General features: G+C 39.5%; 3 protein-coding genes and 1 pseudogene across 6 annotated transcripts; 2 read left to right on the forward strand and 2 right to left on the reverse strand.

Annotated features, from left to right (window-relative positions):
• Positions 1 to 11,476: 11,476 nt before the first annotated feature.
• XRCC5 (X-ray repair cross complementing 5) lies at positions 11,477 to 66,598 on the reverse strand. 2 transcript variants are annotated; one of them, XM_067299235.1, is made up of 21 exons: positions 66,512 to 66,547; positions 62,555 to 62,668; positions 61,814 to 61,997; positions 60,549 to 60,597; positions 58,726 to 58,848; positions 55,611 to 55,799; positions 52,350 to 52,464; positions 50,467 to 50,605; positions 48,993 to 49,105; positions 45,525 to 45,587; positions 44,830 to 44,967; positions 43,669 to 43,759; positions 42,251 to 42,384; positions 36,340 to 36,536; positions 31,971 to 32,064; positions 30,446 to 30,515; positions 22,315 to 22,424; positions 21,644 to 21,740; positions 19,550 to 19,617; positions 13,701 to 13,772; positions 11,477 to 13,022 (listed from the first exon to the last, which is right to left on the reverse strand). In XM_067299235.1, the coding sequence occupies exons 1-21, from the start codon at positions 66,530 to 66,532 to the stop codon at positions 13,008 to 13,010; spliced, it is 2,196 nt and encodes a 731-aa protein (XP_067155336.1). In that variant the 5' UTR covers positions 66,533 to 66,547; the 3' UTR covers positions 11,477 to 13,007. The 2 variants fall into 2 exon arrangements, with proteins under 2 accessions (XP_067155336.1, XP_067155335.1); XM_067299234.1 differs by lacking the exons at positions 11,477 to 13,022; positions 13,701 to 13,772; positions 19,550 to 19,617; positions 21,644 to 21,740; positions 30,446 to 30,515 and having other exon boundaries at positions 22,342 to 22,424; positions 66,512 to 66,598.
• A 10,859-nt stretch (positions 66,599 to 77,457) lies between these two features.
• TMEM169 (transmembrane protein 169) lies at positions 77,458 to 96,060 on the reverse strand. Of its 2 annotated transcripts, XM_067299236.1 has the most exons (3): positions 95,983 to 96,060; positions 83,255 to 83,686; positions 77,458 to 81,488 (listed from the first exon to the last, which is right to left on the reverse strand). In XM_067299236.1, the coding sequence occupies exons 2-3, from the start codon at positions 83,556 to 83,558 to the stop codon at positions 80,866 to 80,868; spliced, it is 927 nt and encodes a 308-aa protein (XP_067155337.1). In that variant the 5' UTR covers positions 83,559 to 83,686; positions 95,983 to 96,060; the 3' UTR covers positions 77,458 to 80,865. The 2 variants fall into 2 exon arrangements, with proteins under 2 accessions (XP_067155337.1, XP_013816122.1); XM_013960668.2 differs by lacking the exon at positions 95,983 to 96,060 and having other exon boundaries at positions 83,255 to 83,733.
• Positions 89,391 to 114,007, forward strand: PECR (peroxisomal trans-2-enoyl-CoA reductase). 2 transcript variants are annotated; one of them, XM_013960669.2, is made up of 8 exons: positions 89,391 to 89,555; positions 99,619 to 99,752; positions 107,275 to 107,440; positions 108,074 to 108,155; positions 110,397 to 110,493; positions 112,801 to 112,911; positions 113,505 to 113,616; positions 113,727 to 114,007. In XM_013960669.2, exons 1-8 carry the CDS (start codon positions 89,528 to 89,530, stop codon positions 113,813 to 113,815), a joined length of 819 nt encoding a protein of 272 aa, XP_013816123.1. In that variant the 5' UTR covers positions 89,391 to 89,527; the 3' UTR covers positions 113,816 to 114,007. The 2 variants fall into 2 exon arrangements, with proteins under 2 accessions (XP_013816123.1, XP_067155338.1); XM_067299237.1 differs by lacking the exon at positions 89,391 to 89,555 and adding an exon at positions 96,193 to 96,309.
• On the forward strand, positions 90,771 to 90,938 carry LOC136992363 (U2 spliceosomal RNA; annotated as a pseudogene).
• Positions 114,008 to 114,971: the final 964 nt, after the last annotated feature.

Consider the following 114,971-nt stretch of genomic DNA (forward strand, 5'->3'; position numbering starts at 1 on the left):
GTTCACCCTTGCTCGTCCACCTTCCTAATATCCCTCCTGAAGTGCAAAATACAGGGTTCATTTATTTCTAGTATCATCTGACAGATGCTGTTCTTGGAGCAATGGGAGCTCTCTCCCAAGCAGTAGGTCGCCTAGACCCCTCTAAAAAGGGGTTGTTGTCTATAAAGGAGACTAAGAATACCCTAGCAAATACAGATCCAGGCTGGTACTTAATAGTCACCTGGCAGATATAACTCCCAGCTTGCTGCCCAGTGAATATTACACTTATACAAATGAGCACCTCTTCAGCAGGAAAGTCTAAGAGCCAAGATTAACAGCCAAAGGAAATCAGGTTGAGGAAGGATTTGAACCCGAGACTTCCGTATCTCTAGAAAATGCTTTAACCTCTTGGTTAGCAGAGGCAACAAGGGGCTAAGGGAGCAGCACAACCAGCCCACCTCTGCTGAATTTTGTTCCAGTCTAATCTATTTTAGAGACTACATCTGAGCACACTTACCCCTTAACGCCTGTGGGTGAAGAACACTTTCTGTATGAATTCTGCAAGGAAAGTGATGCACCCTTGGGACATGGGTAGGGCAGTATATGTACACAAAACACATGCAGAGCAGAGCATTTGCAGCTGAAGGTGTCCCAATCCAAAAGCAGCATCTTCAAAATCCTCCACAGAAGCCGTTTAGCTATGCCAACACTGTTATTTCTACTCATACTGACCCCATCTGTATGGATATTGCCTCTCTATGTTATAATTCACTCAGCTGAAAAATAGGAGCAACACTTAACCTTCTTTTGAAAACCTCGTGATGAAAATAAGCTATTATAGCACTCTGTGCCAGTGAGTTATTAATAATCACACAGAGAAAGTCCTGAAATCTTTTTAACAGATTCTTACTGAAAAGAAAATTATACAAGTTAGAAATTAAACAGCACAGAAAAACTTGAATCCTTGGTTGGTTATCTACAGAAATTTCCGGACATGAATTAAAAACACATGCTTGACACCGGAAGTGTTTATATAGCAGCAACATAATGAAAGTTCTTCTCATCTTATTGGCCAGAATGACATTCAGGAATTAGCACAAGAAAATTCAGGGAAAGGTAACTACAGGCCACCAGGTTGATGGTTGTTCCAGAGACCAAATTGTACAAGAGGAACGAGATGAAAAGCTGTAAAGGGAGCATCCTAACACTACAGACGACAAATTGGCAAGACATCTATCATGCAGTGCTGCAGAGAGACACACAGCCTTGAAGAATGGTGCTTTGGTGCCTCCTTTGTGCCCTCCTGGAGAGGTCAAGTTTGAAAACCCATTAAGGCAGAAGAATTTGAGGGGTCTCAATCCTGTCCCCAGAAGTCAGAAACACATGGCAATTTCCTGCAATCAGTGGCTTTGCCTCCCAAATCTGGAACTGCAGCAGACAAAGCTGACTTCAGCTGAAGGCGAGAGCTGGGAATGAAGCACAGCAGTGAGTGTAGGCTGCAGGGAACAGTCATACAGTTGCAGTTGCAAGTGCCCAAAGGGCAGAAGTGCGAACAAATGAGCAAAGCCAGATGGAGACCCAAGAACCTGCAGCAAAGTTCAGAGGTGCTTCATAGGCAGTTCACAAGGCAAGTGAGGAGACTGGGGAATACAGTGAGAAGGCACACTGTAAAGAGTTTAAAAAATTACCATATTTCCACATCACGTCACATTCACAGAAACCATCATGTCTTTGCTTCCTGCTGACCAGCAAGGCCGTGGTGTTTAAAACATGAGCCTTCAAACACAGCCTATAGCAGCTCATATACTACACATTGCTTCTCATTTCAAATTACAAAAGCAAGCCTGAGCCAGATTCTGCACTGTGTAAGGAGGAATGGTACAAACACAGAACAAAATGAAATCCCCTACCATACAGGACTTGCAGTCAAAGCCACCTAGATTTTTATATTGATATCTTCCACTGAACACTTACTCTGTCATTCCTCCTGTCTGACTTTTTTTCAGCATCTTTAAAAACGAGGGCTAACAATATTTACCTTCCACAGATTGGGGGTTGGTGGATCTTTGCATTCTCAAACACGTGTGTGCGAAAGCAGTGTGACAGCCATTGTACAAGGTGCCCATGGGCTAACAGTAACTGAAATGTAGCAGACCCATGGCAACAGTAAGGGAGAAAGAAGAAGACACTAGAGGCTCTCAGCACACCAAGCCGCTCCAAGTCACTCCCAAATCAGCTCTGTTAGTCTGGGATGGTGGTATTTTCTCTGTCTCCTCACATTAAGCCTGACCTACTGAGCATTAAAGTCCTGAGCTGTTCAAACACCAACTATCAAAAACACTGTCACTTAAAAGAAACAATGCACAGAGAAATATCATCCAGTCAAAGAGGTTGCTTTGCTGTCTGTTCTGTGCACAAGAGACAAACTACCTGAGCATATTTTGTGCTCAAAGGCCTGCTGAGCTTGTGATAAGTGAGACTGTATCTCCAAGTTCTGTTAGTAAATATAAATTACGTATTTCCTCCCAGGGTGTTAACAGCCAGCTGGCCAGCCAACAAGCCCCCATTGACGATCTCAGGGCACCGGTAAAAAAGTCATACACAGCTTACGGCAGCTCATAAACCACTCATTGCTTCTTATCCCAAATTACAGCAGCAAGCAAAGAGAGGGAAAAGGTATAATCCATCTATTTCACATCTTTAAAAATAAATTTTGGAGATGTCAGTGTTTCTGTTCTGTACTGCTATGGAGCTGCGTGCTCATACGGGAACATCTGTGACGTGCATGAGCATTCACATGACCAGACATCACAACCATCCTGTCCACAGAGGCAACATGTCCCAAAGGAAATGAAGAGGAAACTGGAGAACCTGACTCTGGGTCACCATACAGTTCCCATCCTGTTGAACTCAGAGAAACCAACTGCACAGAGCACCAGCACTGTGCACATCATCATTCTGATTTATTTTCTTCTCTACATTGTTCCTGCCTTGCTGTAGGTGTAGCTACCCAAGGATGGCTGCACAGGCAGGCTGGAAGAACAACCATGCTGAGGGCACCCAACCCTCAGCACTCTGACACAAAGCTACAGGACCACTCAGCCCTGATATCCCACCCTGATCCCCATAACTGCATCCTGGATGCAGACAGGCCAGATAAAACTTTTAAGGCTTCTATAGCAATATCAGCAGAAATGACAATCTTGCCTTGAATTAGTCAAGTGAATAAATGCAAAAGATTGGAGCTGTCTGGTCCAGAAAGCATGACTGCTTGTGAAAAGACTGAAGTATTGCAGAAATTGTGTAGCTATATGTTGTAACTTCTTTGCAAAATGCCTTTAATAAGCAATCCAAGCTGGATAATCATTGTTAAAAGCAACCTATTAAGGGCCTGCAGCTCTAGGACACATGGGTGTTATCTACAAACAGCTAATGTGCATTAACAGAAACTTTTACATATTACAAATATTGACAATCTCCATACATAGTAGCCATAAGAACTCTCTATCATTGGGTAGTATTTTGAGCTGATGACAAATGACTAAATCGTGAAAGCCATGCAAAGTCCAAGAAAGAATGCATCTTTGTTCTTCAGTACTGTGTTCCTTAGGGCCTGCCTCTGTTGAGTTAAATGAATCCTAAGGGAACGTGCTTGCTGATAGATATGAATTCCCCACTTTTCACAGTAAATATTATGCCCTCATTCATTGAAAATTTCCCCCCCTTCTTGTCTTGAAACACTATTTTTCAGTTAATCTCTGACCCCTAACTGCGCATTTTAAGCTATTTTTCCCTTCTCTTTCTCTCTCAGTTCCCTTGCTGCCCTTAATTCATGTAGGAGTGGGACTGTGCTCCACTGCTGGCTTGATGGGTACCCACAGATCCCCAAATGACTGCAAAGGAACAGCATTCACAGCAGCTGAGCAAGCTTCCCCGAACACTGCTGCCTGAAAGTTTGGGATCTGCTCAGGATTTGGGGCTAGGGAGGTGAGGGGGAAGACACTGCTCTTTAAGGCCAGGCAGAATACAGAATTGCACCCCAACAATTTTGGTCATTCTGCAGCTAGCAAGAGAATCACAACAGTTTATTCTCTTCAGTTTTAATCTTTCCATGTTTTTTGTACCACTCCTGAACCACTTGCAGCCTGACCTATAGCCATTTTCAGGAACACATATGGCAACCTAAAGGCCTGATCCTGTCACGGAAATTCCTGCACAACAGCATCAGTAGTGGAATGCAGAGAAGGACGCAATTTGCTTTGAATACCCAATGTGTGCTTCTCCATACAGCCAGAATCTGCCTTTCAATTCTCTTTACCCCACATTAAATCTCCGGAACTGTCCACAGCCCTTCCATAAAGAATTAGGTTCTCTAAAGTAATCTTCCCTTGAGAAATTTACAGCTGTCCAGGAGGTGATGCTGGTCCGGCTTTCCAGCACACACTCAGTCTGTGCAATTGCATATGCAATATTTATGCAGTGATTGGGTTCCCTAAATTTCCAGTGGTCCCCTTGGGTACATACCACACTCCTGTTGTTTCAAGTTACATTGACCTGTTTTAACAAATGGTCACTCCTGCACACTTATTTCTTCATGTTTGTCTTTTTCACAAGTCCTCTGTCTCATTGCAGTTCTGATATCTGAGTCATTATCAGCTTTGGGTTAATGGTGATTATACATAATCTCATGTGTAAACCTTGAGCTGCGAGTCATTGAAATGCTAAAGCCTCTGTTGCTTCCATCTCTTGAGGACTGCTGAGAAATCTTTCCTGGACAAGCTACAATCCAATTACATGATATTGTCTTGCTGGGCTAACCCTATTCCTTCTACATTGATTTTGTCACTGCCTGAAGGGATCTTTGTAACCATTTGCATTTTTAAATAGGTCAGTGTCCGTGTGTGTGTGTCTGGGAGAACCATAAGTAAACGTTGTTTAAAACAGCTCATTCTTTCCAGAGTGTGAAAGAGATGTAGAAAGCTTGTTCTTTCACATAATAAGCTTTGAAACCTTATCTGTTTCTTCTCCTTGCTTTTCAAAGTCATTATGTGGAATAACTGATTGTGCATTTTTCCAGAATATCTTGGTCTTGTCTTTCTAATACCTGCCTCTCAGATATTTTCCTGCTGCCTGTGAGACACATACTGGAATTCCCTCTGCTCCACTTCTCCTCAAGACTAATAATCATGTTCTCTAAAGGTCCCAGGTGGCATTACAGTAACTTGCTTTTTCTCTTCATTTACTTTTTTGACTAACTCCTTTACCACTAAACTTTCACACTTATATATCCTCTCTATAGAAAGTCGCATCCAATCCAAATCTCTCAAAACTCTTTCAACTGCTTTCTGTGTGAGACTCCATGCACAAAAAAAGTTTCACCATTTGCAAAGGAAGGATAATCAAGAGGCAGAGAGGTTGAGTAAGTGGCCCCAAATGGGTCTTTGGCAGTTAGGCATAAAATCCTATTGTTGCTGCCCTCCAAGACTGAATCAAAAGATTAGCTCTTTTACTTTCTCATGAAGCAAGGCAATGACATTTCTACAGTAAGTGCATGCCTTTAAAGGGGACGTTATTGTCTTCATGTACAGCCCATACCAGGAAAATAATGTTTTAATTTATAAAAAACACTGATAGTTTGCATACTTGCCACATCACCAAAAGTCTTTTCCTCCTCAAAATCCTTTGTTTCCTTTCCTCTTTTTCCTCAGGCAGAAGCATATACCTGCTGGCTGACATTCTCTTTGGTAATTTCCCTTTTCTAACTCTATTACTACTGATAACCTGTTGTCCCCCCACTTCCACTGAAGCAAATTAAATGAATTAGCAAGCTTAGCTTCTAGAGAATGACCAGAAACTTGGTCCAAGGTGAGATTCAGATGATATACAGATTTGTACACCATCCAGCATGGTTTTGTGAAATGTGGATCATTACTGCTTATGCTATATTTTTCTGGGGAACATACAGCCTTCTAAACCTTGGGGGCCAGGCTGAGACATGGAGATGTTTGCTAACTGCTGGAAATCCCTCCCTGAAAATTAGGTTCAAGGTGGACACCATGTAACAGAGACACTCCAAATCATGATTACTACTTCCACTGTGCTGCTATTTATACCAAGACACAAGTGAGCAAGCCAAGTAGGCCTGCACTGTACCGAAGGGACTGACAATGGGGAATACCAATTAGAAGTTCACAAGGAGTGCTAGAGGTCTCCAGCGTGAAGAACATACATCCCAAGGCACTAATAAAGAAGATGATCATGTTATTTCTGATCTTACCTTCGCTACATAAGTTTTATCTTTTGTAGACAGAAACATGTCATTCCCTGAACATTCAGGAAGGCTGAGGGCTGGAAGATGAACTTCATATGGAATTTATGCATGGTGTTTTGGGACCTGAGGGAGAAGTTGTTGGCTGATTCTCTCACTTGTTCAGCTCAGGGCTTTCCATGTTGGCCTGGCTGGACCTAAGAACTCCCCCTCACACACTTTATTTTCTTCCCTTCTTCTTTTTTTGGTAATGAAATAGTCCTAGGCATTCTGATGCAGTTGCTTTGTAACTCCTGTGAAAATCCAGCACAGTGCTACACGATGGGGCTACATGCTATCCCTTCACGTTGTAGATGTACCTCACTGTGGGGAGAGAAGACGTATCTGACTACTTACATTAGCAGGCAGGAGAAGGAATTCTCACATATCCAAGCAATATGAAACTCCAGTGATCAAGTACTACAGCTATTTTACCTAGCAATACTTCTGATTCACATGCTTCAGGCAAAAATACCTGCTTCACAGTCAGTCTCCTCAGAGGCTCGTGCTCCCTTTATGCCTCGTCTCAGCAGATAGAAAGTGTTTCTACTTATACACCACATTAGAGAAACTTCTGTTTTCTGTGATATCTTGAAAGCTGTAACATTCACTCCCTTCTGCAGAAAAGGGAAATGACAGTTATTACTGGATATTATTGCCCAACAAAATAGGAAGAAAGTGTGAGACAGGGTTGGAGCTAAGTAAGCAAGAAAAAATTCTCTGATTTGATGCACTGAAAGTAACATTAAAAATATTTCTATGGTCAACCTACCAATTCCATTGCAGTCTTCCAAAACCTTCTGCCATAGGAGCCCATATAACTGCTTGGCATATACAGAGGGATCCTACGAACTAGTACACCAGCAACATATGTGACCAAATTTAGGTACTTTTTAGTGCTGTGATGTGATTCCTAAGGTGGAGGACAATGAAAAGAGAAATGGAGAAAGAAAAAAAAAAAAAGGCAAAACAAGGCTAAAGGAAGTACTAAAGATGTTTCTGAAAAGAAGAAAGGCGATCCTCTGATCAGAGCTTAACAAAACTTAGTCATGATATATTGTGACATTGGCCCTATGACTACCAGTTGCCAAGGAGTCACTGAGTTCAGTGTAGCCCAGTGCTGATTTCAAATCCTAATTTGGTGCTTTTGGAAAAGTAGTTAGCAGTTATAACTGTTTGACGTGGGTTTAAATGCCCAACTCTAGAGAAACAAGCTTTGTAACTATTACGCTGCATGCGTAATTCCCCCAGTGCTCCTGTTTGAAGAGCGCTTTTGGCTAAAGTCACCTGCAATGTAACACTACTAATGCTTGCTGAGTCACAGCTCAAGATGGGTGGGAGCCTGCAGAACCAATTATTGCCTAGGACAACTACTGTTATACACGACTGACATTGCTAAAAATGATACAACAAAAAACAGTTTGATGTTTAACAGCTACCTTGCTCTTGTCACATACTTGTTTGTTTTGACCACTTGTGGAGCCAAGGCAGGAGCAGGTTCCTGTACCTCTTTGCACAGCACCCTGTGTACACCACTCCCTTGGCCCTTTGTGGGAGCTTTAGGCAATCTGGTAACAGCAAAAAGCAGACTCTCTTATTAGCTCTAGAGCACATGGGCTTAGATGACTAGGACAGGAGCTATTCCTTTTATTTTGTAAAGCTGCCTGTTTATCAGTGTACCTCTAAGCATAGAGCCAAACTTGTCTCCTCTCTATCTTGGGCAACATATCACAGGAAAGATTCTCCAGGAAAAAGGAGACCCTTTCTGACATATGCACAATCCTGTGAGTCCTTAAGGCTGCCAGTAAAAATGGTACTTATGATGTTTGATAGCAGAGAATTGTACCAGTGAGGTGCCAGAAGGAACAGGATTCAGTTCACTGTGTCTTAGTTATGTTGGCTTTGCAAAGTTACTGGGGAAAGGTAGCAAATTAATTTGTCTGCTTAAATCACCAAAATACAGCAGAAATGTGCTGAGAAAAAGTCAGATGAGTGAAGGGACTATTTTAAGGCACTTTTACCTCACAGATGCACTAAAATTATGTCTGGCCTGTAAACATTAGAGGAAGGGACAAGTTTTCTAGTTCTTGTTTAGTTTTTCTATCATAAATGCAAGTATTATTTCAAAACAGTAAAAGAAATGGCAGGGGAGGGATCTAATCATTCACTTTCAACTCATCAAAACTTGCTGCCTGTAAAAATACAGACAAACTTCAAGCTAGGATGTATTCACATGTTTTCTAAGTAATTTTCTTGTAGGTTAAAGATAGAGCATCTCTGCCTCTAGGTCAAATTTTTATGTAGAATTCAGTATGCTTTTTTTCCACCTTTGGTAAAGGTAACAGGTTAAAAAACACAGCCTTGGCTTTTTTTTTTTTAATGCATCTATCTTAGTTCTTCATTAAAGATTATAACAGCATTACAAAAGAAAAATTTCAGCTATTCTGATTTCCCCTATTTTCTTTAACATATAGCAGTCTATTCCTCTAAAATTTTCAGGTATGATAACTACAAGAAAAGAAGAGCCCAAACCTGTCCAGAGCTCCTCCCAAAACTGCTTGGCAGGATATTTAATGTAGCTCACCTGGTGGACCACTCTGCCTTCCAAACTGTGCACAGAAATGCATAAAAACATAAATTTCACCATCTAGAAAGACAAGTAGTCTCTTGCAGAACTCAATTCCGTCTTCACTGACTAGCACCTTTCTGGTGATGGGGTTTAAAGGCATGGCTATCCTTTCCTAGGCAGTGGTTCTTCAAAGAATTTAGAAACATGGGCCTGGGTTGGATCTGCCATTTCCCTGCTATTGCTAGGAACAACATTCCTTTATGGTCTTTTTAACCTGCATCTCAAAAGAGGAATGAACCTTGAAGTTTTCCATTTCTGATACTTATCCTTGTAAATGCTGCTATACACTGTTCCATTGTGCATCCTATGTTCTACTGCTACTCAAGAGAAGATGAGTGAGGAGAGGATGGAAAGGGAGGTGAAGCAGAAAGTTTGGTGTAAATGAGTTTTCCTCTGTCACAAACTAACAAAGTTATCTGCTTATTTTACTTGGAAACAAACCACCAAAAAAACCAAAAAACCCCAACACGTTGCTTATAAGCACAACAGGAATATCTGCAGGTATGTTTGACAGCTTAGTGAAATGTGAGCCAAAAATCTTCCTGTTTCTGGATTACCCTCAGTTCAACTGAGATCACAAAGCAACTGCTCTCTTACCATATATATTGTCTGAGTTGTGGTAGCAGCCAGCAGTCTCATCCAAAGAGCAGGACTCTACTATGCTAAGTCATTTACAAATACTAAAGATGGGCCCTGACAGAAGAGTTCACAGCCTAAATACCATCTCCAGTTTTTCAGAAAACTGCTAATTTCCTGATGCTCTCTAGGTGTACAGCACTTCAGACCAAAGACTCTGCCACAATTGCCAAACAGATCATTCTATCAGAAACAATAAAATCAGGAAAGTTATCAAGGAGAAAGCCTACCCCAACAAGAGCCCTCAGTGCAGCAAAATAAACTCACTATATTAGAAGTGTTTCTATGATATACGTTATACTTTTATGCCACATTATAAAGATAGGGACTGCACCTTGCTCCCAGAGCTCTCCAGGCAGGCTGACAGCATACTGTTGACTTGACAATCCATTTCAAACCAGTCCAGCACTACAGGAACCACAAAAGTCTTCAACCACGTAACATTTCGTAAACCATCTTTCACTACTTCCGTGACTCTACTTTTACAACTGTCTGAGAGCAGAAAATGGGGTTCTGGATACCTTCCACCACTCAAAGTCCACCCTGCAAAATATCCTCATCTGTTCTACATACCTCATCTAACTGGTGGAGGGAAGAAGATAGAGCACCTGCAAACTAGGACAAGGAAACATATGATATTGTTGGTGTGACATGCCAATTAGTTTGCTGGCTGCTACTCTCAGCTGCCAGTCCAGCCAAACAAAGGGGATAAAGACTGCGCTTTTTCTTGTTTCCCCCTTGTCCTCTTCCCAGCATCAACTTTCATAAAATCCTTTAAGAGCATAATGCTGAAATCACTACCCTTCCATCAAAGCTGACTGATACTGCCAAACGAGTTAGAGAGATATCAAAACAGTAGATTAACAGAAGACATAGACAACACAATCACAAGCTTTGATCTCTCAGCAAACAAGGCTAACCAGGGTTGCTGTCCTGTATTATTAGCAACAGAAGAACTTTCCAAAGAGGCATTCCTTCCAGACAACAATTCAATAGCAGACGTTACCTTTTCTTTTTTTAAACACACTGATAATTTCTCAAGCTATGAAGTACGGAACAGGGGATGTTATACTGCTTGCAAGAAAAGGAATTTGCAGGGTGTTTTCAGCAGGTTTGCTAAAGTGGACAACTAACCACTCTGTCGTTTCTGAAGACTGACCAGTATTGCAATTCAGAATGTTTATCCTCAAAGTAATTAGTGAGTAACTAGGTCAGACTTTATAACAGAGAATATGAGCTTAGACTAAGTGAAAAATCACTTCCAATCATTTAATAAGAACCTGAAAGCTGGCACTTTGGCAAAGAACAAGTATAAAATCAGTTTGCTATCTGACAGACTCTCAATGAGACATACCACAAGTTTCTGATGACTGATGCCCAGAAGGATAGGCAGAATGAAAGACACTCCATCTACCTTCTAAGAATGCACTTTCACCTAAGTCATAAATTCCCAATCCCCTCTTCAGTTCTAGCAACTCAGTTACCAGACTGAGCCTAAATGTGCTGTATAGGTTACAAGACCTATTAAATAATACTCTGTAGACTCCAAAGTGCTTATTGCTTGACAGATACAATACATCACTCTAAAAATGTGGTCAACTGGTTTAAAAGAAATGGAAAGCCCCAATCCTCATTTTGATTTGCAAAGTAATTTTATATCCTGACTGCTCTTGACCAAGATTTCTCAGCATCTCTGCAAAATGGTGAAAATGATTTCATAGGCATGTTGTGAAGTTTAGTGTTTGCAAAGAACAGAGATTTCTATGGCTCCAGAGAGCTAATTAGCTTCTGTAGAAGACTTCTGATATTCAGTGTTTGCACTGCGTGTGTTAAGAAAAGGGGTTTTTGGTAGTTCCTGTCAGGTACTGCATAGGCAGCTAATCATCCAATTTTAGGAGACAGAGTGCCAAAGAAAACAAAAGCAATACATTAAACATTTTATTAATCAAACTAATTAAGAAAACGTAGAAAACTCCAGCCAGTTATACGCCCAATAACTGGCCTCAAAAGACAGTGAAAACAATGGACTGACCAACTATTTCTTATTTACAATTCATCAAAATACCTTCCAGTGACACAAAAGCTCTAAAGGTCTGGAGAGATCACCTGCCCCCTGCCCATCGGTATTTGAGAAATCTCTTCCAAAGTCTGTATGAACTAAGTAAGGATGGAACATAAGAGAGGAAAGAGAGCAGGCTTCTGTGTAGGGAGGTACAGGCAAGATCAATCACTGTTTCTCATAGAGGAGCTGTTCAGTAGAAAATACAGATATTCCAAACCAAAGTACCTTTTAACTACAGCTCATGATTTTTATATTTTCTATGGTCTCAACACCATTTTGCACAGTATGTTTATACATTTGCAGTAACAAAAGAACAGCTTTTTAAAGGCGTGAATCAGCCTGTAACAAACAAGCATTTGTGAAGATTTTGTTAGCGTCTCTTTAGATCTGTAAATCACATGTCAGTATCTCTTTCTGAGCAGTATTTGACTATTTTGGATTGCTTTGTATGGATAGCCCACTCAGGCTACTGATGTTAATTATCATCAGTATCTACCACAGGTTTCACGTACAGCTTTTATGGATTCTTCTGCTTTGCGTTAGTAGTTATCTGCAGTGTACAAAATGGGGATATAAGTAACTGATTTATTCATTCTTTCAGCACCAGGAATATCTACAGTAATTGTACTAGTTAAAAGTCTGTGAAAAAAATAAAATCACAGGACACAGAACATGAAAGCCCATAACAGAAATGGGCAGAAACTTTGAGGACTGCTGCTGCTGCCAACCTGATGGAAAAAAGAATCTCTAGCACAGAGAAATGACTACCATTGCTGATTTGAGTACAGTGCAGGGGGTGGGGAGGGGAAGCAATCAACGCACTTTGCTATGTACTTTAAATTGTTTTATATTTCAAGTCATTATTTTGTGAACTCTATGGCCTAGTTTTTTTTTTTTAAATAAACCTTTTTCCTGCCTTTTTATAGGGGAAAAACATGAACATACAGTCTTTTTCCTTCTCTATCTATAATGTTACGGAGTTACCTCCATTAAAGGTTCTACATTACCTGGTAACCTCACCATGACATTTCTATCTTCCTTCCCAGGCAACATAACAAGGATGTCAGGTGCCAGTGCAGGCTCTCATTAAATTTAGTGGTGTCTAGCTGGAAGGAACACCAGGGATAAACTAGATTCAGTGTGCTAAAGAAAAAAAGAGATGCCTTAAAGATATCATTACTCCCAAAATACTTCAGATTATTTCAATCTTCTGTTCTAGTTTTGAAGAAACAGATGACATTTACACCAATTGGAAATGTCTCTGGGACTTCTGTTCTCACTTGAGAAAATAAAGATGGATATACTGTCTTCTCCTTGGCATCTTGTTTTGTGCCCCATCTCACAGGGAGATCTTTTCCAAACCTTCACCAGTATGGTCACCTTGTAGTGCCCAGTCACATCATGTCCAGCTGCAAATAGAAGTAACAAATTTGGAAAAAGAGGCACTGAATTCAGGTTCTTTATTTTGTGTGTTTAGCATTTAGAAACCAAAGTAAATTCAGAAATACTCATGGTAAAATATAAATGGCCTGTACTTAAACTTAATACTAAGCTGTTATAAAGTACAGAATCAAACCTAAGCCTTGGAGACAGATTTGTAATGACTCAGCAAGTAAAAAATGGCTAAAATATTTATTAAAAATCCTCTCAAAATCCTTGAATTCCAGCAAGCCTGTATAGAGGTTAATCGAGAAGTCTAAAACAACTTTTTAAAAATGATTTTTAGTTTCCCACATAAATAGCTGTTCTACATCTACAAGCTTTGTTAAATGCTATTACAGTAAGTTATAACAACCTGCTATCAAACAAGCAGCCTTATTGGATCTTTGGAAGAATGCTAGAGAACAGGATTAATCTATGTAAACATCAGCGTTACCACAGAACCCAGTGTTTATGCTTATTAAATTAGATATTTTGGTACATTTTAAAATAGCAATTAAGTAATTTTATGCGTCTCTTCCCTGCCTTAGTTCCTTGGTATTTTCTGAGTTGGGCACTCTAACCTACTGCTTTAAGAAGCTCTCTCTCACTGCACCTTTCAGTTACAATTTAATTCTAAAGCCACATCATGTCTTTATGGCACTCACCAAATCATCAACGTCACCACCTTCGTCTGTGGCAGGCGGAGTTTCATTTTGCTTTTCTTTCGGGGCCAAGAACTAAAAATAAAAATGTACTTAAATGATACTGAGAAAACTCAGACCCTTAATGTTAAATGTATGTATTTTCTTTTAACATCAAAACTAACACATCTATGATTAAAAATGAAAGGAAGAAAAGCCCAGTGATAATGAATCACAAAATGGTTGAGGTTTGAAGGAACCTCTTGAGATCATCTAGTCCAACCCCCCTGCTCAAGCAGCGTCACCTAGAGCATGTTGCCCAGGACCCTGTCCAGGTGGGTTTTGAATATCTCCAGAGAAGGAGACTCCACCAGCTCTCTGGACAACCTGTTCCAGTGCTCTGTCACCCTCACAGTAAAGAAGTTTTTCCTCATATTCAGATGGAACTTCCTGTGTTTCAGTTTATGCCCACTGCATCTTGTCCTGTTGCTGGGCACCACTGAAAATAGTCTGGCACCATCTTCTTGACACCCTCCCTTAAGATATTTGTACACATTAATAAGATCCCCTCTCAGTCTTCTCTTCTCCAGGCTGAACAGTCCCAACTCTCAGCCTTTCCTCATATAAGAGATGCTCCAGTCCCTTAATCATCTTAGTGGCCCTTTGCTGGACTAGCTCCAGTAGCTCCATCTCTCTCTTACACTGGGGGAAGCCCAGAACTGGGCACAGTACTCCAGGTGTGGCCTCACCAGGGCTGAGCAGAGGTGGAGAATCACCTCTCTCAACCTGCTGGCAATGCTCCTCCTAATGCAGGAATGAAGTTCATTGTGGTTTCCATCCTCCAAAACTATCTTAAAGCAGAGGATATTTCTTGAGACTTCCTTTTAAGGGATTGTATGGTAATGTGTGTTAAAAACTGACAACAGGAGGTGGTTCTTCAGACAACATGTAGTTAAGTTGTAGAACTACTTTTCAAAGGACACTGCAAATATTAGTCCATGGTCTCATGGGGAGATTGAACAAGTTCATGGAAGAGAAATACACTGAAGACTACTGAGGCTATAGAAACAACATCTAGCACAGGAAGTAACCGAGATGTCAATGGCTAGAGCCTGGGAAAGTACACTTTTCCCTATCTAACTATTATCAGCCACTGTCAAAGACAGGATTCTGGGCTAGATGGAAATTTGGTCCATTCTTAAAGACCATTCTTATATTCTGAAAAACGTATTTTTAAAAACAATACTGTGTGTGACTACAAAATGCTAAAGGACAGCAAAAAAAACCCCAAAAAACAAAAAAACCCCCACAACTTCCCTATTGCTATTAAGACATATGTAAGTTGACCAATGCCTTGTCTAGCAAAGATCTTAAGCACTGCATTCTGTTTCTGTGTGGAATTCAGTAAAAGTTTCCCGTTTAGTTCAATTAACATTTAACAAATGAACAAGGACATGAATTAAAAAACCTCTCAAACATGCAAGATGGTTAGAATGGTAGTCTTTAAAAATAGAACATTCATTATGTAAAGTTCTATTGCAGTGGCTGCTGATACAACTCACCATATGCCCTTCACTTAGTGTTTGGCATAATAAACAAAAGGTAAAGCTAACCAGTTCAGACATTGTAACAACAGAAATCAAATATATAGACAATATCTGGAGTACAATTACCTCTGAATTATTTTTGTCTTACTTTAACATAGTGCAAAAAATAGTAATTTATCCATAATGGTAGAAAAAAATACAAACACATGATTCAGCTGTCTAAAGTTTTAGTTATGGTCTTGTTAGCAATATCCTCACTAGTAAAATTATAAATCTTATTTTTCTCATTAAAACACACAGAACAACAAATATATAGAACTAGGAACAACCCTGCCCTGGCTAAAAAGATGGCAATGAAAAGGGAGAAGGAAGGAAAGCCATATTACGTGGCTTTTCAAGTTGCATTATGCTTAATTCAGAAACTATTTGGTTGTAGCTCTAGATGACAAAAAGAGAACGTCTGATTAGAAAAGAATCACATTAAACAATCTATAAATACCTGTTTAAAGTTTGGTAACATTTTTGTGCAAACATACCTGGCTTATAAAAGCAAACTACTGTTTACCTGAGGACTTCAATTACTACAGTCATGGAGGTCATGTCAAAGATAATCTAGATAGATAAGACCATGGTATCAACAGCACTAAAAACCTCCATGCTTCCTTCCTCAGAGGATGGGTAAATGAGGGTAATAACCATTGGTACGAACTGAAGAGAGAAAGTAGGGATTAGTAGCAAGGGATCCCTGTAAGAGCATTATCCATCTCTAAGACAATATACTTGGACGAGAAAAAGCTTAAATATCCTTTTATATAAACAAAATGTTCTGTTCCATCTCTAGGACAAGAGTGACAGCTTTAGAACATGGGCAAAACATTGAGAAGTTGCCTTCTGCATTCTCCCACCATATCAAGAGCGGATCTAATGCTTTAATGTTTGAGTCAGCAATTCTGAATCCCTGAAAAAGTCTCCCTTCTCTCACCCTCTTTCCCAGTCTCCCTCTCCCTCCCTTCCCTCTCCCCCTCCCAATTCCCTATATTAAATACAATAAGTTAATTTTGTGGAGAAGTACCAGATACCTCATCCACCAGGATTAAAAAGGAAGCATGTTGATTCCTATCAACCAAAACCAGATGTAAACAACCTCTGCCTATTTGTCTCGCTAGCCAAAGGTCAGACCTTTTCTACATCCTAAAGAGCAAAATCCAAGAGCAATGCTGAAGACCTCCTTTACAGAGAACACTCATGTTTAACATGCCGACTTCAATTTATCTTGTTGCTTTTGTAGCTGCAAAAAAATTGAGAAGGTGGCAAGGATGCAAGGAATTAGAATTTCAAGATGCCATATGTTTGTATATCTTTTTTTCCTGGAAAAAATCTCAATCTAGTAGTAATATAAAGCATATATTACAAAACTAAAAGCTAATGACATTGTCAGCTCTGAATGTTTTCTGTGCCAGAGCAAATTTCATTTTACACAGTTAATTAAGAGTCAAATGGTATTTCTGAAAGTAGCATATTTTTTCCAAAGTTTTCAAAACTAGCTTTCCCACACTAAATTAGCTAAAGAAAGCTAAAAGCTAAAGAAATTTAGGAAGAAGATTTACAATAAATTGAAAGTTGAAGTTTCCATAAAGTGCTGAATATTTCAAATTGTCTTTTAGAAAAAAAAAAAAGAAAAATCTGTTTTATGCAGTAGCAAATTACATATAATAGTTGTGCTGAAATCCCATTATCTTCCCTAAAGCAACCATAAAAAGCACTTGACAATTATGCTCTTTTAACCTATCATCCTAATGCTCTAAAAAGAGCATCTCCACTATTACAGGAAAAAAAAAATGGGTAAGGCCATTTTTTCCTCAATGATAAGTAGTAAAGAAAATATGCATGGGTTAACCTTGTTCAACTAAAAAGAAAAACTTTTGCATGTTACCTCCCTAATAAGCAGCCTTGTAAGTCTTACATTCTTCCTCAATAAACTTGAAATGTTATATCCAAAACAGTCCTGAAATTGCTATCAGCTAGTGACTTGCACATAAGAGAAAAGGCTTCTGTGTAACATAGGACCAACCAAACAGACAGCCAATTCCTTGCCCTACACACTTGCAATTATGAGCATGTGGCATATTACAGAGGTGAAGAAAACATGCACCTCACTGTATAGTGAGACATTAAAAAATACATATATATAATTCTTTGGTGAATTGTTTCAAAGTATAAATATTCTTCAGTATAAAAATCATATGAACCATTTTTGCAATCTGTTATAGACCTAGGAAAATGCTGGGGAAACCCGTGGCAGGTTTTAAGTCTGGACCAAGGAAAATTAGATTTTAGGTCAGGCCCATAAACTCAAGATAAAATTTTCTGTCCCTTCAGATCTCTACTCCATGTATATGTAGTCCTCCAGCTTCTTAAGTCATATAACCCCTCAACAGACAATAACAGAGCTCTGCAAATCAAGGCTCTGGTTTTGGATCTAGAGAGTGAGGGAGATTCATCTAGTGATTAACTGATATTGCCAACAGCCTGGCCAAACAAACAGATGTAACACATTTATTTTGAAAGGCAAGGTAACTGCCTTAAACAAACAAACAAAAAAACCCCCCCACACACTCTCATTGCTCTCTCAGCACTTCCAGGGCTAATTTCATGCCATCTCTGTTATTCCCCCGTTTTTAAAGGGAAGTTATGGTTATTACAGGAGCTTCAACAATTCACAAAACAGAATATCCTGTATCGCAACACCAGGGTTACTCCATAGCCGTGACTGTAGGATGACGTTAAACAAAAAGCCAATTTGAAGTCAGTCTACAAATGTTTCTATCCAGCTTTGCTAGGCAGCAGTAAACCTAAACCTTGCTACTCTTCATACCTTGTACTGCATTCCTACCAAGGCAGAGCATTTTTTAGCCACTGCAAGCTCACAGTTAAGACAATTATATGCTATAATGTCTTTATGGCTAGTAGAGATTTCCTTAAGGAATAGAGGCTATTTCACGCAGCATGGGCACATTTTGAGCACCAAGGGTAGTTTCAGTCTAGAAAGTGAAGTTCTCAAGAAAAATTAGCTTCTGAAGTTTCCAAGTATATTCATACTCTTTGGAATATACAGCAAAATACTGATACTCTTTAAAATGGCTGCTGGGGAAAGAATTGCTCTATACAATTATACATGATGAGAAACAGCCAGTAGGTCCTTCATGTCTACAAAAAGAATCCTGTTCTATCATCTGTAATTCATACGTGTCTTTAGCTTTTTGGATTCAGTTTTCATTTTCACTGTATTTCTGTGCCTTCTCCACCTTGAGGTCAATTGTCACAGGTGAAAAAAGTAGTTTCTAAAATACAACCTTTTACCTACTCATTGTTTCACTCTTGGAGAACTTACTTCAACTCCCTTCTGGTTAATGCTAATTTAAGGCCTGAAGTTGTAGTGATTAATGTGGCTTCTTTTAGAAAAGCTGCTTCTCTGCAAAGTACTTGGGAATTCAGCTACAGGTTTAACTTGTGGGTCTTTAATACAATGACCTTCTTTCTCCTAAACTATTTAAAATCATGGCTAGCAGCCTGATACAAGAACGTCTGTCACATCCTCTCCATGCAAAATGAATACAACTATGATTTTTGACAGCGATGTACCTATTAACTCTGAATACTGCCTTCTTTGAAACAAGAATGCACTATTCTGACTGTTATAATTCACTCTTTCATAACTGTGACATCAAGCACTATATTTCTGCATACCTGTAAATACCCCAAAACTTCTATTTCCAGAAGGATCTAATATGTTCACTAATAATAATAGCCATCATAGATTTATGCTGCTATCAATTCACAAGAGCTGCATAAAGTGGAAATTACTGATACTGTTGCATAAATGGCAAAAAAATAGCCACAACAACTTTATATTTCTGAACTGCATAAAAACTCTAGACCAAAAAATTCTTGCTTTCTGAACTCACATACCAACGAGATCACAGTTCTTTATCAACCACAAATAGTGACAGTGTTCTTGCATATATAAATAGTTTACTGCCATTCCACTAAACTGAGTTCTTTAAGTTCCTATTCTTTCTGGAGGATATTTTCAGATAATATCAGAATACGCTGCTTTCTAAAGGCCAATTAAAGCAAAATGCTGTAGTACAACCTAGGGAATTGTTTTTGCTCTGAATTGGGGCAATTTCACTTTTGTGGCAAAACAACTGTTCTTCCTTCATCTGGATCCTATTTCATTCGTCTAAAGATTTATCCACATAAGAAAGTGTTCCACAGCAAGGGCTTTACACAAAGAGATGCTCATTAAAAAATATATATATATACCTTTTCAGCTTCTTCACTAGTCACCAAACTTCCTTCTGCTTCATCTTTAGTGATCAAAGAAATTCTGTCTAAGAAAAAAAAAGAAAAAGAAGAAAAAAATCATTACAAGGCTTCCCAAAAATCCACTTAGTGTTAGAAATGAAAAAATCTTCCAAATTCCAACTTCTAAATGTGTCATCATCACTGGCAAAAAAAAAAAAAAATTGCTCAAAGGAAAACGTGACCTGCATAAATGAATCAACTATCATGATGCAAAAATAAATTAATGAGAATATTCATAAGCTTGTGGAAGTATCCATTTAGGAAACTGCTAATATTGTGACAATCAAACTAATGAGACACTGAAATCATAGATCACAGATGAAATGCTGAAAATCTATCAGAAATTACACTTTTAGTCACTGCTGGCATGCTCTTCAGCCTTAATAGCCTTAGAAAAGTTAACTCATACCATACATCCACTGACATTATGATTCCTTACAGTTTGACCACCAAAAGCAGTGGTCTTGCCTGCTCTGTTGTACCAGTGCCATCATCCCATGCAGTGACCCAGGGGAAAAAAAAATAATAATAATAATAATCTCAATTGCTTTTAACCCCAAATGTGTTCCCAGTCTAGCTCATCCCTGGCTGCAAAAAATGCTTGTGCCTGCACAAGGAAGCTGTGGGTATGAAAGGAAAGAACAGCAGGTTCAGCAGGACAAGTTTATGCCAACTTAATGTGCCCATGAAACTACATGGCACGGTTTCATGAAATTCAAACAACTTATGAAACAGATCTGCTTTGCTCCTGTTCCAAAAGCCACTTCAACTCATTTAATCTCATTCATCATCTTTTGTGGGCTTGGTGATTGAAACGGCTCATGAAAAGGTCCGGTGCATATCACACTGGGCAGAAGAGAAGGGATGGGAAGGGATGTGGCCAGAAATAGGGAAAGCAGGACTTCAGCTTTTGGTAGCAGGAAGCCAAAAGCAATCTCAGCTACTCAGTGAGACCAATTAGATTATGCATAATGCACCATGATTTTATCATCATCTTAGAACAGTCTTTTTTGTATGAAAATCTCAATTCTGCTTGTATTTGTGAATTCTTTTTTCAAAAATATTGTCCAGCTTGTTGGAAACTCTGGTCTGTACCAACCAAAGTTATAAACACGGAGCATACTAGCATTACTTTGGAAAATCTAGGTTTCCTATTTCCAAAGCTTTTTTTTTCCTCAGTTTCTTCAGATAAGTTCCCTACTGTACAATTGGATGTAGTATTCTTTGAGTGCTATCTTGCACTGTTTCTTTGGGTTGTTAAACAAATTCTGTATTTCTGAAATGGTTGAATAAAGCAGACACTAAAGAGTCTAGAGTCCTTCATTTTGAAATGTGCTATACAAAAGCATATGACTGCATTTTATAGCATGTACCATAAAGAGACACAGCTGAGCATTTAACATATTTTCCTAGCGCTGGTTCCAATCAAAGTTAGGGGTATGACGTAAAAGACTTTTTTTAGTGCATCATTTTTTTTAATTTGTGAAAATGTTCCTTTATTTACAACTTGTATAGTCTCTGAATGCCTTTTGGAATTGTACTGCCTGGTATCTCTCAGATTAATCACAAGTAGGTGTCATAATACCACATATTCTGTTTTCCAGGTTGCTTAAATACAAAATGATCAGTGACATGTTTCAATGCTATCCATGCCTTTTTTGAAGCTTAATATGGAAGAGTCTTTTTATATCTCTGCTGCATGAGTTTTTCAATTAATTTTAAAATTCATCTGAAATCATATCTTCTTCTCCTTACCCTGTAGCGTTTAACTTGTCTCTCTTCTCACACTATTAATTTACCATTTCAACAAGACTTGGCATGGCATTATGAAATATTGCTGGTATGAAATCATCAGTGCAAAAGAGTTGTGTGAAAAATTTTTTTCTTTGACATTGCAAGCTGCAGGAATGAACTACATCAGAAATGCTGCTCTGTGTTTAGTTTAAGTGTCCCACTGCTAACATAAGGTTTCCTCTCACATCATGGACAATTTATAGAAATACACTAAAAAAAAAAAAAAAAAAAAAAAAAAAAAAAGTATTGCCATCATACCCTGCATCACTATCTCCCAGAAATCAGCTAAGGCTTTATCTTCCACCTTTGACTTCAGCGCCTGCAGAAAATCATTAAAGCACTGCACCTTGGACAGCTGAAAAAAAAATAACAGCAATGATAACAGAGAAATATTGAAGTAGCCTACTAAAGAAAGCTGCTAACTTAATTCTTTATGAAGTCATCTAACGGAGTGAACACAAAAGCCATCTCAAAATTTACCAGTACAGCTTTATCTCATCACTACAGATTTAATTCTGCTAAAACCAAGATTTCTAAGGTAGGGTGAGTCACAAAAGAAACTGCATTTCAGAAAGTTGCAGACTCTCTTGTGACTAGCTTTATTTAAGAAGAAATTTGGAGAATGGCACACTTTTCTTCTCACAGGTCACAGGCCCTGTGTTTTCATGTTTAAAAGAAAACAAACAGCAGTAAATAACACCAGGGAATCTAGTCCCTCTTCCAGTGGGGATTAAAAAATAAACCAAAAAACCCCACATCACACACAAAGTGCAAGCTGTATTTCTAAACTTTCAAACAGTACAACGGATTCCAACCTATAAATCATCTCTTTTTGCTATAGCAATAATCTATCAAATTTTTCATACAGCAAGTAGGTCCACCAAGCCTTTAATTTGACAAAGATCAGACTTTCCATATATCATCATTACCTTTATGGCCTCCTCTCTGAAAACTTTGATACAATTGATGCCTTTCATGTAGTACTGCGAACCTTTATTTTCCAAAAACTGATCAATGCGGTTTGTCAACTGCTGACTCACTGAAAGAAAAGAAGAAAAGAAAAAAAAAAAAAAATCAAAGAATGCACATTTTCAAAGTGAGAAAACATTTTTACTTTATCTCTCATTATTCTATCCCACCTTGACAGGCACTAAAGGAGTTAAGCATACCCATACCTCCTCAAGCTACGCAACTCAATAATTGGCATCTAAGCTACTGAAAATTACTTCAGTCTCTATGAAAAAGCCAGGTAGGCTAGGAGGAGGGAATAGAAAAAAAATGGGGGGGGGGGGGGGGGGAGGGACACACATCTGTGGCCAAGGCAGGAAAGTTTTCTACCTGAAAGCCAAGAACAAAAGCGCTGACACTGACCTAGCTTGTTTGACAGAAAGTAAAACGGGAACAACTGGGTTCTTAAACGTGAGGGAAGTTATGTTCTATGACTCTAAATATATCCCCTAAACATCCTTTGAAATATATACATATTTCAATAGGAGAGTTAAATTTACAACAAGGATGCAACAATGTCAAAACAATAGCTGCAGGGTGATTGCAGTCAAGTCTACCTTGTTGCTACTGACATCAGAGTATACCCTGCCTTCCCCTAAGTTACCTTGATGATTCTTCAAATAGGGCAATGGTGCTCATAACCATGGAGGTAAGTGCTATAAACCGTGCATGCCTGGCAGGGAGAAGCAGAGGCAGACAACGAGACTTGTACTGACAAGAAGGGGAACAACAGCCTCACTACCAAGTGGCTCTTAAAAGGTAGGTAGCTGTAAAACACTGCAAGTGCGACAAGTGAAAATGTCAATATGAGCTATGGATGCACAAAAAAAAAAAAAATTCTGCTGTACTTTTGTCCTTTATTTTCTTCACATTTAATTATAGGTGAGGAACAGTCCAGTTTTATCCTCTGGCAGACACTTCAGTCTGGAAAAAAGACAAGTGTGATGAGGATACAAGAGTGATCTATAAAAATCACAAGCATCATGAAAAAGACGACTGTTCATTGCCTCTTCCAAAACAAGAGCAAGGAGGTGGGTTAAGAACAACCAGAAGAAAGTACCTCTCCAAACAAAAACAGTCAACCTGTGGAACTCTTTGCCACAGGTTGCTGCGGGATGCTAGAGTTTTAATGGCTTCAAAAAAATGCTTGAACAAATTCTTGGAAGAAGAAATCATCAAGGGAGATTAAACACAAAGACAACATTGCCATTCAGGAAGGAAATGTAGAAAAATATTTTGGACAAGTAACAGCACCTGCCTGCTCTGCTCTTGTATTCTTGGCAGCCAGCATTGAAGACAGGTTATTGGATTGGGAGGATCTTTAGTCTGACCTATATAGCCATTCTTACGTTCAGATGCTATGGACATGGATGTCATTACAACCGTTTCAGCTATGGAAGCATCATGACAGAAAATCATCAGAGACTAATGGAAAAGACAAGTATAAGTAAACGCCCCGAGAGGTGCACACCATTTAAGTACTTTATTCCACTCTGCTGACCATAAGCATATACAGAACTAGCTGTTACATCTATGTTCTATAAAATGCTTAAATGAATTGGGTCTGAAAAAAGAGAGTAAACCACAATGCGTTGGATGCTCTCCCACTAGCTGCTGATCTTAGCAAGTTTCTAGAAAAGGAGGCGGATGGTGATTCTGTCCAACAGCAACTGTAACACAAGAAAGTGTGCTGAAGTGCTTACTGTTCCAGAGGTGATCAACTCACTCTATTTATTTACCAGAAGCTGACAAACTAAATTGAAATCTCACTACTTAAGCTCCACAAGTTAAGTCAGTCCATTTTTTTCATGCTTAACGATTTTCTCATTAAATGTTCTAATTTCTTACAAATTGCACTAATAAAAGCAAGTCCTGCTGGTGTTTTTGGTGGTGGTGGTGTTATTTTATATGCTGCCTTTTCATTGATGTGTTAAATTAAAACCCCAGGCATTAAGAAGGTGTAATAAAAGTCTTCACTGTCAGAATGATTCCAACATGCTGTTTGGAATTATCAGATAGTTTACTTATTCTTTTGTATTTATTTATTTTTTTAATTCTCCTTCTATTTGGTTGCACTGGCAGCCATCAGAAGAACAGACTTTTTTGCTTGCTACAGACTGAGCTGTCTCTTTTTGAAGTCTATTGCAAGGAACTAAAAGAGCCCTGCATTATTTCACTATGTAATATTGCACTACAAGGTCGTAATATATGCAGGGGACAGGTTACACTGCAACAGTTATTTGAAGTGAGATTCTTCTAAAAGCTTGAAACAGCCTGGCTAAAAACAGGTCTGCTCACAGGGTCTCTCTCAAATGACAGAACAATGATTGACAAATCCAAAATAGATAAAATATCTGTGTTCTGATTAGACTATCAAATTACTTCAAGGGGTCCAAGGCAGTACCAGAGACAGTGGCAAAGATCATAGGGTTATCCAAAGCGGATTTTGTTTCTTTACAGTTAAAGGTTGAGAACCTTGCTTATTTCTTTCTTCCCTTTCTTCTACTACCTGTCATGTCCCCTTCTGTTAGTGTGAATCTTTGGTTTTGGGTGCTGTAAAAAGTAGATCTCCCTATTTTTGCAAAAAGGCAAGTTCTGCAAAGAGATCCATCTCCATCTAACTCATCTGTGAATACGAGGGCAAACTGATGCATCCCAGACAAATCTCGGATATTGGGGTTTTGAAGAGCAGGTCCTGGAGCTGTGAACTGATAGCCTGTTCAGACTACCACAGTGTGATAACCTTCTTTTCCTACCCCTCCCCATCTCCCCATCCCCCTTTTAAGGAAGTGAAATCATTAACTTCTTCATCGTGCATAAACTGGAATTCCATCAGTCCTAAAACCACCATTTTCTGCAGATCATCCCAGGAAATTTTAATCTCCTGCGTCCTTTTACTGGAGCTGATTGGTTAGATAATGTATTGAGAGATTATAGACTGGAAAATGACAAGTAAAAACCTTAGAATAGGAGAAGATCTATTAGTTCTAATAGAATTCTAATCTCTTCCCCACTGGCATTGTGAAACATTCCCTACCCTAAGATATATTAACTAGTGCCATTACTTTTTGTGAAATATGCCATTGACGATTATGTTCTCTTGTTATTCCTGAATTATTGTAGTACAAAATTGCAGTTATATTTTCATGTTTGTTCAGCTGGTTTTGATCACCATGCCAACCAGATTACAGCATAACAATAGATGAGGCTTTATTATGGTCCAAACCTAATTCCTTGTGGATAATTTTTTTTAATCCATCAGGTTAAAAAAAGTTCCTTTTGTAGACAAAAGACTCCTATTATTAACAATCTTTTGGATTATCCAGTGGTGGTGATGATAATGATTTGTATTAATGGACCGTGGCTAAAGTAAGAGTCACTGACAAGTCAGTTACAGTACCTGATAACGAATTTTAAACTACTGCTCTATTAGAATGATCATTTTGTAACCCACAGGAAGAAACTGATTCTAAACTGAAAATGGTCCTCAGCTGTGCAGACTTCCTTCATCTTTAAGCCAGCTAATCAGAAATTTAAGATCAAGAGCTGCTACTCCAGTGCACTATGAGGTGCTGTTCAATTTTGAAATGGTGTCTCTAAATGGCCTGGAAGCTGTGGATATAGATCCGAACAATTTAGGTCGGACCTCTGAAGGACATCTGCTCCCAACTCCCACTCAAACCAGGGTCACTACAGATCAGGTGGCTCAGTGCTTTATCCAACTGAATTCTGAGCATCACCAAAAATAAGAGTCTACAGTTCTCTGGGCCCCTGTTTCCATGTTAGACTACCCTCATTGTAAACAAACAAACAAACAAACAAAAAACACAAAAAACAACAACTCCCCCCCCACAACCACCAATATCTAATCCAAATTTTGTGTTGCCTCTCACCCTATTGCAATGCCCTTCTAAGAGAAGTCTGGCTTCATCTTTGTCTGCAAAGCAGACATACAGAAAACTTCAAAGTGTTTTTATAAACCCAGGTATTTGGTTTGCAAATATTCTTCTAATGACTGAATTGTTTTCATCAAATAAGTCACTGAATTCAGCCTACCTAGCAGCAGAACATGAAAATTGTCTGATATATACAAAGACATCCAATAAGACAAAAATGCTGATGACCTGCAAAGACATATGCCAACAATAAATGCAGTGAAAGTAAGTATTAAAGAAACCCCCCCCACCCCCGGTCTAGAAAGGCAGGTAATTACAGCTCTTTCTACAGAAAAACCCTGCAATAAAATATCATCCCTGTTGCAACTTCCTGATAAATTTCCAGTGCAAATCTGTCATACGCAATTCTCTTATGCATATGAAGCATCCAGTACAAAACAACCTTGTTATATATTTCACTTAAGTAGTGATTTACATGCCATGGCAAGAGTGTGACACCTCAGGCAAGACAGAATATTTGCTGAAATCTACATATGCAATTATTGACTGACTTTATTTTTCTGCAAATATCCAGGAATAAATAAAAAAAACACATACAAAAAAAGACAAAGTTGCTACTAACATTAAAAAAAAAAAAGGAAGTTTGGTACTATTTGTCACTGGACATTTTTTCTAATGCCCATAGACTGTGCAGTTGTCATTACGGATTTACCTCTTTGCTGACAATCAGCAAAATAAAAAAAAGAAAAACCTTTCGACCACAGGACTTCAGATATCATGATCCCAGACAGCAGCACTTTAAGATGTAATGAAATGTGGCCGAGAAACTTTCACAGAAAATTTTCAAACCAAAGGAAATACCATGTGTGTGTTGGTATCTTTTTTTTCCCCCTTCAATAAGCCATCTTAATTTCCACAGAATCCTACAGAAATACAGCAGCCAGCATCAGACACCGGCTCTCCAGCAACGCAGAGATGAACAGTAACTTGCAAAGAGTCCAACAAGGTGAAATGGTAGTCGCGTGGCTACTCCTTTGGCATTACAAAGATGGCAAGCACTCTGTGTTTTAGAGTCTTCTCTGCAGCCATAGCAATAAAGAAACTTGCTATATACCCTTGGGAGTAAAGATTACATTCTACTCAGGCAAACAGTAATCTATCTTATTTGCATTCATTGACAAAAATGTCAGAAGCCGTTATTAGAGAACTGCTTTTTGTGATGACTATGTACTTGTAACCTACTCAAAACAAGACCTGCATAAAATGACATCTCTGTGGCCCTGAATACAAACAGGAGTGTAAAGATATCTGGAAGGGAAATGCAATACTAGTTTCATCAGCAATAAACGTCAATGAGTAATTTGGCACCCTAGCACATAACTGATCATGTAAGCCGTAACTGGGTCCCTACAGTAATGAACCACACAGATGTCAATTAAAAGTGAAGTTGATTACTGTTTCAGGAGCTGAGCTGCCAGTCTCAGAAAACCTAGCGTTAAGATCTCCACCAATTTGAAATTTTTAGATTTTCAAAAGACTCTATTAACACATCAGTGATCAGATTCTCACTAACGGAGGACATGCCGTTTCTCCTGCTCTGGTCCGCTACGGGACTCAGTGCTCAGACATGGGTTGTCCAACCTGCACTTAGGTCTGTTCTATGAATGGCACAAAGGCAGAACCTTAATCATCAAAATCCCTGTGAAGCCACTGCAGGAGATGCACTGGTACGCCTTTTGGACGATAAATATCCTGTTAGGAGTTCCTAAAAGCTTTTTCTTTTCCCGTTGCCGTGATTTGGCTTTAATAATGGTAAAACAATAAAAATATTTTGCTGTGGGATGTGCTGTGCACTGAAAATGGTATGTGCTATTAAGTGGCACCTTAATTAAAAAGCCACTGTATTGTCAACCTTTGAAGCACAACTCTTCCTATCACTACAACTTCGCTGCCTAAAATTAAAAAAAAAATTAAAGAAGGCGATGACTACCAATCCTCAATCCTTCTTTCCTGTAAATACCAGAGAGTGGTGGAAAAGCCTTCCCCCTCTGAATAAATCTCTCTAATCTTGAAAAGTTAATGTTTTCCTGAATCTCCAAACTTCACTAGTTTCCTCTGTTTTATGTAGGAATTAGTTGTTTTGCAGAGAGGGGAGGAAGGAGAGGGATTTTCTGCCTTTTTTTTTTTGGTAATAAAAATGTAGCCTCTATTCAGTTTGGAAGACTGCACTGGATTCTCTTTTTACATCATAAAGCAGCAAAACAGGGCACAACCTCATTTTTCTCCTATCTGCATCCTGAAATGTAAAATTAATTTTTTTCAATAGACTGTTTGAATGCCATAGATTATCCTTTTCTGCAAAGGGACTTTACATTTTTCAGCAAGAAAAAAAAAAGTTTCCTCATCAAATATGATGTAAAATTATAAAAATCCCTCAGAACCACTGAAGAGTTTTAAGGCAGAATCTACCATTTACGTAACCAGAAAGCAATACAGTAAGGCATTAAAAACATGCCTGTAATGTTTTATGCATTAAGCTACTTAAAAGACTCTAAAGCAGAAAAAGGAATAAGCAGCAGCAGAAAAAAAAATATGCAGAGCTTGTTTTTATTTATAGTGGCTTCTATCTCTCTTTCAAATGGGTGACTGCACTACATTTTGGTAACCCCACCTTATAACAGAGCACATTATACAGTAAATGAAAGCAGATTTCTCAAAGTGCAAGGAACCTTGCAAACATGCACTCCAGAACAGCTACCAAGTGGACACATTTAAGCACTCTATTTATATGATCTTCAATGTAACCAGTATTCTTATTTCTGCCTTAAAGCTTTCTTACATGACAAAATTAATTACCATAACAAAGTAGTCAATTGTTTCAGAGTTTCTGTACTCTAGTATCTTGTATAATGCTTTTTACTGCATTTTAATATAGCTGAAATTTGAGAATACAATTCCAAACATTTTTTTCAATAAACAGAATTTCCTCCAGATCGAATGCAAAACTGGTATGAAAAGCTGGCACGCTAGCTTATAGTTCTGGAAATTCTGAAGCATAAATAGCTATCTCAGCTTTAACAGATTGTATTGCAAATCTACATACTTCAGCACATATCTCATACTATACCAAAAAGGAGCAAAGGCCAAGGATAAATGGCCACCAGCTCCCCCTTAAGCATATCTGCAATTTTTTTTCCCCCTTGAAAAGTAATGCTGTATTATTGGCTATCGAGTAGATGAGGTGTATTGTACCACAATCTTAAAAATCACCCTTTGGAGAAAAAAAAAAAAAAAAAAAAAAAAAAAAGAGAGAGAGAAGAAAAAAAGAAATCAGCCCGCGTACGTCTTGGGCATCCCTTTCAAGATACCTTTGGATTACATATATCTCTATAGAGCAATTCTAGTAGGTAAACATGATGCAAATAAATGAATCTGCACTTTCAGGCTTAGAACATGCACGACTGATCAGACAGTAGCTGATCTGTTGTTTGTATTCTTCCTCAGCTCTGCATCAAAACTCTGTCTTGTCTTCTCAGTGTGCTGAGTATTAGGTTCAGCACACAGAGCTAGCTCTTACCTCCTAATAGTCACACACTACCTGCTTGTTACACTCTTAGTACATCTTTTTCCCAAATTCACCCACCCTTTCCTTTGCTCAAAGGGAAGTCAGGAATGATCTTTGCATGTAAATATTTAAATCCCAGACACTAAATTCTCATTTCTTCATAGAACAGGGTAAGTAGACAGCAGAGAACAGCTTTCTTGCACAGTGCCCAGCCAGCAGACATCCACTGCAAGCCAGGAAGATCGCATATATCCAGAGGACAAGTCAATATACAGTCTAAACAAGGCAACCAGTTAGTGCCAAAGGGATCTTCTGCTGCAAAAACCTGAGGAGTTATTCAGATGCCTCAACATAGCTGTCTAGCGCCACCTTACAAAAACAACGGTATCTGAGGCTTTCACATAGGAAAGGTAAAATACAACACGGGAATTATGAGTAACACCTGTCTTTGCTGAGAGCCACTGGAAGCTACACAGTATACTCCGGAGCACCTCACAGAGCACTAGCCACCTATGTTTAGATAAATGGATCTCATTATTGAACCCTGAAGATGCAACTAAAAAATAATTAGGATAGATAAAAGTCATTTACCTTCTCTGAAGTCAGCATTTTTCTGCCTCACCAGAATTTGGAAGTCTTTTGTTGGATTAACACTGCCAACCTAAAGAAGGTCCAAAAATCTTAGAATTATCTGCCAACATCCATCTCTCTCTTCTTGTGAGGCAACAGGAATCTTAACGTATCTGTTTATTTTAATATTGAAGCAGAAGCTCTACACTTCTTTGGATACAGACTCATAAAACGCAAGTCTTAGATGTGCGTTAATGTGAGGTACTCCTAGCCAGGGTTAGTTACAACATGAACAAGATGAACTTACACTTACTATGCTGCACTCCTATGAGCCAACCATATCCTCTGGGGTTTAGAGGTCAGGAGCACAGTAATTCAAGCTACCTCCTTTGAGACTTTCTGTAGCACAGGCTTCTTACTAATCTTGATGGATACTTAATGAGGAATGGGAGCTCCTAAGCATGTGGGTATAGATTCACTGGCTTGCTACTCCAACAGGAAGCTCAAAATTAAAAGCTCATACTCAATTCATCTACTCTTTCTGGCCCAGTCTGACATTTTAGAGCTTCAGCTCTAAATAAGCATAAAAGTGCAGAGACCTTGCAGAGAGCAAAGGAACTAAAAGCAGGTCAAATGTAAATAAGTGTTTACTGACAAATGGATGCAGTAACTTCAGGAAAAAAAAAAAGTCATTGCTTAGCATTTCCTTTCAAGAATCAAAATTCTAAGTTTATGTGAAATTTTTATACTTTGCTGCCAAAATACTTCTTAAACAGATCTTGCAATAAACTTGCTTGATTTCTTGGTATATTTTCTTTAAATCTGGCAATGTCACTTTTCAGAAAATACTAGAAACTGATATTAGAAATGCAGAATATTGGGCACAGCTCCACGCCTTTAAGATCACTATCATGTATTTTAAAAAACAATCTTAAAGGACAGGATATTTGAAAACATATTGAGAGATCTCAATTTATATTAAATCATCCTTTTTCCTGTGGCATGAAAAAACAAATAAAGGAACATGCATAGTTATGATACAGGCTTCATCTGCCAACAAAAACGAAATTAAATGTTTAGCCTAGCAGCAAGATAAAACCAAATTTGTGATTTAGAACCCCAACCAATGCAGAGAACAGGCTCTGAAATCAAAGCAAGACCTTTGATTAAATATAGAGAGGTAACTTCTGTTTTTCAGAAGATACAAAAGAAAATAAAAACTAAATTCTACCACTGAATCCCAATTTTGGGATCCCATTTTCTTTGGACCCACAGACATGCCCTTTAGAGTTTCATGCACATGAGGAGAACTTTGTCCTAAGCACATGTGGGACTGATGTAAACCTGTGCTAGCATATACCTAAGAGCAGAGAAAAGTTCTCTTTACATGGTAGCAGACAGTCTCAAAATTCTGTAAGCAGACCATGTTTGAGTCGTTTTTCCCTAGAACCTTCCCTTTATCATGAATTCTGTATATCCACTAAATTACTTTTTGAGAAATAAATCTTCCCCTTCAACAAAAAAAGATTTGTAAAAATATGCTTACAGAGGTGACATTGCCTTCAGCAATGCTTATGATGCTAAAGCCACTTTCTTCATCTTCAGCTTTTGGCTTCTTAGGGTTGGGTCCATCTTCATTGCTGTAAATGAGAAGGCCAAAAAATAAATACAAGGAATTAATTCAAAGTAAACTGTCCTGGATCCTAAGTAGGGAATCAGTGAATTTGTGAAATATACACTGAAAAGGGAATATTGGACAAAACTTCATTATACAATTATTCCCAAATTAACAATAAACCATACCTTATTCTTCCCACAGCATCACAAAGCAAACAGCAGAAACAAAGATCAAATTTTATCTTACTAAAAATAAAGCAAAAATACCTCTTGTTGAAAGTATGAAATTATTCACGCTTATTTCTGGAGTGAACTTACTCAAACCCCTCTTTTCCACCATTCAGAATAGAAAATATCTCCAGTCACATTATTTGGAAGCTGTACATTGTGCTAATCTTACTATTTACTGTATATTCATGATATTTGATATTCTCAGATTCCTTTTAAACATGAAACGGTAATGAAAACTTAAAATTTAAGCAAGAAATCAATTTACTCTTCAAGAATTATTTGCTAGTTCCTGTCTTGGAATTGATAGCTATTACGTATCTGTTTACACAGAGACATGCAATTCTAATAACCCATATTCTCCATGAGTACACAAGAGCTTTACAAACTTCCACTTAGAGCAGTCAAAATGTGCTAGACAAATGCCAATTCAGTATGCAAGTTCTCTCTCAGGAAAATCTTGAACTACAGCTAAAAGTGCTTTCAAAAGACTACTTTAAATTTTTAAATAGGTAATTGTGGTTTAGGTTACCTCTAAGCTTTGCCCTCACAGTTAACATATACCCAGCTGCAGCTTCAAACTGAGAACCGAACTGCAACACCTAACATGCCAAACTTTAGACATGTCTTGGCAACAGGAGGGGTGGGGAAAAAAGAAAAAAAAAAAGACAGAGAAAAATCAAGCTAATCACAACAGGGGAAGAAAGTCAAAGACACTGTGTTCTGGGTTGCTTAATGTGACAGGCTACTGACACAGAAGAATCGATTTCACTCTAAGAATGACTGAAAGCTACTGAGTGATCTAAACTGCAGTATCTGTAAACCAGTGTTCATGGAAATTTAAAACAGGACAAAAGAAAACATTATTCTTAAAAGTTCTACTACTTCAGTGAAGAAAAGCAACTGCAAGAAGGGACAAAACGAGATCCTGGATTAGGTGCTGTTTTGCATATTTCAAGGTTGGAAGTGATATTAAAAATTGTACAGCATGTTACAGATCAACTATTAGAAAGAAATTGTATTTCCTTTTGTACTACAAGAAATTATCTTCCTTTTTACTTTATATAGCTTACTGCTCCCCTCCGTTAGACACAACGTCTCTCCCACTTTGTTTCAGTAGTCATCTTTGTTCTTTTACTTAATTTTGTCACCACTGAGATTAAATCCCTTCTCAGCAACTCCTGTCATCAGAGATGACCTTACTTATCACTCTAGGAGAAACAAAGACTTTGGTTCTGTCTCAGGACCAGGACAGGATACTTTGCTTCATTCCCAGCTCTGCTGACTTTCTGGCTGACCTAGGGCATGTTGCTCGATTATTTTGGACAGCCGATATCCTTGTCTGCAAAATGGAGAAACTGATACTTATCTAATACCAGAAGAGTTTAGAACTTGTGCTTAAACTAAAAGTCATGTATGTGTTGACATAGTTTGATGAAAGGCACAATGAACAGTCAAAATTCTCTTTTTAGAATCTTTTTAAAAGTTGTTCTGCAATTTCTTGCAATATCTTGAATTTTTTTTTCTTCCTGCATTACTTTTACTGATTCACAATGTTTTGCAATCGGACAAAGGAGGGAAACGTAAGTGATAATACTGCATTTAAGTGCCTAGGACCATATCTGTAGTCACCATTAATCCGTGCAGTACAACAGAAACTAATGAATCCATACCCATTTATACCAGCCAAGGATGTGACATTTAGAATCTGTTATGGTAATGCATATAATGCACAGATTAGCATTATTTTTAAAATGTGAAATGTACAACTACTATTTGAGAAAAATTATTAAAATATATATAAGATTAATTTAATACACCCACTTCTACATTTATATAGAAGCCTCTCACATACTGAAAAACTGGAGGTAAGAACCTCTCCAAAGCAAACCTAAGAAGGAAAAAGTAAAATGCTTTCAATTTTACTGTTGTTTTTTTGTTTTCTACTACACAGTGCATAGCAAAAGTGAAACAAATGAATATTGAATATTCAAACCTACTAGGATATCATGCATGCAGTTATGCTGCCTTAGTCCCATTAGATCTTAAAAATTAAGCAGAAAAGAATCAGGTCAATATCATGATGGGAGACATCAAATGAAAGACAGAAACAGTAACAATTAATTTTAAGAAAACAAAAACAACAGTCAAGAGAGCTTCTAGCCAGCTCTTTCAAAACAGTTTAGTGCAAATTGTCTAGATCTGGTATTTTAATAAGTTGAACGTTATCTGCTATTAACACTCTTAGTCACTGTTTTAGTGATGCCATTTTTCTTCATCAAATGATTTAACTGCATCACTCAGCTTTTCCCAAACACAGAGCAGAAACACATAGTTAACAATTTTGCTGTAGTGTTGACAACACTACTATTTTCATCCATTACTACACCAAAACCAGATTCCTTCCATTTATTATTTTTTAAAATCCTACTACCATTAATTTTTCTTCACACAGTTGAATCTTTGTACCCTTTCACCTAAAACCCTTAGGGATTTATTTATTTTTTTTGGACTATCTTAATGCCCCACACCACTTTCTAGCTCAATTATTTTTATAGCTGTTTCCACTTCCCCTCTAAAGCAAACCAGTTTTTAACCAAGGCAGGCAGGCTATTTTGGTTGCCACATTGAAGCCCGTGGGGTAAGGTGTTTTTAAGCAACTACCAATAATGTGTCACAGCTTTTTGTTTACATTTGCTCCCTAGCTTGCTTGACCCCAAGTTTTAGGGGTTTCTTGAACTGGTCCTAGAGCATCATTTTTCTACAAATATATATACACTCCCACAGAGACACACATGCACATACAGAGCAACTGGGGCACAGAGCAAGGGCAAGAGAATTTAATCAGTACGAATTCACAGACACACCAAGACAAGCCAGGAACACAATGTAGTGGAAAAATAAAAAGCAGGTATTTCTCAACCTGCATACAGAAAAGATGCAATCATTATCCCAGAGCAGTGGCATGAGAAGTCCTGACTCAGGTCTTCCCAAAGATAACATGCTGAGGAGGCTCTAGTCACCCAAAGGAAAAGGATATATGACAGCTCAGTTAAGCGGGGCCTGGAAGTGCCTCAAAGACACTGTTCCTAGTGATGAAAGCACTGAGCTGAAGAGGACCAAAGGAAAGGAGGAGTTAACTCAGAACTCTCCAACACCCCAGGGAACCAACTAGTTCTATTATAATCATCCAATAAATTAAGTTCTAAGAAGCAGATTTTGCTTGAGCAAAACTTGCTTGAGCAACTTGGCCGGGGAGTAAAATACAGTACCAATTAAACATTTATTCTTCACATTTGCAGCACAAATAATGTAAACACAGTATACATAAAAAGCAAGGATTTTTTAACTTAAAAATGTTGAGAAGACTAGATGTTCTAGGAAGAATCCATAACAGCTTGTTTTTTCAAGACATCCACATTATTGCACAGTACATAATATTCTGTAAATGAAATTGCTTTTCTTTTGACTTGGCATTCAAAACAAAAGCTACAGAACAACCAAAATAGAGCACACTGAGATGGAAGACTCATCTTTACAGCTAGTTTAAAGCTCCACAGTATTTATTCTAAACTGAATGAGACACACTGTTATTCAAACTATTTTATAACTAGCAGGAGGACAAACTTTTTAACCATTAGGCAGTCAAGCACTGCAACAGTTAGCACAGAGAAGTTCTGCAGTCTCCATCCTTGGATGTTTTCAAGACCAAACTGGATAAAGCCTCAAGTTACCCACGTAGATCTCATAGCTGGCTCTGCTTTGAGCAGCAGGCTGAACAAGAGACCTCCTGGGGGCCGTTCCAACCTGAAGGATTCTGTGCTTCTGTGACAACAAATACAGACACAAAGGAGCTGTAGAGTGGATATTAGCCTGACTTCCCTCATGGCAGCTGGAAGACCATTACTCACAATACCCCAAACTGTGGTACCACAGCAGTACTTTTTCAGTATGCAACTCATTGATTTTATGTTCAAAAGATTCTGAGCCTGCTACATTCAGCAAAAACAATTTGAAATGTTTTTAAAAAAAAAAAGTTTAAAAAAATCCATAATATATCTTTAACTTACTTGTCTTTGAAGATGTCTTGAGCAGTCTTGTCTTCTTTTTTCTTGCCAACATCCTTTAGGGGGAAGAGTGCTTTTACTTTTTCAAGAGGAGCCTGGCATCTTTCTTTTACCACACAGGGCATCTCCAGCATCTCTAAAAGGTGCGGTTCAATTGGTGGCAAAGGCTCATTGGGGTAAAAAGCCTTATGCTGCAAGCACTGTAAGAAATAGGTTAAGCAAAGACAGACTTTTAGGTTATATGCTTTTAACATAATATGCCTATGTATCTGGCCTCATATGCTATATTCAAAATGTCTTCCATAATAAACGAGTAACTACATTCAGATTGCTGAAATATTCTAGCTCTCAAGTGGATTGAAAGTCATACAATCAGCTGTTTAAAGAGATTAATAAAGATATTAAACAAGAAGATGGATAAAGAATGGCTGCACCTGCACTCACTGTAATAAGCTCTAAGAAAATTATGAAAAACCCGAGGAATGAAATAGTTGTTTCCGAGTATTCAGCTTTTTAACTTCATTTTACCTTTAAAATGCAGTCCTCTTATAAAATACAGTCACATGGTGGAGACTTCCAGGAATTCCACAATTAGTCAATGAGATATATACTCAACTTTGTATTCCAATTATTGGAACAGTTTACTGTTCCTCACAGAAAACATTTCTTCTTCATCAATAAAACTCAGTATGCATAACAAGAGAAATTATCACCAGTTTAGGAGCAAATGGCAAGAGAGAAATTAAATGTGCACAGGTGAGGCACAGAATATAGGTATGTTTGCAGATAAGCTTTGAAAAGAATGAGGGAATGGAGGGGACTGACAGATGTGCATGAAAGCTGGAACAGATGGCAGGAGCTACAGAGGAGAAGGCTCTTTCACCAAAGTGGTAAGATAGCGCACACGGTCAGGAGCCAAAGAGAGGAAGAGCAAGCAGGTTAATGAGGCTGGCTACAGAAATCCCAATGGGAGTTTTAAAAACCAAGTGGGTACCTTTTGAATGCTGTGAAGTGTGGGATAGCAGTGTGTCTGTGCATATATTATACACACACACACACACACTATATACATGTGTATACATTTATATGTTCACAGTCATGGGCACACACAGACACACATGCTGTACACTAAAGAATAATTTTTCCAAGCCCACTGCACCATGTGAATCAGATGGTGTGGAGGTAACTACTCAGTACCCCAGGAAAACAGGCTAGATCTGCTCCCCTGTTGGCTGTCAGACATGACCTTAATTTAAAAGAAGAAAAATAAAGCAGAAAAAAAAACCCAAACAACTCTATTCATGCTGAAGAGCTGCCAATAAAGAAAATCCAGACCATATGCTACACATCGATACTGATGGGCTTTCATGCTGCCATTAAGATTCCAATCCATATGAGCACATACTTTCAAAAGGAGGCAGTCATACAAGGCTACTGATTTGTAAGCACTTGTAATGATTTAAGGCATAATTATTTTGAAAGAAAGTAAAAATGTTGCTAGAAGCTGCAGTAATTGCTCTTGCAATACAGAAAAAAAGCAATATTTAAACAGCATTAGGGGATTGAATTAAACTCACGAAACGAAAAACTTAAGCCCCCTGTTGTGACTGCATTTCTTAAGGCTTTTGTATCTAAAGTCCCTAAGTGTGCAGCCGCAATGGTTGAACAGAATGAAAAGTAGCCACAGCCTCCACTTATTCCTGTTTTTCAAAGTAGAAGATGACCTCTGAAATCTGAGGTGGTTGATAAATGGAGATAAAGTGAACAGACTTAATCTGAAGTTTTTAATCCCAATCAGTCCCTTTTAACCTTGCTTCCCCTTTCTTCTAGCAAGAGCCCCCTCCCACTTTCACTGGGCAGCAAGTCAACCCACGCTGCCTCTGGCTTCCAGTCTAACTGTCCTATTCATGCACGTTGTCAGCAATGTACCGGCTCCTCCCTGTCCTGCCTAATATCCTTACATTTCTAGCCTAAGGGTGTTACCAGGTTTGCGTGGCAGGAGGAGGGACCACACTGAGACACGCAATGGAATAAATGGCTGAATAGACAGCAATTAACTGCAAGAAAGCATCCCACCTCATTCCCTTCTATTTAGCATCTAGGAACACACTTTCTGAAAAACATATCCTAGCAATTCTATAAAGCCTACAGGAACTGACTAGTATTTAAAGCCGTAGAACATGGGAGGTATATTAGTTTGTGTAAAAATTAAGCGTCTAGTCTAAGACAGTCACCTATTCACCCACCACAATCACAACTGTCTCGCATTTGTGATGTCTAAGGTAAGTAGGATGAATCATTTTTTCAAGGTTCCTTTTTCATGGATTATGGAATGGGCTGGGACAACTCTGCTTACACTAGTTAGCTAGCTTTCGGGCGGTTAAACATGTTTGAATTGCATCTCAACACAAGTGCCTTAGCGTTGAGTAGTTTGTGACAAGTTTAAAACCACCTTCCAACAGATCCACTGCATCCAGCTGAAGATGAGACTGCTTGATGCTAAAAACCTTTGCAGACTTCTGCAAGCTACCTCCGGTCCCTCTCCAGCCTGCTTTTGAAACCATATCCCACCATCACTGTACAGTACAACCACTTACAAACAAGCACAGTCCTCAAGGGTCATTTACATGTGGCCTAGCAACAGCCATTACAGCATATTTAGATGTGGATTCTGCAGCTGGATTCCATGAATTATGCAATGCTGCAGGCCACCTTCCCCACAAATCTTCCCCTCAGGTCTGCCTCACTACAGAACAGTCAGTGTTGAGCAACTTATTTGTCTGGATATCAAATAAAATGCATTGCATTCCATCCCCAAATATCTTATGCACTTCATATTCCTGTATTGAAGAGAAACAACTTTAACAATGAGGTTGGAAGCAAGTTTGCCACCATGAAAGCCATCGAAGTTAGTTTAGGCTTTTCTGGAAGCATGAAAAAAAAAAAAAAAGAAAAAAAAAAGAAACACTGAAACACTGGATATAGGATATTCCTCATCTCCCACCCCAGCAAGCATTAGCAACTCCTTTCCACCCACTCTGTCATTTCCTGATGCCTACCACTACTTCCAGAGAGATAATTTAGCTTGATCTTTCTGTTTAAATTCTGACTCTTGTTGCTTATCATTCCAAATATCTTCACGAGGCAACAGAACAAGGAAATAGAGGGAGAATTCATCTCTTCCTCAGAGTTTTTTTCCAAACCATCTATAGGTCCTGTTCAACCCAATCAATGTACTGGCTACACTGAAAAGATAATTTAAAGTTTGTCTTTGTAGCACCTAAGAAATAAGCAGTGCTACTTGTTTAAAAAACAAAGTAATAAGAACCTGGCACATATAAGCAGAAAATTAAAGAACAATCTTTCTGTAATTTATATGGATTAATAGTAGTATTATAACCAAGAATAAAAATAGAGGCTATGTGAGGGTAAAAGAAAGTGCTAATTGGACTGGTAATTTAGGGCTTTATAAAAAGTAAGCAGTATGGATAGAACTGCATATTACCTAATACATTGAAATAATAAATAAATACATTTTCCATCAGTAGCATTCACCCTTAAAAGTCCTATCATCCTCTAAGAAAACTGGCGAGTTAAGTAGTTACTCTCTTCTAGCAGCACTTGACTCTACTGCTGGGACAATGTCATCATTCTGTTTCAGAAGACAAATGCCACACCTAAAGAAAAATCTTTCATTAAGTATTCAATGATACAAAACTGGGAGGAGTGGCTGATACACCAGAGGGCTGTGCTGCCATTCAGAGAGACCTGGACAGGCTGGAGAGGTGGGCAGAGAGGAACCTCATGAAGTTCAACAAAGGCAAGTGCAGGGTCCTGCACCTGGGGAGGCATAACCCCATGCACCAGTACAGGGTGGGGGCTGACCTGCTGGAAAGCAGCTCTGCCGAGAAGGACCTGGGAGCGCTGGTGGACACCAAGTTAAGCATCAGCCACCAATGTGCCCTTGTGGCCAAGAAGGCCAATGGCATCCTGGGGTGCATTTAGGAAGAGTGTTGCCAGCAGGTCGAGGGAGGTGATCCTCCCCCTCTACTCAGCCCTGCTGAGGCCACATCTGGAGTACTGTGTCCAGTTCTGGGCTTCCCCCAGTGTAAGAGAGAGATGGCACTACTGAAGAGAGTCCAGCAGAGGGCTAAGATGATGATAAGGGGACTGGAGCATCTCTTATATGAGGAAAGGCTGAGAGAGCTGGGCCTGTTTAGCCTGGAGAAGAGAAGACTGAGGGGGGGATCTTATCAATGTATACAAATATCTTAAGGGAGGGTGTCAAGAGGATGGGGCCAGACTCTTTCCAGTGGTGCCCAGCAACAGGACAAGATGCAATGGGCATAAACTGAAACACAGGAAGTTCCATCTGAACATGAGGAAAAAATTCTTTACTGTGAGGGTGACTGAGCACAGGAACAGGTTGTCCAGAGAGGTTGTGGAGTCTCCTTCTCTGGAGATATTCAAAACCCACCTGGACAGGGTCCTGGGCAACGTGCTCTAGGTGACCCTGCTTGAGCAGGGGGGTTGGACTAGATGACCTCCAGAGGTCCTTTCCAACCTCAACCATTCTGTGATTAATAGGAGATATCCACTGAACAACAAACAAACAAAAAAGCAAAATTGTATCTAGCAATATAACAGAGAAATTCTGTGTGTTTCATTTATAAGTAAAACAATATTTGTTTTCTAATATCCAAGCTTTACAGTCCTTCCTAAAATACGAGCCATGCAGACATCAATCCATTTTAAGCTCTTCCCCAGCAAAATCTTCTGCTGACCAAATCTTGCATTCGGTTACACACTGTCTTGTCAGTATGACTGGCAGAATTTAAAGGGAACATTTAGTACCTCAGGTGTCAATCAGAGCAGGGTTTGAAGACCCTGGGCTTACTTGTGTTCCTGAAACCAAAATTTGACCTTCAAATCCTTTGCGATTTCTGATAATGCAATGAAAAGAAAGAGACACTGTGACTTCTGGAATCCAAGGTGAGTTTTCTTAACTTAAAATCACTCTACTTGCAGAATGAAAAAAATTCATTTGGAATTGTTAAGACTTGATAAACATAAATCCTATAATGCCACTTTTGGTCAATTTTCAGAGTGGAGTTACACACTCAATTTCTGTCCATGGCATTGTATACAACACAATTCTGCAGCTGCAAAAATTGCATCATAATTGTCTTTAATTTTGAATTTGCTGTGTCTTTTTTTTGAACACTTGAATTTCTATGCATAATTAAGTCTCTCATCCTCAGAACGCAAAGAAAAACTTCATGATGTGAAAGGAACGTAAAACAAAATGCAGACAGCATAAGTGCAAGAAGTGTGAACTGTTCCATTTGCCTGTAAAATGTGTCAACTCAGACTTCCAAATTGAATATGTTAAATGTCAACACTATTAACCATTTATTCCCAATCAAGTTTACCCTAGACTGATCTGTTTTGGAACCAGTGCTAGATGCAGTGACAAATAGAGAAGTGACTGTGCTCAAGATTTGCTGGGACACAGAATGAGAAGCTCGATTTTCCCCAAATTTCAATCAATTTCTCTCTTTGCCCAGAAGCTGAAGCCTATGTCTATGTCTGCATCATGGTCATTGCAACACAGTGTTGAGATACCCAGACAAGTTTTCACTTCTGTGTGCCAGTGAATTTCAATGATGCTGCGGCAGACATCTCAGCACAGGTGTAATTTTTCCTGCTTCTTGGAAGCCAGAAACATTAAGAATAAAACTTATGTCAGGAACAACATAGAAACCAGTGGCTACACGATATAACATGCTAAAGAATTTATATTATACTCTTCACAGTGCAGATCATTTCAATGATAATTGGAGAAAGATAGAAAGATGAAAAGTTTTAACAAGAGAAAAGTTTTTAAAATATGCCATATAGTTCATCATCTCACCTGGTACAATCTCTGAAAATGAGGGTTTGGGATTTTGCTGGGCTTAAACAGGTCCTCAAAACTTTCTCCATCATCATCTTCATAAACCAAATTCATAGAATCAATCAGCGAGTCAATTGCAGATAGCTGATCCTCTGAGACAGCAATTATATACAAAAAGAGATTAAATACATTTGTAGATGGATGCGTTTCTTGAAACAATTTACAAATGAAGATCCACTTCAGAACGTAAGATTTTAACAAAGGCATTAAATGCCACTGCAGTTATAGACATGCCAACAACAAATACGGATAATGGACACAGTAATAAAAATCCTGTTTTGTTTAAGAACTACAGTGTAAAGTTATAGGGCCTTTGGGGTTTTTTTGAAGACCTCAATTATTGCTGCCTTTCCACTTCCATTTTTCTTCTTTTTCAAGACGTTTTTATTTGCAACAGAAGGTTTATAAGCCACTTGGAAAATAAGAGCTGTTGGTTTGAAAAACTAAACTCAGGAATACAACTTTTAAAAGTTATGATTGTAAAATAACTCAGTTGATGATAGTCAATTATTGCTTTGGTAAGACAGGTTGTTAGATCTGTTCTCAAACTGCTGGTTATGGGCAAGAAACCAGAACCTGATTTAGAAACACCCACCATCCTTTATATACTCTGACCAGCATATGCCCATTCAATGGATCATCACACAACAAATTAAAGGAGTGGCAATGGATTTCAAACTACATCCGTCTATGCTTATTGCTATGAAAAATTCTTGGAACAGTGAGTCAAACTTGTGCGCCTGCATGTTCTGTGGCTCTCCAGAGGCCCTCCATCTGAATCTGGACACCAGTAAGTGCATGCTTTAAAAACAAGACAAAAAACAAACAAACAACCCCCCCCCCACAGGAAAATACAGAACAGCCTTCACCTTTCCATGTTACATTAACAGTCCACACAGCAAGTGGCTGCTGGATCAGCTTTGCATGAAAGGAGCTGATGCCTCTATTCTAATTCTAGATAGCTAAGCATATATTGTAGATCCCTATCATAAACTACAGCCAGTTAGGCTTACAAACGTGTTCAAAGATCAAGGGTTATGGAGGACTAAATATCAGATCTCTATCAGAGAGATCTTGTGAGACTAATAATCACATAACCCAAGCCAAAATTCATTCAATGAGACTGTTTTAAAAGACTGTCTGAAAACCTCAAATCTGTTCAGCCTGCAACTAAACTGCCAAAGTTTTGATACCAGCTTTACACTTCAGGATGACATCACCATAACATATTTGCAAAAGGCTGGTTTTTTCTAAGCCAAAATAACCACGAAGCTTGTGTTTTCATTGGAAAGCCAAACATTCTAACTATTTTAGAGTGTCTTAAAGAAAAAGCAGTAGGTTACTTTGTCCAGGAGTCCAGGAAGGGACTCTCTTACCTGTAGGAATATATTTTTTGTTGTTTTTCAAGGAGGAAAACATGTACTGTCTTAAGTCTTCCATGTAGGGTAGTTGCACATAGATGAGACACTAAATGAAATGAAGGGAAAAAGAAACATCTAAAAAGAAACAACTGAGCCTGACGTGAAAAATCTAAAGTACCCTAAAAGTGCCCCACCACAGCAATATAATATATCAAAAATCACATGATCTAATATTTGTATGTACCAAAATAATCAAACAAAATATTTATAGAGCAACACAGTTTTAAGCAAAATAAAACAAAGGATTATTTTAAAATACAGCAATGGCTAAACTGTTCAGCTTTGTACTGGCTGAATATAGCTCTCTCAGGTTATCCAGTCCATTTTTCTTGGTGGTTTCCTGTGCAAAGTTCCATCCAGCCAAGCTTTAATTACCCCATCCAGCGGAGCTCTGGGAGGTTTTATCATAGCTTACTGTGTTTCAAAGTCAAAAGTTGTTTTTTGACATTCTCAGCCTAATTTTTTTCTTTATTCAAATACCTCCTCCAGTTCATATCACCCTAAATAATTCCTTTCCATCCTTTATGTTTATACCCTTCAAAAGTCTGAAGACTGTTATGTCCGCCCCCACCTTAGTCATTGCTTAGCCACACTATACATATTTAGCTCTTTGAATAGTCTCTTATAAGCAAGATCAGTGGAAACATATGCTGCATAAATTCTGAAATATTGTGTTGCTTTTGGGTCTCCCAGAAAATTTTTAAATTTTTATTTCAGATATGATTCTGTTGTGCACAGAACTTTCCCTAAAAGGAAAAAAAAAAAAGCCTTAAAAAAAAAAAAAAGTAAAAGCTCCAGGATAACAAAATGAAATTATTACTACGTTATTGAAATAAAAATTATTATTTAAATCTTTAATATACAGGATACTAATATAAACATATTGCATTATTCTTCCATATATTTTTTTCTGGGGAATTTACTTAAAAGTATTTATTACCTCCCAGTTCTGAACTGTTATTATTTTGTAAAATCACTCAAAAAAATCCAAATGATTTCTTCTGCTATTCTACCACTCTGCAAATTCATACGGTTCAATTGCGATCATTTATTAATTGGTATTTGTAAAACATCAGTAAGGAGGGTCTCTAAAGAATGGTAAGAGTGAAATATTACCTCGTATGCATCCTTAATATACGGAAAGGCTACGCCAATCTGCGGGTTACATCTTCTATCAAAAGCATAACGCACTATGGCCACTACTTTCAACTCAGCCAATGCATGGATAAGGGCAGAAAAAGCAACTGCTGCATTCTGGGGGAGGGGAAGAAGAAAGGAGGGAAGGAAGAAGAAGAAAAAAAAAAGGTCTGCAAAATCATACAAGTTCACAATAAAGTCTGTTGAAATACACCTTTCACAGCGAATTTCCACTAAGCATGAAGAGGTCTTAGAAATATTGTAAGACAGAGAGAAAGGCAGGCAAGTTGGACCCCTGAAGGAATACAACAGAGCTCTGCTGGGAAGTTTTTACTTCTAATACTTAGAATAGACCTCTGAATTATTTTAAATATCACAGTGGTGCAGCGAACTGCTGTTCCATGTGAGAACGGACCTAAGTATCAATTCAACTTCTCTATGCCCTTGCACATACATAATATTTACCAGATTCTCATTATTCATGAGATGTGGTACTCCTTTGGAGTCTGATCCAACTCCTTTTGACCTTGATGGGAAATGGATCAAGACTTCTCTAAGCTGCATTAAGAATACTTCTGTTTTATTAACACTGAAAGAATTATCTCAAGCACCGCTACAATTTTTTTCTGTTCTATGGCAAAACACCTTCAGTATTAAACTTTTGTTCACCTTACCTCATCATCTTTTGCTGCAAAGACCTTGAGAACCTGGTTGCCCATGTAGTACTGCCTCCGGATCTACAGATTCAAATGGTCACATGTTAGCTTGATCTAAGACAAATGTCATTAATGTAACTGGAACCAATTAAATTATGAAACAATCAAGATATTATTCATGTGAAAAAGCTGCAGAATTTAATTCCTGCGCATAGAGGTTCAATTCCTGCATATTTTTCATGTTTGAATTTATCATACAATATAGATATTCAGTCATATTCTGCAGTATTGACGGGAGGGAGTGAGAGACAATGCTAATCACAGTCATTACCAGTCTGAGTAATACTGCAGTAATTCAAAAGTCATCATGGAAAGTCACCTAAACTTTACCAGCAAAGATGTGCCAAACAGATGCTGAAAAAAAAGTCATATCCCAAGTTAACAAAGTTATTTCAACAGCAACCTGAGTATACACAGCTGTGCTGGCAAAGGAGCACTTCTGTTAGCAGAGTTTTGTCAGCTGTGTTCATGGACAGCATAAAAAAAAAAAAAAAAACCAAAAAAACCCAACAGAAAACAAAAAAACCACCCCAGGTTCATTAAGGGGCCTTCCTGGAATAGCTGGAGCTAGAGGCTGAGACACACCCAAGAGCAACACTGCAATTGTGAAAAACCTGTCACAGAGAGTCTGCACACTGTTATGAACATTGGTTAAAATGTCACAGGAAAAGCAAGAAAAGTACTGATTTCTCTTTGTTAAAGAAAATCTCTTCACATTACTAAACAACGAAACTCCAGGTAGCCTGGAGATAGTGTACATTACTAAAATGCTGCTGAAGTCAGTGACAACTTGCCCCAGAGCAGATCTGTTTCATGGATTACAGTATGATTCTTGAACTCAGATTACTGTACCTGCAGTTATTCTTTACTGATCTTAAAGAACTCGGGCATTTTTATGTTCAGTATAGTATAAATATCTAAATGTGTGTATCACTGCACCTTTTTTTGTTTGCCAAAAATGGTTCCTTTATAGTACTTTCAAGTATTATTTCTTGATTTACATGGCATTGCTTATAAATTAAAAATCAAAGTTTAAGAGGCCTCTGATCTTCTTTCCTGAGGGATGTGAATAACTGAGCAAATAATACGAGGTGGTTCTATTCCTTCTTTAATTATGTATTTGGAGCTGCTCCAGTTTCTCTAGTTAATAATAAATAATCTTTTCTCCAAAGTTTTTACAAGAAACAATTTAATATAAAACATACATTTGAATAGTGTTAGGATTATGACTCCAAACAGTAAAATTCAGGAGCCAAAACATAAGGAAAGTATGGGTCTGGAAAATTCTAGTTGTAGTGGAAAACTTCTCGATACCATTATCTTTACAATATAGTTTTAATCCTGCAAACACACCTGAATAATTTCATTCCATCAAGATCTACACAACTATTATTGGGCATAATTGCTCACACTCCTGTTTACAGGACCAGAGCACACATTATTTAAGATGTAATTTTTATCATGAAATCCAAAGATAGGTGAAGTACATCATAAAAAATATCAAAAGCAACAATGTTTGGTACATTGCAAAGATTTTGCATTGCAAACAATTTGTTAATTCTTTAAGGGATATTTATGTGAATTAAAATGTATTCCTACAACTAGTTTTATGCAGACAGCTTGAACACAAATCACTGTACTACCTGGCCAACAGTGGAAAAAAATATCCCTAAGTGAAAAGACCGCTTACCTACAGGAACATGATGTCTCTCATCCATTTTCCTCTTAACTGTTTCTTATTTCAATGAAGGTCACACTTCAAGTTGAAATAAGAGCCAGCCTCCAGTGTAAGAGAACACAGCGCATGATGAAATACATCTTGCAGAATGCATCTTACTAGCCTGCAGGCTAGTAAGATGTGGGAAAACTGCAAAAATACGTCCCATTGAAACCCTAGGTTCAGACATACAAAGGTTGGATCGAGCTTCTGGTACAGAACTCGGCAGTCTCTGACATATCTCTGCCCTAATCAATTTATGGCATTATAAGCTCAAGAATGAAGCGGTTTCTTGATAGTCACTTTCAGTCCACAGGCTGCTGTGTTACTTAACAGCTTTAAATTCCGGATGTCCTCAAGGAGCAAACAGATTACAGGTCCCATTTAGGCTGGCTTCCCATTTAATAAAAAGAGCTTAAATTCCTGGCTCCTCGGTTACCAATGCGCTTAGGTCAACTGCGCATGAATAGTCTAAGGGCATATCTAGCCTAAGGGTCTCTGTGCCACATGTACAGCTGAGCAGAAAAATGTGGAGTTACATCCATTTGGGAGTCAGCTCCCATGGATATTTCCTTTTGCTATTATCTTTTTTTTTTCCTGGCAAAGGTAATGATTCCTCAAGCCTTTTAAGGTTTCTATTTTGCACAGCCAGTGAGTGAGACATTTCAAAGAAGAACAGGAGGGCTGGGAGCTCTCAGTACAGCAGGAGCAGAGCTGCCCTTTGATTTCCCTAGAGGCTTCAGTTTGCGTGGTGAAGGGGACTGGGTGCAATGAACTGCAGGATCAGTAAACTTTCAGTCACCCTGTGCAGTATCCTGCAGAAGGAAGAGCGGAGGCAGCTTAACATTTCCAGCAATTACTGGCACTCACATTCCTGTACTTCCTCCTCATATATCCCACTTGAAGAAAGGGTTGTTAGGCCTTTGCATTAGGTTTTCCTAATGTTTAAATACTAGCTTTCCAGCAAGAAATCACCGTGTGTTGGGTTGCTTTTATTAAGGTACTCCCTCAATTTAAGTTTCTTGCAACTTCCAGGTAAAAGGGTGCCAAAATTAATCCCACGGGTAAAGTGCATATGCTCACAAACACTAGACATCTGTTGAAATATGGATAGCTTTTGAATGATTTTACTTTCGTCTACACTCTGAACTCTTTGCTACATTTAATTTTTGTCACAGTAGAAACCAGAAGAAAGTCACTGTTTATATACTAATCCTTACGGAATCCTTATGGAAATGAGAATAATGCAAAGAAGAATGCAATAGTTTTCAGGCTTTCTTTAATGTTGATGGGTTTCTTCTGTAAGAAAATGAAAAGAACACACAAACGTGGCTGGACGAAGCCCAAGAAGGTTTCTGCGCAACCTGAACAGAAGATAGATCATCTTCAGCTGCAGATCTCGTGTCACTATTTGAGTTACTGAGATGAAATGATAGTAAAGTACATCTGCAGCCACTTTGTGGAGATCTGAGATCAGTGGCTCCATTTAAATCAAGGGCCCAACAGACATTTATGAACTTTTCTCTGTCACAAGAGTACACAGTGTTTATATCTACTAGAATCAGCAAGTAAAAATCATCCCTGATGGCAGGTGCCTCATTCCCAGTCACTGGAACCCAGTGCAACACCAGTACTTTAGTGAAGCTAAACCAAAATCAGTTTTCTGTAACTACCCAGTAAGTTGAGTGTGGAGAAGTTCAGTACCATACCTGACAGGACCTGCTGAATCCCAAAACAGAAAAACATTTTGCTTCAGTTTTGTATTTCATTTGCTCTTCATCTACTTTGGAAAAAGGAACTATATCACTCCCATAGCGAAACCCTGGAGAACAAGAGAAGAGTATCTGGTAAGCATATGCGCCTACAATTCTAACACTGAAATTAGCTCTCTGAATATTTTAACAATGCATGCATGCCCCACAGCTACACTCTACACACGCTTATCAAATTACTTTCCCTGTTAACAAAAAACCCCCACATACCTCAGATGCATTTTTTGCAGTTGCACTTCTTGTTCATCATTTTTTGCAACATAGTTACTCTTGCAGACAGCAGGAAAGAAAATAAGGGAATGGCGCACCTTACCTAAAGTTATGCTCACAGATTAAATTTAAGCAAACTAACAGAAAAACCCAACACAAACATACCACAAATCATGTACAGGAAATGACACCACAAGGGATTCAGAGAACAAAATGTGCTAACAATGTAAGTGAGATACCTCTTCACATACAATGGAAAACTAAAACGCTCTCGTATGCAGAAGTGGTCCTGCTGGCCTACTCTACATTTCTGTATTTCACTTCCCTTGCCTTACATCACAGGGATATTTTCACAGAATAGAAACCTGTTAGTTTCTCAGAGATATGATCTATTACACCTGCTTATTTCCCCACCTCAAGTTACAGTATCTTCCCTGTAACATCATACTTCATTATACTGTCACAGACTAAGGATTATATCTCCAGGTGAGAAGTAAGCAGAAGGAAGAGGTAAATCCCAGGATGAAGAACCCATATGTATACAAGTTTTCCTGAAAACCAAAAAGCAAATGAACAACGCAAATTTCAGAAAGGCTGCTACAAGCACAGAATATTATCTTACTATGACATTTCTGACAACGTCCATAAGAGTCCATGAGACATCAGCAGCTCTTTAACTACATTGAGTATCACACCATTGATAGACAAATCTTTGGTCTCGTTGGTTAACTTTGAACTGTTCACCACTTCTAAGAAATTTAATCCACTCAGAGAGAGGCTGAAGGTTATAAAAGATTATCTTAACCATGCTAAGTATTCTGCATACCACTACTTTAAATCAAATCTTTCACGGAATTTAAACAGTAAAGCTAATTGTCCCTTGAACACTAACACTTCCTTTAATGGTTTCATCTTCCCAACTGCAGACTAGAGTACTTGCTTACCTAGAAAAAAGCAATACTATGGAAGTATTCATGTATCAGCACAACTGAAGAGCTGAAAACAGCAAAGGTAACATCACTACTCACTAGAGAACTGAGGTAAGGTCCTCTAGAGAATACAGTTTAGGAAGCTGTAGTACCTTCAAGTTCCACCTGGTATTATTATTATTCCTATTACTGGCAAAAGCAAGAACTTTTAAAATTTAACAGTACAAGCCATTAAGCTTTGGTTTGTCTTCAAGGAGCATACAAAGTCATACCTTGAATAGTATCATCTCTCTGAATTTCAGTCTCGTCATCATCATTTAAGCAGTAAACAGTTTCTTTTTGCACATCGTCTTTTCTGAGGGTTTTAGCATCTACGACTGTCCAAGTTTTTTTCACCTTCTCTTCTGTAAGCTTTATGTCAGAATTTAAAAAAAAGAAACATTTAAAATTTCAGTTGGATCCAGAGTGCTTGCCACAACATGAAAAAAACAAAACAAACAAAAACAAACTTAGACCCAGTGCTGGGTTATTTTACAAAGAAGGGACTAATAACGACAGCCCCAAATTTGCATCTGACTGCTACCATAGTGCTTTCAGAACATTGTTTCATCTGTATGACAGCTGTCAAACACTCAAACTATGCCATAACAACTGCATACTTGTCTTAGTTATTCATTAAAATCATGGGCTAGATCATCTGTGTGAGTTTTTAGTCACAGGATAACATGCACTTGCTTGCTACGCATTTTACTTCCCCACCCTATATACTCACATTTTTGACAAAGCACTAAAACATACATTAAAGATTTGAGAAGACTCTGTGTTCATTCAGCTTGTTTGCCCAGTTTTGCATCAGGCTTACTATACTATGACATAAAAATATCCTGTTACTGCAACTTCCTCAAAAGGTAGATAAAGATACAAATTATATTATGGGACCCAGAAGAGAAAGAAGGAATAAATATCAGCAACAAGTGAATTTTGCCAGACTACAGGGAAAGACAAACACTTTCTTTTCTTCTCTACCTAAATGAGACTGATGGTGAACCTAGTAGATGAGAAGAAAAATGGAGAACTGTGCAGAAAACAGAGAAGACAGAACAGACAAGGGCAGTAGATACCACAAGTCTCTACTCCTAGGTCTAATCTCAACTGTCGTATGACCTCAGGCTAGTTGCTTGGTTCCTGTTTTTCATTCTCCCAAGTTTCATTGATTTAGTTTGCAAATACCTCTGGGAAGGGACTCTTACTGTGGCTTTGCACAGGCCTGGCAGAATATCCTTATCAAATAAAAAAAATATTTATGAATAAGTATAAACAGAAAGCTGGCATCAGAGAGCTCTTCCAGCACTAAGAAGCCTATCTTTCAGAAATCAGATGCATTTCAACTTTGTGATACATCTTCTTGAAACCTTGCACTGTTGGCTAGACTCCTACTTTGAGGTTCAAATAAGCCAAATAATCTCCATCTCACCAGATCCATCATTACCACCACACTATATGGTTGCCTCGTAATTATGCAGTAACTGAGATTTTGCACAACTTCTGTGTTTAAACACAGTTCCTTCCTCCTAGCACTGCGTGAAAGACCCATGCAAACTATAAGGGAAACGGATCGCATGCAAGCTCTGTCAAACAGTACAAAGCGAACAAGCTGAAAGGATGCATGTTTTTCCAAGTCTGAAATAACAACAGATGTGACTTGCAACAAAAGCTGGTAAAACATTTACAGCCAGTGTTTTACACACACGTAAGCATAATTCCTCCAATGCCTAGAAGTTAATAAAAACATTAAGTCTCATTCAACTGTGGGCATTTCACTGATGCCAAATGGAAAGCTTCACACAGGTGCAGCATTCTTAATTAGGCTCGTCAGCTTCAATACCATTAAGTGTCATATTGTGGATAGGAATTATTTCTATTTCTGTACATGATGAATTTTAGTTCTTTAACACATGTGTACAATATGGTAAAGTCAGAGTTGCTGTGGGAACCACAGCTTTAGATGTACTGACTTCTACACATATAAAATCTCTACCATAATTATTTTGGATGTTGTTTTATCTTTTATTTTCTGAGCTTTAAGAAAAAAAAAATGCTGCTGCATCTAACTTGCTGCCCAGGTACACTAAAACATATGATTTTATTAACTTACAGATTTGTAGGCCACAATCCTTATAGACAAATTAGAACCAATAGTTAACTGGCAGGGCCAAGCCACAGGTCTTCTTTCCATTTTCTTAAACATTGAAAGTCGCTCCAGGCTCTCTCTAAATGAAGGAATCGAGAAAACTGAAATGAACTCTTTGGTGAGCTGTAATAAAATATTACAGGCAATACACTCTCTCCTGGGAGATGTGGAAGCCCAACTGTTTCAGCTTAGACTGCATAAAGCATTAGAAAATAAACTGTATGAGTAATCTTGTCACTGTAAGAAAGAAGAGAATGAACAAAAGAGGTGGCACAGTAAATCATTCCCATTTCTAATCTTTATGATGCCGTGACATTAGGGCTTAAAAACAGTATGTCAGGTCTTGTGGGGAAATTACACAATTGCTTATTAAGCATTTTGCATTTATCTCTGCTCACCCAATTAGGATATGTCGCTGGCTGAACAACTCAAATTAGAAAAGGCTTCTCTAAATGGTGAGATGTTTTCTGCAGTGGAAGTGAAGAAATAAAGAATCTATTTTTAATTAACATTATTTTGTTTGTCTGATAATTAACTTCTGGCATTTTTTTTTAAAACGTGGTACTAACAAACTCATTATTTTCATAGCTCTGTTAGAATGAAACAAGTTATTTTGAATATTTCTAGTCCAAACAGTACATTTGCAACTTTATAAAACAGAAAAAAAGGGAATGTTAATGTTTTATTTTAAAAACTATTTACATAATTGCACAACTTTAAGCAACGGAGTCTGAAATTAAAAAGTTGGAAATAAAAATGATTTATAACATCTTATTGTGAAATCAAATAGGCTTAATCTTTGCAGCCCAGAACAGCTTCCGACTAATACAGAGTATGCTAGCTATTCTGCTATAAAATTTAGTGCAGACAAAGGACAAAGAAAATGTTGTCTTTACTGCATGATGAAGCAAAGGTAAAACAGTGCTGACCTCACCATCTTATATCAAGGTAAACAACAAAATGGACCTCTCTTGATTAGAAAGTACTTCTGGCAGAAATTAAGATCAACTCTTTACACATTAGTACAGAATTTAAACTTGCTCTAATTTTTCACTCTCTTCGGATGAGCAATTTTTTTTTTGAAAATTCTAACAGCACCATAATGAAAGGAGAAAATGCACTAGGATTTTATAAGGAGATAAATATTAAACTTCATTTTTTTTCTTGGGGTAAGGAAGGAAGGAAAAATTCCTTTTTCTGGTAAGAGAGACATCAATACAGAGTTTTTTTAAAATAACACCAAATAATTTAATATTTTAAATACTATTTTGTAAAGCTTAAGGTCATGCATTTAAGAACATGTATCTACACTGTTAGAACTACTGCAACATATACAGACAAGAAGAGATGTGAAAATCAAATCCCTAAAAATGTCAAATCCCTAGAAATGCCATACTAGCTCAATTCCTTAACTCTATCCTTTGTTCCTCTTATTTGCAGAAAAATGTTCCCTCTTACCAAACAGGACGAAGCCACTAAATGCCTAGCAAATACACACTTCAACTGGTGTTTTAAAAATATGTTTCTTCTCCTCTGCTCCCCAATCCCTTCCCCCCCAAAAGGTGAACTCAGCAGAAGTGTCTAATGCCTCTTGTCCAAATTTCAGAATACCAACTTCCTTGTTGGCAATACTTCTCCAGGTTCCTCCCCCCTGTACCTTGAAGGCATTATCAAACTCTAAAACAATACAAAAAATTATCACACTTACTTTCCTGGTATGACTCATTTATTTTCATGAGAGTTAAATCTTTTTTTCATTATTTCTTTATTACCAGCAGCAATAATGAAAAGAGGAAAACAGCGTGTCTGAGTTGGTAAATTATCATGACAGTTTTGCAAGGCTAACTTCTTAAAGCTGGATAAGCACCTTAACTACATCTAAAAACCTCACATATTCTTAAACAACTAAAGCTTTAATCTATTAGCCAAATGTCTATTTATCCAAAGATTTTGGATTTCCCCTGAAACCATGGCACAAAGATAGCTATACAGTAGCAGGAGTCTGTGATAGAAAACACAAAGAAGGGGCCAAACCACATAGTAGCTTCATGCATATGGATTATCCTGAAGGATAACTGGGCCCAGAAAGATACTGCTTTTCTGTGTCTTTTTTCTGTGTTTTTCTGTCTCTTGATGCAGTAACAAAGCTTTTTCTTTTTTTTTTTTTTAAACTGTTTTGCAAAAAGACTCAGGCTTCTCTGTTGGGTAGCACAGAATAAATAGACAGTGATGCTCACGTGTTTCTCCACCAATTCACACGAACGCTCAGATAACAGTAACTTGCCACTGAGACAAAGCAGATCAGTTTGGCAGGGTGAGGGAAGGAAACCCCACAAATAAAATGATGAATAACAATATGCAAACCTACAGGTACCACTCTCATCTAATGACCCCATACAACTAGAAATTACATGCGACAATCACATTACAGCTACAAACTAATAAGCTTCCTGAAAATATGTTGTCTAAAAACTCACTTCATAATTATAGATTGGAACTACTATGACTGTAAAAATCAGACTTTTGTAAGACATGATTTACTCCGGAGCACACATGCAGTTTTCTTGTTTCTCAACTGGTACATCTGTGTGGAAGAGTCTCATATATACCATTAGCAACAGTTTTCCAGAGACAAACATATTTTTATTGTTTCACTGGGGAGATATCAAGTGTAAAACAATCCTTCAATTCTCCCGTTAGGAATACAGCTAAAACAGTGTATTGTTTGGCACAATGACACAGTAGTCTCTGATTAAAGAGCAGGATTCAAGAAACAACATTAATCGAAATGTCTGTGGGAGTTTGATAAACCAGTGAGCTACAAGTGTGAAACCAAGAAACAAAGGTTACCATTAAATGCAAATGTTTTTACCTGCACCGTATCACATATTCCAACTCTTTCAAAAACATACTTTCAAAATCTCACTTATAAAAACATTCCCTCAAAAATGCTCCCACACTCAAGATACAAGGAAAATTCATTTTTTTCTTTAAATACAGATATACAAGTAAGAGAAAATTCATTTCCCACCAAAATCCGTAAGCTTACCTATTCTAAAGCTGCTGAAGAAGCTATTTGAAAGGTACTGAATATACAGTAAGTGATAAAATTCACTTGCTTCAGCGAAACTGAAAACCAAGTGACTGACTACTAAATTTAATCATTTGGGGGAAGAAATCAGAAAGTAAATTTACAGTGTGATAAAGAAGATTAGCCAACTTTACCTGAAAGTATAAATTTCTTCCAGCCCTCCTTCTTCATCCAAAGTATGCATCAATTTCTTTACCACATGGATGCCTTCCTTCTGCTGCTCAGTTATCCCCTTTCTTGCAAAAGAGTTTCTGTGCACATGAGAATGGGCACTAGCACTTGTACCTCCACCTCCATCATCAGCATCCACTGGAAATGGCAGGCTAAGATCACAAGAAGCCGCAGTTAGTTTATTTTTCTTCTTAACTAAAATAACCAACTAAAAACAAAGCCAAAACTGTATCAGGAGTCACTCTTTAGACATCTAGCTGCAGTCAGATGTATATACAGCTGTAGAGCTTGCAAAACACATGAAGTAATCCTTCAGGTGTACGTAGCTTTAGTAACATCTTGGCTAGTGCATTGCACAAGTTCCGAGTATCACACTTCAGTAAAAATGTGCACCTCCTGGAAGGGGTTAGGAAGCAAAGACAATGCTGATCAGAGAACAAGACCTACAAAGAAAGATGGAACAAAAAGCCTGCAGAGAAGGGAGTGAGAGGGCAGGACAGAGATGTGAGAGTCACTAACTACATAAAAGCTGTTGTGGAAAGGAAGGGAACAATCTGTTCTTCATATTAAGCCTGCGCTCAAATTACATCACGAAGGAGTCAGGTGAGATATTCAAAGAACTGATAAAGGCAGTTCAAACCATGATCTCTGGGACAGACTGCCTGAGGAGGTGGAAGAGTCTCCATCACTGGAAACATTTATAAAAAGATTAGACAAACCCTGTTCAGAAGTGATATACATAGAACCAACATGGGCTGCAGCAGAGGACTGGTTTAGATGACCTGTTAAAGGCCTTTCCAGGCCTGTGATTCTAGGTCAGCTCTAAATGCCAGCAAACAGGTCTTTCTCTGCAGTGGGGCTATTAGATATTTCTGGGATAAATGTTACTTTTTATGAGATTTTAATAGCTTACAACACTAAGTGAATTTCTGGCTGAAAATGACATTTTCCTGCATTTTAAGAATCAGAATTAAAAATTTAGCCAGGGTTTGTAGATAACATGATTTTACTGCTCCTCAAATTATAACATTGAGTTAACTAAGTACAATAACCACAGGAGAGGGAGATGCATATGACTCTACTCTGTTCCCCTGACAATGCCTGCAGATTTTCAACTCTTTTGCCTGATCCCGTTCTGAAAGAACCACATGATACCTTTTACCACATTTCAACAAAGTAAAAGAATTCTAGCATTGTACTATGTTGTCAAAAAAGCAACCTACATTTTATCTAGCTTACTTTCACCTCTTTAGTCCTTATTAAATTTTATCCGTGGAACAACATATAATAAGCAGAGTTAACAATGAGCACAATATAATATCACATACAGCAGAATCAGAGATCAAACTCCTGCAAAGTGTTTGGTCTCTTTTAGGAGGCAACATCCATTGACAGATAGGAAAACTGTATTTTAAAGCCACTATAGGAGCAAAAAGCTTCAGACTCCTGATTCACAGAAGTTAGATTACTTTCATCATACCAAAGCTACACAGTGCTCGGTATGCGCTCCACCCTTGGCAACAGGGAGGAAGACCAACTATCTGCCACAAGTTACAATCTAATCAATAATCAGGGCATGAGAGATGGAAGAACAGGTTGTAACAAAAGAACATGGTTTTGCAAGAAATTATTTTTAACCAGCATCCCAAGAATTATATATTTGTATAGGTATTTCTCAAAGCACCATTTGTTTATGCAGACTGGGAGACAGGGTGTAAATCCGTAGTTGACACTGTAACAACAACATTTCCCTAGTGCTTATATTAGCCATAGGGATTTTCCTTTGCTATGTTGCAGGCAAAGAAAATGAAAAAATGCATCAGAAGTCTCACAGGACAACTAAACTGCAATGTGAACATGTGATGGTAGTGCAAACCTGTATGGAGACGAGGCAGCAGGGGCTTTAAACTGCACTAGCTATCAGAGTAGATAACAGGTCTCTGAAAGACATGTACTCTGGCTGACAGCATGCGCTCAGGTTCATGGTGTTGTGTTTCTACTGCCGATGTTATCAACATAGCTCAAATAAACTAGAAGAGACATGCCAATGCATGTTTCAAGCATGCCTTCTTTTCGCTGTGTAGACAGAACATGAGAATAACCTGACATTTTACATTCGGCCTCTCCCAAGCACAGAAGATTTTCTGTGGAGGATCAAGAGGCATTAGACATTTCTGCTGAATTCACCTTTCAGGGGGGAAGGGATTTTCAGCCAGATTATTCCCATCTACCTTTTCCCTTACACAACCTCCTGTCTATGCCTATATATTAGTTTAACATGCTTTCTAAGAATGCCTCAGTCATCTTGCAGATGGATGCACAAATGGCTTTGATAAATTTATCAAGTTCACAATGTTGCTCCTTAGAGAATGTTGGACTCGGGCAATAAGTACTAAAAATGGTCAGAAGTAAAACAAAAGGTTTAACTTTCTCCAGCAACAAGCAATATAGATTCCAATACCACTATTGATTTTTTTGATCAATGCCTATACCAAGAAAACCAAGGGATTCTGGTCATAATGCTTAAGATACTGCTTCCATCTTCCAACCAAGCCCATCACTACGAACCTATTTTCCTTCTCTTCCCTCTCACTTCCCTCTTGACACCAGAATTATGGTATAAATATTTGCAATACCACTTCATTATTTCTTCCCAGTATCTCTCTTATCTAGAAAGGTCTAGACCGTTGCTGTGACAAGACCACTGTTTCCCAAGCTATTTCTGCCTCATTGTTTCCCACTTCTCTGCTTGTATACAACTTTTGTCTCCTGTTTTAAACTTTGGCTATAAGCTTAACTAGAGAAGAAACCATTATTTTAATGTGTATTTGTACATTACTTAAACAAGGAGACTTAGTTCCTAACTCGAACTCACACACTGTGTAATCCATATAATACCATACCATAATAATACCATATATCTGTATAATTACTTAGAACAATCATATTACATATAGTTAAACCTCTATAGAAACAATACATCAACCACAAAAGCAGGTCCATTAAGATGGCTATTAAAAAAAGAATAATAATTTCCCTATGAAAATGGCAGCGTTTAACAGCCACTTCCATACTTACAAAAATTGAAGCAAAATTCCAGTTTTCTTCAAATTAGCGATGATAATTTCCAGCTGATCCTCACTGACAGGACTGCTAAGGTCTGTAAACAGTTCAATGTGTCTCTTCTCGTACTTCTTTCCTCTTAAAATACCAAAAGAACATTTTATGTGTGTGTTTGTGTGTGCTTGTGTGCGCGTACGTATACATACACATATCTCAAAAATATTATCTAGAAGGCTTTTTTTATATATTCACAAAAATGAAGCTCAAAGTACTATACTTGTAACAAAAAATAAATAAAAGAAGAGGAGATGCCATTCTAAATATGATTGAAATAAACCTATTTGGCAAAAGTTGCTCTTTCTGCTATTGCTAATACTATTTAGGACAAATTAATTTCTTTTATAGGATTTCCTCTACATACACCTCTCCCCCAAAATTGAGGAATGTAGTCCTTTGATTGTATAAATTAACTACATCAAAGCAAGTGGCATTCTCTCAGTTTTCCCCAATGTAGATCTGATGCTACTGAAATACGTTAGGTTGCTATGTATGATATTGAATGTTTTCTTTCCAGCTGTAAACCTGTTCTTGTGAAAGTGTTAAATGTATTTTAAATAGGCGTTGCTGGGGATTTTCCATTCTAGGAAGCTAATTCAGTAGAATCATTGGATAAGAAGGACTTTAAAGCCTACTTAATATGCTAAGCTCTCTCTCAGAAATTAACGTTAAAAATAATGTTCCAACTTGATATGAAGACTTCATCCATGACTATCTTCAGAAGTTAATTTTGCTCTTTGCTCTTATCGAATCTAAACTTACTGACTGGAAAGGCCCACTGTAAAGTCAGTTTAGAATACAACAAGATTAGAAAGTTCTGCCAGCTACAGAACAAAAGCAAATGTCAAGCATAAGTGTGATTTTCTTGATTTTTTCCTCAACAGTATTACCTCAACTGAAAGTAAACCCCATACCAGAGGGTTTGTGCATACTTTACAGGTATTTAAGATTATACTGCTATAAATCCAGTGATTTTAATTCACAACTCAGTTTTAACAGTTAAACTGGTATAGTTTTCCATCCAGATTAGCTTTTATTCATAAAAATACAAACTTGCATCACTGAGTTCAGTCCTCTGTAATCACAATTAGATCATATAATCCTTTTCAAGAGTGTTCAATCTTCATCTTAAAAAAAATTAAGCTTCTCTCCCTTGCTCTGCACTCCTATTAGAGCACCAGTCCACTACCTGTTAGAAACCATCATTTTTATATTCTAAGTATATTCACAGACAACTTTATAATGCTTGTTCTTGTGCCAAAATTATCCTTCAGCTTGAACAGTTTTCTTCCTACTACATATTTTTCTCCCCCACCCTATATATTTACACACTACCACCTATCTCCAGCAGCCTTTATTTTGCGAAGCTGAAGAAACTCAGACTTTCTAGGCTTTTTTTTTAACTTGTAAGATACGCTATTACTCTGATAAATTTAGTATCCCTTTTCGACACCTCTTAACATCTGAATTAATGTTTCTTGAGAACAGATAACAAGAAATGTAACAGTATTTTAAGTGATATCTTCATGCCTTGTACAGTGGCATTAATATTCTCATGTATCTAGTGCAAAACCCTCAGTGGAATCAGAAAGCTCTTAAATTATCTGGAAAAGCTAGATTGCTCCTGGGGACTCTTCAGAGACAGAATCCTGTAGTGATTTTTTTTTTTCTTTTTAAAGCACCTTCCATATTTACACAATACTGCAGTACTGACAAGAAGGCAGATCAGCTCTGACGCTTGGGTTCGGAATTTTTTAAAAGACTGTAGGTTACATACTTACATTGTTTCCTTCTGAAGCAAGTCCATGCATACAATAATTGCATCCAGAACTGAGTAAATTAAAGAAAAATCTCATTTAAAACATGAATCATGTCACAAAGTGACATAAACTTCTGTTCTCACACCCTCAGACATAGGCATACATGTATTTAGGTTTAACAAACAAACCATTTTTGAACAGAGCATTCTTTAAATATCTACTGTGCAAGAAGTCCCTAAATAGTTTGCCTGTCTTAGGATCTTTTTCCCATTTATTCGATGGAAAAGTAAAAAGACTGTTTCAGGACCCGATCCTTTAACTGTCCATGACAGCCTTGAGGAAGCTGAAGCCCAATGAAAGAATAATCTAATTTTTACAGTTACAACCTTATTTGATATCCACAAATAAAATTTACTTGTATTTTTACTACAGAATATCATTTGCTCATGTTAATTTCCCTTTAAGATATCTGCACCTGACATCTCTTGATAATTTTTTTCTCAGAATAATTTTCAACGCGAACACATTTTTATCACTGTGCTCAAACTTGTTCACTCAAAGACAGAATGACTTTACTCCTGGTAAGATACAATTGACTGGCTGTAGGCTTCTCTGAAACAGCTCCCTCTGACAGAAGAGGCAGCAATTAACTTTTTTTTGGGGAAAAAAAAAAGTTGATTTCTTCCCAGAAAGAGGGAAGACAACAAGGTAAACCGGAACATTTTTTAAGTGAAACATGCAAAGGAACGCTCTTCAGATAGCCTTATTTTAACTCTTCATCCCAAATAGCTAACAACAGAATAAACAATTCAAATTAATAAGTGATACTTGACAATGTTAGAAATACTCCATAATGAAACCAATCTGATAAACCTCAAGTGTATTCTGCTTTGTCTGACTTCTAATACTTCTGCTGACACATGACATATTTTGTAAATAACATGTTTATTTAATGAAAAAGCATGCACTAAGTTCTGCAACACTGTATTTAACAGACATACCTTATTTGAGGCCTACAATTGTATTATTGCTATCTTTTTTCTCTTTAATTAATAGAACACTTCATAAGAGCAACAATTCCCTGAGGCCAAGACTCCATCTGCTACCTTATAAGAATGTCAAAAAGCAGCTAATCTGGTTTTGAACACAATTTACAACACCAAATTAGCTGAACTTTGACTGCAGTTACAACTTCAGTGGCGATTCTGGGCCCATTTCACAATGCTACTTCCTGTCTTCTCTGGAGCTGAATCAGTTTAAGAGGTGTTCTACAACAAAAAGGATACAGTCTGCTTGCTCAGAGCCTGGTTGAATCACATTTTGAATATCCTCCAGCAAATCAAAATCTGGCAGCATCAGCGATCTATGTACTGTAATGTTTTGATATTGATCCCCACTAGCAAGGTCATTCCTAGTACCATCTGTGCCAAACAAAACTACAGCGACTTCATCTTTACTCTCAGCAAAAACCTAGAAAAAAGGAAAATACAAAACAGGTAATAAAAACACAGGTAGATTCATACGTACCTATGTTAAGACAGCAAGCTGAACCAATTTTGCAATGGAGGGTGAGTTATAGTGGATTTACTTTTTCAGTGCTATCACAAATGTAATCCTACTGAAATGTAATCACACACGGAGTTTATTAATTTAGATATAACTAAACAGACTGACATGAGGATATCTGGGATACAACAAACAAAACCGGCTGACTTATTCCTCCAAATGAGTCTTCAGTACAGACAATCTTAAGAATGCTGAAAAGTTTTTGAGAAAAAATTACTTCTTTTTTTCCTAAAAACTTCTTTTGGTCTAAAGAAAAAGAGTGACCAATCGAAGCACCAGATCTCATCCACAAAGTACAGCTGAAACGAAGAGAACTGTTATTCCTGCATGAAAAGAAACTACTCCTTACTCATTTCTCATTTACTTCAATTATTAAGAAATGAGGAAAAAATACTTCACGAATGTAAATGTTTCCTTTTCATTTTTAACATTTTTTTAATCACATGTAAAGTCACAAGTACCTGTCGCTGCAAAAACTTTGTCATAACCTTCTTGGCTTGTTCAAGCGGAGACTCCTCACCAGGAGCAGCATTGCCCATTGCAAACCCCACATCCAGACACAGCACTATGGCTGCCTAAAAAGGAGACACAATATTGAATAAGAATGTAAAAGGGCCAATAGGTCACTGCTTGGTCTAACTCGGGAACGTAAGACTGGCTGTACTACTATGGCTTCCAGCGGCAAAGCCAGAACAACCACTGCTACCAGGGGCGCCTCTGCAGTGAGCCCCAGTGTCTGTAGAATGAGCTACGCTCTTAATGACTTGGAGCATGAAATCCCATTTTAATTTAGGGACTTAAACGCCACAAGCTAGCATAGGAATTTTCATTTCTGATCATTGCTTTAACTGATCTATAAACAACAACGCCTAAGTCTTTCCCTCGATTGATTTACAAACCAGGATGTGAATAAAAATCAAACTGTTTCCTCCGTTTTCTCTTATTCAGCATTTATTAATAATGAATATTATCTGCAATGTATTGTCCATTCAACTAGCTTTGTTAAGTTCCTCTAAATTTTTTCATAGACTCTGCTTATCTTGGTTAACCTCAATAATTGCATCATCCAGGCAGAAGGCAAAGTTTTGCCTTGCCACTGCAAGTGACAAAAAGCCAGTTCACATTTGTAGTCACTGACTAAACCAATTTTTAAAACACACATCAACATCTTTTCTTGTGGACAGCAAGTAACTTAAATTACACTGCCCACAAAAAAAAAAAAAAAAAAAAAAAAAAAAAGGTTTGCCAGAATAGAGGAAAGTTAGATATTTTTTAGTTTGGAGACAGTCACCTCGTTTTAAAATACAAAATATATCCAATTGTCTAAAAGCGAAGCTGCCAGAATGATGGGGGCATTAAAACAGAAGACTAAGAGAAACAAGCTTTATAGTCTGCTTTTCTGAGGACTTACTGCATTTGACTCAGCTACATTTCTCTTCCAGAATGCAGTAAAAATTTACTTTTTTTTAAAGTATTCTGAGATCCTCAACTGGAAATCAAAGTGATCTTTTGCTTTTCCATTCAAATAATACTGCAAAGCTATTTCAAGTAGTGCAAGTCTTCTAAAACCAATAGGAATAAAGGAAATAAATAGACATTAAATTACTGTTATGAGACAAACTTAATGGCAGAGCAGTACAGCATTTCACTGTCTGATGTGTTGTCAACATTTGTTAGGTAATGGAATGAGGAATGCACAAACAGTGCCTGGTCCCTGGATACCTTCAGGTGCTGCACATTAACTATTACTTAATCAACCTGAGTACAAAAAGTACTTTGCTTAACTCTTCTGCTACAATTTTTATGACAGTATGTCTTGATAGATGTTACCAAGATCTACTCTTTTTAGAGTAGCTCCTGAGCCATCACAACTGTTTAAGGCAGTCCCTCTATTGAAGATTTCCAGGTAGGATGAGAGTATCTTAGCCAACCCCTGCCAAACTCTTTTAAGAAGTCTCATTTAGGCTGGCTAAGGTGAACATTTTCTCCTTATATTTTTGGAGACTTCTGAGAAAGTGAGGTAAGAGAGATGAAATGGTCATTTTCCATAAGTGACTTTTTATGAAAAGAGTATACAAAAAAAAAAAAAATTGAAGAACAAATTTCCAACAGTTTAGTACCTGCAAAAAAACCCACACACAGTTGGCACATAAAATAAACATGAGTAAAGAGAAACTGCCTGTTTTGCCTTTTTACTCTGTGCACTTGGCAGCACCTACCATAGTCAGTAATGCTCCCTCTTTCACACAGTAACATGATGGTGAGGCAGATCCATACAGAATCTCACACACATGCTTTGCTCCAGGGCCTACATAAGGGCGCTTATCAGCACATGCCACAACAATGTACATCTTAAAGGCAGCAAAGGGATGAACACAAAGAAAAGATTATAAGATTTGGTCTAATCAATTTTGCATGGGCCCACAAATAGTTCCAAGCACATTTTTAAATACCTGTAAGCAAAAAACTCTGATTCTTTTGTCTCCAGATAGACAGGATTTTTTTTTTTTTTTTAAATATCAAGTAAGTAGGAACTGTTTGCCCAGGATAGATGTCTAATGCTCTGTATCAGCAGTTGCCAACCTATTTTCTCATCTTCCTCCTCTTTCCAGAATACATTTTGTACCTCTCCTAGGTACACAGGTACACCTAGCCATAGGTTTAACTGCCTTCCTCCACATACATAGTACATCCATTCCCAGAAAAGGGCAGGGGAAGAAGAGAGTGAGAAAAAGGGCTGTGTAAAAGAACTCCACAAGACATCCTTCACTCCCAGCGCTCTGCTCCTCATTCACCCTTCACTGGTGGATTGCCTGGGAGCTGGGAATTCATGTCTCTGAGGCAGCCAGGTCTGCACAGAGCCTTGGAGTGGAACAAGGCCAGTAACTGTGGCTGCATGAGGTTGTCACAAGAGCCTTGTTACCGCTCCCCTGCCAGCCCGAGGAATGGCAGTGACAAGGTTCTCCAAAAGCCTCAGTAACTGCAGGCCCTCCTCTGCTTGTCACCATCCTGCCTCAACACACACAATGGTTGGTAGCTGATTTAATCCTATTGCCCAAAAGGGGTAAAATGCTCTTTACAGTTGGCAGGATGAGCACAAAGAAACAGCAGGTGCAGGAATGAAGAGCAACCGTTGTGCTTGAGAGAAAATTATCAAGCATCAGCTGCTAACATGCTCTCCTGAAAGACAGCAAACTCGTAGTCCTGTGCCTGTTCAGCTGTGTAGAACCCTGCTTCAAGACAGGAGCAGGGCGCTTGGCCACAAAGGTTTCTGTGATCCTCCTCTATAGGTCTCTTCATCTGTTATTAACCTCTGTGCATCCCCTCTTTGAGCATCCACTACTGCCATTTTCAGGTGCTGTACACTAAGGTACATTTGTAAGACACCCAGCATGAGTGACTGTAGGACAACGTTGTCACACCTGAACTAACATTAACCTACTTTGTTCAAGTACTGATAAGGGTGATGCCTAAAAGCGCCTGTCCTTATCTCCAACCTCTCAGTGCTGAGGCTAGTTATAATAAAGCTAACTGGGATACAACTACAACAGCATTTTAGTCTGCAAAACAGACAAAACCAATGTTGAGCAGATATTAAACTACTCTGTATCAGAAGAGCTTTTAATACAGCTTTTGCCAGCAGGATTCCTTAAACATACCAAACTATGTTTGGTACAAAGCAAAACTATTTCTACCATGATTTCAGCAAGAGCAATGACTATATCTGCACTGCAGTCAAAAGTGCACCTAAGACAGAAAAACTGAAGTCACTTTGAGTTTGCTAGCTTTGTACCAGTAGGCAACTCAGAGATTAGGAGAGGTTAATGGCCAGGGAATTATTCAGTTTCTTAGATGGGTTTTGTGGCTATGGTTCTTGTGCTGTTTGTTACAAAAACCCACATTTGCTCACTTAAGGCAAGCCTGGGTGTTTCCAGACAAGCTGCAACCCCACGCTGACTGCAGTACAGACAAACTAACAGTGGTAAAACAGTTCCCTGAGGTGTACACCAGCGGACCGGCCACTTTCACCCTACGGAAACGCGCTAACAGAATAAACTCGAGGAGCGGCCGAAGCTCCTGGCGCAGGAGGGGCTGCGGAGACACCGAACTGCGCCACGCGGCCCCCAGAACCGGCGGCGGAACGAGGCCCGCGCGGCGGCCTGAGCCGCGCGTCGCCCCCCGCCCCGGGCGCTCTGCCGAGCCCGGGACAGACGGACGGACGGACACCCACCCGCGGCAGCCCGCCGCGAGGCGCCACCGCGGCCGTTACACGGGGGCTCTCCCCCCGTCCCCCGCCTCGCCGAGGCCCGTCGCAAAGGCCGCCCCTGCGGCAGCCCCTCCGCGCGGCGAGCGGAGGCGGCCCAGAGGCTGACGGGATGCTGGAAGACCCCGCCGGTCCTCCTGCCTCCCTCCCTCACCTTGCCGCCGCTCCGCGCCATCTCGCTCGTTCCGGAAGGCTGTGCGCCGCGCTCAAGGCTCCGGCCGGCAACCCGCCTTGCCGCGTCCCCCGGGTACTCGGCGGCGGCGCCGCGCGTTCCGCGGGAGAGGGGGCGCGGCTGGGGGGGGGGCAGCGCCACCTCGCGGCCGGCCGCGGCGCAGGCGGGGCGAGACAAAGGGACGGGGAGGGGCGGTGGGGGCGGGCGGCCTGGCGCGGGCCCCCTCCCCCGCGCGCGGGTCACGCGCGGCCTCATGACCGTTGGGGCTGCGCGGGCCGTAACCGCCGGGAAGGGGCCCCGGGCCCCACGGACGTGCCGGGTAAGCTGCCTTCAGCCCAGGGACACCCCCCCCCCCCAACCCAGATTTTTATTTATTTATTTTTAACGTATTGGCACAACAGCAGCTTTCTCACAGCATTAACCGAGAGACTCTCTCAGCCAAATCATATCCAGGCTCTTGGATAGAACTGAAGCCTGCTGATTTAAAAGTGTCCAAATATAGATTTTTTTTCACGTATTTCTTGGTAACTGTTGGATATTAAATCAGCAGCAGGGTGTTATAGAGACTAGCACATACTTCACTGCATGTACTGAATGCTACTTCTTGTTCTCTATTACCTTCCCTGTATCCTTTGACAATATCATTACTAGTGTTCCTTTTATTCTCAGTGTATTTCAAAAAACACATTATTATCTTTAATTGTTCTGAAAACGGGCTGGAAAGTGGTGATATTGGTATGCCTGGTTGGAGCAAAAGAGTAAATCTCATATAAACGCATCAAAAACCTTGTACCAGATCACTGACCTTACCAACACGCACACTTCTTTTTTTTTTTTTTTTTTTTTAAATCGAGCCGTGCCTGGAGACAAAATCCCATTTCCCCCCCATCCCACATCACCCTGCTTTGGGGATGTTGCTAATTGAGGGATTCTCTCTTCACAGCACTTTGCATATAAAGGAACAGAGCAGCTTGGCAATGTGAGGAACATGTTATGGGAATACGGGAAAAGCTGTCCGCAGCTCCAGGAGAGAGTTGTGCATTGGCTTGCTGAATCTGTCTCTAAGGCGATTTCAGATTAATCAACCAAGGCAATCAGGTCTGCCTATTATTACTATTATTATTATTACTGAGGTTATCTTAGTCCCTAGAAGAGCTTGTCACAGACTAAAAGCCCATTGGGCTAGCAGTCGTACAATCCTGCATCCCAACTGGTGCCTGACATAGAGAACTTGCAGTCTAGGTGTAAAACGAGATGTACACAGACACGTACCAGAAAGTAAGGAGTAACAAGAATTGATCAACTTCATCAGCAGTGGCCTTTCACACACCAGCAGCAAAGCATTTTTTTCAAAGCATCATAATCAATAAACATTTTATTTTTAACTATTTTATGCCAGAGTTAGGGAGTAAAAGCCCAGCCCTGACTGCTGGCACAAAGTATGGACACAAAACCTTTCACAGTCCTCCCAGAATTCTAGATTTGACACAAAAACTGAGTCCCAGGCTTTGGTCCAAGCTCTCATAGCTAGAGCCTTAATTGCAAATGTTACCCACAGAGACATAAATTGGGCATCGACTAGGAACCTCTGCTCTGCTTTGCGGGAAGGTTAGCATGCCTGGCCCAGGTACAGCATTCTGTTCCCTTATGAAGTCTGAGTGAAACTAATGAGACCATGAAACTCCATCTGTGATCTTCCTGTGCATTAGCTCTCAACCTGGCATAAGTGGGGTCTTATAACTCTCTTGCTGAAATACACAAACAATAAACCCAAACATTCCCCTGTCACACCCCCATGCTGCCAAATTCCCTCAGCTATTTCCAACACTCAAAGGAAAACTGGCTAATCATTTCTGAAACAAACTTTAATCGCCATTTCCTTTTCCCTTGCAAGTCTGCACAGAGCTCCCTTGTAGATAGTCATCAGATTTGATTAATGAACTCCATCTGGGGACACTGGGACTTTGTTAGCCTGGATTAAGACTTGAAGATCTTTGCTTATAAATGCTTGCCAAAAGATGCTTGTGATTAATCGGCTATTTTCATTTTACAGATTGCCAGTCTCTGGGTATAAATACTAAATATGTGAAATCTCCCTGGACTCAGCTACCCAGGGTGATCAGCTGCAACCCATCTGCAACAAAGTGAGTCAGACCTCAGCCCCAGTGAGTTTCTCACTCATTTCTCTGCCTACTCCTTTTTTATTTGCTTTTCTTCTCTACCTCAAAACTAAGCCTGGATTGAATGAGTACAGTCTCGGGACAATAGCTATGAGGGACCTGCCTTTTGTTTAACTTGACTTGATGCCTTTACAAGACAGCAGGGAAAATGGCTTCCCTGTTTTGTTACAAGGAGAAATGTATTATCCAGAGAGTTGCAGCTGGCACCCAGCTGCTTATGGCAGCTCTGAGCAAATGTGAATGGCTTCAGTGTAAAAGCAAAAAGACCACTTTACTTTTTTCCCTCTTGGAGCAATTGCCCACAGGGTAAAACTTTGTACAAATGTCTAGTGGAAAGGGGAATGGACACTGTGACACCAAACAGCTTTGTATTTATACTAATACAAGCTTGGCAGCAAGCTGAAAGACAAAGTAAACAGGGAATTGGCACCCAAAGCAAAGCAGGGCTTAGAAACGCATCTGTTAGCGTCTTCCTGCAGTGGGCTTCATACAGTAGCACGAGGTATGCACAGTTGTCTTTTCCCAAGAGAGCTTTCCAAACACCTGCTTGCAAGCACAAGCCAAAATTGTGCAGCAGACCAACCCAAGTATTTATTTTCTCTGTTTAGTGACTCCTGATGGTCCTCGCAGGAGATGCAAGTATAACACACTGTCTTTGCCTAGTTGCTTCTGTGGAATACACCTGGGGGAAAGATCTCAAACACTGATCTCTAAAGCAAAACTGGTTCTTGGCTTTGAGGATCAGCTGTAATCCTGCTGCAAGTCTGCTGGACTTGTCCTCTGGCTGAATATGACTCACGAATACTTGGTACATCACAAAACCGTGCCTTTAAAAAACTTTAAAAAAAGTGTGTGTGTGTATGTGTTTATATATTTCTTGGGATTTAACAATTCCCATCTGTTGGTGTACCTGCCCAGTCCATTCTCATTTCAGCTCATGCAATGAAAGCAAATGACTGTACTTGGAAACATATGGAAACTATTGTGCTAGGAGTATTTAGCAAAGCTAAGTAGGAAGGATTATACCACACTATCCAACCTCACCTGAAAATGTAGAAGAAAAACATAAAGAGGGATATTAAGTTAAGAGAATGTATTCATTCAGAGTGTGCCATGCCAGATACATTCGAGGGCCTCACAAGCTGTGGTGGATGGATGGATCACTGCTGATACACAAACTACTTCAAAGCAGCACACACACAACTCCTAGCCCCACATCACCACAGAGGAGATAGGGAATACTTCAGAAATAGTTCCACAAATCCTTCTGCATAAAGCTGAGAGACTCTGAGGTCCCCATGTTCGCAGTTCCTCTTTTCCTCCTCCCTGCCCTCATCCCAGCTGCTCAATTTACAACCTCCTTTTTCCCCCTCTGACCAGTCCCTTTCCTCTTCTCCAAACTATTCAGTTAAACAACATGTCTGAGGAGGAGAGAAAACCTCCACTAGGTATAATACTTCATCAGAGGTCTTACTAGGTGCCACAGAAAGGGAAAGGATGAAGTCACAAGTCAACTCCGCTTACAGTCCCATTCCCCAGTATAATACTTGCCTTTTCATACTGTCATGGACTCACAGTGAGAATCACGGTCTTCTGTAACACCCAGATACTGTTCTGCAGAATTGCTGATTGTCCAGTAGTTCTTCCACCTGATTTCAAAGAGTTAGTTATTCCTGATGAATAGAGCTATACATTGGTCTTTAACAAATTGTCTTATTTTTCTTTCAGACCATTTCTGAAATTTCTCAAGTTCGTTTCAATTTCTAGTCTTATCTACCATTGTGCTTACCATCCCTCTCAGTTTGGTGGTGCTTTCAGATTTCACAAGCATATCTTGTCTTCAGTCTAGTCACTAATGAATTGTGCGTGGCCCGAGATGGACACCTCTGGGAATAACCACTAAATACATGGTGACTATGGGCCATTACAAGCTGCTCTCTGCATACAGTGTTCTAACCACTTTTGCAGCCACTTCAAAATAGGTGGCAGTTTCCTAGACTGCTTATGAGAATGTCATTTCAAACAGCATCAAAGCCTTATTTAAATCAAGGTAGATAACATCATGCTCTTCTCACCAACCCCAAAAAACTGTTACACTATCACAAAAGAAAATTAGGTTGATTTGACACCATTTGTTTTTTTAAAAAATTCTTTACTTATTTCCTTATTATCTTCTGAGCATCTATAAAAGGTTTGATTTATTTGTTATGCTGTCCTCAAGGAACTGAAGGGAGCATAAGCGGTCAATAACTCCTTAACCATCTTTGCTTTCCTCTCTCCCATGCCTTTTTAAAAGTAGATGCTGTATTTGCTCTTTTCTGATTTCTGTAATCAGCTATCTTTTCAAGGAAAATCATTATTACTGCTGAGATTGCTTTAGCCAGTTTTCTATTTGTCTTGACTGAAGTTCACCTGGCTCAGGTGATTTGAAAACACCACCTTTAATTAAGCACACTCTTACTTACTCTTTTCCTATTTTACCTTGAATTGTTACCTTTTGCTGCTCGTGTTAACTTTGTTGCTTCCTGATCACAGCTGACCTCTATAAACAGAAAGTCTTATATAGCTGTCAATTATTTAATTAGCTCAAGTGGCAGAAGCCTATGCTGTAGGTCCAAATGTTTCAGTTCAGCTAATGACCCATGTGGCTGCCAGGATATAATGAAATGGGCTGTCTATATAATGGAATTTCAGCTGGTCAGCTTTTATTTCTTTATTGTCAAATTATTTTCTTAGAGAAGTAATGAGAAGATTAAAGTTTAAAGTCCAACTCCAAAAAGAAATTCTGTAGTTGTAGCTTCTCCTGTAACCTTAACCAAGCACTCTGTGTCTACATATAGATGTATACACATATCTACATATACTGTGTCTATTGTAATACAACTTTAATTATAGGAGCATGTACTTTCTTGTTCCATGATGCCCTTCTTTCAATACATACAATAGTCTGTGTTCTAGGACCAAATCAAGGCTGTACAATGAAGGAGTCGTAAGACTCTGAATTCCTTTGTTAGAGAAATTAGAAGGTGTAAAGGGAGCAAAGCCAGGAAAAATGAGGAAATTCTTATGATTACAATTATGGTAACTGAATGATTCTTGAATTAAATTCTCTCTTTTCATTCAGCAGATTGACAGTGTTATGATTTACACACTGCTTAAATCCAAGTCTCTTGCCACTGGGCACTAGTTATGTGGGCCACATTTTCTAGTGCTCGGTTTGAGATACTGGTCAGATCTGAAAAAATGCTGAACACTTACAGGTGCTCATGAAAGGAGCTTTGCTTTCAGCACAGAAAATACCTTATTATGCTAAATATTCTGAAAAATCAGCTGCAAGGCATTTCAAAGGGGCGCAGAGACTTAGTACATGTTTCTAGGTTTTAAAGTCCTTGTGCCTTTGTTGCCACATGTGAGCTCAGGGACATCAACATTATGTCACATGCTATTGCAAAAATAAATGCATTAGTATTTATGAAGCACTTAGGTAGATGCTACAGTGACATATGTTTTTGGGGGACTGCTTTGAATGATCTGTGGTAAAATCGCCTTTGGCCATATTTTGAATGATCTGTGCTAAAACAAAATACTAGATGGCCTGCTTATTAAATACTTTCCCGTGTCCCCACTACATAAGCTTGGCACACCAGAGAAAGAATAGCATGTACTCCCATGATTAAAGATTGCTTCAGAATGCATAACCATAAGGAATGGAGGAGGGGGGAGGTAATTTTATATGGGTATGTTTAAAATTGGCATGATGTAACTTCTTAGTATTTGCCATTGTACCTTCATGATGTTCAAACTGTTCTTTTGGATGCCTTTATAAGATGGAAAAAAACATTGCAGTGGGCTTTTTTCCCCAATTTTCAGTTCAGCCACTGGATGGCAACATGATCACAGTCACCTAGACAGATGAAGCACTACCGCCTGGGGAATTAGGCAGCGTGCACCCAGCAAGTACCAAGTTCAGCAAAGGGATTTCTGCATAAAGGTACAAAAGAAATCAGGCAATAGCAACAAATATTATTATTTTATTTGTATTTTTACATTGTTCTTTTTTGGAAGTTAAATTTTAAAAATTCTTTCTACATCTAAAATCTGTTAATCTGGGTTTCTGCTTAGGGTGATGTTTTCATGAGTTCTAAATCCCTGGATTAGCCAAAGGATTTCTGAAGGAAACTATGAGAGGCCCACTCGGCCTGGTATCATGAGAAGTGAAATATTTCCCATTGTTAAGTAACTGAAAACCTAACACGTTTCTACTCTTGAAATAACTCTAGCAGACTTTTCTGGATTAGCTGTTAAATACATTACAACATAGGATTTCTTTGCTACATTTTAGAGGACTATCAGCAGTTTAGCGTCTGATTCCTTTATAATTTATAGAAATGGTTTGGTCAGATTGAACTCCAGAGAACCTGGGTCCTGGAGAGCACCTGAGAGTTCATGTCAGAGCTGGTTGCATTTGGGAGAGCAAAAATCCAGCAGAAGTGTATCAGGTAGAGAGTATTTGAAAGAAGTTAAGTTTTAGGAAGAGGTAATAAAAACAGAGCTGACACCAAGCAAATGAAATGGCACCTTAGAACTCAGGGGAAAACACAGGCCACATTATAGGATATAACAAAACAGAACAACGTTTAGCCCAGAAGTCTCATACTGGCTACTACTATTTCAGACTGAATTATCTCAGAAGCAAAATCTCATCTATCTTGTTCTCCACATGCTCTTGGTTTCACAATCTTTATCTTACTTCACTCTCTGCAATAAGTTTTTGTTTGTTGCCATTAGCAATCCAGCTGCGTTTTCTGTGTCTCTGGAAAATGCTCTCATGCAGTGGGGTTGTTCTGGACAACACAGCAAAGATAACTCGTTCTGTGAAGCATTTGCTTTGTGGATGCATAAGTATAAGCCTTTAATATCCTTTCCAGCCTCCCCCCACCAGCAGCATGCGTGGATGAATGCACACACACACATGCTCTAGCTAGTGGTACAGTTTAATCCTCATAGCACAGGGATTTGTTTCTTATCCATCAAACTGGCCTGTGGGAAGGGACAGGGAGAGTCTGCATCTGATCGAACCTCAGCTGCTGACTGAGGCCTTTTCCCAGCAGGAAAAGAGGATCCCATTTTAAATCCCCATTTGTCTGCCTGCACCTGGAAGCAGACTGAAATAAAGCTGGAAAGGTGGAAGTTTGGATGTTTAAAGAAACATCTACATTAATGCACCTTTCAGTGAAGCATTGTGAGCGTGGAGGACAGGACATCACTTTTTAAATCTTCTAATTTGTGTGAGTTCCAAGTTTGTACAGCTTGGACTGTTGGGTTACAAAGCAGCAGTGTGAAGGAGGGAGCCCAGAGCTGCTGTTTGAGGAGGAAAGAAGAATGACTTAAGTTTGTTTTTATTTATGTGAACTGTTACTAAACCATGACACTAACAGGTATGTGACAGTGTCAAATGAAGGGGCAGGGGAAGAATAATTTTACATTTTCCTCGTCAGTTACTTTTTGCAGGAATTTCTTGGCAGAGGGAGGGAAGTAGGCAGGATGACAAATGCTGACTTTTTTTTTTTTCTACTAGACAAGGCAGATGTTCAGATTTGTATAATGTTCTATTGAAATAAATGGCAAATGTAGCCATCAAAAGAGACTTGATTTTAGAGTGAAACTGGAGCCTCAGAGCAATCCTGCTGTAATATCAAGGCTGGGTAAAGTTACAACCACCAAGTGAAACTCTTGTCTTAGAGGCTGTTTCAGTATTAGAATTCACTGCCTCAGCGGTGTGTAATTGCACTGTAGAGGAGTCACTACTATTATTTGCTTTTGGTCACTGAAGAGTAACTCTACTGACATATATTAGGTGAGACCTGAGATGTCATTTAGGAATGACACTACATGTGCCCTGGGATGATATGACCTGCTGCATTACATATTTCTAATTTTTTTTTTACTACATGGAGATACTAAGACTTACTTCTGCTCATTTCTGAAGTCACAGGGGAACTTGTTTGAATAAATTAGTGAAGGCTGTATAAAATTACTTGTGTTTATTAATTCTGTGCGCAATTTTTTACAGTTAAGATGTTAAGGAAAATCCCTGTTATGATGGAAGGATATACTAGTAATTGCCTGTAATTATACAGGCAGCTTACTACTTATGATGGAAGGATATACTAGTAATTGCCTGTAATTATACAGGCAGCTTACTACAAATATATTTTTAAAAATCAGAAGCTGACACTTTCATAGTCTAGGGCAAGTAATGGGCCTTAGAAAGACAGACTGCTGTCCTAGGCTGACTACCCCAGAAACTGCTGGATTTGTGCCCAGCATTGACACTGTAAAAAACATTCAGTTTACATATAATATTTGGGGTTGTTAGGATCACAACTGCAGGTGATTCAGACAACTGAGCTAGAATAAATTAAGCTACATTTGTGTTAAATCACAGTGAGTGAATTTGCTGTTATTTTGTAATAGAGATAATTGACTCACCCACCTCATCACTGTAGTAGCAGAAGGAATTTGGCAAACATATGAAGATAGTCAAAGGCGTCTCAAAATATATTGGTTTTAATATATATTACTGATGGAGAAACTTATAATAAACCAAACCCTGAGGGCTGTTTTTTTAGTGAAGGTTTTGTGTTTTATCTTACTAAAAGCAAGACCATTTATAACAGAGACAAACACATTGCTGGCCTGACTCAGACTTTCCCTTTATTTTAATGCATTCTGACAGACTTCAGCTACAATGTAATGGCAAGAAATTACGGAGACTGAAGGGTAATGGAACTGGGTGACCAAGGGGGATCCATGAGAGGCCCTCAAGCCTTGTTTCTCTGGACTGCCTGTTCAAATGCAATCGCACTTCACACAGCTATGTGAAAGGACACTTTCGGGGCTTTTTGAAACCCATGGCAAAATACCCTGTTACCAAACAAAATCACACCCATAAGCCCTCCCTCATCATTAAGTGGCTGCCTATTAGAACAGAGATCATGCTTTAGTGGTTAATGCAGGCAAGACTTCATCTAGGTCATGACCCTTCTAATTCACCAAATTAATTGAAAAGTTACCTTTCCAAGTGGATTAGCCCTCTTCTATGAGTACTCTTATTTGGGACAGGTCTGAATTTGCTTCAGCCTCTCTCACTTCTTTGTGAGTTCACATTCCCATTCAGGGAATAATTTCAAATGGACTATTTAACTTCAGAAGTGAATCTGGATTAATCTTCTGACTGCTCCCACATCAACAAATCTTTGGAAAGAAGCAGAAAGGACACTAGTGCCACAGACAATTCACTGCCTGGGACGAAAAGGGTTTGCATAAGCTTTGAGCAAAATGGTGTCCATCCTCATTGTCTCTCTTAAACATTGGTGTAAATACATGCTTCAGTGTGCAAAAGTGGCTTGGAGTGGCTGTGCTTACCTGCCGTACTGGTTGCAGTTTCCGAAAGGTATCTGTGGAGGTGACCACATAGGATCTATGGAGCAGCCCCTGCTGGTAGTCTCTGAATGAGGAATTGCAGGATCCCAGCCTCAGGATTCAAATCACAGGCCTGACAGTTTCGAAGGGTGAATTCAAGAGACTAACTGTGGTCAAAGGCACAGTTAATTCTGTGACTCTTTCATTTCTTAAAGAAATGGGATGGGTAAGTCAGCAGGCAGAATTAGCACCTTATCTCCTCCCTGGTGAAATACAGGGTGCAGTCATACAGGCACATTTTGCTTGGTGCAAAGGTCTTCAAGTCTATACGTCACCTTGCTGGAAACCATGATACTGTAAAATTGTGACCCTTTACCTCAAAGGTGAGAACCCCAAAGCCTAATGATTTAATTCTCTTGGTCCATTACCTCCATCCCATCCTGCCAGACTAAGAAGCTTAATGTCCTTAGCCAGGCTCTTAACTGGATGTAGGAATTCCACAATATACATCTGTCATGCAAGGAATCCTATTCTCTTGGTGGTGTTTTGCAGCAGGTATCACACCAAGAGCACTTTGCTAGTATTTCCAGCTGTTGTGTTGGATATGGCACTGCCAGTTTGATGAAATCATCTGAATCTATTTTAAGGCATTCAGGTAGCCTTTCAGCTCAAAGATCTGTTACACTGAGGCTGGGCTAGACCTCAGCTAGAGATTTCATATGGGGTTTTCCAAAGATTCATGTCTGCTGTTTAGAAGAAAGAAAAAGTCAAGTAAGTGTTTGGCCTATGCTAGCAGGAGGGTAGGACTGTAGAAAGTCTGCATGGGAGAGCACCAAGGGTGTCATTTAATATTTACATACCTCAAGGAGAGAACTTTATTGGCAGATTCTTCTTTTAAACGTTCACAATAGAGACAATTCTGGAGTACTTAGGGGCTGTAAGAAATTTTCCCAGCACAGCTGTGAATAGCAGAACCAAGCCAAAGACACACAGACCATATTTGTAGAGTTAAGTGCACTTCCTATTTTGGTATGGAATTGTATCCCTCTCTGCAGATTCAGATACCCAATGAGTGAAATTAAATCAAAAAGCATTCATTTGTGTGCTATAAAGTAAAAACAAAGAAGAACCCAGACCTCAGAGATAGGACAGTTCTGTATAGACACAGGTCAACAAGAGGTAAAACTGAGAACCATTTCATACGCACCGCAAACTGGGTCTCCAAAGAGAGATGATTTGTAATCAATTGTCAGCAGAGAATGACAGTATCTATCTCATGGCATTGTTTTTAACAAAAAGTCAAGCAGAAGCATGACAGCAATGCTCTTCTAAAGCCAGATACATCTTTATTCTCCACCCAGGCCAGCAAGGATGGAAAGAGGGAATGCAATTAAAAATAACAATCGGCAAACACACACTATCTTTACTTTAAAAAAACATCCAGACTAGAGCAGCCAGAAACACACTCGACAATCAGAATACTAGAATTTCCTGCAGTTTGACAGTGGCACATATGCAGAAATTATTTGTGAGTTTCTGAAAGTAAGGGTAGAACAAGACAAAAACTTGTGCTTTTTTCCTATTACAGCAAGTGATTATGATTATATATCTTGCAGCAGGCAAACAGCTGTGGGGAACAACAGGCAAGAGAGGAAGCTATCCAGAGTTGTTTGGAGAAAAGTTTGAATAAATTTTTTACAAATAGCACCAGAATTAACCTCAAGCTCAAATCTGCCCCAACCAAAATCAGTGGCAGAGCATCCTGACTTCAGCAGGAACAGAGGCAAGTTTGGTTAAGTGTAGAGAAGTAAAAAACACATGATGGATTTTTCCAGTATGTCCCCCAAAAGGTGGCCTCCAAGCAGTTTCAGTATACCCAGAAGCATAGCTGCCATGGCAGAGGGAGCGTAATACGATTTCTTTGACTTTCTTTATGTTTACATAGCTGTAAGAGGCACAGATTTGGTTTTGTCTCTGCTCTAGCAGGCTGTTTGCAATCCTGACAGCAAATCCTGCAGCTCAGCAGACATTTCACATGGCTGTATTCTGTAAATAGCTAGTATTTGTCATTCAAGCCCTCTGTAACCTGAAGGCTCTTTGTACTGCTGACTCCAGTCTTTCCTCTAGCCTTGGTCAGCTGCTGCTTGGCAATGACAACTGAATTGGGCTCTTCTCCCTCTGCAGTGATGCACACTTGCCAGCCATCCTTCCCCCAAACCCACTTGTTTGCCACATGTTGGGTCCAAGGTACACAGTCCCCTCCTTTCAGGCCTGCTGCCTCTAGGCAAAGAGTGAGAAGACTTGCCAATAGGCCTCCCTTCCCAGAGCTTTGTTAAACATCACTTCTTCCCACTCTCCAGCCCTTGTGGGCACCTACCTATTTCCCTGGGGAGGAGATTAAGCAGAGTTGCTGCACTGTGTCAGTATAGACTGCCAGAACTGGGATTACTTATCTTCAGCTTCTCTATTAATTCAGAGGCAAACCAAACTCCCTGATTGAAACAGCCTTGTGAAAGGCATTTCTTTGCTTGAATTGGTTCCAGTGGCACGTGTCAGCTTCTTTGAACCCCACTGAATTACCTGCTATTGCCTCAGAGGTTGGGGTGTGGTTTTCTTTCTCTTTACTGGAAGTGAACTATGGCCTTTAAAGACCCAGCCAGTAAAAACTGAGGCTGGTCCATCAGGAAGCAGCAAACACAGCCTGGCTGTACCTGTGCCCAGGGCCCATCTGCATTGTCAGTAAAGTGTAAGACCAAGCCTGCTCTCCATAGTTGACCTGCATACTGTTCACACTGTCAATTCTCAAACCAGTGCTAAGAGGCAGTTTTGGCTGGACTTCCCAGAAAGGGAGAGACCAAGCATGCAGCAGGGACTTTACTTATTTCTCAACATCAGGCCCAGAGCATCAGACAGACTTGTTTATACATCACAGGTTCCCAAACATCCTGGGACAGCTGGACAGCCAGTCAGTGTAACCTTGAGATCATCCTTGAAATGCAACACAAGGCTTGAGTTCCTGTGAAATACAGTTTCTGCATGTTTCTTTTTAACATCCTAAAACTAGGGCAGCTCCCCCTCTAGTAGGGAGCTTGGGGAAGTGAAACATCTATATAGACATGAATGACTGTGCAGCCTATACTGACTGCACACTATGAAATATCTACCTACACGCATGCAAATGGTGGGCCCTTCTGGGTCAGGGGCAGAGCCAGACTTTCTAGCAGCACCAGCTGAACTAGAGCACTCAAAATTATGGATGTTTCAGGCATTTGTAACTCAGTCACCATTACAGTCTATTATACGTCTCTCTAAATTTCCTCATGTGCCCTCCTTAGGCCCAAAACCCAACAGTCCAATGCCAATCCAGAAAAAGAACTTTTCTGCTAGTGATTTTTTAAATAGACAACTAAAATTTCTCCAGCCTATGGGGGCCATCTCAGCCTGGCTGGGATGCCATGCAAAGTTCCAAAATTGGAAAACCAATTATGAAAATGAGACATGAGTGGAGGAGGAAATATAATCCATTGCTCTTCCATATAGTTAACCAGGAAGTGAGGGAGGGGAGATTTCCAGAGCTGAGACACTAATGCAGTTTGTACTTGCAGTAACAGATGTGGGCTCAGGGACTTCCCCAATCTGAAAGAGCAATTCAGCATCTCTTCTGTAAGGGCAACTTGAAAAACAACCATTTCAGTGAGACTTTCCAGTTGCAAGCACTGTCAAATCTGCAACCCTAAATACACATGCCACCAGTCCACACATAAATGGCAGTGACATTCAGATTGACCATCCCTCCTCAGGGTAGATGTTTCTGACTTATATTGCAACTGTTCTGACTGCAGGCTCTCGGTTGTTCTCTTGCTGAAGACTCCTGAAGCCCATTCCTTCCTAGGAGTGCACTTATCAAGAGATCAAATGCAAGTGCATCCTAATCACATATATGTGCACCTGCTGTAACCTGAGGTTCTTGGTGACATGTCTGCCACACGATCGGATTACCACACATTGCATTACACAGCAAGCCCTAAACTTTGATCATGTGATGGATACATTTCAGGTCAGTGTATGTGTCATGTGCTTTTATCAGGAGCTATACAGTCTTCTCCCACTGAAAGCCTGGGCACAAGTATTGTAGTAGTCTATCTTTCAAACTCTGACACTGTCTCAGCAGTTAGCCTACCTGGAAGGTTTGTTCATTTGTCTGAATGGCTGAAAAAGTTTTGCCAGCTGTAACCCTTTCTAGGAAAACCCCTTCTAGGAAGAATTCCTTTCTAGGAATATCACACACATTGCAACTTAGCCTACACCTCTGAATGAGTTCCTGTCTCCTAAAATTCATCTCCTGAGTAGAGACTTATTCTCACTGGGTCTACAGTTCACTGTTATCTTCTATTTCCTAAGAGTAACTTTACAAAAGCAGGCTAGCAGGCTTTTCAGCATATATCCCTGCCATCCCACATACATCCCCAACCCCATGGACCTGGATTTTCTCACTATTCTACAAAGTTGTAATTAGCTAAAACAGATGACAAGTCATTGGAGAGCCATGCACCTCCCCACCCAGACCACAAACAGCTAGCACACTTGCATTCTGTGACATTTAAAGAGCACTCCAAGCCCAGTATTTTATTTTTTATATTTTTGTTTAAATATATTTATATATAAAAAATCAGTTATTTTCTAGGTGAAAACCACTTGCTTATGACCAAAAGAGTCAGCCAGGACAAAGGCTCAGACTGCTGAAGTCTCAACTCCCTGCGCAGAGCTCTTACCAGAGAGACTACCTGAGATATTGTCAGAATCTAGCAGCTCAACAATGCTGTAGGGAGAGCAATCTTCCAAACCTAGCTTGCTGCAGAGCCAGCCACAGAAGCCCTTCTCCATATCCCTGACAGCATGCCACCAGTCCCCAAAGGACCATGTTACCTGGGTCACAGCTGAGTACAGGCCTAGGGAAAAAGACACAACCATGATTATAATTGGATAGAAGATGATCAAAAAGGGGCAAAAGGTGATTTTGTGCCAGAAGGTCCTCTCTTCATTGTACACCAAGAAGATGTTGTACCATGTAATGGTTCCATAGTAGAATGAAACCACAAAGGACACTACAAAAATGATGGGGAGGCAGATAATGGTCCAGAGGATGATGTGAGGACCTCTGTCCAGCCCAACATCACATGTCTTTTTCTTCTCAGGTACGTCCTCTTTAGGAGGTTCCTTTGACTTAGCCAGTTCCTGCAGCTCTTTATCTGTTAGTGTTACATGGATGTCCACCATCTGACCCTTCTTCTTTCCCCTGGTGATTGTTCCAGTCAAGGTGACATATCGGCTGTCTAAAGGCATACTCCAGACACCTACAAACACAGATAAACTCATCAACATTAGATTTTTTTTTTAGTGCAGAATATTTTTTGTAAGTAAGTTCCCAAAGACCATGAACAGAATCAGATAGTACAGAGGGAGTTATATTGTATTTAGCAATACAAAAAAAGATGGGACACAAAAAACAATACAGTATAAAGAAGATGTCACAGAAGAAAATGGAAGAAAAGCTAATAAGGGGGAAGACAGGAATTGTAGATGGCAAAAAGCAAGACTCTAGCATCTGCACTGGGGACAGTATGTTAAGAGAAAGGGCTGAAGAAACTTACAGGAAAGAGATGAGACAGAAATGAAAGTGACCCAAAAAATGATGTGCCTATTTTCTCTCTGGTCAGATTACTTCCAGAATAGCATGGATGCTTGGGATGAATTAGCTAAATACAAAAAAGGCTTTTGTTATGGAATAAGCATATCCACCCATGGAGTTATCCTGGAATAGCTATTATTCCACTTTAAGTTTGCAATATATCTCAATCCAAATTAATTTTCAAAGCTTAGAAAACTCTAAAGAAGTCTCATACAATTACATTCTCATTCTAATGGGTCAAGAAAGGCACCAGACAGGAAAGTGTTGGGATGTGTGCTGAAGTCACAGACTGCCTTAGCTTCCAAGTGACATTGGCTTAGATGGCCCCTGCAGTGGTATTAAGCACAAGCTCAATGGGACTGAAATATGCTTCTTCCTGGACTTAATTCTGACTAGCCTGGAACGCAGTCTTCAGAGGCTTTTCAAGTGAGGCTGGGCAGTCTGAGGTGGCCCATAAAAACAGGAAGCCAGCAGAAAAGCATGAGGATAGGGCTTAGGATCCTAGACTGTGGCCTTAGATATTTTGTTGTGGCTGAAGGACCAGGAGCGTGCATTCACATTTATGCCCCTCTGAGGCTGCACTGCCTCACAAGAGGATCAGCCATCAGGCCTGCTTCCCATGCTTCTTCCCCACAAGGGTATCCGGAACAGACATCAGAGATGAAAATGGCTCTGAGAGGCCCCATGATGGCCTAGCCAAGTAATCACTCTTAAAAGGGAACTGTGCTGAGAATATGCAAACAGAAGGCAACAGTAAAAAGTCTCTGAGATAATGAGTAAAACTCTCTAGCAAAGGTAGAGCTGCTAAATCTACCTACTTCCATCCTTTCACTTAATGTGAAGCTGTTTTAGGAAGGGACAGGAGCTTGATCACAGCATCATTGATATAAAGCACGCACAGCATTTTTCTGGATCAGCCCTAACCTGCATGTACATTTAAAACCAACAGCAGGGCAACAACCGCCCTCTGCAAAGAACTACAGGAGACACCCCAAACCAGTCCATAGTGCTTTTTATTTCAGAGCATGTTCATGTATGAACTCAAACTCTGCTTGTCTAGTCTCAGGAAGACGTGGTCCCACACTCACTTCAATCTGATCTAAGTTCACACTGGCACCAAAAAGGGTGGCTCTGCCCTCACCTCCCCTCTGCCCAGTCCTGCATTCCTGCCCAAGGTCAGCAATGCAAGGCAGGAACAGACCAAGGAAGGAAACCCAGCGTTTCTGTGCCCTACCTCAGTAAAGCTGAAGCTTGCGAATCCAAGCAGAGGTTTAAAAAAGGACAAATTTCCCCAAATGCAGGTATTTCTGACCTTTATCTTTTCTGACCCTTTAAAATAGCAGCAAGAGCTCGAACCTTTTATTTTCCTGCACTCTGTCTTGGTGATCAGTGACTGGTCTATGGAAAGGGGATGTTCCCAGGCATACGTACCATCCGCCATGGAATGACCCAGGAACTTGGAGCCTTCCTCGGAGCTCCTCTCCCCTCCTTCTTCATCTGCCTGCTCTTCTTCCACCTTATTCTCGTTCTCTGACCGATATACTATTATTGACTCAGGACGGGACTCTTTCTTCTTCTTTTTCCTCCGGTCCATAGTAGCTTCTCCATCAAAGGTGACAGTCGTTGCCACAGCCCTCCTCACAGAGCCGCGGCGAGGGCTCTGGGTTCCAGGCTTGTTCTCTTTCTGCACTGTCTCCTCCATCCCACTGTTGCTCTCAAGCATCTCACTTGGCATCTTTTGGCACGTTTCCCACCTACCAGCACCTGCACCTAGAAATCATTGATATCTAATGGTTCCAGGGATGCTTTGTTTCATGAAGATGCCCCACTGCTGACATCCAAACTATGCACTCCATTCCCAGCCTAAAATGAGAAAGAAGGCTGAAAAAGACGGTGTCTATTTCATACCAAATAGAAAAAATTGCCAGAACAGAACTTTCCTGTAAAGGGTTACTTCCATCTGGTTTAAATGTCATGTAAAATCTTTATTACTGTCTTGTACATCAATTTTAATACACAGATACATGTTTTGTAGTATCACCTAATCCTGATTCCTAACTTCTAATTTTAAATATAAGAAAGAAAAGCCACTCTAAGAGGAAAGAATATTAACATTTACAAAAAGAGATTAAACAAGCACAGCTTATTGGTTGATTTTAACATTCCTCTGCAGTGCTGGAAGCAAAGGAGAAGACAATAGGTTTGGCCCAAACACAGGACAATGAAAAAAATGAAACCACAGATGAAGATTAAGTTGACTAATTAAGGGACTGGCCTAGATTAGAGACAATTGCAACAGAAACACTGTGTTCATATGGCATTACAATAGCTATATTGGTGCCAGCCTTTCTAATTTTGAGTGTGTTCTGATTTATTGTCCATTACAAGGATATTACAAATAGTAATCAAATGAGGCCAAAATGAATGACATTTCAAACCTCTCCAAATTAGCATTATGCAGGTCTTAAAGCTGAAATTGCTACCAAGATGACTTTACTGGGGAGGAAATTTGAAATCACAGCAAAATCATTTGACTTTGCAGGAAAAAAAAAACTTTACAAATCTATAAAACAAATTTAATGGCTCAGTTTTTACTCTTCATTCAAGCAAAACTACTAGTAAGTGACACTGGTATCTGTGGGAATGCTGCCTAAGTAAAGAAGATCTGACTGAACATGCATCGAGGCAAACAAGCCCTGCTCCACCAACCTGGATCATGCAATGATAATGGTTCTCAGATTTCACAACATTTAAAAAGCTGACTCTGCCAAGTATTCATGAAGTATTTAGGTACAAATATGAATACACTGAGCAACATTTTATCAACTCTGAAGAGCTCTGTTGAACATTTACATATTTAAAAGAACTCACATGACCAAGAATTAAATTTCTACCCAATGTCTGATTCATGTCTTTAACAGGAAATTAAGAAACATTGTTGTCATAATTTCTAGCCCAAGAAATGCTGGTGAAATTGTTTTACTTGAACAGATGCTGGAAAAAAATTTGAGCATTTTTAGATTTGGCACTGTGGTCCTGCTCTTCCCCCAGAAATACGGTTTTGCTGGTTTGTTTTGAAATTTGTGGTAGAACTTTAGATCAACTATTCATACGCCTCCCTCCAAAGTAATTTCATCACTTTAACACCTAAGACTGTGGTCAGCTGCCTCTGTGTGACTTTAAAGAAAAAAGAACTCAACAATTTAGATAATTTTTTGCATTATAGAAAACAAATCTTCACTGGTGATTAAAAGACAGATAAAATGAAATTTAAAAAACAAGCTACAGCATATCCAGAAAGTTAGACTACTTCCAAATCACTGGGCATGGGAATATCTTGGCCAGCTCTACAACATGGCTGGGAACAGATTGTTTAGATTGCCATCTGAGTTTACACCTGCCATGCCAAAAATGAATGCCTGAATTTGCAGACATACTGGAAAATTGCTCCACAAAATACTAAACTGACTACTCAGTCTTCTCACTGCAATGTCAAATGCTGTACTTCTTAGAACTACTTAGAAGAAACTTAGTTTAACTATTTTAATTTAACTACTTATTTGATTTTTTGATCAATAGAAGAAAGGAAGAAGAGGCATAATTATGATTAGTGTCCTAGACTGGTATATCAGTGTGGTTTAATTTGTGGGTTGTTCAAGATCACTGCCTTCACATTCTTCTCCCAGCCCAAATTCCGACCCCCAAAGAGAACGGAGCAAAAACAATACAGGGGTTTTGTCCCCTTTGGGTCTCTGAGAAATATGCCTCACATTAGAAAAAAAAATAGGAAACATAAATCAGCTAAGGAGAAGCAATTCCTTGCTATGACTGTTGCACCTTGTCTGCCTGAGGAATGGGGCCTTTACATCTGGAAGTAGCATGCAGATAGCTAGTTTTCCACTTACCATCATATAATGCTTAGCTTTCAACTTCCCCCTTTCAGCTCCAAAGCAAACCACCCATTGACTTCAAAGACAGCAAACTCTGGCTCTTAAATACTAACATTGGCAGGACTCTGAGATCCATTTACCTCAATTTTTCATTTAGTGTTTTTAAAAATGCCTTTGTGGGGCAAATGTCTATGAAATAAATTCACTCTTTTTAATAAACTTGTCTGGGAGGTACAAAGAGGCTCTAGCATTTTTCTTTGAGGATCAGCAGTAATACTTCATGTTTTACCTCTAGAAAATCCTAATATCACCTGACTGAGCCTAATGAGCCTCTGAGATAGCAGTGAGAGTATATCCTTTCCCAGAGGTGGTGAAAATAAGGTAGGCCCAGAGTCACTGAGAAGCCAAAAGCATCACTGCTAGGATGATCTACTACAGGTTTGGACACATGGATGTTCAGTTGGGATTAAATTCCAGAAGTTGCTGGCTGTAATCCCATGCTTAGTCCCTACTGCCTTGAAAAGGAGACAGATAAATCTGGCTAAACTAAACAGTGACTTGCCAATAACATTTAAAAATAACCCAAAGCTAGAGGCTTTTTTTGAAGTTTATCCAGCTCTGACCTTGGGTAAACTCACATGCAAATGAAAGCAAAATGGCCAGTGCAACCTGCCTCCCCGTGGCATGATGAGAGCCCAAGGGCCACGAGAGATGATAAGCTAATGTCAGTTCTCAGTATGATGCCAAAGGCTAAAGGACTAAAAGTGAACTGTGACTATTTGAGGAGCAGCAAGTTGATGTTATTTCTGAATTTGGCACAGATATGATTGCTACTGGAAATGTGTCCAGTTCTCATGCTCGCAGGTAAGGCAGGATGCGTATTGATGACCAGATGTCTGTGATCCCCGAGTTACCTTGCTGTGTCTGACATTCCCACCCCCACTCTAGCAGCTACTGCCACTGTGAGTTACCACCTGTATTTAGAAAGAAACACCTCAGCAGGAGGGCTGTCAACTCAGTTTCTTCTCTAGCAACTGAGCTGTCCCTACCACGAAGAGAGGGAAGGGAGTGGCCAGTGTGGGCCAAGACCCTGAGAACCATTGTTCCTGTTGATGAATCTTAGTCCTTCAGATAAGGAAGTGCTGGAGCCCAGATTCTTCTCTTTGAGAGGCAAGGAGGTAAAATCTGATGTCAGTCTACATCAGGAACAAAAATGCAGTGAAAAAGATCTAATCCAGCAGAGAAGGATGCAAAAAGATAAAAGGTGAAGGACACAAATACAGGGTAGATACCAGGTAGGCATTTTAACAAATGTGGTAGGTGTCCCTTGATATACATCACTGGGAGCTGTGGAGAATTATCCCATCACTGGAAACTTCCAAATCCAGACTAGGTATCTTTCTAAAAATTCACTCAGAGGTACTGGGCTGGAAGAGGTGTTAATGTAGAGAAGTCCTCTAACTTGTATTAGATGGGTGGTCAGATTAGAAGATCACAAGATCCCTCCTGATCATAAACCTGTTTTCACTCCAGACCACAAAGAGATGAACTGTGCCCCTGTGGTAGATGAGGTGTGAGTTTATTCTGTTCTCAGATGTTGGTCCCATCAACACAGCAGCCAGGATACTCTCTGCCACCCAGGCATAACCTTCTGAACACAACACCTTAGAAACACTACCCTCAGCCCTGTGTCCTATAGCTGTTGACCAGACTGCTCATGGACACTGGTGAATCAAACAGGTTCACACCCCAGCCTGATTTTTGCTGGGAATATTTTCTCAGTAGTTGTGAACAAAAAAGGGGCTCTTACAGAAATCACAGTAGTGTGAACAAAGCTTATTCCTTCTCTCTCCTTTTTCTTAATGTCTTGTGAGAATGAGACCAGCCTTCAGCATACTGCTGAGAGAGCCTGGAGAGCTCTGGCAGCCCTGCTCCACACAGCTGCTTATAGCACCAACTCTTTCCATGCATGCAGTGATATCTCCACTCCTTAAAAGCCTTGCTGTGAAGATGAAGCATGGCAATAGCTGTGCATCTAATATCAGTGATGACTGTCTCCCACATGGGAGCGCAGGGGCAGACAGGAATCTAATCATTGTCCATGGGAGGGAAAGAAAAGAAATGGTCAAATTTCAGAGATAGCAGGGAGCAATTTATTAGCCAAACAATTTTTTATTAATCTCCATGTGAAAACAGATGGAAAACCCTGGGGAGGCGGCTCTGCAAAAACACTCTGGAGAGGAATTTTTAGAAGCAGAGTCTTCTGTTACTATGCAGGAAAGCTACTGCTGCTTACGCTTCCCATGACAGCATTAGTCTCTGACACACAAAACAGGAGTCTCAAAGCTTGGACCGTTTAGGTCAAAGGAAGTTTTTCCGTTGGTTTTCAGGGTTTGATCCTGCTGCCAACAGAAGAGAAATTACTCCGTTTGCATGCAGAGAGGCAGGAAGAGCCTTCCAGCAAGCTAATAAAATCCTGGATCTTAAATCCCTGCTACAGCATAAGTAACCTTTTTATGACTGCTCAGAGCAGACATGAGGGGAAAAAATGTAGACTGTAAGCAGTGAGGAGCATCAATTTTTATTTTTATAGTCATATAAAATGTACAACATGTAAGAAGGACTGGCACCATGTCTTCACTCACATCATGCAGGGGTTATCTGCAGAAACAAAAAACAACCTGTGTTTTATAAGCACTGTGGGTTACCCATGGTGGGGAAGAGACAAGGGAAAGTTTACCCCAGAGATCCATCTCAAAAGAGAGCTCCCCAGCCACAGATCCTCCTTTGCCTGCTCCTTTTACCCTGGAACCCTTTGCCTCCCTACCCCCCCATTTCCAACCCCTAGTATTTTTAAAGGGGTTGTCTGCTGGCAGATTGTATGCATGAAAAAGGTGGTATCAGATACATCCAGCTGTCTGGAACGGCTCTGTCTGTTACCATCAATCACATTATGGCAGAACGCAAAGGCCCAAAGCAGGACATGCTGCCCCAGACTCTGTACAGACATGTGGCAAGACCTACATAAGCAACATACTTAATTCACATCTTGTGCTGGGAGAGGGCCAAACAGTAAGGCTCCCTAGACAGGCATGGCAGCTTTGGACCTATTTTAAACACCAAAATGACTCCACACAATCTTTCATATATTCATCCTCACCATACCCTGCTGAAACAGAGAAACACTACTGTTCTCTCTTCATTTCACAGTGAAATAGCTTAAACTATTTTACACAGTTGCTTGAATTTAGCAAGTACCAAAGGCTGTGATGAATGAGATGTTAGAAGGGAAGGTAAAAACACCCATTCCCTAACAGCATTAGTGTCTGTGCAGCTTGTGGTGAACTTGACAGGGAGATACCTGGCTGAAAATAATCCTTTGTATTTCAAAAGAAAATAAAAAATTATTTTCAGCCAGATGAATTCCCTCATCAGGTTCACCATGCTGCTACCAGTAAAGACGAATGAATGGCTAAAGAAGGGAAGGAAAACTACTCTCATGGCAGTGATCCATAGCGAGGCTGGATTAAGTGTCCGTTTAACTATAGTATGAGGCACAAGGAGAAACACCTGTCTGCTGCCTCCCAGCAAGGTAGGAAAAAGCAGGCAGCTAGGCTCATAGATCACATCTGTCTTTCTCTCCCTGCCTAGCCCAAGGGTTCCAAAACACTTTTATTCCTTGGAGAGAGAGAGAGGGAGAGAAGAAAAATGGCCATGCTCTAGCTATGCATCCGAGCAGCAGCTGACCTCAAGCAGGACTGCCGAAAGCACAAGATGGCATGGAGGACCAGACTGGAGAGGATAATGCAGTAAGATGACTCATGCCACCAAAAACTTTAAGGGTATGTGCTAATGGTGCCCCCCCACCCCATGCCTTCTCCTCAGGAGCAGAGGGTTCTGCCCCAAGCTGAAGCAAAGGGAAGAGCAGGTAAGTGACATAGTCCCTGCAGGCAGGCACCAACACACCCAAAGTTGCTCAGTCCTGATTTTTCTGGACCGCTGTGGCTGACGACATAAGCCAGCTCTGCGTCAGCCAGCACAGGTCCACCCGCACTGAGCCTGCAGTAGCACCAAGATTAGACTCATATGGGTTTGGAGTGACGGCTCCCGGGGTTATGCTACGTGGCTTGGGCCTGTTGCTCTCCCTGTCTTCCTTTATGCGAAAGACCCAATTGCTTGCTAATGATATTCAACAGATACAGCCAAAACAAACAAACAAGTAGCAATGAGGAGCTTTCCAAAGTATCACTAAATTGTTTCTGGATGACATTTTCAAAGAGTTTTTCTAAAAGCCAAGGGCATTTTACAGAGTATCTGTTTTATGAATCAGTTCTTTTTTTCTCCTCTGCTGTTTCGTAACTTTCCCAAATGTCACAGGATAATAACTGCTGTGCAGATCAGTATTACTGAAGTCTGGAAAACAGCATACAAGAATAGCTGTGCATTTTTATTTTATATTAAACAAAATGCCTAGTCATTTTTCTTGCATACCAACTAATTCAAAATCCCCAGACACTGCTGGTCTACCTTTTTTTAGAGCAAAAGCCTGAGGTGCTCTCTCCCTTGTCTCCACACTTCTTTGTCCAGACTGGTAAAAGAGAAATAAATTCTGACAAAGGACTCAAAGCTTCCACAGGCATGAGATCTGTTTCCTTACATGTATTATATTATGCCAAAGATTGCAATGAATGGCACATGTACATGAGCCTCCAAAGAGAACCAAGGCTTTAAAAGGAGAATGAATTGGAAATGGAGGATGGTTTGAAATTCTCAAAGCAATCCGAGTAGTTTAGATGTACATCTCGATGAAATTTAACAAATGTGCTTAAATCTTTCAGGAAAAAAAGCAGAGACATGCTCTTCCCTTCCCCTATTCCACCCATCATTTCTGCATTTGCCCAAAGCAAGCAGGTTGTCCTGCACCTTTAAATATAGCAGATGCCTATTGTAATTTCTGCCCCATTTACCAGGTCACTGCTGCATTACATAATACTACAGGAAGAGCAGAACCAAGTCAGTCACACCAGAAGTCTTTTGAACTCAACATCGTGTCTCCAACAGCAGAGCCTTAAGGCTGCAATCAGGTGTGGCATCTGTTTTTATTGGTATAATACCCGATATATCCTCAGTGTGAAGACTTTATATTAAATAGGACTGTGAGATGCACTAGGAGCTTGCTCCAAGCATCAAACTGGTGTTTTAACTTCAGAAATGGTGGATCAAACTCCCCCACCAAAAAAACCCCCAAATCCAGAAGCCATAAGCAGACGCCTAGTAAACAGTAACAACAGAGCAAGCATGTAGCGGTACATTAAAACAGAGTTTTAAGCCCCTCACTTCTCTCTGCCACCATCCCCTGTCCAGAGTGCACAGCGTATACTTTCTACAAAGCGTGTACCTAAACACATACACAAATAAGACACACTGGCAAGTTCCTATGACCAAAGCTTGCAGAGCCATGAAGCAGATGTGGTGGGTGTGAAGTGTTTCTGCTAACACAAGATAGCAGTCTTAGCTAGCTCAAGATCTGGCTGGCAGGTGGTTAAATCAGTGAAGGTTTGCAAGACCTCCATTTTCTTTTCTCAGGAAATCATGTAGCACTTTTGCCAGGATGTTTTAATGCATGTTGGACTCCTGCCAACCTTAAAATAACTAAAAACTAGGACCCAGCATTAGCACCTCAGGCTCTTTTTCCTTCCTTCTTCCTGCCTGGAAGATCCCTGAACATACCTCAGTCTCCTCTCCCTTCCTACCCTGCTCCATGCTGGTGAGAATACCAAGCAGTGCTTTACTCAGACAACATGAGAAACCACACATAGAAACACCTGCAAATTACAGAGCAAAAAGTTGCTGCCACACAGTCTAATAGAAAACACAATCATTCTAAATCCCAATGTGGAACAGATGATTATCTGAAAAATAGTGACACAAAGCTACATCTTGGAGTTCTTATTTGGGCAAGATATTCAGGGGCTTCAGATCAGAGTTTTCTCTGAGTAAGAACAGCAGGCTGTGGCCCAGGAGTTGCTGAAGATAGAAACTGTACACACAGAATTGGAAGATTCCCTTGAGAGTGATTCAGGATTGCTTAATGCATTACATAGTAAATATAATCTAAGATATTTAGATGGTATCTCTAGCAGCAGGCATTAGTTGGCTCAGGGGACTCTCAATTGAATACAAGTGCAGATAGAGGTCCATGATGCCAGGGTATTAAAAAAATATGGCACTTTCAATTGCAGACAAGTTAATGCTTCAGTATCATTAATATGGTATCACTGAGGTGTGTGATAATTTGGAAAATCTGCCAATTACAAACTGTTTGATACTGATATTCAACATCTTGTGAGACTACAAACTCTACTTTTGAGTGTGATATCTGTCTTTGGTGTCTCCTGTCTTTTTTTAATTGCTGGAATGAAATTCCTAGGGATAATGATGAAAGGTTGTAAAATCCTGATTATTCCTAATTAGGTTGAAATCCACTGAGATATCACTGAGAGTAAAGTATCTTCCTAGAGGGTAATAACCTAAACAGATCAATTGGCCAGAGAACCTGACCATCAGATGAGGCAGATTGGGAGGCATCATCTGACAGGGACACCAGAAGTCATGAAACAGAAGGCTCTCACTTGTCAGTGAGAGATGGTGGAAGGAAAACAGCCACAGAAGACAATACACAGACAGAAGGAGAAAGTACCAGGGACTTACAAAGAGGCTTCTTGCCTAAATCCCACAGGGTACTAGAGAGACGTAAGGAAACAGAAATTCATACAGCTTCTTAATCAACTTTGGTTCAATCCAGGTATTTCTTGTGATAAGTAAAGAAAAAAGGTGACTGCTGTCATACTTTGTGCAATCTCGGTGTCCCAGAAGAGGAGAGAGAAACCTGGAACATCCAAGAAAGCAGAGCTCTGAGAGAGCAGAGGCAGCCAGACTGCGAGCCTGATTTCTCTGGAGGTTAACTAATAGAAACCCCATGCTGCAAGTCTTCCTTGTCCTTAAGGTTTTATTCTGGCACTGAGATGCTTTTTCATTAAATCTCCTCAGCTTCCCCCTCCTTGAAAGGCTGCTGGTCCCAGGGATACCTCTCCTCATTTGGATCCCACTGAAGTTTCTCTCCTGTTCAGAGCAATCTGTTTTCTCACAACCGGTTGGTATTTAATAACCCCGAGACCTCCCTGCTTCGCTAGTATGGATTCAGAGCTATGGGAGGAGACAAAGGGCCTGAATGCACAAGCCTCCCTGAAGGACAGCAGGCTAAAAGGAAGATTCAAGCAGTACATACTGCTGCCAGCATTTTTAAAACATGGCAAACTACTGGAATGGCAGATATCATCAACTGAATAGCCAAACCATTGGCTGGCAAAGTAAAAAACTGGCTTTTGACAAAATTTCTGAAAATGTGGCATTTCTTTTTCATCTCAAAAAATTTAGCTGAAAAACCATGAGAGCTAGTTTTTCCCTCTCCAATCTATAAATAAAAAGGTAGACGCTAAAGAATGACATACGTTAATCTCTCAGTTTTTGAAGGAGCTGACACCCACTGGGAGCAGCAGGATGAGGAAAAAACTATTGATTAATTCTTTTGTTAAATAAGGCATTTTGATTTTTGAATGATAAATGTTTTAATTTTTTTCCTTGATGTATCTATCACTTTAAGATGGTTTTAACTTCAAAAAATGTAAATGAAGACTCTGAGGCTTTAAATGCAGATTTATTTTCTTCCAAATGCAAGCTGACACATACTGCAAGTTAAAAAAAAAAAAAAAAGCCCCCCCAAAAAGCTCCAACCCCCCTAAAACAGCTGCTGTCTAATCAGACACTCTTTCATAACACATAAAAATTAAGAATCATTACATTTACAGAATAACATAAACACATACAGAAAGAGCCCTCTTCTTACTGAATTTAGTGCCATGGCTATATGTAGTGATAGACCAAAATGTTTTAACCAATAAAAGAAAATGAACGTTCCTTTGGGAATAAGAAAGTATAAATGCAAGAGAAGATTAAAATTGATTTCAGTTAATAGGATTTTCTTCTTTTCAGCTTAAATCATTTTGATTTTCAACCACTGGAGTAAAATTGATTCACTCCAAGATGCATTTTGAATCCTTGGTTCAAAGACTATCCACACAACAGGCACTAGAAGTCACTGCCTTGCTGAAAATACCTGTGAAAGTTGGTTATCTCAGTTCAGTTCCAAGTGGATAGATTTGGTACCATGAGGGGCCATCTTCCATTTAATGCCAAGGAATGGATGTCTCCTTTTCTTGCCTCCTTACTCACCAATCTCTATGCCTTCTCCCACATCTCTCGCAGAATCTTGTATCTAAAGTGTTAAGCCTGTAACTTATGGCACTGCTGTGGTTATTGATAAATTCCAAAACTTCACAGAAAACAAGTAACTTATCTTTATAGGGAAGCAAAATCTTTTGACAGGGCTCTCCAGAAAGAGCACTGAAATCTAAGAAGCAAGTAATACGAACAGACTGGCACTCTGGGGTTTCCTTGGCGGCCTGTGGCTCACTAGGGATGGCAGACAGGTTGGGATATAAAGATCTAGTTCACTAGCACAGATGAATGTTTCTCCCTGGGATTAATTAAAGATCTCTCTGATATAGCCTGTCTAAGACATGTAGGACAGCCAGAGACAATTAATGGGGATCTGCAGAGTCTCCAGATTGTGGAAGATAAAGAAAAAAAATCTTGCAGTGTCACCTGTAGCGTTCCACGCTTTGCCCCCAGAAAGTAATGCAGCACTTTAAAATATCAAAGTAATCTGCAAACATTAACTCATCTGGAAGGCAACCCTGTCTAGCAGTTAGACCACACACAGGTCCAAGTCACCATACAAAAGCCTCTTTCTGTCTTGTCAGTGTGTGCTGAATGGGTCTGGACAGACAGTAACTTCTCCGTACCTTCCCCTCCCCGCATTTAAAAGGGTGTTTCCTTTGAAACACACTGAACTCGAGAAGAAAGGGGTTATCTTAGAGTTTTCTTTGATTTAAAGCCTTAAACCTCATAACATGTTTCAGGGAAAATAAATATTTTCCTGTTTTACAAATGAGAAAACTAAAACAGACTCTATGACTTTCCCACTTCACATGTGTACGTATCTTTTTCCATCACTATCCTCACACATTAGCCATCTAACCTAAGGGAAAAATAACAACAGAAATGATAGATAGACTTTCAAACATCTCTTCTGTTGAGATGGACAGAGAAGATGTTTGGAAAGATGTTCAACATGCATGCACTCCTGGGCACATCAAAGCTGGTTAAAATCATCTGCAATGGACAAAGATGATCTGTCACTTGCTCTACTGTGGGATAGAAAGGAAAGTAATGTTGACTATCCTCTGTACCAACTGAATAATCAGTACTGAGTTTATTGAGGGCAATCTTGAATTAAAACAACATAAAGGAATTTTAACACAAAAATGGCTATGTTAGGAACACATTAACTGCTGTTGAAAATGGGATCATCTGAGCCTTTACAGCATCTTCCCAACAAAGTCCATTTCCGAAGAGAAGGTTTTTCCATTAAGGCATAAGTACCTGGTAAGTGAACACCAGAAGCTTTCTGTGAAATTCATTAAGACATGCACGTTTACAGAATTAAACAAATTTCTCTTGGTGGGGGCTCCATTCCCCCTTGCTCTTGAGGGCTGTCTTTCCACATTTCTGTGGAAGATGACCTGAGACAGTACCTAAAAGTACGTATGGCTGAAAAAGGCATACCTCCTTGAAAAAAAATTTACTTTAAAGCAAATGAAACTATAGATGGGGGGGGGGGGGAGAAAGGGGGCAGGGTAGATCTAGACAGGTTTTGTTAAAACGATGCAGCAGGTAAAGAGGTACAAGAAATTATGAACCACCAGGATGCTATTTTAAGCACATCTGAACGCGAACAGGGACTTCTCTGGGGGGCAGAATATGCAACCTATGGTCGTTTTATTAAAAAAAAAAAAGGAACAACAAGACGCCCCCCAAAACAGAGGAGCGCGGCAGTAAGGGGGGCAGCCTGCGGGAACCGCGGCTCGCGCGCTGCGCGGTTTGGCTCGGTGCAGCCGCGGGACGCGCCCTCGGCGGCGGGGCGGCCCCGCGCCCCCTCCGCACCGCACCGCACCGCGCCGGGCGGCCGCCGCCGGCCCCGCTCCCCCGGCCTCCGGGGGACCTCGGCCCCCGCCGCGCCGCGCCGCGCCCGGGGCCGGTGGCTCCCCCCGGGAGATGCTCCCCGCGGGACCCCCGCAGCCGCCTTACCTGCCGCCCGCCCGCTCCGCCGCGGGGCGCGGCCGCGGCGCGGGGCGCGGAGCGCAGCGGGGAGCAGCACCGCTCCCCCCGCAGCGCAGCGCAGCGCAGCGCAGCGCGGCGCCACGGCCACCGCCTCGCCGTCCCCGGCGCTCCGCCGCGGCGCGGGCGGGCGGGCGGGCGGGGCCGCGGGTCACGTGGCAGCGCCGGGGGGGCGGGGGAACATGGCGGCGCCGCAGCGGCTGCTGGCGGCGGGGCTGTTCCGCGGGCGGGTGGCCGTCGTCACCGGCGGCGGCACCGGCATCGGCAAGGCTATCGCCGCCGACCTGCTGGCGCTCGGTGTGTGCGCGTGTATGTGTGTGGAGCAGGGGAGGCCGCAGGTGTGAGGGAGGCCGCAGGTGTGGGGTAGATGTGGTGTCTGGGGGAGCAGGGCAGGTGCGGGGTAAACGTGGTGTCTGGGGGAGCGGGCAGGTGTCGGGGAGCGGGGCAGGTGCGGGGTCGCTCGGGGGTGGGTGTCGGGGAGCGGGTAGGTGCGGGGTGGCCGTGGGGAACTGACTCAAGGGGGAGCTGGGGGGAGCTCAGCTCCCGGTGAGCGGGTGGTGATGAATTTGTGGGTTGTGCGTGTGAGGTTTTGCTGGCAGCAGTGAATAGCGGGTAGCGCTGGAAGGAGCTGGGGGAGCGGGGCGCAGTGAACCTCGGGAGCAAGCAGTGGGGTACGCTGAGGAGGCAGTGCGGGATGTATAGCAGGCCTTAAGGGGTTGAAGATGTGATCCTGAGGGAGTGAGGGATTAGCTGATGTATTGATATGAATGTGAAGGAATAGTATAAACTGAGGAGAACGAGCTCAAGTTGATGTGGGGCTACAGCTTTTGCTCCACCAACACTTAAAAGATGCCCTATTTTAAATAGGACATTCAGAGTGAGCCTGGGCAGTTTTTCTGATGCTCAGTCTTAAATTATGTTTCATCTCACTTAACTGCGTGATTTTCTGATACTGTTAAACTGAAACTGTCCTGTTGCTTCTGAGGTAGTAGGCTTTTGGACTGTTGTCTGCATGTTAATCTTAGAGAAATGGTGCTTGTCTATTGATGCTTGTGACAGAAATGTCTTGAAGTTAAAGTATGCCTCTAGCGTGGTGTACCTTGTAGGCTTTCTTTGTTAATCACTTATCTTTAATCAGTCCTTAACTCTGGAGCGAAAGGCAGCCTCGGAAACCTCTGACCAATCTGCCTTGCAAAACCTTGTCTGCAGGTTTCAAAATAAATGCTGGGGAACATTGACATCTTGACTGGTTTCAGATAACGTTTATCGTCATGATTAGGAGCTCTGCCTTCAAAAGAACGGTGCCCAGCCTTATGCCTCGCTGTGACATGCTCCCGGCGATTTGTGCTGTTTAAACGCGCACCTCACCAGTTCACTGCGTAGCGGAGGGCTTGCTTTGTTAGTACTGCGTGCGGGGAGGCGGGTCTGCCTCCCCTGGCCTTTCTTGCTCCAACTTCCCACTCGCTCTGTGAAGCTGAAACAAGGGCTGGCTCTGCTACCTTTGGGTGCCTGCAGAACTAAGCATTTTTTTATAAGGTGTCCTTACACCTTAAAAAAGTGCTTCTCGAGTGTCATCATGCTTTTAGTTGATGATGTTACCCAGTTATGTTAAAATGGCACTTACTTTGAGCTGCAGTATTTTGCTCAAGTAAAATACAAGTAAGAGAAATGCTTGTTTTTCATAACATCCTAAATAGAAAGCATATCTAAAAATCTCTACAAAAGACATGTGAGAAAACAAAGAAAGGGGCTATGTCTTAAATCTTTGTGCTGTAACCTCCTATAAAGTAGATGTCTTGCCTGCGGACTTACTGGCTACTCCTGACAAGACGGCCTAGGATCGTTTCCGTATATACCTTGCACTTCAGGCTGCACCTCTTTAGAGGAGGTCTGGTTGCAACACCTTTAGGAGCAGCCCCAGCTAATGCCAGTTGTGGTGAAAATTGTTCACTTTGCCAGCCAGTCCCTCCTTTGTGAGAAAAATAGGGACTTCATTAATGTAGCATCAGTTTGTACAGTAGGTACCAAGCCTGCCTCAGTGGGCTAGAATCTCCCACCTCCCAAATTAGTTTATTTAGTGAAAGTACAGTCTTTTACTGGCCTTATTCTGTATCAGTGTGTGTACTAATAGGCACTTAACCTGATGAATATTACTATGCTACTGTGAATTAGTATTTCCTGTTAATCAGTGATTGTGTGTGCTGTTGTATGAACTGTACTCCAGGTTAGTCAGGCTGTTGTGTAAGTGACTGGAATTCTTAACTTAAAAAGTCAAGAGACCTGAACTAACGTCTGTACATGTGCTATTTTAGAATGGTCACTGACTGAAGATGAAGCACCCATTCCTAGGGATATGTAGCTGCAGTATTTCCTTCTGGAAGAAATTTAGCTCCTCTTTGTAGTTTTATGTAGAGTTCCACAAGACAGCCTGAGCCAAATGAACAGCTTGCCACTGCTCCTTACTCCCAGTAGTTATCTGGAGTTGGTTCTGGTGTTTGTTTGATCACATGGGAGGCCAAATTACACACAGTAAAATAGTAATGGAAAAAAACACCTGGCAAAAAGTTAACTTTTTTTTTTTTTTGGCTGGTCTAGTGTGTTGAATTGGTTTATGTTTAAGCTGATGAGCATCGAGCTGGTATGAGCATGGAATAGCTTATGCTGGGATGCTAAGATTATGGAAGGAGGAAGGGGAAGCATGATCTCCCTCCCCAGCTAGGCAGTGGCAAGCTATTAATTTGCGCATCCATAATTTGAAATGGCATGCCTACTGGCTTTGTACGGGGAATTAATTTGCTGTGGTGTGTTTTAGTCTATGAAGAAGTAATTGTTGAAGACTTAAAGCTATCCTGAGTCCTCTGGTAACAGAAGAAGGTAGTCAGGTTCTAGTGTGAATGCTTGCCGTTGATTTTGTGCCTGCATCGTCATTCTCTGTAGAATGCCTCCAAATACTGACAGAAGCAGAAGGCTTGAGCTCCTGTTTAGTTTTTTTCCTCTCTTTTCCGAGCTAGGACTCTGAAGCATGTGGAGGTGCCATGGGGAAGTATCTGTTCCTGCTGTCTGTATTTTGCAGATATACGAGTTCATCTCCTAAGACTATCATCCTGTCCTGCAGATTGTGTAGGGTTACAGAGGAGAGCATTACATTTTGCTCACCACTAGTCAAAATTACAGCCTGAGTTACAGTAAGCTTTTTTTTGTGGTTTGAGGAGCAAGTGTTTTTTGTAATCAAGACCTGATGAAACATCTTTAAATCATATAATTATTAATTGAGGCAGCCTTGGGCAGAGGCAGCAAAAACAGTGTCTGAAAGCTACTTTGCTGACTCTGCAACTCACAGGCTATCTTCCCTTCTGCAGGAAGGAGAAAGAACCTTGTGGACATTTTTTCAATTGCTCTTCTCCTGGCACAGAGGGATCTTGTTGCTAAGAAGCTTCTGACATAAGTAATTTCTCTCTCTTGCAAGCACTTCATCACTGTATCTTCTAGGCAGTGACTAATAAACACACATCCTACAAGATATCTCTATGATGTTATTAAAAACCTAGTGTAACTGTAATTTTGAATATCCATTAGCTAAGGGATTTTTCATTTTTGTTTCAACAGGTTGCAGTGTTATTATTGCCTCTCGTAAATTTGACCGATTAAAAGCCACAGCAGAAGAACTGAATAATAAATTTTCTTCCATGAGTCCTGCCAAAGTGACTCCTATACAGTGCAACATCCGCAAAGAAGAGGAGGTAAACACAAGTGATCTCGTTCTGGGGCTTAACATGTCAGAAGTGTATAGTGTATACAGATTCTCAGATCTCCAGAGGTCTGGCCTTCTCAGGAGTGTCTTAGATCAGGAGACAGGTGCAGCGGAGCACTTCTAAATGGATCTAGGTAAGGTTAAGGTATACTTTCAAGGGGAAAACCATTTGTTAGCTAGCTAAGCAAGAAAGTATTTATCATTGGAATAGGTATGGGTGGTCATAAAGTATTAACAGAAATTACTAGGAGAAGTAGTACTTACTGGTATGTTCTAGGGCTGAGTCTGAGCCCTATGTATGGTTCCATGTTACATTTCTTGGCTGTAATGAGGGGGTGGTAGCTTGTGCTGATGGAGACCTCCAGAACTACTTTCTTCAAACAGGAAATCATAGCATGGGATCTCACCATTGTGACTTGACACATTTTAAGTTACTTATTGACATGTATCCTGCATTGTCAATTTTGTTTGTATTAAAGAAAAAAAATAGAGATTTTTTTTTAGCTGTGTTTTAACTGTTGCTTACAACTTGAGGTGTGCAAGACTTGCTCTCAGTCCTTAGTAAGAACTCCGCCTTACTGAGAGAGGTCTCCACCTGAGCTGAGACTTCTTTTCCTTCCTTAAATTACAAGTACTTGATCCACATTCTTCAGAAGTGTACATTCATCCTCCTGTTTTTTAACTGTTTAATTAAACAGTTAAAAAAAAATGCAGTGTCAGGTTGGACCTTTAACTTACTCAAGACTGCCAGAAAACATTCAATTGTTCATTGATTGCTACCTTTTTCTTAACCTTTCAAAGACTATTAAAATCTAGCAAAACTTAAAGGAACATTAGTGACCTTCAGGAGCTATGTGAATTCAAATCCTATTTTAATTTACTACCATAAAGCAAATAAAATTCTTCCCTCGTAGAACAGCTCATGCCGTAACATATTTATAATGATATCCTTAGACTTTCTCTCCTGAAAGAGATGAACCCTGGGGCTGTGCAGTATGTCACTTCGCCTACCAGTGAATTTTAGGATTGTATTTACTAGCATCAGCAGTGCAATATAATAGATTATGACAGATGTCAGAGGGCAACTTAAGTGATTAAAGATACATGAAAGAAAAAGGAAAAGAAATGGAAGAGGCTTAAGCCTTCTTTCATGCCAGTGTTCTTGCACAGAGTACTCTGGCATGCTTAATAACCTTCTGTAGGTGAATCATATTTTTGCATTCATCTGAAAATGAGTTAGTGGGAACTGCAATGTTCTATGACATGGTAGAGGGCTTGGATGGCAAAATGAGGTAGTCTCCACCAAACTATCATTCCTTCTTTGCCATCTGTTTATTTAAAGTCTCTTAAGTACAGATTTGGCAAAACAGCTTTAGCCTTTGAAAACTTCTAAGCTTTTTTTTGAAAGTGAAATTATAGGGTTGTGTAAAGTGTTCAAGCATTATTCTATTTTACAGGTAGCCATACTGATACTCAGAGAAACTAGGTGTCTCTCCTATTATTCCATTATTCCATAAGAACGTAAGTGTACCCACAAAACAAATGTTGTCTATTCCAGATGCCCATCTCCAAGAGCAGATATCATTATTGGGTAGACACAACCTGTGATCTTTGTTCTTTAACTCTTTTTTTTCCTGACTTCATCCTTGTCTGTTTGTTCTTTAATACTGAGGTTTTTGAAGATTGCTAAATTCTGGCCACTTGATACTTGCTTTCTAAAATTACTATATGACCAGAAATATGTGGATCTCATTTTCAGCTTTTAAATTTGTAGTGAAGGTAATACTTCCTAATGCTTAGGTGCTCAGTGTTTGGAAATTGAAGCTAAATAAATTAATAGTTGGTAACCTTCACTGCTAAAAACTGTCAGAACTTAGAACTGAGGAGTGCGGTCGATTTTCCACAACCCAGTGCTCACTACTGCTTATTTATAATATTTGCTGAGAGGAGTAATGGGAAGTACTTGTTTCTAATTTGTCCCTGTCTTGCAGGGACTAGAGGAAAAGTAACTTTGAGCTTTTACTTCTATTCAAAGATCATGGGTGCATCCACTTTCAAAACCTATTCCATTCTTAACCTAAAATTTAGTGGCCAAGATTTGGAGTCTTAGGAACAGAGATCAGTAGAAGATGTAGTTAACAGATTTTTTTAGCCTTGGGAATACATCTTGAGTAGAGGCAAGACAGCAACATAACTCTCTTGATCATTTTTGCAAATATACGAATAGCTTCCTATTACAGTTAAAGATGGGAGGAAGGCCCATATAAACCCTGTAGAACTTTTAGCCTTTTTATTTTATTTTTTTCCGGAAGGAAACAACTTGTACAACTGCATTGGCTCTGTATGCTTCTCATTAATGACTTTTAAACTCATTGGCTGGTTTCAATTCAGTATGACTGAGGAGTAGTTACCTCAGAAGTTCATGAAAGTACATTGTTGGATAGAGAGAACATACCCTACAAGTGCTCCCTGGTAGTTTTCATTACATCCTCTTTTTCAGCTCTTATACCGGGTACCAAAGAACGTGTGAGGGTGGAAGAGACTTTATAAATGTCAACAGTGGAAAACACTCTGGAGTTTAAGCCTCCTTAGATGTCCGAACTGATTGATCACAAGATAACAAAGTCCAGGAAGATGCTTGAAGATTTATTTAGTGTATCCTCTTTGACATCTCATTTAAACCTTTGGAAGAGTAAATCTTCCTATTAAATAAAGCCAGCCTAATCACCTGTAGGAACAAACCACCTGTTCTCACTGTGCCATGCCTTTTTTTCTCTTCCCTCCATCTCCATCACCTGTTCTTCATTTCTCTAAAGGCTCTTAAGAATGTCATCCTGGTTTTAATTTTATAATCGGACAAACTGGAGAGAGGAACTTTGAATAGAGAGGATCTAAGAAAGATGAAGGTGCTTTCAGAATTGTCAGAAGACTTTTTTGCATCCTATTCCAAATCTTAAAGTAACTCACCTGCTTTGAAGATGACACTGCTCTTTCCTCTTGTATGCACTAGTTGGATCTGTGAAACTGAGGCATTAAAAGATACATCTCCCTTCATATAGTGCATATGTGGCTGTTAGAGTTCTTTCTGGCCTACGAAGAGCCAAAAAAGGTGTACTGAATAAATTGCTGCAGAAGCTTCCTGGTAGGTATCATGGGAATAGCTTAATGAATTCACATTTTAAAGTCTCTTAATCTTTATCCTCAGAGGCTTTCTTGCTTTCTAGTAAAGCTTTCTTTTCATTTAATGTGCAAGAAATAATCCCGCTTGCTTGATGGAGGATTTTCAACCACTGCATAACCTGTCAGGCTTATTTCTGTCAAAACAGTCTGCTGCTTTTTGTTTTGGCTAGTTTTCCAGTGAGTGTTTTGTAAAGGATAGCAAGCCTGTTTCATTTTTAAAGATAGAAGAATAGAGTTCTGGAGTGCTGATCTGCAAAGAGCACCTGAGATTGTTGTATTTTGACTTCATGGGGCCTCCTCTGAAGCAGTGGTTGTGCACCTCTCCCTTATCCTGTGTTCTGGAGTGAATGCAGTGATCCGTATGCTTCTGAGTGATTATGAAGCTGTAGAGGTTTTAATTATTTGAATATTTTCCAGCACTATCACACATAACGTGTTGGATACAAGAAGAGCAGGTCAGATTGTTTCTGCTGAGATGCAGGCGTAATGACTGTCTGTGTATGTATGCAGCTCTTGTCAAATCAAGCTTTCTCCCAAAATCCAAAAATCTAATAAGTTAATTCTGGTACATCAATGTAAAGACTGTCAGAGCAGAGGAGAGAAACCACATCCTTTTTACATTATGGAAAGAGTTTTTTCTTTATCTGTTTGGATGTTGGGAAGGGGGAGCATGTATGTGTGTCTTAAATGTTGAGCTACAGAAACTGTCCAGTGGGGAAAAGAAAGGTACAAGGAACTTCTTGCCTTCATGTAGCCTTTGTGCTATATGCCCTGGAGACACATTTCTTTAACTCACATCTAGATGAGTGAAATATAAAGCCTTGTACTTTTAGTAGGCTACTGCTCTTCTTGAAATCAAACAAGTAAATCAGAATTTTCTGCACAGTGTCCCTTTTCCGTACCTCAGCTCCATTAACAACTGCTGCTGAAGGAGACCCTGAGGCTAAAACCTACCATTTGGACATCTGGCAAACAAGATTCCTTGAGAAGTACTCAACACAGTGATATTTAGCACTGTAACTTGTCTCTGAGTTCACTAGTGGCTTTTCTTTTCCAGTAAGCTTTATAGCTTAACATAGTCTCTGTTGGTATATAAATACTTAATGCCTATCTGTGTGAAACCTGTAGTGGAAGAGAATGGCTTGATGGAGCACTGTGGATAAGAGATTCCTGTTGTCTTATTTTAAAATAATACAGCAATAGCACAAAGTAAAAATACGTGGTATCACTGTGCAGGAATGGTCTCCAAATAGCAAACCTCCTAACACTCTGTACTGAGTAGCTTGCCTATTGAGTTTTACAAGCATTCATAGGTCACCTTGAACTTATCTGGACATTTGCCCCTTTTCTCTTGGTATGAATACTGTCACCTCAGTTTCTTAACATTATCTGCAGAAGTGTGCTATTGCACAGTATTTTTGAATTGCAGTCACACAGAAAAGGTCCATATTGAAGAGTTCCAGTCTTCTGGTTATGTGTCTGAACTGCTTGACTTTGTTTTTTTCAATCTTTGTCAGAATTGTGTCCTAAACTGTTAGCTAAACCTTTTACAGTTTGCTTTACTCCCAGGGACACCCTTCAGTAGCTGGGATCTTTTGAAATTCTTTCTGTGTGGATTTTGAATCTTTAGGAACTGTAAGAAACCTTCTTTAGTTCTTCACTGTGATTTAAATGTGTTCTACCAGTCTCTTATTCTCACTGTGCTGGTGGCTGCTGTCACCACGTTTACTTTAATCAGGAAAAGCACTGCGATGATGCTTTCTCTACAACAGAGAGGACATTTTGAAGATTGCTGCAGTTGGACCTATCTGAGCTAGATGTGTAGATTTCTACAGTTTGTCTATCAGGCTATAGAGCCTGCCAACCTTTGCTGTCTTTCAGAAAACAGAACTGATAGGTGTATTTTTTTATTGCTCTGACAATATGGCAAGGCAAGTAGGAAGAACAGCAGAGGTTCATACAACTTGAGAACCGTTTTGAAATGATAAGTTATAGCAGGTTCTGTGCACTTGATGAAAACTTGCTTGTAATGTCTCTTCTGAGTGGATTTTTTTTCTGTTAATTTGTCCCCCCCCTTTTTTTTTTCCGCTCAGGTAAGCTTCTAGCATTTGCGTTGTCCTGTGGCAAGAGGTTGCATAGATTATTGTGTGTGTATGTGAAGGGAAGTCTCCTCTTTTTTGTGAATCTACTGCCTTGTCATTTCACCTGATGGCCCCAAACTCTTCTAATGGAAGAGAGTGCATGATTTTTTCATTTGCTTTCTCCTCTCTTTTTTTTTGTTTTAATAGATTCTTAACGTTTCCCCTTGTCTCTTTTTTTCCAGTCTGAAGAGTCCTAGTCAGTTCAATCATTCCTCGTACAGAAGCTATTTTTCTTCTGTAAATGAGTCCATACTTCACTGACTTATGGACAATACTCAAAGCAAGACTGGCAGGCTGACAACGAGAAAAAAGTTTGATACTACCAAGCAAAGTATAATTTTTTGCTGCTTAACATGAGATCAGCTTACCTTTGCCTGGTTGTGAGCAAAGCTGGAAGTCTTGTGGCAAGGGTGTGGGACTGCTGCCACAGATGCTTTTTTCTCAGATCCTACAGCCTTCAGTGACTGCTGCAAGGAGTGAGATGCCAGTCAGAACTTAAAGATGGTGCTATAGATATTAAAATTATTTTATAGTGCATTTTTTTTAGTCTTTCAATCAGACTTCTGTCACTATACTAGTTTGTTTAAATTCTCTTCTCCAGAGAGGTGCATCCTTATAGGATTCACACCATCCCTTTAAAATATTCTGACCTGTTCGTTAGCAATAAAAGCTGGAGGACTGCTATTTATAAGACTGAGTCAGTGACACTCTTGGCAAAATACAGATCATTCATTGCTTATTCTTTTATTTCTGGTGTTTTATATTACTAACTCAGTACAGAGGAAGACTAAGTGGTGTTCTTCCACCAGTCAAATCCATTTCATCAGCAGTATTGCCCCAACTGACTTTTTTTGTCTGTGTTTTGTTTAACTGCAGGTGCTAGATTAATTCTTAACATCTGCTTGGCTAGGAATAACTGATCCGTGGTGTCCAGTTATGATAGCTAATGCAGATGCAGGAAACAGTTTGGGGGTCCCACTTCCCCTGTTTCTTGAGATAAAGGTTAAATTATTAAGTGATTGCTCTAAAGGTCTCTCATTATTATCTTTTAGTAGGGAAAAATACGTCAGCTTCAGTATCTGTAAAATCCTTGAATGCTTTGGAACACATTCCCCTTCAGAAGCTCCCTCATGTGCTTCGTGTAAATGTGTGGAGAAACTGTTGTTCTTCCAAAACACAAGACAGTGCAAAAGGTGTAGCTGACAACCTGTAGCTCAGATTAGGTCAGTGTTAGTGCTAGGTTTAGATTCTCAAATACCTGTTCTCCCAAGTGAACTTAAGCCACCCTTTTCTGTGCTGCAGATCTTTAAGTGAGTGAACAAAATGTCTTGCTATTTGCTCTTAATACCTTCTCAGAGTACCCAAAGGTAAACAGTGCCAGACAGTGCTCTTAATCATCAGTGTTCCTCCTGCTAACAGACAGAAGATTTCTGTTTAGTCAGTCACCTTTCTTTTTGCTAAAGAAGACTACTTGATAGCCTTGCTAGCACTTTATTTGGAGTTTCTGTTCTGTCAGATTATAATCTTTCTTGCTCTGCATCAGAAGATTGGCTGTTGCTAACTCATATGTCAGACCTTCAATGAATGCACAGAGCTTCTAGATAAGAAAGTTAAAATTTTACAAGATTACTTTCCTTTCTCCTGACATACAGCAGCCATTTTTAACAGTGCTATCACACTTTATGCTTTTTGAAAATAAGGAGGAAATTAAAATATTCTCTGTTCAAAACCCTCAGGAGTATGGGTTGGATGAAAAAAAACAGTAGTTACCTAACATGGAACTTTTCTAGCATCTGATGTGAACACCTCTGTTCTTGTGGAAAATACCAGGAGATTTTTAGTTGGTCTTAAACAGGATCCTTCCCCCTCCACCACCCCAGCTTCAAAAGCATAGATCTCCCTCTTATTTCAGTGCTGATGTTTTGTGTAGCACCTGCATTATATCAGGAAGATTTATCAAGTAAACATGGACTCAGCCCAATCCTTCGTGGTTGATTAAACCTGTCATACTGAGCTTCCAGCCAAGGAGACTGCTGACCAGCCTCTCTGAAGACTGGTATTTCCTCTTTATGTGTGAAAAGGATTTGAATGAGAAAACTTCATCTGAGAATGAAATTGGGTACATAACTTATTCAGCATACCACACTTAAAAAAAAAAAAATATATATATATATATATATATAATTTTAGGTAGAAGCTTTGGTGAAGTCTACACTGAATCTGCATGGGAAGATCGACTTCCTGGTGAACAACGGAGGGGGCCAGTTCATGAGTCTTACTGAAGCCATCCGTGCAAAAGGCTGGAACGCTGTGATAGACACTAATCTGACAGGAACCTTCTATTGCTGCAAAGCAGGTGAGGAATAAACATTATGCAGGGTTTTTTTATATTTCTTGTCTTCCTCCACCTTCTTTTTTCACATTCTTATCTGAGAATAGATACTTGTTTTCATGAATCTCATCCTAAGCTATACATTAAACTGTGCATTTTATTTGTTAATATACACAAACACATGTACCCATATGTACACATTCAGTGAAGGAATGACTTTCTGGTTAAGGCCAGGTTTGGGGAGTCAGTTGGTTTGGAGGTTGACTTAAAGGATGATAGGAAACTTCTCTGTCTTGTATTCCCTGTGTGTAACACAGGAGAAGACCTTTACATCAAGGATGTAGAGTTAAATTTGTTTGATATGTGATTCTCAGATAGCATTAGGAAAATGGAAATGAAAGCAGCTTACATGGAAGGCGCAAGACCTTGATTTCTGTCAAAGTCTTTTTTACAAACACTGAGCCTTACCTGGACTGCACCTGCTTTCTCACCAGTCCAGTGGTGAGGCTGTGGTACAAAGAGCAGATTGTTTGTCCAAATCTGCACAGGCAACTTGTAGCACAATTGGAATTAGACTCCAAATTTGGCTTCCAGTTGGCAATTTCATTCGTATGTATTTCTTCTAGTATTTATAGGTTATCTTCCTCCTTCATACAGTGTACAATGCCTGGATGCAGGAACATGGAGGAGTCATTGTCAACATTACTGCTGCCGTGAGAAATGGGTTTCCTGGAATGTCGTAATATTCTTTTTACATTTTCCTATATTTTTCCCCTAAAGTTCTAATTGCTCCTAAATACTTCATTTTCTTCTAGAAAGCTGTGCATTGGGCAACAGCAGAGTATAGAAATATAGTAGGTATGTTAAGAGAGCAATAGTATCACTTGGCTCTCTGTGTGGGGATCTCTTACTGATTCAATGGAGACTGCAAGAGTAAATTAAATCTCTGGTTTCTGCCAGCTAGTTTGTAAGAAGCTATGAAGCAAGACTTTTGCAGTGAAGCTTTCACTGGAAATAAGATGTGAGTGGGAACTATGTGCATTCAAGTGTAACTTTTGCCTGTTTTCTCTCCAAATCTCTGGAGGGTTTGCAGGAACTTGGCACCTGTTACTCTGCTCTTCTACTGTCAATTTTCAGGTCTTGCTGGTGTGTAATGAGTTAGGGGACTTGGATTGGGTGTAGGAGGAACATTTCTAACATGCTCTTGGGTTGCGGCTTTGCCCTTCACTTCACATAATGCCTGCCTGTTTGATTTTGCTTTCTACCCTCACTTTGTGGCTACCTTTTCTAGCTGCAGAGAATCTTTTTTTCTGTGATGCAGAGAATCAGTTCTATTTGTTCTGCCTCTTTCTTGACTGGGAGAAAGCTCCAGGGTACAAACATATTGCCATGTGTTTGCAGTTCTTTTTTTCCCTGGCAAAGATGATCAAGGCTTTCTGCATGCCAATGCAGCATCCTCTCCATATCTATACACTTACTGTATTTGTTCAGATGTCTTCACCCTCAAAAAGGAGGTGATCAGGAGTCTTTTGGTTGAAGTTTTCTGCCAAAAAGTGTCAATGTGTTAAATAACGTTCAGAAAATGGTTTGTTTCAGTTATTTTCTTTGCATGAGGAAACTCAGAAGTTGTCAAAATGCTGCATTTTGACAGCTTCCTAACTGAAAAATTCTGAGTTTTTCTTGGAAACTTTTTTTTTACTTTTTACTTTCTTCAACAGAAATTAAAAGTTCAAAAATTAATTTTGAACAAATGTTGTCTTATCTCTCTTTTTCCTAATTTGGGTTGAAAATTTTCAAAATCTCAAATTTTTAAGAAACAACAGCATATTTTCTCACTAGCTTGTTCTTGGCAGTGCAAAATAAATTTGGAGATCCACAGGGTGGTGCTGAAGCTACGGTTGTTTTAGTTTCACTGCTCTAGGTAAATCTAGTTGAACTGTCACTGTGAATAGGTTGATACATCGAGAAATAAAGAGCCTAATTCTGAAAAAGAATGGAAATAAGTTTTCCCAAATAACTGTTTTATGCTTTTGTGGATGGGTAGACAAAACTACTTTCAGATTGAATTCCTGTTGAAATGACGCTTGTTTCAGAAGTGTAGTATAGAGTAGTGTAGTATCCTTTTACACTGTTCATGCCAAAAATCGCCTCCTACAGTCTTTCATAAGATAATTGTTAAATAACAATTTTCAGCCTAAAACTACTCAAGTTTCTTTGCTCATGTTGTGTCAGGGGGTCATTAATTTCTGTCCTAAACATATGAATAAGTCAGGTTTTATCCAATTTTTCTTATTCCTCAATCGAAAAAGCTCTTCTTTCCTGGTACATTATCATCATGTTTGAGAACTTATTGCATCTCCTCTAAGTCTGTTTTGCTAGACTAAAGAAGCTAAACTTAGTCTTCTCTCAGTCCCACTGTCTGCTATTCATCTTTGCAGTAATTTTGTCTGCATTTGTTCAAGCATGTATTCATTCATACAGGTTTCCTGTAGCAGCAAGGTGTATGAGATCAGTATGCCTGTGTTCCTGTTTCCCTATCTGTAGTGATTTTTGAACATTGGCTGATTTTAAACACATTTGTCAGAAGAGCTTAACTATCCTTCAGACTATTGACCTTACAAGGTTTGCCTTACCAGTGCAGCCTATCTTTTATAGTTTCACACACCTGCAAGTTTATCTCCAGTTGTTTTTCATTCTGTTAGCCTGCTTCTGCAGTAAAACATAGCAGGCCTTGTCACCACCAAGTATGCTGGGGAAGAGACGATAGGTATTTGCAGAAATGACGGAAAATCTTAGCATAATTCAGCTAAACTGTGAAGCTGTGGTCAAGCTTGCGAACTAGAAAACCCCTCTGCATCTCTGATGGTTAGTCTAGCAATAGAGCACTACTCTGATTAGCTTAGTGAGACTGCAGTAGAATGGAGATTGGGCAGTATTATCTGAGGGAACAGATGCTTCTTTTGCTTTATTTTCTTAATAGGCATACAGGAGCTGCAAGAGCTGCAGTGAATAACCTCACGAAGACTTTAGCTTTAGAATGGGCCCACAGTGGAGTAAGAATCAACAGTGTTGCTCCTGTAAGTAATGGCAAATGACAGAATAACTTCAGACATCATACCTGCTCATGGTTAAAACGTTCAGACCAAAAGGCATTTAAAAATCTAGAGTCTGTGGTTTGTGGGTTTTGCTTTTTTAATTCCCTCATCTACATCCTTCAGGTCCTTTGAGAATGTTCTGTACTGTTTGGACGACAAGCGAGGAATGTAGGATAAAGTCACTTCTGCTTTCTGTTTTGACTTGGCATTCTGCCTTTTCTAGCTTAACCAAAGGACATCTCGGAGGAGTGACCTGTTTTACAAGAGCATGACATAAAATTACACGATTCTTTGTTTCAGTAATGATTATTTCTGAGTTTACAAAACTTTCTCTATATGACGATCAGGTATCCTGGCAGTTTCCAACTGTGTTCACAGTTACTCTGAAAATCTCTGAATGTGTCACATAACGTCTTTTACCTTCGTTTTCTGCATGTCAAGTTAGGTTAGTTATAGACATAAAAGGAATGTGTTTGGAGTGGACCCTCTTTCAAAGAGATTAGTTGTAAAAATGTGCGTTCTGCTTTTTGTTATCAAGTATATGTAGACAGGAAATGACTATACAGGTAGCTAAAATATGCTTGCCACATTTCTGAGAAAGTAGATAGCATGTAGCAATTGTCTTAAATAATCTTGTGGACAGACCAGCTCTATTTTCATAAGCACATGATGCTGCAGATACAGAGGTTTTAGTCCTAGCTTTGAAGTTTGAGATTCCATCTGTTGTGATTTGTGTAATCTTCACTCTTAACCACAACTTATTTTGCACATTTACTTCTGTTGACAAAAAAACGGGAAAGGAAAGCTGTCCAGTTATTTCTACATTCAGAATTTATCTTATCTTATAGTGTGGTGTCAGATTTGATTAACTGGTCCCTATGATGATCTTTCTGCTGTCTGTATAGAATGGCATATCCTGTTTTGTATTCCGTCCTAAAACAACTGCTTTGCTTTAATTGGAAACATACGATGATCATTCAGGTAATGGCTCTGTGTAGGCTCTCTAAGGCCCAGCTCATCTTGAGACCTGTTAAATATTAAGATCTATTGACTTGTTTTTCTGTTTGTTCATTTTTCCAATTTATCAAGTCTTGGGGAAATAAGTAATTAGGAGAGCACATTATGTGTGTGTATTTTTTAAGGCATACTAACTACCTAATGAATCATACTAATTATGTTTTATAGTATGTGTCAAATGAAATTTCTGACAAGCAAACAGTTCAGTGGTTTGGCTCTTTCAGCACTTGTACAGTAGCTAGTAAGTGTCATCTTGCCAGTACTTGTGTGACTCTCATTGGTGCACGATTCATAAATTCATATGTTCTGTAAGAAATATTTGATAGCTTTGTTATCATGCTGGTGACAAAACATTCATATTCTAGCTAAGGTGATACTATATATCTTTGTTTCACCTTTGTAGCCGCATCAGGGTGGCAGTAACTATACAAAAAACATACTGCCAAATATGCACGGAGTAACATGTAGGGAACATGTATGTAGAGAAGGAAACATACATTCTAAGAAAACAGCGTTTAAAAAATGAGTTACTTCCCTGGCTCTCGAAATACATTTGCTCACGCTTCACAGATATCTTAGAAGAAAAATCTTAATGTGAACTCCATGGATGAAGTAAAATTTTCTTACGTGTTTAAAGGGACTGACCACCTCAAGTCCTACAGGTTATGATGTAGCTAATCTATGTAACTCTATCTTCCTATTGCTGTAGCCTTCATTGTCCCTCTTGAATCTAAGTTGGACTGTATAATCATCAGGGCAAGGACAGTCTCCTTTCTCTATTTCTGTAGCAGCTAAGTAGGGAGAATCTGAAATCCAGCTGCATAGTCTGGCTGCTGCCATAAGTCACAGTAAAACTGATCTGGTGTTCTTACCGATTACAAGAAACTAATGAGAACTTTGTCCTTGGTTTTGTAGTTTTCTGCTGTAAACTAATTTGAAATGCTTGTAATTCTAGAATAGTCTCTGACTTTGTTCTCTGTAGTCTCTGCTTCATAGTTGTTGAAGTGACAGTGGAGAATTGGAATAATGAAAGCAAATCAGGACTTTGAATAATCTGGATAACTTCTTGAATAGAGATGTGGCTAGCAGTCAAGTTACCTTCTTTTATAAATAGTACTATCTAATCCAATTTAAAAACTTGCATTCAAGTGCTGTTTAGACTGTTTAATCCCACAAAAAATCCCACTAACAATAACTTTACAATTTTACAATGATCAGAATGTGAATGTATGTAAGATAATTTAATTTTCACTGTGTTCTGTTTTAATACAGGGAATAGTATTTTCAGAAACTGCTGTTGCAAACTATGGAGAGCAAGGTACAATAATGTGGTTAAAGAACATCCCAAAGGTTCCTGCCAAGAGGTCAGCAGTTCCTGAGGAGGTAATGTCTTTCAGAACATTTGTAATATTTCTACTTCTATTTCTGTTTCGAAGCTACTTTAGTATATGGAGAACAATAAAGACTTAATTTTGAACTGTGATGGAGTATTAAAAGAAAGCTTGCAGTAATATGTAGTAATGCCAACTGGGAGGCTTAACCAGTAGCTACTGTTAAACTGAAAATTTAATTTAGATACCTCTTACAGCTGTAGTGTTCCATAGTTGACATTAGTTTCTGAAGAGGTTGAGCTATTGCAGGGAGAATTGGAAAGTATTGAAGATCGATGTGAAAAAAGTGTAATTTCAGAGTACTTAGCTCTCTTCTACCAAGAATATGCATCTTTGATAAAATGCTCAACTTGAATATTTGTTTGGTTTTAGGCATCAGATGCTGATCTATAAAAGCTTGCTGTTTTTCAGCTGTTATGTACTTGATGTCTGTGGCTAGAAACTTAGCTTTAAGATTGTTAATTACTTTCATTGCTGAGTAGAAAATGTTGGTTGCTCTTGCCCATATCAGTTCTTACAAGCTATGTCTTGGACACAAATGATTCCAGCAATTTAAGAATGATTAAAATTGTCATTCCCTGTTAGATCTCTCCTGCAGTGTGTTTCCTGCTATCTCCAGCTGCTTCTTACATAACTGGGATAACCATGGTCGTGGATGGTGGCCAAAGTTTATATAGCAGTAACCTAGAAATACCAGGTAAAAATGGACTACAGAATAGTGCCCTTGAAGTGATTAAAGCTGGGCAATGGTAGGACACAAAAAATGTCTGAGATAACTAAGTACGTCGTTTTATTTGTTCTCCTCAGATCACAACAGATGGCCTCCACCACCAGAGGGAAGAAATTCTGAAATGCTTAAAAAGCTTCTTTCTGGCCAGTTCAAGCCAAAGCTGTAACAGAATGAGACTTCATCCTATCCCCAGTTGGATATTTGCTGATTTTCTTACTTTGTGGCTTGTGTTTATAATTCTCAGTAATCTGAATTTTTTGGTCATCTGTAACCACACTGAGTGCCTTGATTTTCATTGATTTATGTGTAAAAAATAAAAGGCTGTACACAATAAATTTTCTTCTCTGAAAACACTCTATCTTGGAAAGAAGGTGTGATAGATTCAACAATTTAACATGCAAAGTCTTGAAGCACAAGCTGTGGTGTAGCATGAATCAAACAGAGCTTCATATTTAAATCCTAGTTTCCCGTTTTGTCATGTTAACCCATAATCATTTTGTATGGAAGTTTAAGGCATGCTAGATAAAGCTGAGTTGCAAGTTTCTTTATGGAAAAAAAAAAAAAAGACAGTAATTCAAGTTCATGGTTGTGTGGTTTATCTTGTAACATTGTACAGCTCAAAAAAATATATATACTGCCTTGTTTTGTGCAGTGTCCTATATTATGGAGAATCCTCAGGATCCTTCATTTGCCAGTTAAAACACTTTCTATCCATACAGTTTTCTATTGAAATATTTTCTTTTGATTTTAACATGCTTTTATCAATGTCCCTAAAAAAGGCATGATCTTTGTGATCAGTGGAGAGCTGCCATTTGAAAATCAGAAATGTTTTAATATATCACTTGAAGATGATGTATTTGCTATATTATTCACTTTAAGGCAAATGTTCCCTGATGTTTGATACTTTTCATCAAAATTTAAAAAATAGGTTATGATTTTTGCTTGCTGTAACAAATGAAATTTGTGGAATCAAGTTGCTCTTATAGAAGCAACCTCATTAATACTTAAATTTGGAATGAATGTAAGAGTCTTTGCCAGCTGTTTGTTCTCTTCAAAGAAGTTCGACTTTTCTTTAGTTCAAATATTAGAGTTTACATAGGTACATGTAGATTGCTTTATGTTATGAAACTTTGAATGCCAGTTTTGTGAGCAAAGGGGAAGAGGGGTTTGAGCATAAAGCTGAAATGCTTTGTATAAGATTTATTCTGTTTCTGATATATCCTCTTTTCTTAGTAATTGGGTGATCATTTATGTGGTTGTGAGGAACTTGTACAGAGATGAAATCAGCTTCTTCAAACCTCTTGCGTGGGTATGTTTGGATT

The sequence above is a fragment of the Apteryx mantelli genome, chromosome 6 (assembly GCF_036417845.1).
Source record: "Apteryx mantelli isolate bAptMan1 chromosome 6, bAptMan1.hap1, whole genome shotgun sequence".
Classification (NCBI taxonomy): Eukaryota; Metazoa; Chordata; class Aves; order Apterygiformes; family Apterygidae; genus Apteryx; species Apteryx mantelli.

What these genes read in the sequence shown, in the direction of transcription:
- XRCC5 (XM_067299235.1), bottom strand. Translation starts at nt 66,532, where the DNA reads ATGGCGCGGAGCGGCGGCAAG. An exon ending in CAAAGTTTTTGCAGCGACAG is followed by an intron (nt 61,998 to 62,554) that starts GTACTTGTGACT and finishes CCTTTTTTCTAG; the next exon opens with GTTTTTGCTGAGAGTAAAGA. An exon ending in AGGCTCTGAGCAAGCAGACT is followed by an intron (nt 60,598 to 61,813) that starts GTATCCTTTTTG and finishes TAATTTACTCAG; the next exon opens with TTCTGGATGCAATTATTGTA.
- TMEM169 (XM_067299236.1), bottom strand. Translation starts at nt 83,558, where the DNA reads ATGCCAAGTGAGATGCTTGAGAGCAACAGTGGGATGGAGGAGACAGTG. An exon ending in GGGTCATTCCATGGCGGATG is followed by an intron (nt 81,489 to 83,254) that starts GTACGTATGCCT and finishes CTGTGTTTGTAG; the next exon opens with GTGTCTGGAGTATGCCTTTA.
- PECR (XM_067299237.1), top strand. Translation starts at nt 96,195, where the DNA reads ATGGCGGCGCCGCAGCGGCTGCTGGCGGCGGGGCTGTTCCGCGGGCGG. An exon ending in AATGGGTTTCCTGGAATGTC is followed by an intron (nt 108,156 to 110,396) that starts GTAATATTCTTT and finishes TTTTCTTAATAG; the next exon opens with GCATACAGGAGCTGCAAGAG. An exon ending in GAATCAACAGTGTTGCTCCT is followed by an intron (nt 110,494 to 112,800) that starts GTAAGTAATGGC and finishes GTTTTAATACAG; the next exon opens with GGAATAGTATTTTCAGAAAC.